At 42.8% G+C, this 144,179-nt stretch overlaps 1 protein-coding gene across 1 annotated transcript; it reads right to left on the bottom strand.

The window, feature by feature from the left end:
* Positions 1–40,855: 40,855 nt before the first annotated feature.
* LOC134356255 (cadherin-1-like) lies at positions 40,856–100,446 on the bottom strand. The gene is made up of 15 exons (XM_063067059.1): positions 100,172–100,446; positions 99,777–99,876; positions 87,549–87,742; positions 83,300–83,458; positions 81,091–81,246; positions 78,990–79,134; positions 71,186–71,358; positions 60,010–60,138; positions 58,030–58,215; positions 52,515–52,759; positions 51,277–51,419; positions 47,994–48,218; positions 47,015–47,236; positions 45,425–45,544; positions 40,856–40,991 (listed from the first exon to the last, which is right to left on the bottom strand). Exons 1-14 carry the CDS (start codon positions 100,220–100,222, stop codon positions 45,468–45,470), a joined length of 2,205 nt encoding a protein of 734 aa, XP_062923129.1. The 5' UTR covers positions 100,223–100,446; the 3' UTR covers positions 40,856–40,991; positions 45,425–45,467.
* Between the last annotated feature and the right edge of the window lie 43,733 nt (positions 100,447–144,179).

A 144,179-nucleotide genomic window follows, 5' to 3' on the forward strand; every position in this document is an offset into this window, starting at 1 on the left:
TGAAAACCGAGACAAAGGGAATAAAAGAATAAGAAATGATAGTGGAGAAAGCTCTGAAAGTGAGGAAGATGAACAAGCTCAGAGAGGAGGTGTTGTCATAATTAGGTTTAATGAGAAGGCTCAGGGACATATGAAGAAAATTAACCCGTTTGTGCTAACAACAACTGGAAAATAAGATAGGGGAAATAGTATTTGCGAAAGTCCTTACCGATGGCAACTTATTGGTAAGACGTGCGAATGAGGAACAACTTGAGAAAGCACTCAAGCTAAAAGAGATAGGAAAATGCAAGGTGGAATACACTGGGAGGGTGGGAGCACAAAATAGTGGTTGTAAAGGAGTGATCACGGGGGTACCAATGAGTATAAATATGGAGGAGTTAAAGAGAAATATCAACGGAGGGAAAGTAATCAATGTTCAAAGACTGAAAACAACAAAGGAGGGAGTGAAAAAGGAAAGTGAATCAGTATTGATTGAATTTGAAGAAAGAGTGCCATGGACGGTGTTCCTGGGTTTCATGAGTTACCCAGTAAGGGTGTATGTGCCAAAGCCACTGAGGTGCTATAATTGTCAAAGGTTTGGACACATAGCTAAAAACTGTAAAAGGCAGAGGAGATGTGCTAGATGTGGGGGTGATCATGAATATGGAAAGTGCGGAACAGGAGTGCAACCAAAATGCTGCAATTGTGGAGGAGCTCATAATGTTGCATATAGTGGGTGTGAGGTTGTCAGACGGAAGACTAAAATTCAAGAAATAAGAGTGAAAAGAAAGATTACTTATGCAGAAGCTGTAAGAATGTCAAGAGAACAGAATAATGCTCCTAATGAACAGGGAGCAATAGGGATACGAGAAATATAACAAAGAACAAATGACAGGATTTATGTAGACAAAAAGGCTCTAGTAACATTCATTGCAGGAGTGATTAATAGTACGGCTGAGGTAAAGTCAAAAAGTGACAAAATTCAACTGGTGGTCAAAGCAGCAGTAAACCATTTAGGGTTAGTAGGACTGACATGGGAAGAAGTGAGGGAAAACCTCACTAATCAGTCAAGCCAGGAAGTGTCATGAGTTGGTTAATACTAATTATGGTGATTCTTTTACAATGGAATGCAAGGAGCTTACTGGCCAATAGCCAGGAATTCAAACACTTTACTAAAGAAATGGTTGTAAAATCGGATGTAGTGTGTATTCAGGAAACTTGGTTGAAACCAACTTTAGACTTTGTGGTATATGGGTATACAATGGTAAGGAAAGAAGGAAATCTAGGGGGAGGAGGGGGTTGTGCTATGTTAATCAAGCAAGGTATACCATATAGGGTACTGGAAAAAGGAGATGATCAGGGATACATAGTGGTGGAAGTGTGGGAGAGAGGGGAGGGAGTGGTTATAATTATCTACTACAATCCATGTAAAAGGTTGGATTTGGACAGCCTATTAAGAATACAAGGACAAAGCAGACATAAAGTAGTGTGGTGTGCAGATTTCAATGCTCATAGTACAATATGGGGGGGATCAGATTACAGATCCAAATGGAAAGGTAATTGAAGATTTGATGGAAGAAAGGGATTTGGTGTGTATGAATGATGGTAGAGGCACAAGGATAGACATAACAACAGGAACTGAATCACTGTTAGATATTACGTTAGTGTCTAATACCTTGGCTGGCATTAGTAACTGGGGAGTTTGGACTGCTTCAACAGTAGGCAGTGATCACGACCCACTTTTATGTTCAGTGGGTGAAAGAGTTGAAGTAAGACCAGGTGGCAGAATCCCAAAGTGGGTGTTTGGAAAAGCAGATTGGGATAAGTTTCAGAAGTTGAGTGAAGAAGGGTTGACAAAGATTGACATTTCTGGAAATATAGATGAATTAAACAGTCAGGTGACTTCAGCAATTATTATGGCAGCAGAAGGATCTATACCTAGGAGTAAAAATAGGATGAATAGAAAACTGGTACCATGGTGGACAGAGGAATGTTGTCAGGCTGTGAAAAACAGAAATAGAGCATTCAGGCTAGTTAAAAGAACTCATAATATGCAGCATTTGGTTCAATATAAGAAAGCACAGGCAGTGGCGAGAAGAACTATACGTCAAGCTAAAAGGGCAAGTTGGAGGAGTTTTTGCAACAAAATAGGAAGAACAACACCTTTGGGAGAGGTATGGGGAATGATTAAGAGGATAGGAGGAGATAGAAGGGAATGGGAATATCCAGTAATGATATCCGAGGAGGAAACGGCAGTCTCCAGTAGGGATAAGGCTGAGATCATGGCCAAGTTATTTGTACAGATACACAGTTCAGAAAATTTGTCTGAAGAAGGGAGAACGAGAAGGGAAAGAACAATGAGCCAACACTCAGGTGTGTTAAACAGGAGGGAAGGAACAGATGATATAATTGATGATCCATTTACGTTAGCAGAAATGGTGAGAGCAATAAAGAGATTGAGACCAACCTCCCCAGGGAAAGATCTGATATGCTCTGTGATGCTTAAAAATCTAGGAGAAGGAGCGCTCTTGAAGTTGCTGCATTTTTATAACAGAGTGTGGGAGGAGGGAAGATTACCAAGTGCATGGAAAGAAGCAGTAGCAATTCCAATAAGGAAACCTGGCAAGGATCCATCAAAACCCACTAGCTACAAACCAATAGCATTAACATCAAATATATGTAAGATAATGGAAAGGATAACAGAAAGGTATTGTATGAGATTGAGAAGAGGGGAATGCTGGCAAGTTATCGGAGTGGTTTTAGAAAGGGAAGGAATTCCATGGACTCAGTGATAAGGTTAGAGACTGAAATAAGGAAGGCCCAGGCAAATAAAGAATCAGTAGTTGCAGTGTTTTTTGACATTGAAAAAGCCTATGATGTGATGTGGAAGGAAGGAAGGATTATTAACTAAACTGCACAAGATGGGGGTTGGTGGGAGAGTTTTTAATTGGATTGAAGATGTTTTGTTTGGTAGAAAAATTCAAGTTCGGATTGGATCAGAATTATCAAAACAGTACATAGTGGGACATGGCACAACTCAAGGTAGTGTGATTAGCCCATTACTTTTCATCATTATGATCAATGATGTCTTCACAAAGGTACCAGTGGATATAGAAACATAGAAACATAGAAAATAGGTGCAGGAGTAGGCCATTCGGCCCTTCGAGCCTGCACCGTCATTCAGTATGATAATGGCTGATCATCCAACTCAGAACCCTGTACCAGCCTTCCCTCCATACCCCCTGATCCCTTTAGCCACAAGGGCCATATCTAACTCCCTCTTAAATATAGCCAATGAACTGGCCTCAACTGTTTCCTGTAGCAGAGAATTCCACAGATTCACCACTCTCTGTGTGAAGAAGTTTTTCCTAATCTCGGTCCTAAAAGGCTTCCCCTTTATCCTCAAACTGTGACCCCTCATTCTGGACTTCCCCAACATCGGGAACAATCTTCCTGCATCTAGCCTGTCCAATCCCTTTAGGATTTTATACATTTCAATCAGATCCCCCCTCAATCTTCTAAATTCCAAGGAGTATAAGCCTAGTTCATCCAGTCTTTCATCATATGAAAGTCCTGCCATCCAGGAATCAATCTGGTGAACCTTCTTTGTACTCCCTCTATGGCAAGGATGTCTTTCCTCAGATTAGGGGACCAAAACTGCACACAATACTCCAGGTGTGGTCTCACCAAGGCCTTGTACAACTGCAGTAGTACCTCCCTGCTCCTGTACTCGAATCCTCTTGCTATAAATGCCAGCATACCATTCGCCTTTTTCACCGCCTGCTGTACCTGCATGCCCACTTTCAATGACTGGTGTATAATATAGAAACATAGAAACATAGAAAATAGGTGCAGGAGTAGGCCATTCGGCCCTTCGAGCCTGCACCGCCATTTATTATGATCATGGCTGATCATCCAACTCAGAACCCAGCCTTCCCTCCATACCCCCTGACCCCTGTAGCCACAAGGGCCATATCTAACTTCCTTTTAAACATAGCTAATGAACTGGCCTCAACAGTTTGCTGTGGCAGAGAATTCCACAGATTCACCCAGGTCTCGTTGCACCTCCCTTTTTCCTAATCGGCCACCATTCAGATAATAATCTTTTTTCCTGTTTTTGCCACTAAAGTGGATAACTTCACATTTATCCACATTAAATTGCATCTGCTATGAATTTGCCCACTCACCTAACCTATCCAAGTCACCCTGCATCCTCTTAGCATCCTCCTCACAGCTAACACTGTCCCCCAGCTTTGTGTCATCCGCAAACTTGGAGATGCTGCATTTAATTCCCTCATCCAAGTCATTAATATATATTGTAAACAACTGGGGTCCCAGCACTGAGCCTTGCGGTACCCCACTAGTCACTGCCTGCCATTCAGAAAAGGTCCCGTTTATTCTCACTTTTTGCTTCCTGTCTGCCAACCAATTCTCTATCCACATCAATACCTTACCACCAATACCGTGTGCTTTAAGTTTGCACACTAATCTCCTGTGTGGGACCTTGTCAAAAGCCTTTTGAAAATCCAAATATACCACATCCACTGGTTCTCCCCTATCCACTCTACTAGTTACATCCTCAAAAAGTTCTATGAGATTCGTTAGACATGATTTTCCTTTCACAAATCCATGCTGACTTTGTCCGATGATTTCACTGCTTTACAAATGTGCTGTTATCACATCTTTGATAACTGACTCTAGCAGTTTCCCCACCACCAATGTTAGGCTAACCAGTCTATAATTCCCTGGTTTCTCTCTCCCTCCTTTTTTTAAAAAGTGGGGTTACATTAGCCACCCTCCAATCCTCAGGAACTAGTCCAGAATCTAAAGAGTTTTGAAAAATTATCATTAATGCATCCACTATTTCTTGGGCTACTTCCTTAAGCACTCTGGGATGCAGACCATCTGGCCCTGGGGATTTATCCTCCTTTAATCCCTTAAATTTACCTAACACCACTTCCCTACTAACATGTATTTCCCTCAGTTCCTCCATCTCACTGGACCCTCTGTCCCCTACTATTTCCGGAAGATTATTTATGTCCTCCTTAGTGAAGACAGAACCAAAGTAATTATTCAATTGGTCTGCTATGTCCTTGCTCCCCATAATCAATTCACCTGTTTCTGTCTGTAGGGGACCTACATTTGTCTTAACCAATCTTTTTCTTTTCACATATCTATAAAAGCTTTTACAGTCCGTTTTTATGTTCCCTGCCAGTTTTCTCTCATAATCTTTTTTCCCCTTCCTAATTAAGCCCTTTGTCCTCCTCTGCTGAACTCTGAATTTCTCCCAGTCCTCAGGTGAGCCACTTTTTCTGGCTAATTTGTATGCTTCTTCTTTGGAATTGATACTATCCCTAATTTCCCTTGTCAGCCACCGGTGCACTACCTTCCTTGATTTATTCTTTTTGCCAAACTGGGATGAACAATTGTTGTAGTTCATCCATGCGATCTTTAAATGCTTGCCATTGCATATCCACCGTCAATCCTTTAAGTGTCATTTGCCAGTCTATCTTAGCTAATTCACGTCTCATACCTTCAAAGTTACCCTTCTTTAAGTTCAGAACCTTTGTTTCTGAATTAACTATGTCACTCTCTATCTTAATGAAGAATTCCACCATATTATGGTCATTCTTACCGAAGGGTCCTCTCACGACAAGATTGCTAATTAACCCTTCCTCATTGCTTAATACCCCGTCTAGAATAGCCTGCTCTCTAGTTGGCTCCTCGACATTTTGGTTCAAAAAACCATCCCGCATACATTCCAAGAAATCCTCTTCCTCAGCACCCTTACCAATTTGGTTCACCCAATCTACATGTAGATTGAAGTCACCCATTATAACTGCTGTTCCTTTATTGCACACATTTCTAATTTCCTGTTTAATACCATCCCCAACCTCACTACTACTGTTAGGTGGCCTGTACAAAACTCCCACCAGCGTTTTCTGCCCCTTAGTGTTATGCAGCTCTACCCATATCGATTCCACATCCTCCCGGCTTATGTCCTTCCTTTCTATTGCGTTAATCTCCTCTCTAACCAGCAACGCCACCCCACCTCCTTTTCTTTCATGTCTATCCCTCCTGAATATTGAATATCCCTGAATGTTGAGCTCCCATCCTTAGTCACCCTGGAGCCATGTCTCTGTGATCCCAACTATATCATATTCATTAATAACAATCTGCACTTTCAATTCATCCACCTTGTTACGAATGCTCCTTGCATTGACTCACAAAGCCTTCAGGCACGCTTTTACAACTCTCTTAGCCCTTATACAATTATGTTGAAAAGTGGCCCTTTTTGATGCTTGCCCTGGATTTGTCGGTCTGCCACTTTTACTTTTCACCTTACTACTTTTTGCTTCTACCCTCATTTTACACCCCTCTGTCTCTCTGCACTGGTTCTCATTCCCCTGTTGTGAACTAACCTCCTCTCGCCTAGCCTCTTTAATTTGATTCCCACCCCCCAACCATTCTAGTTTAAAGTCACCTCAGTAGCCCTCGCTAATCTCCCTGCCAGGATATTGGTCCCCCTAGGATTCAAGTGTAAACCGTCCTTTTTGTGCAGGTCATGCCTGCACCAAAAGAGGTCCCAATGATCCAAAAACTTGAATCCCTACCCCCTGCTCCAATCCCTTAGCCACGCATTTATCCTCCACCTCATTGCATTCCTACTCTCACTGTTGCGTGGCACAGGCAGTAATCCCGAGATTACTACCTTTGCGGTCCTTTTTCTCAACTCCCTTCCTAGCTCCCTATATTCTCCTTTCAGGACCTCTTCCCTTTTCCTGCCTATGTCATTGGTACCTATATGTACCACGACCTCTGGCTCCTCTGCGGATGATGGGGCCTTGTGGAAAAGAGGCAGGAACATGGAGCTACAAAATCAGGAAACTACAAGAAGCAATTGATGAAGTGGTAGAGTGGGGTTATGATTGGGGTTGTAGATTTTCAGTAGAAAAAACTCAAACTGTATTTTTTTACCAGGAAAAGAATTGAGGTAGGGAAGAAGTTAAGGATGTATGGGACTGAATTAGAAAGGGTTGGATCATTTAAATTTCTTGGAGTTATATTTGATTCACCATTAACATGGGCAGACCATATCAGGAAAGTTGAGGAGAAATGTAAAAAAGTAATAAATGTGATGAGATGTTTGACTGGTAGGGAATGGGGAGCAAGTTGTTCAGCGTTGAAGAGAATGTATGTGGCTTTAGTGAGATCTGTGTTGGACTGTGGAAATATAGCATATGGATCAGCAGCTAGGTCTCTTATAAGGAAACTGGATGTGATTCAGGCTCAGGCTTTGAGAGTGTGCAGTGGGTCTTTTAAAACATCACCAGTGTCAGCCCTACAGGTAGAAATGGGAGTAATGCCTTTGGAACTAAGAAGGATGCAATTGATGGCAAACTACTGGGCTAACTTTCAGGGGCACAATGATTCTCACCCCGCTACAGGAGTGTTGCAGGAGTGCTGGGAAAATAGGAGGTTTCAGAGGGATAACTTTAGTCAGGTAGGGAATGATATTGCTAAAGAATGTGGAGTGTTTGATCTGAGGATAAGTCCTTCAGTAGTTTATCCGGTTGTAGCTCCATGGAAGCTTGTATGGCCTGACATAGACTGGCATTTGTTAGAGGTAAAAAGGAAAGGAAAATACAAAACAGATTTGGTAAATGCATTTAACTGTCATGTGATGGAAAAGTATAGTGATTATACTCACATTTATACGGATGGTGCGAAGGAACCTGAAACAGGAGTGACAGGGTTTGGGGTGGTAATACCAGCAAAAGAAATTGGAATCAGCAGAAGAACATCTAATAAGTTAGGGGTGTTTACAGTGGAGATGCTGGCAGTGTTGGTTGCGTTGCAATGGGTGCAGAAAGCCAGACAAGCCAAAGCATTGATATGTTCAGATTCATCCTCAGTTCTAGCAAGTTTAAGGTCTTTTCACTCAAACAGTCGGCAAGATGTACTTTATGAAGTCCTTCAGTCAGTCATAAGAATTGCAAATCAGGGAGGTCAGGTAAAATTTCTATGGGTTCCAGCACATGTAGGGGCGAAGGAGAATGAGAGGGTGGATGAGTTGGCAAAGAGGGCGTTAAAGAAAGAAAATGTGGAAATGCACATTGGTATCAGTAAAGCAGAGCTTGAGTGTGTAATCTGGGAAAAAGTCAACCGAATGTGGCAAGAAAGATGAGACAGGGAGGGGAAAGGGAGGTATTTATATCAAATACAAAGAAGTGTTGCAGTTACTAGGGTAGGAGGTGGATACAGGAGAGAGGAAACTGTGTGGACTAGGTTAAGGCTGGGCCACTGTGCATTAAACAAAACATTGAAAATGATGGGCAAACACCAGAGAGGATTGTGTGAGGAATGTCAGGAAGAGGAGTCAGTAGAACATGTAGTTCTGAGTTGCAAGAAGTATGGGATACAGAGAGAGATGATAAGAATTAAACTAATTGGGGAATTGGGGGTGCAGGAATTCACATTAAGAGGGTTGCTGGGCATGGGTGAGAGAGCACAGGTTAGGGTATTTTTAGCTTTCTTAAAAGGTACAGGGGTTTTTTATAGGATATGATGGATAAACAGGAATGGGGTACTCAGATGGCCAAAGAGGGGAGGGTAAAGTGTAGGTTAGGGTATGTGTGTGTGTGTGTGTGTGTGTGTGTGTGTGTGTGTGTGTGTGTGTGTGAGAGTGATTGGGTGAAGGGATTTAGAATGTAAGTCCATTGCACACTCCGGAGCAGAAGGTGGTGGTAATGCACCATTAAGCTGGGTGCCAACCGCCATAAAACAAGACAGAGACAGAGAGAGAGAGAGAGAGAGAGAGAGAGAGAGAGAGAGAGAGAGAGAGAAAGAAAGAAAATGAATTAGAAATCAGACAAGGGGATTAAGACCTAATCAAGGAGAAAATAGCAAGATGGGGCATTGCCAGATGGGACCATGACAGTGGTGAGACCTCAGTTGGAGTATTGTGAGGAGTTTTGCTTAGAAAGGATGTGCTGAAACTGGAGTGGGTTCAAAGGAGTTTCACGAAAATGAATCCAGGATTGAATGGTTTGTCATATGCAGAGTGTTTGATGGCTCTGGGCTTGTGTTCACTGGAATTCAGAAGAATTATGTTGACCTCTTTGAAACCTATCAAAAAGTGAAAGGCCTTTATAGATTGGATGTGGAGAGGATGTTTCCTATGGTGTGAGAGTCTATGACCAGAGGACACAGCCTTAGAATAGAGGGGAGTCTTTCAAAATGGAGATGAGGACAATGGGCAAGTTCCTTTGCTGTGTAACTCGGTAACCCAGGTTAATTCAGCCCAAAATTGCAATGCTATAAAATTCTACCTGTGGAGGGATGAAAATGAGGTTTACTGATTTTAAAAAAAGAAAATTTGGACAAAAAAAGCTATGCGAGGGCAGTGCGGGCAGGACATAGGACAGACGAGGAGAGAAACGCAGCAACAATTCGAAGCTGAAGTCATGAACTGTTAAGAGTGGAATTAGTAGTGAGTATCTTTACCCTAATAACTTGAAACCCTCAGTGTGAAACCCCTGGAGGAGACACAATAACGATAAACGTTTTATTGAATCTACAGCTATAAGATGCAGCAGCTTTAACAATACAATATTGACAGAGAAGAGTGTCCAAACTCGCTACTGTGTAGACGGGAATTAGTTCTGCAAAATCATACCAAGGCATTTGGTCAAGTTTTGTACAAGTTTATGAATTGACTTTCCGTGGATGGTCAACTATTTCATTTCAAAGAACCAAGAAACACGATGGCGAGTCACCCAAGATGCAGAACCAGTGCGGGAACGAAATGTGTTATGACGCAGAGGATCTAATACGGTTGGATGTATAAAGTTATTTTCATTCTAAGAATCCGAATTTGATTTTCTTTAAGAATTGATTATTTTTGCAAAAACTTTGATAAGTTACTAAATGAGATTGTTTAAGAGTTGGAGAATTGCTGTGAAAGGAGTTAAACTGCGTACATATAATTTTTGAACTTGAATTTAAACTTGCAGATATACTGCTGGAAGTGAAACTACAGTTAACTATAATACGTGAGAATCGGAATTATATTGAGTTTTCTATCTAACTAGGGTGAGTAAAAAGGGAAGTTTAGTTCTTAAACTTTTAAATAGGGAATAACACTGGATCTAACTAGTTAGAGAAATCAGAGTAAAAAAGGTTATTCTAATGATTATTACTGACTCTAACTAAACAGTAATTTGGCTTTTGTTGATATCTAAGAGTTGGAACCTAAACAGAATGTTTGAATTTTGAATTGTTCTTGCTCATGAAAATATTTTGTACATATTGTATTTTTCTTATAAACAAACTTTATTTCCAAAAGTGTGTGGTTTCTATTCCCTGCCTTGTTCTGATACCTGGATTCTTCTGATGGTCTATTAGCACCTAGTGTAATTTGATTTCCTCTGGAGAGTGCGACGACTAGTCACACAGGATAGGACTGGTGCTACTCAGGTGTTACAACTCTACGACTGTTTGCCAAACACCAATTAACCTGTGTGGCATACCTGTAGATTACAAGACAATCTACCTGAAAATGAATACTGTGGTTCCAGGAAGCACATACGAGTACTTCAGTATGAAACTTTTGATCGGCCAGAGGGATGGATTGTCGAGGGTTACCCTCCATCTCCAGGGTTGTTCACATCAGTGTACTGTCCAATGTCTACAGCTGCTACAGCGAGAGGCACCAAACAGCCAGGATCTGGAATTGCTGTAGATTTCCTCAGGCTGAGATTCCACTGTCTGATCAGAGCAAGCAGACCTGGATTCCCTGGATTCACGCCTGGTGGCAGTGATGATGTGTTTGTTCCTTGAAGAGTGACTGAGTGGCCTTGGCCTATATTCTCTGGATTTTTTTTAACAGATCCCATTGATGTTGTCTGTTTTTGTCAATCATTTAGCAAAATTATTATTAGGCATAAAATCTTAATACTGAAATTATTCAGTAGCAGTTACAGGGGAAAAAAGCCCTGGGACTGATTGATGTTGCTGTGTTGATAGCAGCTGAGAACACAATGGAATAATCGAAACTAACTTCTCCCATCAACACACTCACAGAGACTCAGAGACTCACAGCACCAGTTGTTCACCCATATCTCAGATCTCAACATTCCGGCTTCTAAAACACAAAATATTAGTTCTTTGTGTTGACCATGTGAACTCTCACCTTATGTTTGCAATCTCCAAATGCACACTTTGTAAAAGATTAATTTGCTTTGACGTGATATATTGGGCACATTTAGAAGTTTGCCCTGGATCACAAGCGTTAATACTGTGATTTGGTTGGGTTGGTCTCTGCATATGTTCATTACCTTTTTATGATGCTTGCACACATTCCTATCCTCCTTTCTTCAGAACTGTGCTTTGCACGCTCTCCCCCAGTTTTTCAGTCTGTCAACACAGATAAGTCAGTTCAATTTCACTCTCTGCATCTCTTTTTGCGAATCCCTTCACGTTGAAAGAAATTTAACTGTGTGGGTTTCCTCCGGGTGCTCCAGTTTCCTCCCGCATTCCAAAGACATAATTCATCGGTAAAGGTCAGTAAGTTGTGTGCATGCAATGTTGATGCAGGAAACATGCCGACACTTTCAGACTGCGCTGGTCACAGATGCAAACAATGCATTTCACTGTATATTTTGATGTTTTGATGTACAATGTATGTGACAAATAAAGCTAATGTTTAAAACAAAATCTGTAATCTTTCTTTTCATTAGCTGAACAACCTCATTTCCATTCTCATTATAGACATTCCCTCTCCAGTTCTCTCCCTACCACCCCCACAGCGTATTTACTGTAGTAGGCAGCCATTGCTCCCAGGGGATCATGGGTTTGAGCCTCTGGTGGACTGTGGTCTCTCCAGGGCCCAAACCTTGGCGGGATGTTTTGAAGAACCAGCTGTGCCCATGCAACAAGGCTCCCCTTCTTCACGTCACTGATGCAGTCCAAGGGAAGGGAAAACACCAACAGAGCTTGGTAGCAGTGTCATCACAGAGGTTGCCAGAGTGAAGTTGTAAACAACATCAAACTGCCTCGGCTCTGGATTTCTCCTCGGGGTTTACTCCCGAAGCCTTTCCCATGGATGGGTATGGCCGCAAGGCAGCGGAGGTTTAAAATCAGAGTTTTCCTTCTCCTAGGTGGGCTGCAGTGCAAAGCCCACGAGCCCCGCCTGCCCAAAGCAACTGGTTTTGAGGCGCCAGTGGTCTGCTTTTGCCCCTTCTGTTGTCAGTAGAAACAGTCCACTGGGCCTAGTAGCTAAACCACACGTGAAGGCCAAGAGGTGGACTAGGCTGTCAGAGTCAAACGCCATTTGGAATACTATAGGTAGTGGGAGCTTATCCCCATTACCACCCCCTGGCTATGACAACCTTAGGAACCAGCATATTAATACACACACATTTTCTGACTTTTCCCAATGAAGGCTCATTGACTTGAAAACATTGACCCTGTTTTTTTTCCACAGATGCTGCCTGATCCGCTGAGCGTTGCCAACTTTTGTTTCAGATTTCCAGCACCTGCATTATTTGCTCAAGTTACCTGTTCCCAAACACTTGTAAGTGGCACTTTGTAACAAGATGAAAACCAAACAGACCGCATGTGAGGAACTCATTCATACATCAAAACTCTTCGATAGCTGGCTCTTTTAATATGTTTGTGTTCAATAGCTCAATGGGGTTTCCTTGCAAGGTGCCTGCATACTGTTATTCTGCTCAATGAATCTGCAGTGACTTAGGGCATGATAGGTATTGCCACGGAAATTGGTACTTTCTACACCCTTGCTAAAAGTGTAAAATTGATGCAGAAGCGTATAATCAATGTGCTTTAATTCTTCCAGTCCTGCTGAAGAGTTTTGGCCCGAAGCTTTGACTGTACTCTTTTCCATAGATGCTGTCTGGCCTGCTGAGTTCCTCCAGCGTTTTGTGTGTGTTGCTTGGATTTCCAACATCTGCAGATTTTCTCTTTTTGTGCTTTAATTCCACTCAGAATTGCACAATGGTCCCATAACCTGACTGAATGGTGAAAACAAGCTTGAAGAATAGAAACAGTTGAGCCCTATCACAGTCTTGATGTGATAAAAGGCATTTTCTATGTCATAATGAGTATGTAAAACGTGAGTTATCAGAAACATGAATCACTCATCAGCTCCAGTGGAGGGCGCTCATGTTGTGTCTATAGATAATCTACACATTAACAGCCTCAGATCTTATTGTCATTCCCCTGATGTACCCAATGAATAATCCATGTGAATAATTGTTTTTAACTGAAAGTAATTAAAATGGATTTTAATATATGAGTGTTGTAAGGATGTACAACCATCTTTTGTGGTTGAATCATATTCATTTAACAAAATATATGATTTATTTCCTCAGGGCAGTTTGGTGTCAGCGAAATTTATAAAACCCATTTGGTGTGAGAGACATGCGATGAAGACGAACATTACTGAACGTTTCAGTAAGAATGCTCCTTTCAGAGCAGGTGCATTTCCTGCTCGGTTTTGGTTAAACAATCACATTGCTTGCAATTCTCCATTCTGTTTTGCAATATTGTATTATTTTCACAGCAGTGAATTATTCAAGATATATATTGCATTTTCTCATATTTATAGCAATGTTTCAGTGGTACTTCCTACATCATCTGATTGAATATTAACAACATTTCAAGAATAAATGTTTAAGATTCCTGCCTGTATTATACCATAAGATCATAAGGCATGGGAGAATTAGGCAACCCTGCCCATTGAGTTTGCTCTGCCATTCCATCGTGGCTGATTTATAATCCTTCTTAACCCCATTCTCCTGTTTGACACCGTTGCGAATCAAGAACCTATTAAACTCACTTTAGATGTACTCAATGACTTGGTCTTCACAGCCGTCTGTGGCAATGAATTCTACAGATTCATCCGGCATTACTCCTTTTACTAAATGGATAAGCACCTTACCCAAATATCCATTCCTTAAATGCAATTTGTTATAAGCAAATTTAACAGTTTTGCTTGGCTTATTATTTTTTCTGAGTAGACTTGGCAAGTATTGTCATGATGTTGTAGCAAACTATATGAACTCTCAGAAACCTCAGCAATTGCCTCTAAGGAGCAATGCCCTTCTCATATCGGTATGTAGCAGATTATCAGAAGTAGCTTCTAAATGAGCCTTGTCAGTCGGGATGTTCACATTTCCTGTTTTATTGCATGATTCCTCTTTATCAGCAAAATGCTTTTAATGTATTTTCCCTAATCTCACGATTTTTGAAGATGTGCCTGTACTTGTGAAATTCTGGTTTCTCCCGTACAGTATCTCCCTTACAACAATTTTTCAACTTCCCAGTTCCCCGGGATTGCCCTCCCCATCTGTGGTTTCTGCTAAGCCCACCCCGTGAAGATAGCTCTCACTTTTGTTCCCTCGTGTAAAATGTAAGTTCCAATTCCCAAATAATTATGTGCATTTAGAACACGTTATTGAGTTACTTTTCAAATCATTCTACCACAAACATGAATTGGCGGAGGAACTAAATAAGCATTTTGCATCATTCTTCACTGTGGAAGACACTGGCAGTATGGTGGAAGTTCCAGGTGTTGGTGGTCATGGAGTGTGTGAAGTTATCATTACCAGGGAGAAGGTTCATGGGAAACTGAAAGATCTGAAAGCAGAGAAGTCACCTGAACAAAATGGTTCTAAAAGAGATGGATGAAGAGATTTTGGAGGCATTAGGAATGATCTTTTAGGAATCCCTAGATTCTGGAATGGTTGTGGAAGATTGGAAAATTGCAAATGTCACCCCACTCTTCAAGAAGGGAGAGAGGCAGAAGAAAGGAAATTATAGGCCAGTTGGTCTGACCTCAGTGGTTGGGAAGATGTTGGAATTGATTGTAAAGGATACGGTTTCGGGGTACTTAGAAGCACATGATAAAACAGCAAAACTGTGAAATTTGCTTATAAATAGGTGGATCCTGGTACCTAGGGGGCAACTTATCATCTGGGAATCTAGCTCTCACCCACAGAGCCTCCTGTCCATTCTGCTGACGAATTAATCCCCCATCACCACAGCTTGCTTTCTCTCCATTCCCCACCCCCCCCCCACTTCCTTTCTGAGTCACAAAGCCAGACTCAGTGCCAGAGAGCCAACCACTGTGACTTTCCTCTGTTAGGTCATCTCTCCACCCCTCCCAAGTGGTATTCCTGTTGCTGAGGGGGACGGCCACAGGGGTACTCTGCATTGGCTCCTTAACCCCTTTCCCTTTCCTGACTGTCACCCCGTTTCCTGCGTCCTGTATCTTGGGTGTAACTACCTCTCTATCACCCCTTCAGCCTCCCAAGTGATCCAGAGTTTGTCCAGATCCAGCTCCAACTCCTTAACGCAGATTACTAAAACCTGCAGCTGGATGCACTCCTCACAGCTGTAGTCGTCAGGGACAGTGGCGGTCTCTGTTTTCCACATCCTGAAAGAGGAACATTCAACTATCCTGACCAGCATCACTACTGTCCTAACTGAGCAGATGTAAAGAAGGGAAAGGAAAAAAAAACTTACCTAGCTAGAGCTTTTCATTTGGCTCTCTCCCTGATTGAAGCCTTGAAGAGCTAAAACCTCAAGATCACCTCTCTGACCGTGTCCACTCCACTGATGGCTGCTGCACTTGCCCCTGTCTTCCTTTCATTTGCTTTTACTGGCCAATCCCAAATGCCGATCGGTCACCGGTCAGCACTCCAGATAAACTGCTGCGAGTCGCTGCCTTTTCTACTCGGTCACTGAACGCTAAAACAAATTGACGTATCAAGTACTTAGGTCAGAAGGTACAGCCAGATTTAGGAACCACACACTGTAAGCTTATGCACAACCAAAAATACGGACCTTCAGAATGATACAGGCTTTGTCTGAGGAAACCAAAGGTATCTTGTAGTCATAAAGACAATCGCAAAGTCTGTGCTGACCTTCAACCACCATCTAGTCCGTTGAGGGCTGATTCTTCGCTTGTGAAGATCAGAAGGGAAGAAGTGTCCTCAGGATCTCTCTTGCCCTGAGAGTTCTCTGTAGAGTACTGCTCTCAGTCACCCAGAGTTGTCCATGCGAGACACATGGCCTGGCCAGCGGACCTGCTTGAGCAACAAAGAGGTTTCAATGCGTGGAGGTTGAACCTTCTCCAGGACCTCGTTGTTGGAGTCACGACCCTGCCAGCTGATACCCGCGATGGAGCAGAGGCAATGCTGATAGAAGCATTCAAGCAACCGAATTTGCTTGTGGTACAAGACCCAGGCTTCAGAACCATATAGCAGTGCTATGACAACAGCAGCCCTCTACACCTGGATTTTTGTCCAGCTGGTAGCTCTTCCACGCACAATTCTGGAGGCACCCAAAGGCACTGCTGGCTCTGGCGAGTAAATCGTCAACGTCCCTTACTACTGTTGTGTCGTTGGTGATGACATTGCCCAGAGGGGTGAAAAGGTGGTCGTCAATGGTGATCCGAGGAGGACACCATGAGGGGGCTTCTGATAGAGGATCATGGTTTTCTTCAGACTGAAAGCCCTTGCAGCCTTGGCAAACTGTGAATGCAGCCTGTAGTGCGTCCTCTGTGTGCGTGAGAAGTCCATAGTCGACCGCTCGAGAATGGGCTCTTGCAAGGGTTCTATTCGGGCGAGAAGGCAGCAGAGGTTGAAGGTATTTCTGTCAATGGGGAACCGAATGTAGATGCTCCCTGAGCTGGTCTCTTTCGCTTCCTGCAGCACCATGCTGAAAAAGATGGCAAAGAGCATTGGTGCCAAAACAGAGCCCTGCTTCACATCAGTTCTGATGGGGTACGGGTCAGACAGGTCAATGTTGTGTTCAACTTGACCACTTTGGCCTTCATGTAATTGCTGCAGGATGGTGAGGAAATTCGGGGGACAGCCGAGCTTTGACAGAATCTTCCAGAGACCATCGCGGCTGACTGTATCGAAGGCCTTGGTCAGGTCAATGAACAGCTGTTACAGTTCCATGTTCTGTTCACGACTCCTCTCCTGCATCTGGTGCACGACGACGATCATGCTGAATGTGTCCCTGTTCACTCTGAATCCGCACAGACTCTCTGTGAGGTTGCCTTCAGCAATGTTTCTGTCGAGGATTGGCAGGATAACGCCTCTGTAGTTTGAGCAATCCGATTTCTCCCCTTTGATCTTGCACAGGGAGACAGCATTGCATTGGTCATTTGGGACTGAACCTTTCTCCCAGCAGAGTGTGAACAGATTTGTGAGTTCACTCAGAATGTCTCCAGCCATTTTGTATACTTCTGCTGGGATCCCATCAATGCCTTGGGCCTTAAGGCATTTCAGCTCGGAAATTGCAGCTTCGACTTCGTCCAGAGTTGGCGGGCCATGAAGCTTAGGCCAGACTGCATGCTAGGGGATCATTTCAATGAATTCTTCTTGTACTTGATGATTATCCCCAAAAAGGCTCACATAGTACTTTGCTGATTGCCTCATGATGGCTTCCATGTCTGTCAGCAGGGCGGAGCCATTTGATGAGCATGGAGGAGCTTGAATCTGACGAGTCAGACGGTATAAGGCTGAGTGTTGCCGGTGTCTGCATAGTGCTATATTCGATTTGCATCTCTCTCAGTTTGGATTGGAGGCTGCTGCATGTAGCTCTGTTTTCTGCCTTGGCTGCTTGGTTGTCGGGTATAGACAGCACCACTTGATGGCAGGAGTGTTTCTTCTGCAGCAGGTTCCACATTTCAATGTCGTTTTCATCAGACCAATCCTTGTTTCTTCTTGAGGAGTAGCCAGCTACCTCGACAGTTGCATCTTGGATGGCATCTTCAGGTGCTCCCATTTCTTTCCTGTGTCAGAGTATGTGCTTGGGGAGTCTTTGCGTCTATGCCCCCACACATCAAGCAGACACTGCTGTCAAAGAGCGGTTCTATCGGGGAGCTGAAGTCTCTCCTATTGGAAACCATCTAGTCCAATCCTACATTAATTCTATTTTTTTTCTTTCCCCCTACTTTCTTGTCAACTTACCCCAGATTCTACCAAAGCACTGGTAGCATTTTACAATGGGCTAGGAACTGACCAACACATGTCCTTGAGATTAGTGCCCAGAGGAAACCTACAGTTACGGCGAGATTGAGCAAACTTAACAGCACCCAGCCTTAGGATTGAATCCAAGTCTCTGGCGTTGGAAAGCAGCAACTGTACAACCTCCGTCTCTGCGTCACCATTTTTATGTCCACCATTCTGCTTGTGTGCAGCTCTTGTTCCAGCGGCATTTACTGTAGCTCCTGGGGAACACACTGACGCCGGTTGCCAGGGTAGGCTGTGTTCCGCAGGGGACACTCAGGCTGCAACAAATGTTCAACAGTGCAGTCTCATGTTGTGTCAGAGAGAGCCTGCTGTGATGTCAAAGTGTTGGGATGGACAGTGGTTTTTGATGGACTCTCAATCACGGTGTTTGGGGGCTTGCTATTGCTTGCATGGTGGTGGGGGTCGGGGGGGGGGTTTTGATGCTTTTGCGTGGGAGGAGCAAAGGCCTTTGCGTTTCTAATGCTTTCCTATCCTTTGTTCTTTGGAATTTTTCCCTCTGTTTTGTGGATGTCTGCAAAGAATAATGATTTCAGTTTATGTACTCTGATATTAAACTGAACCATTGATTCATGGATCCATTTTCCCCCTTAGCCCCAATCTCCTGCCTTCTCCCGGATCCCTTCATGCCCTTACCAACCAAGAATCTATCAACCTCTGCTTTAAATATACCCAGTGACTTGGCCTTCACAGCCGTCTGTGGCAAAAAGATTCCACAGATTCCCCACTCTCCGGTGAAAGAAATTCCTCCTCATCTCTGTCCTAAAAGGATGTTGTTCTATTCTGAGCCTGTGTCCTCTGGTCGTAGGCTCCTGCACCATGGGAAACACCCTCTCCACGTTCTCTCGATCAAGGCTTTTCAACATTCGATAGGTTTCTATGAGGTCACCCCTCATCCTTTTGAATTACAGTGAGCAGAGGCCCTGAGCTATCAAATGCTCATCATATGACAAGCCCTTCAATCCTGGAATCATTTTCGTGAAACTTCTCCAATGTCAGCACAGCCTTTCCTACATAAGAGGCCCAAAACTGCTCACGATACTCCAAGTGGGACATCACCAATGCATTATAAAAGCTCAACATTACATCTTTGTTTTTATATTCTAGTCCTCTCGAAATAAATGCTAACGTTGCATTTGCTCTCCTCACCGCTGACTCAACCTACAAATTAACCTTTAGTGAATCCTGCACTAGGAATCCCAAGACTCTTTCCACCTGCAATTTTTGAATGTTTTCTCCATTTATAAAATAGTCTACGATTTTATTCCTTCCAGCAAAGTGCATGATCATACACTTGCCAAGCACACTGGGCATATGGTGAGGAAAGCTGAGACTTGCAGCAGCAGGAACAGATTTTTTTGAACTCAGTTTGTTGTTTTTATTTTGATATCCTCCTTCTGTATTAAGACATCCAAACAGATAAAGGAATTAAAGACCCAAAGAAGTATTTGTTGCCCTGATTGTATTTTCCCAGGCTACACAATTTGGTACCAGGAGTGGGGTCATGCCAAGTCAGTTTAGAGGGTTTTTGATGTTTGTATGCAGTACAATGTACAGTTGTGGTGAAGAACAGGTCAGCTGATCCCATATATTGGAAGCGGAACCTGGTGTCGCGTGGAGACTGGCAGAGTCTGTGACTTGAGACTTGGCTGTGATATCAGGAGCTGACGCCAAGACAGTGATCCAGAGAAACTGTACCAGTGAAGTCATCACTTTCTTTTCTGCAGGAGATTTCCGCAACCTTTTATCCCTTTTCTGGGCTTGTTGCAGAGACTTTAAGGACTTGCATTTTCACAAAGTCAAATTCATAGGATGAACAAACTGAACCTGATTTAAGTGAATAAATGAATGAGTTGTGTGGAGGGATGAGGAAGCCATGGCAACTACAGATAATCTAAGCAAGAGGTCCTCTGTATATGTTCCAACAGAAAGACAGATTGTTCCATTTACGGGTGATGTTGAGGAAGACAGGAGCTCTGTTGATGACTTTATTGAAGAAGTTAAATCTGTGCTTCGTGTTAGAAGTCAGTCTGACCAGGATCAGTATGATTCTGTTCTGTCATTGCTTAGGGGTGTAGCCTAGAAGAAGAACTGATGCGCAGTGATGCGGAAGGAGAGGCGTCTGAAGACTTGTTTGCCTATCTCAGAGAAGCTTTTAGAGACGAGCGGGGTGCACCCAGCTGTTGCATAGCTTCTATAGTAGCAAACAGCGTAGGGGTGAAGACATAAAAGAGTATTCACATGTCTGAGCACCAGCTCTTAACTTGCAACTGAAGTGTTACCCGGAGTGCTGTGGTCAATGAGAGGGTGGTGCTCAGAGATCAATTTATAAAAGGCATCAGAGACCCTTCCCTTAGAACAGAGCTCCACCGATTGGTGCGGAACAACTTTGAGTCCTCAATGATAGAAGTGCGAGGGGAGGTTCATTGTGGTTTTTAGAAGAGTCCTCAGGAAATGTAAAGCCTGTATAGTCAAAATGCAGCAGTTGCCAGGTACAGTGCTCAACTCTTAAAGCTCAGGGATGTAAGTCTGTCACTCTAGACAATGTCTTTAAAGTAGTCGCAGAGCAGGGCAAAGCCATTAGTGAGTTGATTCAAGCAATAAAAGATCTTGCTGTACAGAGAGCTGTTGCACACGCTACCAGCAGTAGATCTAAGTTATAGCCTAAGTTCAGAGGATGGGCAACCAATATGTTTCAAGTGTCAGGTGAGGGGCATTGTGTCTAAGAATTGCCTACAGAAGCGAATTGCAAGGGATGTAAAGCCCACATCCTCCAGCCCTCAGGGAAACTGGGACACCCGGTTGTTGTGTTTCGTGAATTCAGGGGAACCTCAGAGACTTAGATAATGTACAGCCATCCCATGGCTGGTTACGGCAATGTCCTGACATTGAGAGGGTAACAGTTGTCGCTGTCCATTGCCCGTTGGACACAGGTAGTCAAGTGAGCGCCATGACTGAGCAGTTCTTTTGAAATCACTTGAGTGGAGAGGATGAGGATATGCTGCCCCTCCTGGCTGACTTAGGTTAAAAGCCACTAACAATCTTGATATTCCTTACAACACACATCAAAGTTGCTGGTGAATGCAGCAGGCCAGGCAGCATCTCCAGGAAGAGGTACAGTCGACGTTTCGGGCTGAGACCCTTCATCAGGACTAACTGAAAGAACAGCTCATAAGAGATTTGAAAGTGAGAGGGGGAGGGGGAGATCCAAAATTATAGGAAAAGACAAGAGGGGAAGGGATGGAGCCAAGAGCTGGACAGTTGATTGGCAAAAGGGATATGAGAGGATCATGGGACAGGAGGCCCAGGGAGAAAGAAAAGGGGGAGGGGGGAAACCCAGAGGATGGGCAAGGGGTATAGTGAGAGGGACAGAGAGAGAAAAAGAATATGTATATATAAATAAATAACGGATGGGGTACGAGGGGGAGGTGGGGCAATAGCAGAAGTTTGAGAAGTCAATGTTCATGCCATCAGGTTGGAGGCTACCCAGACGGAATATAAGGTGTTGTTCCTCCAACCTGAGTGTGGCTTCATCTTTACAATAGAGGAGGCCGTGGATAGACATATCAGAATGGGAATGGGACGTGGAATTAAAATGTGTGGCCACTAGGAGATCCTGCTTTCTCTGGTGGACAGAGCGTAGGTGTTCAGTGAAGCGATCTCCCAGTCTGCGTCGGGTCTCACCAGTATATAGAAGGCCACATCGGGAGCACTGGACGCAGTATATCACCCCAGCCGACTCACAGAAGAAGTGTCGCCTCACCTGGAAGGACTGTCTGGGGCCCTGAATGATGGTAAGGGAGGAGGTGTAAGGGCATGTGTAGCACTTGTTCTGCTTACATGGATAAGTGCCAGGAGGGAGATCGGTGGGGAGGGATGGGGGGGACGAATGGACAAGGGAGTCATGTAGGGAGCGATCCCTGTGGAAAGCAGAGGGGGGGAAGGGAAAGATGTGCTTATTGGTGGGATCCCGTTGGAGGTAGCGGAAGTTACGGAGAATAATATGTTGGACCCGGAGGCTGGTGGGGTGGTAGGTGAGGACAGGGGGAACCCTATTCCTTGTGGGGTGGCGGGAGGATGGAGTGAGAGCAGATGTGCATGAAATGGGGGAGATGCGTTTGAGAGCAGAGTTGATGGCGGAGGAAGGGAAGCCCCTTTCTTTAAAAAAAGGAGGACATCTCCCTCATCCTGGAATGAAAAGCCTCATCCTGAGAGCAGATGTGGCGGGGGTGGAGGAATTGCGAGAAGGGGATGGCATTTTTGCAAGAGACAGGGTGAGAAGACAAATAGTCCAGAAAGCTGTGAGAGTCAGTAGGCTTATAATAGACATCAGTGGATACGCTGCCTCCAGAGATAGAGACAGAAAGATCTAGAAAGGGGAGGGAGGTGTCGGAAATGGACCAGGTAAACTTGAGGGCAGGATGAAAGTTGGAGGCAAAGTTAATGAAGTCAACGAGCTCAGCATGCGTGCAGGAAGTAGCGCCAATGCGGTCATCGATGTAGCGAAGGAAAAGTGGGGGACAGATACCAGAATACGTTTGGAACATAGATTTTTCCATAAAACCAATAAAAAGGCAGGCATAGCTAGGACCCATACAGGTGCACATAGCTACACCTTTAGTTTGGAGGAAGTGGGAGGAGCCAAAGCAGAAATTATTAAGAGTAAGGACTAATTCCACTAGACGGAGCAGAGTGGTGGTAGAGGGGAACTGATTAGGTCTGGAATCCAAAAAGAAGCGGAGAGCTTTGAGACCTTCCTGACGAGGGATGGAAGTATATAGGGACTGGACATCCATGGTGAAAATAAAGTGGTGGGGTCCAGGGAACTTAAAATCATTGAAAAGTTTAAGAGCGTGAGAAGTGTCATGAACATAGGTGGGAAGGGATTGAACAAGGCGGGAATAAAACAGTGTCGAGGTATGCAGAAATGAGTTCGGTGGGGCAGGAGCAAGCTGAGACAATAGGTCTGCCAGGACAGGCAGGTTTGTGGATCTTGGGTAGGAGGTAGAAACGGTAAGTGCGGGGTGTGGGAACTATAAGGTTGGTAGCAGTGGATGGGAGATCCTCTGAGCAGATAAAGTCGGTGATGGTGTGGGAGACAATGGCCTGGTGCTCCTTAGTGGGGTCATGATCGAGGGGTAAATAAGAGGAGGTATCCGCAAGTTGTCACTGTGCCTCGGCAAGGTAGAGGTCAGTACGCCAGACTACAACAGCACCCCGCTTATCGGCGGGTTTTATAGTAAGGTTAGGATTAGTGCGGAGGAAGTGGAGAGCAGAGCGTTCGGAAGGTTCCCAACATGACTCCCTTGTCCATTCGTTTCCTCCCCCAATCCCTCCCCACCGATCTCCCTCCTGGCACTTACCCTTGTAAGCGGAACAAGTGCTACATATGCCCTTACACCTCCTCCCTTACCATCATTCAGGGCCCCAGACAGTCCTTCCAGGTGAGGCGACACTTCTCCTGTGAGTCGGCTGGGATGATATACTGCGTCCAGTGCTCCCGATGTGGCCTTCTATATACTGGTGAGACCCGACGCAGACTGGGAGATCGCTTCACTGAACACCTACGCTCTGTCCACCAGAGAAAGCAGGATCTCCTAGTGGCCACACATTTTAATTCCACATCCCATTCCCATTCTGATATGTCTATCCGTGGCCTCCTCTACTGTAAAGATGAAGCCACACTCAGGTTGGAGGAACAACACCTTATATTCTGTCTGGGTAGCCTCCAACCTGATGGCATGAACATTGACTTCTCTAACTTCCGCTAATGCCCCACCTCCCCCTCGTACCCCATCCATTATTTATTTATATACATGTATTCTTTTTCTCTCTCTCCTTTTTCTCCCTCTGTCCCTCTCACTATACCCCTTGCCCATCCTCTGGGTTTTCCCCCCTCCCCCTTTTCTTTCTCCCTGGGCCTCCTGTCCCATGATCCCCTCATATCCCTTTTGCCTATCACGTGTCCAGCTCTTGGCTCCATCCCTCTGCCTCCTGTCTTCTCCTATCATTTTGGATCTCTCCCTCCCCCTCTCACTTTCAAATCTTTTACTAGCTCTTCTTTCAGTTAGTCCTGACGAAGGGTCTCAGCCCGAAACGTCAACTGTACCTCTTCCTAGAGATGCTGCCTGGCCTGCTGCATTCACCAGCAACTTTGATGTGTGTTGCTTGAATTTCCAGCATCTGCAGAAATCCTTGTGTTTGATACACCTTATCTTGGATATCTAGAGCTAGAGGTTCAAACGATGGGCATGAGAATATCCAATTGTGGCTTCCTAGTAGTCAGGGGCCTGTCGGCACTGAACAACCTGTCCCAGGATAAATGGAACAGGATCGTGGGTTTCAGTCCATTTGGGCTCATTTATTTCCCATTTAAGAGAGAAAGAGACTGCAGATGTTGGAAACTGCATCAACAAACGATATCCTGGGGGATCTCGATGGATCAAACCGCATCTCTGAGAGACAAGAGATTGTCAATGTTACAGTTGGAAACCCTGCATCAAGACTGAGAGTGGAGAGGTAAGGTGGCTGGCGTAGAGAGTGACAAGAAAGGAATCTGAGGCATTTGGTGATCTGAGGAGGGGTGTAGGATGACAGGCAGGTGGAGGAGGTGAGCGGAGGTGGAGCTGCAAGTCTATTGGGTGAATGATACACGGAGGCAGAGAGAGAGAAAAGGGGAAAATAAAGATGGAGCAAGATGGGGGAGGGGAGTGTGAGGTTGGGAGGCAGCTACTGGAGAGAGTTAAACAGGCACACAAAATGCTGACAGAACCAGATTCAGATCTTTCTCCAAGTGAATAACTTCATTTGTGAACCAAATTGATGTGGCTTGAACGTTTTCTATTAGTGTAAGTTTACTGAAAGTGGAAAAGCAAAATATTAGAGGAGGACAGTTGAGATTTGTAACAATAGTAATATTTAAACAACTTTTGGAAGTTGAGGAGCAAACAGAAGAAATTTCAGCCTTCAAATTCGACATACAAGGTAGCAATGTGGTAGCCTTCATTGAGAATGAATAGCAATGAATTTAATAGGTAGGCAGGAAACATAGACAGACAATCTCTGAAGAGTATGATAATGGCTGTGGTCACGCATCTTGTAAAGATACTGTCCAGAAGAAGACAATGACAAATCCCTCCTGTAGAAAAATTTGCCAAGATAAATCATGGTCATAGAAGGACAATGATCTGGCATGTCATAAGACACGGCATGTAACGAATAAAGAAGAAAAATAAGGAAAGTGATAGGTAAGAGGGAATATCCTTGAGGATTAGATTGAAATCACTCAACAATTGGAGGCAAGCAAGCAGTGAACATTTGATGGATGCTATAAGTTTAAAGGTTGGCTCAACCTTGTGGGCTAGTGGGCCAATAAAATGCTCTATGTTCTGGGTCTCCATTCCCCCACCACCACTCTCCAACACCATGTGTCTCAGGCCCCACCATCACCTCTTGGGTCCTCAAAGCCTCCATCTTCCTCTCATCCCACCTTCCCTGAACACCCAAACCGTTCTCTGTCCTCTGACACCACCAACTCTCTTCCCCCTCTGATCCCAGCTCTAATCCTTGCCGCATCTTCCCAATTCCCACTGACCTTTACATCTGTGAGGCAGAATGTTCTGTCCTCAGCAAGGGCCTCACCTTTGCCCCCCTCACAGTGAGTTCTGCACCCACCATGATGTCGAGCTCTACTTCTGCCGCCTCAGTCTCTGAGCCCACCTCTTTGGCAAGAATTCCACACCCCACACAGATAACTGCTTCTCCCACCTTCAGCCGTCCTCCTCTTCTTACAGCGATGTAAGGCCTTGGTCAGTCCCCACTTACAGTACTGTGTTCATTTCTGGTCACCTCACTACAGGAAGAATGTGAATGTGGCCTTTTCTCCTTGGAGCAACGGAGGATGAGAGGTGACCTGATAGAAGTGTATAAGATGATGCGGAGCATTGATCATGTGGATAGCCAGAGGCTTTTTCCCAGGGCTGAAATGGCTAACACAAAGTTTTAAGGTGCTTGGAAACAAGTACTGAGGGGATGTCAGGGGTAAGCTTTTCACGCAGAGAGTGGTGGGTGCGTGGAATGCAAAGCCGGCAGTGGTGGTGGGGGTGGATATGATAGGGTCTTTTAAGAGCCTCTTAGATAGGTAGATGGAGCCTAGAAAAATAGAGGGCTATGCACTAGGGAAATTCTAGGCAGTTTCTAGATTAGGTTGCATGCTTGGCACAATATTGTGGACCGAAAGCTTTGTAATGTGCTGTAGGTTTCTATGTTCTATATTCTTGGACACCCCACTCTACCTGTTCTGGATCTTTTCCTCTCAAACTGCCGACAAGACAACAACCGGTTTGACTTGAGCGCACCTCTCTCCCCTCTGAACTCTCTCCACACCAATCCGACCTTACCATCAAGCCCACAGACAAACAGGGTGCTGTTGAAGTGTGGTGGAGCAACTGCTACCTCGCTCAGGCCGGGCGGCAACTCTCGAACACCTCCTCACACCCACCCATTGAAGAGGATCCCAGACTGAACCATCTGAAAACTAAATGACACCATCACTGTCATCATCAATTCTGGAGAACTCCCATCCACTGCCACCAAATGCATAGTTCCCTTACCCAACACTGCTCGCTTCTACCTCCTACCCAAGATCCACAGACCAGACTGTCTGGAAAGCCTATTGTCTCTGCCTGTTTCTCCCACCCCACTGAACTAGTGTCTGCACACCTCGATTCCATTCTATTCCCCTTGGTTCAGTCCCTTCCCAGCAACATTCACAACACTTTCCATGCCCCTGATGTCCTCACTAACTTTCAATTCCCTGGCCCTGACCGCCTCTTTTTCACCATGGATGTCCAGACCCTGTACACTTCTATCCCCATCAAAAAGGCCTCAAAACTCTCCATTTCTTTCTTGACAAAGAAACCAAGCAACTTCCCTCTACCACCACCCTCCTCCATCTGGCAGAACTGGTCCTCATCCTCAACAATTTTTCCTTCAGGGGTAGCCATGGGCACCCACATGGGCTCAGTTATGTGGGATTCTTTGTTGGCAATGTAGAACAGTGCATGTTTGAAGCTTTCCCCAGTAATACTCCCCAACTCTTCGTCCACTATACTGACATCTGCATTGGTGCTGCTTCGTGCACCCATGCTGAGCTTGTCAATTTCATCAAGTTTGCCTCTAACTCCTGCCCTGCCCTTAAATCCACTTGCCCCAGCTCTAACACCTTCCTCCTCTTTCTCCATCTTTGGAGACAAACTGTTAAAAGACATCTTTTATAAACCTACTGATTCCGATGGTTATCTTCCCACCGTCTCCTGTAAAAATGGTATTCGTTTTTCTCAGTTCCTTCCCCTCTGCCGCATCTATTCCCAGGTTGTGACTATCCGTTCCAGCACATTAGAATTGTCCTCCTTCTACAAAGAATGGGGCTTCCCTCCCTCCACCACTGATGCTGCCCTCACCCACATCTCCTCCATTTCCCAGACATGCATGTTCACCCCATTTTCCTGACACCTTAACAGCGATAGAATTCCTCGTCCATTAACTACCACTCCATCAGCCTCTGCATCCAACACATCATCCTCCACAATTTCTGCCATCCCCAAAGGGATCCTACCACCAAGCATATCTCTCCATCCCCTCTTTTCCACAGAGATCACTCCCTCCTTGATTCCCTTGTCGATTTGTCCCTCCCCACTAATCTCCCTCCCAGCACTTGTACCTGCAAATGGCCCAAGTGTTACACTTGCCCATTCACTTCCTCCCTCACCTCCATTCAGGTCCTCAAACAGTCCTTCCAGGTGAGGCAACACTTCACCTGTGAATCTGCTGGGGTCGTCTGTTGTGCCCAGTGCACCCGATACAGCCTCCTCTACATGGGTGAGACCCGTCGTAAGTTGGCGGACCATTTTGTTGAGCACCTCCCCTCCATCCGCCAAAAGTGGAGCTTTCCGGTGGCTGAACATTTTAATTCTGATTCCCATTCCCGTTCTGATATGTCGGTCCATGGCCTCCTCTTGTGCCTAAATGCGATCACCCTCAGGTTGGAGGAGAAACACCGGAATATTCCATCTGAGAAGCCTCCAACCTGATGACATAAACATCAATTTCTCCTTTATAGTTAAAAAAAAATCCCTCTTCCTCCATCCCCTACTCTAGCCTTTTACCTCTTCGCACCTGCCTATCACTTTTCCCAGGTCCCTCCTCCTTCTATTTCTTTTATGGTCCACTCTCCTCTCCAGCCCTTTACCTTCCCTTTCACCTGTCACCTTCCAACTAACCTCCTTCCCCTCCCCTCCCCCACCTTTTAATCCTGGCGTCTTTCCCCTTCCTATCCAGTCCTGAAGAAGGGTCTCAGCCTGAAACGTCGACTGTTTATTTATTTCTATAGATGCTGCCTGACCTGTTGAGTTCCTCCACCATTTTGTGTGTGTTTCTATGTTCTATGTTTAATTCAGAAATAAAAAGGGGGCACATTGTTGCAGAGGTAGAGCAGCAGAAATTCACAAATGGGAAGGTTAGATGAGCATTTTCAAAGCCAGAGTGGCTTTAATAAGGAATTGGAACTTTCCTATATTGGATGAACAAAGTACTTCACCCATAGAAAAGTCCATTCCTTGAGGATAATTATGTCCAACAAAATGCAGTGGATAATTGATGTAATAATGATCAAGTTCAAGATGTGCTCATTTTATCTAATAATAATAATAACATCCAGTTCTGAATATCACAAACAAACAAACAAGTGGGTGAATGATACACGGAGGCAGAGAGAGAGAAAAGGGGAAAATAAAGATGGAGCAAGATGGGGCAGGGGAGTGTGAGGTTGGGAGGCAGCTACTGGAGAGAGTTAAACAGGCACACAAAATGCTGACAGAACCAGATTCAGATCTTCCTCCAACCACCTCCATCCCCTTCCCCCTCCTGGCTTCAGCCATCCATTTCTCCTGTAGGTTCCCCCTTCCCCATTTTGTTCCAACTGTTGTTCACCTCTCCCAGAATGATTTCCATTCTCCCCACCTTAACCTACCTAAATCCAGCACTGGTAGCATGTCGTGTTCCTGTTTAAATCCCGTAGCAGCTGCTTCCCATCTTCACACTCCCCCACCCCGTTTCCCTTTGTTTTTCCCTCCCTCTCTGCCGGCCTCTGTCTACCAACACGGCCCCTTACTCTCCTCCCCAATCTGGCACCATCCACCTACCATCTTACAACATCACCCCAGTCCCCAGACCATCAATTGTTTCGGGACCCTGTCTCACCTCTCCCCCCTCCTCTCTATTCCAGTTGACTCGCCTCTCCGCGTACAGTCCTGTTGCAGTGTTTCAACCCAAAACATTGACAAGTTCTTTCCTCTCTCACACACTGCCTGGCCACTGAGATCCTCCAGCACATCGCTTATTTCTCTTATTTCCTATGTAATGCTGGTATTCAGACCAGATCTCTAAATCAGTTCTGGCCGTTCCAAATTATGATCTGTATGTTTACATAATGTTGGTACAGAATAGGATTAGCCATATGTCAATTAATAACCTCCATGAACCATATCAGAAAGAAAAGACTTGAAACATTTTATCGTCCTTGGTTCCATACCAGTTTCAGAAATTAAATAACTGCCCACTAAATAATGGTACTTATTTTATCAACAGAAATTAATGTTCTTTTCCATTGTTCAAAGAGTAGGCAAGGGAATAGGAAATAACAGGCCCCAGGGTTCAATGAAACAACAATGTGATTTATGACTTCACTGTTTGAAGTGTTAATCACTGTGATGTTTAACATGTGGCGCAGTTGCTCTTGTTCCTTGCATTAACTGTTTATTGTCTTGTATAAACATCCTTTATTGGAGCCATGTTCTCCGATGGTTCAGCTAAATGCAGAAAGAGTCCAGCCAGAAGGACTTGGATTTGATTTTTCAGAGCTGCTCTGTTGATCTCTGCCAGTTATGAGCTACAGAACTCCAAACACCCAAGGTCAGCCGTCTGAAGAGATTAAATCGGGCCTACAACTTCTGATCCTCGCCCAGAAGCCTCTGCTAGGAAGTATGCATGCTGTTGAGGTGTAAATATAATGATCTCTTGCTTGGCCAGACTATCTGCTCACTTTCTACACTCACAGTTACATCAAAAAGAGTACAGTACTGAGCCCAAGGAACTGAACGTCAGCAAAAGTCAATGTCCATACGTGGAAAGAAAATTCCCATCCTCTAAATGTGGTTGGTAATCTTTTCTCTTGGAAATTTGTGTCAAGTGTTGTTTGCACTGGTAGATCTTCTGTCTCTTCCATCAGTAAATTCGCTATCAAAAGTCTGTTAACTCTACAGTATAACCCCACTCCTATTACTACTACTCTGTCGACTCAGGCCTAGGGGGCTGGCGTCGGGCACAATGACGGGACTCCCCACAACTATGTTTCAATTGTTCTCACTTGGGAGCAGAATTATTAGATTATGTAATTAATATATTTTCCAGGTGTTTCTGCAATCATTTAAAGAACGATTGTGGAAAAAGAACATGTAAAACCAAACACCAAACATCACCAGATGCTTAATTTCATATCAGCAAAAGCATTCTGACTTTTCTTTCACCGCCTTTGGTGTGATAAAACATCCTAACGTTATTCAAACAGGATTTGATATTGAACAGTGTTAGATGTCAGGCATGTAGCGAGAAGCTCAGTCAAAGTAATAGCTTATAAAGGGCACCTTAACGAAGGGAAAGCAGAGAGGATTATCGAGGGAATTTCAAGCTCACAACCTCAGCAGCAGAACTCTTGTCTTCAGTGCCAGAGTAACTGAAATCAGGGATATGAAAGACCTCACAACTGGAGAGGCATAAATATCTGATGATAGAGGTGTAGGTGCTTACAGAGAAGAGGCAGAAGGGAGTACGATGGGGGTGTTTGAAGCTAGGGAAGGGCTTATAAACAAAAATGAAAGGCATGCTGTGTTTTACTGAGAGCTCATGGTGATTAATGAGTGAATAGTGAATAACTTCATTTGTAAGGTTAGGATTAGTGCGGAGGAAGTGGAGAGCAGAGCGTTCGGAAGGTTCCCAACATGACTCCCTTGTCCATTCGTTTCCTCCCCCAATCCCTCCCCACCGATCTCCCTCCTGGCACTTACCCTTGTAAGCGGAACAAGTGCTACATATGCCCTTACACCTCCTCCCTTACCATCATTCAGGGCCCCAGACAGTCCTTCCAGGTGAGGCGACACTTCTCCTGTGAGTCGGCTGGGATGATATACTGCGTCCAGTGCTCCCGATGTGGCCTTCTATATACTGGTGAGACCCGACGCAGACTGGGAGATCGCTTCACTGAACACCTACGCTCTGTCCACCAGAGAAAGCAGGATCTCCTAGTGGCCACACATTTTAATTCCACATCCCATTCCCATTCTGATATGTCTATCCGTGGCCTCCTCTACTGTAAAGATGAAGCCACACTCAGGTTGGAGGAACAACACCTTATATTCTGTCTGGGTAGCCTCCAACCTGATGGCATGAACATTGACTTCTCTAACTTCCGCTAATGCCCCACCTCCCCCTCGTACCCCATCCATTATTTATTTATATACATGTATTCTTTTTCTCTCTCTCCTTTTTCTCCCTCTGTCCCTCTCACTATACCCCTTGCCCATCCTCTGGGTTTTCCCCCCCTCCCCCTTTTCTTTCTCCCTGGGCCTCCTGTCCCATGATCCCCTCATATCCCTTTTGCCTATCACGTGTCCAGCTCTTGGCTCCATCCCTCTGCCTCCTGTCTTCTCCTATCATTTTGGATCTCTCCCTCCCCCTCTCACTTTCAAATCTTTTACTAGCTCTTCTTTCAGTTAGTCCTGACGAAGGGTCTCAGCCCGAAACGTCAACTGTACCTCTTCCTAGAGATGCTGCCTGGCCTGCTGCATTCACCAGCAACTTTGATGTGTGTTGCTTGAATTTCCAGCATCTGCAGAAATCCTTGTGTTTGATACACCTTATCTTGGATATCTAGAGCTAGAGGTTCAAACGATGGGCATGAGAATATCCAATTGTGGCTTCCTAGTAGTCAGGGGCCTGTCGGCACTGAACAACCTGTCCCAGGATAAATGGAACAGGATCGTGGGTTTCAGTCCATTTGGGCTCATTTATTTCCCATTTAAGAGAGAAAGAGACTGCAGATGTTGGAAACTGCATCAACAAACGATATCCTGGGGGATCTCGATGGATCAAACCGCATCTCTGAGAGACAAGAGATTGTCAATGTTACAGTTGGAAACCCTGCATCAAGACTGAGAGTGGAGAGGTAAGGTGGCTGGCGTAGAGAGTGACAAGAAAGGAATCTGAGGCATTTGGTGATCTGAGGAGGGGTGTAGGATGACAGGCAGGTGGAGGAGGTGAGCGGAGGTGGAGCTGCAAGTCTATTGGGTGAATGATACACGGAGGCAGAGAGAGAGAAAAGGGGAAAATAAAGATGGAGCAAGATGGGGGAGGGGAGTGTGAGGTTGGGAGGCAGCTACTGGAGAGAGTTAAACAGGCACACAAAATGCTGACAGAACCAGATTCAGATCTTTCTCCAAGTGAATAACTTCATTTGTGAACCAAATTGATGTGGCTTGAACGTTTTCTATTAGTGTAAGTTTACTGAAAGTGGAAAAGCAAAATATTAGAGGACAGTTGAGATTTGTAACAATAGTAATATTTAAACAACTTTTGGAAGTTGAGGAGCAAACAGAAGAAATTTCAGCCTTCAAATTCGACATACAAGGTAGCAATGTGGTAGCCTTCATTGAGAATGAATAGCAATGAATTTAATAGGTAGGCAGGAAACATAGACAGACAATCTCTGAAGAGTATGATAATGGCTGTGGTCACGCATCTTGTAAAGATACTGTCCAGAAGAAGACAATGACAAATCCCTCCTGTAGAAAAATTTGCCAAGATAAATCATGGTCATAGAAGGACAATGATCTGGCATGTCATAAGACACGGCATGTAACGAATAAAGAAGAAAAATAAGGAAAGTGATAGGTAAGAGGGAATATCCTTGAGGATTAGATTGAAATCACTCAACAATTGGAGGCAAGCAAGCAGTGAACATTTGATGGATGCTATAAGTTTAAAGGTTGGCTCAACCTTGTGGGCTAGTGGGCCAATAAAATGCTCTATGTTCTGGGTCTCCATTCCCCCACCACCACTCTCCAACACCATGTGTCTCAGGCCCCACCATCACCTCTTGGGTCCTCAAAGCCTCCATCTTCCTCTCATCCCACCTTCCCTGAACACCCAAACCGTTCTCTGTCCTCTGACACCACCAACTCTCTTCCCCCTCTGATCCCAGCTCTAATCCTTGCCGCATCTTCCCAATTCCCACTGACCTTTACATCTGTGAGGCAGAATGTTCTGTCCTCAGCAAGGGCCTCACCTTTGCCCCCCTCACAGTGAGTTCTGCACCCACCATGATGTCGAGCTCTACTTCTGCCGCCTCAGTCTCTGAGCCCACCTCTTTGGCAAGAATTCCACACCCCACACAGATAACTGCTTCTCCCACCTTCAGCCGTCCTCCTCTTCTTACAGCGATGTAAGGCCTTGGTCAGTCCCCACTTACAGTACTGTGTTCATTTCTGGTCACCTCACTACAGGAAGAATGTGAATGTGGCCTTTTCTCCTTGGAGCAACGGAGGATGAGAGGTGACCTGATAGAAGTGTATAAGATGATGCGGAGCATTGATCATGTGGATAGCCAGAGGCTTTTTCCCAGGGCTGAAATGGCTAACACAAAGTTTTAAGGTGCTTGGAAACAAGTACTGAGGGGATGTCAGGGGTAAGCTTTTCACGCAGAGAGTGGTGGGTGCGTGGAATGCAAAGCCGGCAGTGGTGGTGGGGGTGGATATGATAGGGTCTTTTAAGAGCCTCTTAGATAGGTAGATGGAGCCTAGAAAAATAGAGGGCTATGCACTAGGGAAATTCTAGGCAGTTTCTAGATTAGGTTGCATGCTTGGCACAATATTGTGGACCGAAAGCTTTGTAATGTGCTGTAGGTTTCTATGTTCTATATTCTTGGACACCCCACTCTACCTGTTCTGGATCTTTTCCTCTCAAACTGCCGACAAGACAACAACCGGTTTGACTTGAGCGCACCTCTCTCCCCTCTGAACTCTCTCCACACCAATCCGACCTTACCATCAAGCCCACAGACAAACAGGGTGCTGTTGAAGTGTGGTGGAGCAACTGCTACCTCGCTCAGGCCGGGCGGCAACTCTCGAACACCTCCTCACACCCACCCATTGAAGAGGATCCCAGACTGAACCATCTGAAAACTAAATGACACCATCACTGTCATCATCAATTCTGGAGAACTCCCATCCACTGCCACCAAATGCATAGTTCCCTTACCCCACACTGCTCGCTTCTACCTCCTACCCAAGATCCACAGACCAGACTGTCTGGAAAGCCTATTGTCTCTGCCTGTTTCTCCCACCCCACTGAACTAGTGTCTGCACACCTCGATTCCATTCTATTCCCCTTGGTTCAGTCCCTTCCCAGCAACATCCACAACACTTTCCATGCCCCTGATGTCCTCACTAACTTTCAATTCCCTGACCCTGACCGCCTCTTTTTCACCATGGATGTCCAGACCCTGTACACTTCTATCCCCATCAAAAAGGCCTCAAAACTCTCCATTTCTTTCTTGACAAAGAAACCAAGCAACTTCCCTCTACCACCACCCTCCTCCATCTGGCAGAACTGGTCCTCATCCTCAACAATTTTTCCTTCAGGGGTAGCCATGGGCACCCACATGGGCTCAGTTATGTGGGATTCTTTGTTGGCAATGTAGAACAGTGCATGTTTGAAGCTTTCCCCAGTAATACTCCCCAACTCTTCGTCCACTATACTGACATCTGCATTGGTGCTGCTTCGTGCACCCATGCTGAGCTTGTCAATTTCATCAAGTTTGCCTCTAACTCCTGCCCTGCCCTTAAATCCACTTGCCCCAGCTCTAACACCTTCCTCCTCTTTCTCCATCTTTGGAGACAAACTGTTAAAAGACATCTTTTATAAACCTACTGATTCCGATGGTTATCTTCCCACCGTCTCCTGTAAAAATGGTATTCGTTTTTCTCAGTTCCTTCCCCTCTGCCGCATCTATTCCCAGGTTGTGACTATCCGTTCCAGCACATTAGAATTGTCCTCCTTCTACAAAGAATGGGGCTTCCCTCCCTCCACCACTGATGCTGTCCTCACCCACATCTCCTCCATTTCCCAGACATGCATGTTCACCCCATTTTCCTGACACCTTAACAGCGATAGAATTCCTCGTCCATTAACTACCACTCCATCAGCCTCTGCATCCAACACATCATCCTCCACAATTTCTGCCATCCCCAAAGGGATCCTACCACCAAGCATATCTCTCCATCCCCTCTTTTCCACAGAGATCACTCCCTCCTTGATTCCCTTGTCGATTTGTCCCTCCCCACTAATCTCCCTCCCAGCACTTGTACCTGCAAATGGCCCAAGTGTTACACTTGCCCATTCACTTCCTCCCTCACCTCCATTCAGGTCCTCAAACAGTCCTTCCAGGTGAGGAAACACTTCACCTGTGAATCTGCTGGGGTCGTCTGTTGTGCCCAGTGCACCCGATACAGCCTCCTCTACGTGGGTGAGACCCGTCGTAAGTTGGCGGACCATTTTGTTGAGCACCTCCCCTCCATCCGCCAAAAGTGGAGCTTTCCGGTGGCTGAACATTTTAATTCTGATTCCCATTCCCGTTCTGATATGTCGGTCCATGGCCTCCTCTTGTGCCTAAATGCGATCACCCTCAGGATGGAGGAGAAACACCGGAATATTCCATTTGAGAAGCCTCCAACCTGATGACATAAACATCAATTTCTCCTTCTGAGTCAAAAAAAAATCCCTCTTCCTCCATCCCCTACTCTAGCCTTTTACCTCTTCGCACCTGCCTATCACTTTTCCCAGGTCCCTCCTCCTTCTATTTCTTTTATGGTCCACTCTCCTCTCCAGCCCTTTACCTTCCCTTTCACCTGTCACCTTCCAACTAACCTCCTTCCCCTCCCCTCCCCCACCTTTTAATCCTGGCGTCGCTCCCCTTCCTATCCAGTCCTGAAGAAGGGTCTCAGCCTGAAACGTCGACTGTTTATTTATTTCTATAGATGCTGCCTGACCTGTTGAGTTCCTCCACCATTTTGTGTGTTCTATGTTCTATGTTTAATTCAGAAATAAAAAGGAGGCACATTGTTGCAGAGGTAGAGCAGCAGAAATTCACAAATGGGAAGGTTAGATGAGCATTTTCAAGGCTTTGATAAGGAATTGGAACTTTCCTATGTTGGATGAATAAAGTACTTCACCCATAGAAAAGTCCATTCCTTGAGGATAATTATGTCCAACAAAATGCAGTGGATAGTTGATGTAATAATGATCAAGTTCAAGATGTGCTCATTTTATCTAATAATAATAATAATAACATCCAGTTCTGAATATCACAAACAAATCTAAAGAGCTAACGAGAATACAAATCAAAAATGGAAAACTAAAGAGAAGTTACAAGCTCTCCCGCAGCCTCACAAAGGGACACAAAGGTTTTTTTTTAACATGGCATTATAAAGTAACAGTCACAGAAACAGACTGTGTAAGAAAACTAGAAAGGGTACCAAAATAAACACAGGAATAGTTTTATATTTACGTGAAAGGAAACAGGAGCAATATCAGATCCTTGAAGGCTAACAACTGAAAATCATCAGATATTGTCAACGAGAAAAAGGAGACAGTGGACGTGCTGAATTATTATCCTGTGTGCCAGTTTAAGTGGAGGAACAGGATGATGTGCTGGGCATCTTAAGGAAATATCTTGAATCAAGGACAGGAAAACAGGATGAAGCGCTGGGCAGCTTAAGGAAACATCTTGAATCAAGGACAGGAATTCATTAACATTAACATCAGCAGAATTATAGGTCTGAAGAAAAATACGGCAGAATATTGCCAGGATAAGATATTTCCCACTCACTGACTTTAAAAGATGTAATTGTCAATGTTGCAAATGCTCAGATCTCAATCTACCCAAATTCCTTCATTTGGATATACCCTGTACAGCATTAAATGCACACTAAACTCTAAGAGACACTCGGAAGTTCAGAGTAGGTACTAATTCTATTAGTCGAACAAATAACTATCCAGTTTGTTTTATAAGATGTACAATTCCTTCACATACACTCAAGATTCATTCACATATTTAGATGCTGCACAATAATTTCCCTCATTAAAAATGTATTTCACATAGGTGATACAATTACCATTTTGGGTTAATGACTGGCTTTCTCGCATTGTGTTTGTGTATTTGGCTTCTTGTGATATTTTATTCTGAAGAATGTGTATTTCAACTCGCTGGAGTGTCTCCGGAGTCCCGGACAGATTGTTGAGTTTCCTGCTGTAGGTGTGACTACCCATGATAGAACAGTCTGTACTTCTTGTGTGTTTTCCCTCTAAGTGCATGGTTGGAGAATTCATTGAAGCAGAAGGTCTTGATAAATTCTGTGGTGCCAATGTATACTTGCTGATATTTTTCTCTGCTCACTGATCTGTTGTGCCAAGCTTGGAACTTCCTACAACTTCAAATGGTTATGTGTTGAACTATTTTTTTCAATACTACTTTTTGAAGAAAACAGCTTTGGCTTTCTGTGGGCATTACTGGCTTAATACTCATATGGTAGATCTCAGCTTTAATTGCTGTCAAAAGAGTAACTTCATTGCATCCCAAAACAGAGTTCTGTATTATGGGATTTTGAGTATGATTCTTCTAACAAATTTTTTGTAGCATTGAATATTCCTGTTCTTTCCACATGCTGTGCTCAATTGTACACCGCTGCCTTATACAATGTTCAAGCCACCATTTTGTCCCCTAATCCCAATAGACAGAGGCACTGCTGTATTGCCGAACTGTTTAAAATTGTCTGTGCTGTCTCTAATGTCACTACTTTTCTACCTGTCCCGGTGCTTTGACTTAAGAACACAGTAGTAGAGTGGTTTAGTTACTGGACTTGCAGACAGACATCTAGACCACTGAGCTGAAATCTGCTTTGAATTCATCACCGTAGCTCGGAAATGTTAAATAGTATGACCCTGGACGGAGTTGTAGAACAGCGAGTTAAGGATACTTGTAGATACATCTCTGACAGTAGCACCACAGGTAGGCAGGGTTGCTCAACACACACAAAATGCTGGAGGAACTCAGCAGGCCTGGCAACATAAATGGAGAAGAGTAAACAGTCAATGTTTCGGGCCAAAACCCTTCGCCAGGCTGGAAAAAAAGATGAGAAATCAGAGTAAGAAGGTGGGGGAAGCCGAGGAAGAAGTACTAGGGTGATGGGTGAAACTGGGAGTGGGGGAGGGCGTGAAGTAAAGAGCTGGGAAGTAGACTGGTGAAAGAGATAAAGGGCAGGAGAACCTTGAACCTTGTGATCACTAAATAATATCTGTTCTAGATTTGGATTTTATGTAGATATGTTTTAAAGTTTGCCATACTCAGTGTTGGTGATATTTGGATAAACTTGCTTAAAGAAGAATCTGTGGTTGAAATTGAAGAAATTCTTGCTATATTAGTCTTTGTTAGGAAATATCTGCCTTGATGTTGTTCTGTTTTCCACAACTACTGTTGGTAGAAATGCTATAGATGCCCAGATCTCCATTAAATTCGTGGGAAGGAATGAAGGAACTAATATCCCACCCTAGAAGGGCCTTCCTGAAGTCCATGTAGATGATGTCCATTAACCTGCTATCACGAGCAAAATATCCATTCTGTGAGACACCGCTTTCCTGCTCGCTAAGCCATATTGACCGTCCTTAATTATTCCTTGCAGTCCTGAAGAGCTCTTAGTTCTCACCTGCAGCAAAGGACAATGTAAATATTTGCCAGAGCTTCTACAAATTCTTCCATTGCTTCTCACAACGTCCTAGGATACACTTGGTCAGGTCAGACTGATGCTGACATAAACACAGAAGAGGAAAATGTCCACAACAACTAAGATGAGGAAGATATTAAAAAGGCAATTCAGTTTCTTCATGTTTTATATGAAAACACTCAGGTTTTGAAAGCACATTAGTAAAAACCACAATCAGGCTCAGATGCACAGGATCAGAGGCAAATGTTATTGCTAAAAACATTTATTAGAGCACATACACTTGAACAGTGAAAGCTGAATTAAATTTCAATGGCCTAAAATGAAGCAAGTATTAAAAATAGAATACATTTACAGGCAATTTTAAATGCACAAAAATAGACTACTGCTTTGGTTGTCAAATTTTAAAAAATGGAAACATAGAAACATTACTGACTCAGCCCTATCACCAGGAAATGTTCCATTCCATATTATATAAATCTCTGCAGTTCAAATGAAATCAGATATTTTATGTTCTACCAAAGGCAAGTCAGTAATTATAAAATGTTGCAGCAGGGAAAAGCCTTTTGTAACTTAAGACAGTGCTAAACTATGATATTAAGCTCTTTCATGAACGTTGTCAGCCAGACAGCACATTTCACACACAGTGACAACTGCAGGTACACGAGCCCAAATCCAATTTGCCCAGACATGTGAGTGGAAGAGAAATGGAAGGAGCACAGAAAGTGCCAAATGTTTGTATTGCTGTTATGATGCAAGTCTGTTTATTTTCCTAACCAAATCGATGCATGTATTGAACAGTTCAGGTGTGAATTCATGGCATTTTGGGAAGTGTGGGATGGAATGAGAAGGGTCGTGAAAGACAACGTATTGTGACTGACAACATCAGGAGTTAATTTCTAGTTGTAGAGAACTTTGTCTAATAGATTTGTTATCTAATTCTACTGATTTTCTTTTTACCTCCACCACTATATACAGTGGAACAAAGATGAAAGTGGATTTAGAAATCCCCATATTAGGTTCCATGACAAAGTCATTTTCAGTGACAAATTCAGAACATGCTACAAAAAAACCATAACCACTGCAATGATTTACAATCAATATAAAATTATACAACAGTTAATTTCATATGAAGCAAGGATCCTGTTATGCATTTAAAATATACCTGCCAATCGTAAAACCAAGTTTCAAGCATATAGCAAATAATAAAAATATTTTTATTTACTCAGTCAGTAGTACATAAACAGGGAGATAATCCTATTTTTTTAAATTGGATTTTCCATAAGAGCTCCCAAATAAGTATTTCCTGAGAATTCATACATTGTCAATGTAAAGCAATTTTTGGCTAGTAGCCGTGAGAATTTTGATTACTTTAATGCCTTTAAAAGCATTACATATTAAACTCGCATATGGAATTGTCAATTATTCAAAAGCAATACTACCTTGTAAAACATTGCATACTTAAACCTTAACTTCACTAACATTCCCAATTTTACTCAAAGGGCTACAGGCAAAGGTTATTTGAGCAGTAGAATATTGCAACAGGAGCCTAGTAGGAAAAAAAATATAAAACTAAATAAACCTTGGCTCAATTAAACTTTGGGAAAATTGAAAAGGCAAGTCATGGATAAATGAAAATAAAGCTCTGAGCAACAATTTATTGCAATTAGCTCAGGAAAACCTTGTTTTTCATCCTAACAATTTAGTAATTTCAAGTTCAGATGCAGTATCAACTGGAATGTAATTTCAATTCACCTTGTCACCTAATACTGCCAGGCACTCCATTTCTCACTCACATTTTCAATCATTAGGTGGTTAAAAACATAAGTCTCTGTTTACTGTCAACTCCTCAGTCCTCGCCATCGCCGTACATTTCAGCAAGTTTCCGGAAACGTGGGCCCCATTCGTTCAAATGATTATAGTCCTGGTCTGCATCAGAGTTATTCGATGAATTCACTGAACTTAAAGATTCTGCCTCTGAACCACCACCTTCATAATCAAACACCAAGAGGGAGTCATAGGGGGGAGCAGTTGGATCATTGTCAGCAGTCTTCAGGTTCTGTAGTGATAAAACAAAGGGAAAATAAGTAAAACTCTGGTAACCTGTGATTCTGATCATGGTAGCAACAGTGCTGGTACCAGGGCTGTTAATGATTTTGTATTAAGATGATGGCTGCTAATTAATTTAATTCAATTAGAGTTGCAGGGAGATGGGACCCAGAGCACCAGGACAGATAGTGGAGTGGTTGTGGGAAAAGATGTTAAACCTGCATACAAAGGCAAGGATCGAAATAGTTGGGTATGGTGGGAATAATGTTCAGAGTTGTGTCTATTTCTATGTAGGTATAGTAGGAAAGACAGGTGACCTTAGAGCAGGGATCAACACGTGGAATTACGACATTGTAACCATAAGTGAGTCTTGGTTGTAGGAGGGGCAGGACTGGCAGCTCAGTGTTCTGGGGTTCTGTTGTTTTAGCCGTGATAGAGCTGGAGGGAGGGCATTACTAGTCAGGGAAAATGTCACGGCAGTACTGAGACAAAACAGACTGGAGAACTCATCTACTCAGGCCACTCGAGTGGAACTGAGGAACAACAAAAGGATGATCACATTAATGGGATTATATTACTGACCACCCAATAGTCAGCAGGATTTAGAGAGGCAATTTGTAGAGAGTTGCAAGAAACACAAGTTTGTGGTAGTAGGCGATCTTAACTTTCCACATATTGTCTGGAATTCCTTTGCTATAAAAAGGCTGAATGGGGTAGAGTTTGTCAAATCTGTTCAGGAGAATTTCCTTAATTAATGCATTGAGATTCCAACTAGTTAGCTAATGTTGTTCAAACAATGCACACAAAGATTGAAGTTCAAAAATTTCAAAGTTCAAAGTAACATTTATTATCAGAGTACAGATATGTCAGCACATCTAACCCTGAGATTCTTTTTCCTGTGGGCGTACTCAGGAAACCTTTAGGATAGTAAGTGTAAACAGGATCAATGAACAACAAACCGCAAATGCAAATATTAATAAAAAGCATGAAATAACAAGATAAATTGTCCTTAAAGTGAGATCATCAGTTGAGGGAACACCAGAATGGTGTTCAAGAGCCTGATGTTTGAGGGGTAGTAACTGTTCTTGAACCTGGTGGTGCGAGTCCTGAGGCTCTTGTACCTTCTACCTGATGGCAGCAGTGAGAAAAGAGCATAGCCTGGGTGGTGAGGATCTTTGATGCTGGAGGAACACTGCAGACCAGGCAGCATCTACGGAAAAGAGTAAACAGTTGACTTTTTGGGCAGTGACCGCTCATCAGGACCAGAATAAAACGATGAGGAGTCAGAGTCTAACATTTCATCGTTTCTTCCTGTCCTAATGAAGGGTCTCAGCCCAAAATGTTGAAGCTTTACTCTTCTCCATTGATGCTACCTAGCTTGCTGAGTTTCTCCAGCATTTTAGAAACATAGAAAACCTAGAGCACAATACAGGCCCTTCGGCCCACAAAGCTGTGCTGAACATGTCCTTACCTTGGAACTACCTCGGCTTACCCATAGCCCTCTATTTTTCTAAGCTCCATGTATCCATCCAGGAGTCTCTTAAAAGACCCTATCATTTCCACCTCCACCACCGCTGCCGGCAGCCCATTCCACGCACTCACCACTCTCTGTGTAAAAAACTTGCCCCGACATCTCCTCTGTACCTGCTTCCAAGCACCTTAAAGCTGTGCTCTCTCGTGCTAGCCATTTCAGTCCTAGGGAAAAGCCTCCATGTCATAAGGGGAGCGGACACAAATGCAAGACACAGACACTGAAGTACTAGGAACAGGACAAGGTTTATCAAGAAAGCAAGGGGAGTAAGGAAGAAATGATGCTGGACATGGACACAGGCCCTGGACGAGACAAGGACACTGGGCCTGGGCTAGGACTAAGACTAGGAAAGTGGGACCAGGACAAAAAACTTGGAACTAGGAGCCTGGGCTAGGACTCCGAGCCAGAGACTGGTCAGGGACCCGGAATCTGAGTCTTGACTTGGGCTTGGACCCCAGATCTAGGCAAAGACAAGACGTGGCTACAGGACTGGAAGTGGAACTCCTGCACAGGACGAGGCGAGGTTCTTGGATGTGGAACTCCTGCACGGGACGAGGCGAGGTTCTGGGACATGGAACTCCTGCACAGGACTCAGCTCGGTTAGGCCCTAGGGTACAGGGCCGGGACTCCTCCTTGGAGCGCAGGGCCGGGACCCTTTCTTGGACGCAGGGCCGAGATGACTGCCGAGGATACTTGCCAAGGTAAACAGCTGAGGTAACTGTCAGGGATTTGGATGGGGAGGGGAAGGGAACAGTCCAGCAAACGAAGCTGAATCCCGAAGCTATTTATGTAGCCACCACAAAACTAGAATCAGGTGCCTCCATTAAGGAGCCCAACGGAACCGGGGAAAACAGGGAAAACCTGGAATACGGATCAATGGACCGGACCGTGAACCGGAATGCGGATTTCACGGACCAGACCATGAGACTCCAACTATCCACACAATCAATGCCTCTCATTTTGTGTGTGTTACTTGCATTTCAGCATCTGCAGATTTTCTCAGCTAATGGTGTTCCATTGTTTAAGCAAGGCTGTACAAATAAGCTGGAAAATTACAGACTTATAAATCTGGCCTCTGAAAATATCTTCAAATAATCTATCCACCTAGTGAGTGGGCAAGTTATTGGAAGGTATTGTAGGGGATCGGATTTAGACAGACAGATTAGAGATAGTCATAGCAGGTGTTGTCTGACCAATCTTAAATAATTTTGAGGAAGTTACCAGGAAAGTTGATGAAGGAAAGACAGTGATGTTGACTACATGGACTTTAGCAAGGCTTCTGATAAGGCCTCCATGGGGGGTTTGTCAAGAAAGTTCCATTCAATTAGACACTGGCTACGTGGGAGAATCAGAGAATGGCAGTAGATGGTTCCGCTCTGTGGTGTGCCACTCTGCACTAGTGTCGTGCCACAGGGGTCAGTGCTGGGACATCATTGTTTGTCATCTATATCAATGATCTGAATAATAATGTGGTAAACTGGATCAGCGAATTTTCCAGTGACACAATGATTGGGGGCATAGTGGACAGTGAAGAAGTCCATTAAAGTTTGAAGTGGGATCTGGACCAACTGGAAAAATGGTAGATGGAATTTAATGCAAACATATGAGATGTTGCATTTTGGGAGGACAAACCAGGGTAGGACAAATACAGTGAACGCTACGGATCTGCGGAGTGCAGGATAGAAGAGTACGGATCTGTAATTCCTTGAAAGTGGTGTCATATGTATAGGGTCATAAATAGCTTTTTGCACATTGTCCTCCATAAATCAAAGTATTCAGTGAAGTAGTTGGGATGTTATATTGAAGTTGTATAAATCGTTGGTTAGCCTAATTTGAGTACTATGGAATCTGAATGCTCTCAAACTTATTGATATCTTTCCTGTAGTTCTGGTCAACTACCTAGGGGAAAGATATCAATAACATTGAAAGAGTTCAGAGCAAACTTACAAAGATGTTACCCGGATTTGAGGACCTGATTTGTAGGGAAAAGTTGGGTAAGTCTGGGCTTTATTCCCTAGAGCAAAGGAGAATGAGGGGAGATTTGATAGAGGTACACAAAATTGTGAGGAGTATAGACACGGTAAATGCAACTAGGCTATGAGGTAGGGTGAACAACAGCTAGAGGTCATGGGTACAGGGTGAAAGGTGAAATATTTAAGGGGGAAGCTTCTTCACTCAGAGTGAGTGTGGAATGAGATGGTAGTGGAAGTGGTGGATGTAGGCTCGATTTCAACATTTAAGAAAAATTAAGACAGGTATATTGATGAGACGGGTATGGAGGGCTATGGTCTGGGTGCAGGTCAGAAGAATAATTGGCAGAATAATAGTTTAGCACCTACTAGATGGGCCAAAGGGCATGTTTCTGTGGAGTAGTGTTCTATGATCCTATAACAATTTCAATAATTTTTCATTTTCCTGAATATATATTGGGATATATCCATAGTACAAACCAAACTACGAATTTTGCTAATTCCAGACTTTTGTGCCAAATATTTCCCAAGACTGTGGCTATGTTGGTAATGGTAAATATCGTGCCTCCTCAATAAAGTTGCCAATCTCATCTGGGTTTGCAGAGCATGCCAGATATTGTAGTGCTAAGAGTGCAGGAGCCACGTCATAATAAGGCATTTAGTAAATGCCCATATTACCATCTCCCATAGCAGAGCTCATGCTGAACGCTTCTACTTGGAGGAGGACTGGTCAAGCTGGTGATGGTAGACAGAGGTCTGGCTCTAACAGGCATAATGGCCGTAGGCTTAAACACCACTTCAGAATTCATGCTCAGCACACTTCCCTGTGTAAATTACAGATTCCACAAAATACAGATCCCATCAAGAAACTTCTTGTGAATCCTAGTTAACTGATCCACACAAAAAAAAATCAAAGAGTTAAGCTGTGCTACCAGCACTGACCTGGTCTTCTTCACCACCAGCCTCTTCATCATTCTAGTAAACATTACCCCGAATGTCCTCTCTGGGCATTATTAGCTTGTTTTTTGACATTTCGCCTCTTCCTTATGAAAAACAGGAGCACTAAAAGTGGAAGAAAATACAATTATGTGTAGCCTGGTATAGCTCATCTATAAATTTGCTGATTGTGGACTGCAGATTGCAGGGGGGGGGGGGCGGTGCAGAGACACAGAGACAGAGATCTTCAAAATTTCTACAGATGTACCGTGAAAAGCATTCTGAAAGGCTGCATCACTGTCTAGTATGGGGGGTGGGCTACTGCAGAGGATCAAAGGAAGCTACACAAAGGTGTAAAATTAGTCAGCTCTATCTTGGGTACTAGCCTCTGTAGTATCCAAGACATCTTCGAGGAGCAGTGCCTCAGAAAGGCAGTGTCCATCATTAAGGACCCTCATCACCCAGGACATACCCTCTTCTCATTTTTACCATCAAAAATAAGGCACAGAAGCCTGAAGGCACACACTGAGTGACTTAGGAACAGCTTCTTCCCCTCTGCCATCTGATTTCTGAATGGATATTGAACCCATGAACACCACCTCACTACTTTTATTATTTGTATCTGTGTTTGTAATTTAACTATTTAATACACAGATATTTACTGTAATTCATACTTTCCTAAATTTATCATGTATTGCATTCCACTGATGCCACTAAGTTAACAAATTTCACAAAATATGCTGGTGCTATTAAACCTGATACAGATTATTTTTTAAAAAAAGATACTAGATGTTATGAAATTAAACTCCTTGTTCAAAATTTATAACTGGAAATACAACTACTTTTACAGATTTGTACTTTTATAGATATGCGTTTAATAGCAAAATGGCCAGGAAGGAATGGAGTTCTTAAAAATGATATCCACAAATGAGCCAAGTAGCTTACTATGGTAGAGAGCGCATTTGTCACCAGATAAATGTCATGGAAATTTTAAACAACTCATGTTGATCACAAGAGAAATAGGACAGAGGTATGAATAGAATAAAACTCATCTCTGCAATCAGGGATTGCTTTCCTTCAAAGGAGATTGTTCTTTAGAATTCAAAATCATGAAAGTGTTAATTAAATAAATAAGGGGCAACTGGACAAATTTATGTAATTGACAAAAGAACCAGAGAAAATTAGATTTCCTTCTACAAAAACACAGCAAGTCATTTTAAATAAGTGATTGAAGTGCAATCGATAATATCTTTTGAAAATGGCCTTGACTATATAGTATACAAAAACACACAGGGGAAAATCAAAGAAACACACAAAAGAGAGACTAATTGTATAATTCTTAGTAAAAGCCATAGCAAACACTGGGCACATAACTTTCCATTCATTCTCATTTCCAAATCAAGTGCCAGTTCCATATAGCAATGTACTTGCATTTCCTCTATGTTCAGTCTCCAATGTTCTTGAGGGAGAAATTGTTATATTGTGTGAGAATTGAACAGAAGGAATATGCTTTAAACTTAATCTACATCCTAATTTTCAATAAAACTAAAGGGGATTAAGATTGATTGTTTTAAATTGTATGCAAATGATACTCACTCAACAAAGCCAAGATAACACCCAGAATAGCCAAAATGCCAGGAAGGCTACAGCTGCCAGCAGCAATCTTCTGGCTACAAGCACCATTTTCACAGTCACACACCTCCACTTGCAATCCTGTAACCTGAGAGAGTTGTGGTGTCCCACCGTCTGTCACTTTTAGAAGGACTTCATACGTATTAGGTTCAATTTTATTCCTCAGCTTTAACAGCTTCATGTGAGCTAAATAAAAGAAAACATGTTGTTTTGTAAGTTCCACACAAGAAAGTATTGCTTAACTTGGAACATGTTTGGGTGTCAGTTTGCAGACAGCAGGACAAATGTCCCTTGTGTTAATTCTCATCACCCGAGATTATTATCCTCACTGCAATCTGCACTTTGATCTGGCCCACATCTTCATTTCCTTAGTCCAATGGCATTTGTTACTCTGCACCCAGTATACGCTGCGCATACTGATCTTAGTCCCATTGGCACTGACATTTCTCCCAAATTCTTGCCTTGATGTTGGTTTCCTTAAACCCTTCGTCTAGCACCTTGCAATACTTCATACCATTGGAGGCATGTTGAGATGACAAGCAAGGGCACAATGTAAGTGCATTAAGGGAAGGTGGTGTGAGGACAAATAGATAGATAGATAGACATACTTTATTGATCCCGAGGGAAATTAGGTTTCATTACAGTTGCACCAACCAAGAACAGAGTACAAACATAACAATACAAAACCACAAACAATCAAATAATAATATGTAAACCATGCCAGACGGAAATATGTCCAGGACCAGCCCATTGGCCCAGGGTAGTGAGAGTAAAGGAATATTCATTTACGATTCTCACAGCTGATTACTTCCAGTGTGAAGAAAGCATCAAATTTTAAGGAGAGATAAATATCCACTAGGGAAGAATGAAGGTAGAAGAAAAAAGGTTAAAAAAACATATATAGTTATGGTTTATAAATCTGTTTTCAATGTAATAAGCTTACGATTCTCTGTTGATTCAATTGTCCAGATTCTCTCAGCTCCATGAACCAGCATAACCACAAAAGGAGAAGTATTGGGTGGGATGTCTTTGTCTATAATGGTCACATTCACAGGGACAGGATCTTCATTGCACACATGGTTAATAAGAGAAGTAGCAATGGGTGGATTATCATTGATATCTTCAAGCTGCAGAAGAATGGTCCCAGTACCAGTGGCAGGTGGACTCCCTGCAAACACAAAAATGAAACTCTGAACCCAATAGCAAAACTCCAGTAGCAAAGAAAAGTTCATAAATTAATGGCCTTTTTATATATGAACACTTGGAAAAGGGTTGACAATGACCATTTTAATTCATTCATCCAGAGTTACATTAGAGTCTCATCATCTTAACATTTCTTTCAAGGCATACTCATTCCAATTATGAAGCATGTTTTCTTTGATCTTAAACTTTTATTAATTTTAAACCTCTATTCCTTTGACACTGTCTCATAATGAAAACATTCCAGTTTTATCTATTAAATTTGATGTATACTCAGTGGCCACTTTATTAGGTACACCTGTACACCTTCTCATTAATGCAAATATCTAACCAGCCAATCATGTGGCAGCAAGTCAATGCATAAAAGCATGCAGACATGGTCAGGGGGTTCAGTTATCGTTCAGACAAAATTTCAAAATGAGGAAGAAATGTGATCTAAATGACTTTGCTGTGTAATGATTTTGGGTATCTCAGAACCAACTGATTTCTTGGCATTTTCATGCGCAACACTCTCTAGAATGGTGTGATAAACAAAAAACTTGAGCGGTACTTTTGTGGTCGAAAGTGCCTTCTTAATGAGAGAGGTCGGAGGAGAATGGCCAGATTGGTTCCAGCTAACAAGAAGGTGGCAGTAATTCAAATAACCAAGCATTACAACAGTGGTGTGCAGTGGAGTATCTCTGAATGCACAACACATTGAACATTGAAGTGGATGGGCTACAGCAGCAGAAGACCACGAATGTGCACACAGTGGCCACTTTATTAGGTACAGGAGGTACACTCAGATAGCCATTGAGTGTATTTCCACATTTATAAGATTGCTCCATTCAAAGTTGAAAACCTTTCCTATAAAAATGTGCTGGATTTAAGAATGTCAAGGATTTCTCTCAACAATGACTTTCCATTGAAAAATACAATTATCACCATGTATTCAATCAACTTTAACTTGTCCAATGTACCATTTACCACATGCTCCATGGTGCCTAATACAGGCAAGGAACACTCTGATATGGACTGGTAAGGTCCTCTCTATTTTAGTACTGATGATATTATGGTAATAACAGATTACTGCACATTACCAACTAAATCAGTGTACCTGTATTGGGTTGGGTACAAATATACAACTGTCAGAGATAAACAGTGGATTGCATAATTTTTCTGAAGCACCAAAGGTGCTTTTCTGATTGGTTCAGCTGACTAATTTAAATGATATGGATGAACCACATCATGGATTAAAGGACACACAAACTATTTAAAACATTGTAGAACCAATCCCATTGCAATTCATTTTGAAATTGGTTTTAGTTACTTCTTATCATTTACAACTCAATTCACTAATACATTTTGAAACTACATGCACCAGGTTTTCTTGAACATCTATCTTCGCAAATGGACTTGGGGTGGATAAGAGTAGCACTCAAAGGAGGCTCACTATATCCCTGCCCATTAGAATGTGGATCTGATGCCCAAGTCTCACCCATGTTGCACCAATTTATAATAGGTTCCATGACAATTTAGTTGAAAAACTGTGTTCAATTCTGCCCTCAGGTGCTGTCAGTGTGAAGTGTATTTGTCCTCTCTTTGACCATGTGAGCTGCTGTTTGCTACTCCAGATATATTAAGTCAGCACTGTGAATTACCCCTTAATGTAGATGGCTGAAGTCATACCAGAGGGAAGTTGATGGGCTTCTGAGAGACAATCATTGGTAGGGTTATAGGGATATTGGAAAAGGGAATGGAACTGTTAAGATTGCCCCTCTGTGAGCTGGCATGGACCAAGGGGCTGAAGGGCCTCTGTCAGTGCTTTAAGCAAGGAAATGGGAGATACTGGTCCAAATTTACATCGCCTTCCCCACCAGAAGACACTTTTAACACATGGAGATTTCAAATAAAGTCTCTAATCTGAAGGCGTTTTTTCAGATTTCCCCCCCCCCCCCCGTCACTGATGTGTATTGGCCCTGAAGAAGCATTTGAGATAGCAAAGGGGATTTGAAAATAATGCTTCAAGGGCAAACTACATGAGGGGTCAGATAAATTCTTTCAAAATGTATCCTTACTTTCAAATTATGAGTTAAATTCACCAAAATTAATCACATTTACTTATCTATCTATTGAGATGCAGCGAAGACGAGGCCCTCCTGGACCTTTAAGCTGTGTTGTCCAGCAATCTCCCGATTTAACCCTAGTCAAATCATGAGACAAGTTACAACGACCAATTAACGTACCAACCAGTACAGTCAGCCCTCCATATTCATGGGGCGTTGGTTTCGGGATCCCCCGCAGATACCAAAATCCGCGGATGCTCAAGTCCCTTATATAAAATGGCGTAGTATTTGCATATAACCTACGCACATCCTCCCGTATACTTTAACTCATCTCTAGATTACTTATAATTCCTAATACAATGTAAATGTTATGTAAATAGTTGTTATACTGTATTGTTTAGGGAATAATGACAAGAAAAAAAAGTCTGTACATGTTCAGTACAGACACAACCATCGTAGCTCCTCTGGGAACGTTGATGCTGCCTCGGCGTCAGCCAATGCCGATTCTCCCGTGATCTTTAAGTTCTTGAGGCTGTAGCGCTTTACATAGCCAGCCAGCCATTCCTTACTAGCCTTAAACTCCTTCCTCTTGCGCACAACACAAGTAGCGAACAAACGAGACACAAGGCGAACAATGCTCAAACAACTAGTGCTGGAGAGAGAACTTCCAGGTTTTTCTTTTTCAATCCCGATCCGTGGCTGGTTGAATCCAGGGATGCGGAACCCGCGGATACGGAGGGCCAACTGTACACCTTTGGACTGTGGGAGGAAACTGGAGCATCTGGAGGAATCACAGTCACGAGGAGAACGTATAAACCTACAGACGGAGGCGGGAATTGAACCCAGCTTGCCGGTACTGAAAAGCTTTCTGCTAACCACTACACTACCGTACCTTCTCCTGAACCACTGGATAAAAAAAATTCACTGATGAAGGTGGCTAAAATATTACAGCATGTGCTTTGCAGATCCACAGAGTCTCACCATTATCAGAAGCAAGGACTGTTGCGGTATAATTACTATCTTTAACAAATTCTGACTCTCGATCCATAGAGCTGATGAGTTTAACGATGCCAGTCTCCTCCTCAATGTCAAACCAGTTTGCTGGGTCACTTCCCATCCGGTATCTGGAATACATGCAGCAACACAAATAAATTATTAGCCACAAATTCCAAAATTAAAAAAAATGAACAGAACTACTTAATTTCCACTTAAAATATAATGTAACTCTAAGTGCTGCCAAATGGATTATCAGATGTTCCATCACCGAGTTATGAACTTTAAGAAACACTGTCACACCCATAAGTAGTGGTAATGGGGGGAAGAGAGAGGGGAAGAGAAGGGGGGCAGAGAAAGGGGGGGAGAGGGAGGGAGGGGGGGAGAGGGGAGAGAGGGGAGAGAGGGGGAGGGGGAGGAAGCGAGGGGGAAGATGGGGTGAAGGAGGGAGGGGGAGGAGGCTGAGAAATTTCTGGATTTCCTTATTTAACTGTATAAGTTATGATGGTAATTGTTAATCCTGCTGTAACAAACTGTATACACAACATTCCAATTCCAAGTACTGTGGTGCCATTCTATTTTAAGGTGGATAGAGAAATCTTAACTATTGGCTGCATGTCTGCAGGCTGATAATATACACCAGTTTTATAGCTTCATGCCGAATCCCAAAGTTGGAATGTTGAGCATCTATTGAGAAATTACCTTGCAGAAACATGAAGATTCTGGGATGATGTTCAAGACGATTCAGGAAGTTTGATGCAGAGGGCAACTGAGAGTGAGGGTAGTATTTCAAAAACAGAATTTAAAAGGGAGAACAAACTTAATTGCAGGATGTCAGAAACCTTTGGAATTCCCCATCACAAAGAGCTATGTAGACCAAATCATTGAGGACATTCAAGACCATAAAGAGGTTTTGGTCTGTAGTAGGGTCATAGGTTATTGGAATCAGGCAGGAATTTGGAACCAAGGCCAGAGATCACATCAGTCACTATCTTATTGAGTAATGGAGCAGGCTTAAAAGATGCATGTACTCCTCTCGCTCCACTGTGCTTTATAAGATCTAACTCAAGGTCCCAGCATTCCGAATCACGTTAACTATACCCAAGTGTGCCCCTTGCGGTTCTCAATTAATAGTTCTTCTCTGCAGGCACAAATATCTTCTCTGTACACTTGAGGAGAGGAACATACTGCTAACTTAAAAGTGTTCCCACAAATCCATCTCATACCTGATAGTTTCCTCCTGAGCTGTGTCAGGGTCCTTTGCCTTACATGTAGTTACTGTACTCCCAACTGGTAGATTCTCGGACTGCTTTTCGGTCTTGGTTTCTGGATTAAATATTGGAGCTTCGTTGACATCAAGCACGTTGATGGTTACTGTAGCTGAAGACAGTGGCATGCTAACGGTGAATGGTATCTCATTCTTTACTTCAATTATCACCACATGTTGTTTGCTCTTCTCAAAGTCCAAAGGCTATATTAAAAAGTTCAACATAACATCTATGAAGTATTTTCTTCATGAAAACACAAAATGGTAGCCAAAATGTGCATGACATGTAACATCACATTGAGAGGTAGGTCTTTCGAATAAAAAGTAAGATAAGGATCCCTGTTTTTAAGGGAAAACAGCAAGATGGTTTTTATTTCCCTAAGTGAACCATTTCACCACAAAACCAAATGCATCCTGGTAGATTCACAATGATATACATTGCCTCAATCATAGCAGTGTTCCATTGTCTCCACCGGAAATTGCAAAGAAATACCCACTTTTCCATCTGTTGAGCGATGGCTCGATTTTTCTTCAACTCTGAAAACATTCAGTTTGCCTTCCATACTTTTGACTTTTCCTATCATTATGCATATCTAAAAGCAAGCTAAACATCTGTTTAAAATTTGAAATTTGAGAGTTTTCATTTTATATTAAATTTGAATGCATGGAATTACAAACTAACTTTTTTCACATCATAATGATACACAATATTGATCCATGTGCACTACATAGCTAGGTACATTCCCATTAATAGATACCTGATGTCATGAGAATAATCACATTCTCAGACAAAATATCTGGTCATTACAACAATTATTGTGGATCAAAGACCCTGTTCTTGTTCTATACTGCTCTATATTTGCATGACCAACAGAGAAATGAGAACCACACTCACACATTTCTCCAGATTTTACTTTATTGCAGGATATGGGTATCATTGACAAAGTCAATTTTCATTGCCATCCTTGACTGCCCGAGGAAAACATTGGTGAGTTCCTGCAGCCTTTCTAGTGAAGATATTCTCAGTGTTGTTAGGCTAATAGTTTCAGGATTCTTAGATCCAGTGGGAATGTAGTAATACACTTTTTCTAATCAGGATCCATGTAACTTGGAGGGGAGCCTGCAGATGGAAGGAGTTCCCAAGTGTCTATTGTCTTCGTCTTCCCTGGTAATCTCTACAGAGTCCATGAAGTTGATGCCACTGTTTTTCCAGTCATGGTGAAGGGTCTCAGCCTGAAACGTCGACTGTACCCATTTCTATTGATGCTGCCTGGCCTGCTGAGTACCTCCAGCATTTTGTATGTGTTGTTTGCACTTCCAGCATCTGTAGACTTTCTCTTGTTTGTGATCGAATCATGATTGGTCCATTTAAGTTTCTGATAATAGCAGCCCCAGGAACTTGGCTGTCAAATCTGTAGTAATGTCATGAGTTCACAGTCATAGAAAAGCAAGTACAGAAGCAGGCCATTTGGCCCATCTAGTCCATGCTGAAACATTTTAAACTGCCTACTCCCATCGTCTTGCACCGGGCCACAGCCCTCCATATCCCTACTATCCATGTACCCAACCACACTTCTCTTAAACATTGAAATCGAACTCGCATGGACCACGTGTGCTGGCAGCTCATTCCACACTCTCACAACACTGAGTGAAGAAGCTTCCCGTCATGTTCCCCTTAAACTTCTGGCCTTTCACCCTTAGCTCATGACCTCTGATTATAGTCCCACCCAAACTCAGTGCAAAAAGCCTGGTTGCATTTACCCTATCTATACCCCTCATAATTTTGTATACCTCTATCAAATCTCCTCTTAATCTTCTACATTCTAAAGAACAGTCTTAACCTTTTCAATCTTTCCTTATAACTCTGGTCCTCCAGACCCAGCAACATCCTTGTAAATTTTCTCTGTACACCTTCAACCTTGTTTATAGCTTTCCTGCACATAGGTGACCAAAGGTGCACACAATATTCTAAATTAGGCCTCACCAATGTCTGAACAACTTAAACGTAAAATCCCATTTTCTGTACTCAATACATTGATTTATGAAGAGCAATGTGCTAGAAACTTTATGAACCTGTCTACCTGTGGCACCGTGCTCAATGAATTACGTACCTGTACTCCCAGATTCATTTGTTCTACCACACTCCTCAATGCCCTACTGTTCACTGTGTAAGACCTACCCTGGTTGGTCCTACCAAAATGCAAAACCTCACACTTCTCAGCATCAAGTTCGATCTGCCATTTTTCAGCACATTTTCCCAGCTGATACGGATCCCTCTGCAAGCCATGATAGCCTTCCTCACTGTGCACTATACCCCCAAACTTGGTGCCATCTGCAAATTTGCTAATCCAGTTAACCACGTTATCACCCAGATCATTGATATAGATGACAAACAATGACAGACCCAGCACTGGTCCCTCCAGCACACCACTAGTCACAGGCCACCAGCCAGAGAGGCAACCTCTACTACCACTCTGGCGTCTCCCACAAAGCCAATGTCTAATCCATTTACTACCTCATACTGAATGCCAAGCGAATGAACCTTCTTGACCAACCTTCCATGTGGGACCTTGTCCAATGCCGTGTGGATAACTTGCACAGCCTTGCCTTCAGCCACTTTCCTGGTAACACCCTCAGAAAACTCTAAGATTGGTGAGACATGACCTACCATGCATGAAGCCATGCTGACTATGTATACTTAATCAGTCCATGTCTATCCATATACTTATATATCTGGTCCATTAAAATACCTTCCAATAACTTTCCCATAACTGATGTCAGACACACCGGCCTGGTTTCTGTTAAAAGCCTTTTTAAACAGTGCAACAACATTCGCTATCATCCAACACCTCCTGTGTTGCTAAGGATATTTTAATTATCTCTACTAGGGCCCTGGCAATTTCTGTAGTGCCTCCCATAGGGTCCAAGGGAACAGCTTGTCAAAACCTGGGGGTTTATTGCCTCAGGGTAGCAAACACATCCTCCTCTGTAATTTGTACAGGGTTCATGAAGTTGATGCCACTTTGCCTCACTTTTATACATTCTATCTATCTCCCGGGTAAATACAGATGCAAAAAATGCACAAGTTCTTTGGTATCCTGGGATCAGACATTATGAGCTGTTTCCATAATAAAAGCACTTGAAGGGAAGGTTCATTTATGTTTCCCCATCAAACCCATCTGTTTTGGTTCCACACATGGATGACCATTCTAGTTTTACGGAGGACCAATTTTGTCCCTTGTAATCCTTTTGCTCTTGCTGTGAACATACATCTATTGATGCTTCTGGACACATCTTCAGTGATGTTCCTGGAATCATCGGGTTTTTCGGGTCTTTCAACATCATACACCCTCCTCCAGGTGACCCAGCCGGGGCTGATCAGATCCCAGCTTGTGTCCAGATGGCTGGCTACTTATGACTCCATGGCTCCCCTCTTTTGAGCCACAGCCATCTTGAGGCCTTCTCTGCCGCATTGGTGGTACTGCAGATGGCTCTCCTCTTCCTCTCTCTCTCGATACCCAAAATGCTGAAGGCTCTAACTGAAGAACAGGCTACGAATCCCCTACAACCAACCTCCACGGGGAGACACCTCGCTCTCCATCCAGCCTGCTGACAGTTGCTGACCAGTCCTGCGTACTTGGAGAGTTTCCTTTCAAAGGCCTCTTCCAAGCTATCTTCCCATGGGACTGTCAGCTCCAGCAGCACCACTTGCTTAGTAGACTCAGACACTAGGACAATGTCTGGTCGCAGGGTGGTGGCTGCGATATGGTTGGGGAACTTCAGCTGCCCTTCGAGGTCCACCAACAGCTGCCAGTCCCTTGCAGAGGTCAGAATGCCCGCAGATGTACTTTTGGCAGGTATCAGCTGCTCCCCAGCTCTGACAAAGGCAATGGTCTGCTTGGAGGGTCGGGACCGCTTCACCCACTCAACTCCTGCACTGACGGCTTCAGCGATGGCCTTCAGGACCTGGTCATGCCTCCACCTGTACCGTCCCTCACCAAGTGCCCTTGCGCAGCCGCTGATGATGTGCTCCAGGGTTCCTCACTTGGAGCACAGCGGGCACGCAGATGACTCTGCCTTGCCCCATGTGTGCAGGTTTGATGGGCTTGGAAGCACATTGTATACTGCCTGGATGAGAAATTGGATGCGGTGTGGTTCGGCTTTCCAAAGATTAGCCCAGGTAACTTTCCTCTCAACCGCATTCTCCCATCTTGTCCAAGCTCCCTGTTGCTTCATTCCCACTGCCTTGTAGGCTCTCGTCTCCTCCACTACTGCTCTCACCTCCTCCTGAACTAGACAACGCCTTTCCTTCCCTCTGGTGTCCATTTAGGGAGTTGGAAAGGATCCTAGCCCAGCTCGGCCTCGTGTGACCACTCCCACCAGCCTCCTGTTACCATACCTGGAGGATCCCTTTGGATGTACCTTCACCTTCTCTGATAGAGCACATTCATGCTTTCTTTTAGCCTTCCTGGTTTCTTTCCTAACTGTTCTCTTCTATTTCTTGTATTCCACAAGCACCTCATTTGTTCCTTTGCACCTCCTTTTTTCTCTTAACTAGGGCATCAATATCTCTTGAAAACCAAGGTTTCCTATACTTGTTATCTTTACCATTTATTCTGACAGGTACATACAAGCTTTGTACTCTCAAAATTTCATTTTCAAAGGCCTCCCACTTTCCAGGAACACCTGCGCCCGAAAACAGCCTGTCCTGATCCACACTTGCCAGATCATTTCTGATACCATCAAAATTGGCCTTTCTCCGATTCAGAGTGCTACTGTAAGAGTTTCTTTTTCACCGCAGCTTTGCACATATATGAAATTACTGGTCTTTCTAACTTTGCAATCCATGTCCAAATGTTATTCAGTTCTTGCAAGCTCGAACAGATCCATTTTATCTTGAGATGCTGTAAAAGGAACTGAACATTGTTTGATAGGAAATCATAAATGAACCCTCCCACGTGTGCTTTTATTGTAGAAACAGCTCATAATATCTGATCCCAGGATGCCAAGGAATTTCTGCGGCAGCCCAGGATTGGTGAGTGGGCATGGAAGGTGAGATTTCAACCATCAGCTGCAACCGTCTTCCTTATTGTGAATAAAGTACAACTTGTGCCAATAAAGAGGCTTGCCCTCAATTCCTAAAAACTCTTTGATAGATACCATTCTCCATCAAATTCCATGAGCAAATATTCACACTTTATCAGTCTGTCAAGTGATCTATAGAAAAGTAGATTGATCTTCAGTGAGCAGCTTATTGGCAAGTTATCAACATTGGATAATATTCATCCTTTGCTCATTATTGAGGGCAGACCAACTGAGTAGTTGGTCGCACAGATACATTTAGCCTTTTGTGGTCAGGACATCTCCAAAAAATGTTCAGTTATCAAGTAGATGCCAAGGTTGTGGAAGAAAACCAAATTATTTACTGGTAAATATTAAAATGACTACAAACAGCTACTAGTAGACTGCCGTACCTTCACAGTTTTAAGGACTCCATTATTCTGTGAGTCAGTAATCACTGTGAACAGTTTTTCTTCATTCCCAAAGGTTATAGTGAAATTTGCTTTCCAAGCAGGTGTACCAGGCAGGTCATCATCAGTTACAGGGTGTATTGACACATCATCATGATCCACTTCATTTTCAGGGACTTCGACAGAAATCTGCAATTAGAAAAATAAAGTAATTTTACCTTTTCAGAGTTGCAGACTGCCCTAATCAACACCCAAGCTCAAATTCAACTTGGACTGATGCAATATGAGTATTTGTACAGACAGGAACTGATTAGGGATTCTCAGCATGGTTTCGTGCATTGTAGGTCATGTCTAACAAATCTTATAGATATTTTGGAGGAACTAACCAGGAATGTTGATGAAGCCAAGGCAGTGGACTTTAACAAGGTACTTGACAAGGTCCTGCATGGGAGGTTGGTCAGGAAGGTTCAGTCACATAGATTTCAAGATGAGGTAGTAAATTGGATTAGACATTGGCTTTATGGGAGAAGTCAAGAGAGTGGAAGTAGATGGTTGCCTCTGACTGGAGGCCTATAACTAGTGGATCAGTTACAGGCTGGGTCTATTGTTGTTTGTCATCTTTCTCAACAATCTGGATAATAATGTGGTTATCTGGATCAGCAAATTTGCAGGTGACACCAAGATTAGTGGTGTAGTAGACAATGAGAAAGACTATTGGTGCTTTCACTGGGGTCTGGAGCAGCTGGAAAAAAAACGGCCGATGGAATTTAATGCAGACAAGTGCGAGGTAGGACTAACCAGCGTAAGGTCGAACATAGGAAACAGGCAGGCACCAAGGAGTGTGGTAGAGCAAAGGTATCTAAGAACACAGGTCCATAATTCATTGAAAGTGGAGCCACAGGTAGATAGGGTCATTACAAATGCTTTTGGCACATTGGCCTGCATAAATCAATTTACTGAGTACAGGAAATGGGATGTTATGTTGAAGTTGTATAAGGCAATGGTGAGACATAATTTGGAGTATTGTGTGCAGTTTTGGTCACCTACCTACAGGAAAGACATAAATAAGGTTGAAAGAGTGCAAAGAGTGCAGAGAAGATTTACAACGATGTTGCCAGGACTGGAGGACCTGGGTTATAAGGAAAGATTGAATAGGTTAGGATGTTATTCCTTGGAACACAGAAGATTGAGGGGAGATTTGATAGGGGTATACAAAATAATGAGGGGTATTGATGTGGTAAATGCAAGCAGGCTTTTCCCACAGAGGCTGGGTGGGACTACAACTAGAAATCATGAGTTAAGAGTGAAAAGTGAAATGTTTAAGGGGGACATGAGGGGAAACCTCTTCACTCAGAGGGTGGTGGGAGTGTGGAATGAGCTGTCAGTATAACAGATGCATGAAAGCTTAATTTCAAAGTATAAGAGAAGACTTGATAGGTAAATAGGATGGGAGGGATATTGTTGGATATGGTTCAGGTGCTGTTTGATGGACTAGGCAGTTTAAATGCTTCAGCGTGCTTTATACAGTCCAGAAGTCCTGTTTCTGTGCAGTTCGCTTCTATGACTGTAAATTCTTTCCCTTCTTCCGGCTACCCAATCCTCAACAAATCTATTCTCCTGAAGCTACTAACAAATTACTGCAGAATAGTTCCCAAAGTCCTCTGAAACTTTGTTTGCAATGACCTTTCATCAGATAAGGGCAGAGGAAGCCTTTGCCTGAATCACGGCTCAGCAATGCTGACCTGGAACTGTTGATTTTCTTTAAGTGTGCAAGATGTAGGCTCTTTTTTCCCCGACAAAGTGAAAAGATAAATCTTTCATCATGGTGAAAACAAGATGAAAGTGAGCATGGTATACTTTTGATTAAACAATGCTTCAAATTCTTTTTCAAAACAATTAGAGGAAATAATTGCATTTTTAATTGAAGAATCAGTTTATTATATTCAGAAGGAAATGTTTAAAAAGGTTTAGTGAAATCTTTACCAATGAATTCACAAATGTTGGGGCATTATCATTTGCGTCGATGACTGTGATTATTGCTGTGGCAGTGGTCGTCATTCCTTCACCTTCCATATTTGCTGCCTGAACAATCAACGTGTATTTATCCACTATCTGAAACAAGATTAAAGGAATCAAAGAGCTTGTATGACGTGTAATTTTCATGCAGTCAGAAAGAAACAGCACATTCTGTCTACCACGTTCGTGTATACTAGTCAGAAAAGGCTACATTCACTTCTCATATCTCAGTCCATGGTCTGTGGGACCATTGTCAAAGGCTCATCTGAATATCTTCCAATATTTTTTATTATTAATTTTACATATAAGAATACAGAGTACAAGAAAAAATATATCAATACATTATACTAAATTGCATATAAAGACTCCTTACCCTATAGTAATACAGATTAATTAATTTGTAACATTGAAATATAGTTGTTTTATTATATATAAAAAAAACTAACCCACTACCAAGACCGAAGCTGATTAGTAAAGAAAAAAAGGGGGAAAAAATTATTAGTCATCATCTGTGCTTTAACAGCAAATCAAAGGTTTTGAAAATAATTCAAAAAAGGTCCCCACAATGTTTGAAGATCTTTGTTAGATTCAGAGATTGAACATCAAATCTTCTCTAAAATTAAACATGACATCACATCACGTAACCATTGGGCGTGAATAGGAGGGGTCGTATTTTTCCATTTAAGCAAGAGCGTCCTTCTGGTCATAAGAGAAATAAAAGCCAAAATTTGCTAGTCAGATGACTCCAAAATAATATCCTTTCCTCCAACAATACCAAATAAAGTGGTCAAAGGATTAGGCTTAAAGTTTACTTTGAAAAGTATCGAGAAAGTTTGAAATACTTCTTTCCAATATTTTCAAAGACTCGGACATGTCCAAAACATATGAATGAGTGAAGCTTCTCCATTATTACATTTATCACAATACGGATATATCTAAATAAAAACGAGACAACTTATCCTTGGTCATATGGACCACTTTAAATTGTAAGAGAGAGTGGTGGGCACACAACGATGAGTGTTAACCAATTTAAAAATTTGATACTTATACTGTAAACTTTATTGTTGTCAAACAATTGGTACTAGAACGTACAATCATCACAGCAATATTTGATTCTGCACTTCACACCCCCTGGATTACAAATATTAAATATTAAAAATATTAAAAATAGTTAAAATTAGTAAACATTAAAAATTTAAATTATAAATCATAAATAGAAAATAGAAAATTTGAAGTAAGGTAGTGCAAAAAAACCAAGAGGCAGGTCTGGATATTTGGAGGGTATGGCCCAGATCCAGGTCAGAATCCGTTCAGCAGTCTTATTACATTTGGAAAGAAGCTGTTCCCAAATTTGACTGTACGAGTCTTCAAGCTCCTGAACCTTCTCCCGGAGGGAAGAGGGATGAAAAGTGTGTTGGCTGGGTGAATCGTGTCCTTGATTATCCTGGCAGCAGTGCTCCGCAGCGTGCGGTGTAAAGTGAGTCCACAGATGGAAGATTGGTTTGTGTGATGTGCTGCGCCGTGTTCATGATCTTCTGCAGCTTCTTCCAAGTTTCCTCAGAAATTGAAGTCTGTAAATCTTGTTCCCAAAGATTTTTAATTTTTATCTAAAGGAACGCTTCTCATTCCCAACAGCTTATTATAAATATTAGATATAGATCCATTATAAAAAAGTTTCAAATTAAAAATTACATCTAATAGATTCTTATCAGGACTTTTAGGAAATGTACTTATTTGAGACCGTAAGAGATCTCTTATTTGTAGGTTTCGAAAAAAAAAGTTTTGGGTAAACTATATTTAGTTGACAGTTGTTCAAACGAAGAGACTTCCCTCTACAAACAAGTCATGAAAGCACTTAATACTTAATCTATCCCATTCTTTAAAAGCCACATCAGTCATAGAGGGTTTAAAAAAAAATTAGAAAAAATGGTTCTCGAAAGAGAAAAACTCAGTAAGCCAAAGTATTTTTGGATTGTATCCAAATTCTCATAATGTGTTTAACTACTAGATTATCAGTTAACTTACTCAGAGACAAAGGAGGTGAGGATCCAAGAAGAGAAATAATAGAGAATTTATTGACAGAGTTAGCTTCTAAAAAAAACCCACATCGGGCAATACTCACGATTAATATAATATAACCAAAATGTAAGATTTCTTATATTAACTGCCCAATAATAAAATCTAAAGTTTGGTAAGGCTAATCCGCCATTCTTTTTATCTTTCTGGAGATGAATTTTATTTAATCTAGAATGCTTATTCTTCCATATATAGGAAGATGTAATAGAGTCAAGTGAATCAAAGAAATATTTAGGAATAAAAACAGGCAATGCCTGAAAAAGATACATAAATTTAAGTAATATATTCATTTTAATAGAGTTAATTCGGCCAGGTAAGTGATAATGAAAGAGGCGACCAATTTGATAGTATCCTTTTTACGTGATTCAATATGATAAGAAAATTTTCTTTAAATAGACGCTTACAGTTTTTAGTAATTGTTACACCTAAGTAAATTGGTTTCTTACAATTTTAAAAGGAAGGTTAGAATTTGTTGGTATCAAATTATTCAAAGGGAAAAGTTCACTTTTATGTAGGTTTAATTTATAACCTGAGAACTGGCTAAAACAGGAGAGTAAAGAAAGCACATGGGGTAACGAAGTCTCAACATTAGAAATAAATAGCAGCAGATCATCAGCGTACAGCGAGACTTAGTGAATAGTGTCTCTCCTTAAAATACCGGTGATATCACTAGATTCTTGAAAGGGAATGGCTAAAGGTTCTAAGGCAAGATCAAAAAGCAAAGGGCTGAATGGACAGCCTTCTCTAGTGCCATGTTGGAGCTTAAATGGTTTGGAATTATGAGAATTAGTGATAACCTTAGCGCAAGGAGCTAAATAAAGTAATTTAATCCATTGAATGAAAACAGGTCCAAAATTGAATTTTTCTAAAGTTTTAAATAAATAATTCCATTCAACTCTGTCGAAAGGTTTCTCAGCATCCAGGGATACCACACATTCCAATATGCTAGAAGGAGAATAAGACCATAAGACCAAAGACAAAGGAGCAGAAGGCAGCCATTCGGCCCATCGAGTCTGCTCCGCCATTCCATCATGAGCTGATCCATTCTCCCATTTAGTCCCAACCCCCCGCCTTCTCACCATAACCTTTGATGCCCTGGCTACTCAGATACTTATCAATCTCTGCCTTAAATACACCCAACGACTTGGCCTCCGCTGCTGCCCGTGGCAACAAATTCCATAGATTCACCACCCTCTGACTAAAAAAATTTCTTCGCATTTCTGTTCTGAATGGATGCCCCTCGATCCTTAAGTCATGCCCTCTCGTACTAGGCTCCCCCATCATGGGAAACAATTTTGCCACATTCACTCTGTCCATGCCTTTCAACATTTGAAATGTTTCTATAAGGTCTCCCCTCATTCTTCTAAACTCCAAGGAATACAGTCCAAGAGCGGACAAACGTTCCTCATATGTTAACCCTCTCATTCCCGGAATCATTCTAGTGAATCTTCTCCGTACCCTCTCCAACATCAGCACATCCTTTCTTAAATAAGGAGACCAAAACTGCCCACAGTACTCCAAGTGAGGTCTCACCAGCGCCTTATAGAGCCTCAACATCACATCCCTGCTCCTATACTCTATTCCTCTAGAAATGAATGCCAACATTGCATTCCCCTTCTTCACTACTGACTCAACCTGGAGGTTAACTTTAAGGGTATCCTGTACGAGGACTCCCAAGTCCCTTTGCATCTCAGAACTTTGAATTCTTTCCCCATTTAAATAATAGTCTGCCCGTTTATTTCTTCTGCCAAAGTGCATAACCATACACTTTCCAACATTGTACTTCATTTGCCACTTCTTTGCCCATTCTTCCAATCTATCCAAGTCTCTCTGTAGACTCTCTGTTTCCTCAGCACTACTGGCCCCTCCACCTATCTTCGTATCATCAGTAAACTTAGCCACAAAGCCACCTATTCCATAATCCAAATCGCTGATGCACAATGTAAAAAGAAGCGGCCCCAACACGGACCCCTGTGGAACACCACTGGTAACCGGCAGCCAAACAGAATAGGATCCTATTCCCATTCTCTATTTCCTGCCAATCAGTCAACGCTCTATCCACGTATGTAACTTTCCCGTAATTCCATGGGCTCTTATCTTGTTAAGTAGCCTCATGTGTGGCACCTTGTCAAAGGCCTTCTGAAAATCCAAATATACAACATCCACTGCATCTCCCTTGTCTAGCCTACTGGTAATTTCCTCAAAAAATTGTAATAGGTTTGTCAGGCAGGATTTTCCTTTAAGGAATCCATGCTGAGTTCTGCCTATCTTGTCATATGCCTCCAGGTACTCTGTAACCTCATCCTTGACAATCGACTCCAACAACTTCCCAACCATCGATGTCAAGCTAACAGGTCTATAATTTCCTTTTTGCTTCCTTGCCCCTTTCTTAAATAGCAGAGTGACATATAGCAGAGGAACCAGGCCAGAATCTATCGACTTTTGAAAGATCATCGCTAATGCCTCCGCAATCTCCACAGCTACTTCCTTCAGAACACATGGGTGCATTCCATCTGATCCAGGAGATTTATCTACCTTTAGACTATTCAGCTTCCTGAGTACTTTCTCTGTCGTAATTGTGACTGGGAACACTTCTCTTCCCTGCCACCCTTGAGTGTCCGGTATACTGCTGATGTCTTCCTCAGTGAAGACTGATACAAAATACTCGTTCAGTTCCTCTGCCATCTCCTTATCTCCCATTACAATTTCTCCAGCATCGTTTTCTATTGGTCCTATATCTACTCTCACCTGTCTTTTACTCTTTATATACTTGAAAAAGCCTTTAGTATCCTCTTTGATATTATTTGCTAGCTTCCTTTCATAGTTAATCTTCTCTCTCTTAATGACCTTCTTAGTTTCCTTTTGTAAGGTTTTAAAAACTTCCCAATCCTCTGTCTTCCCACTAATTTTTGCTTCCTTGTATGCCCTCTCCTTTGCTTTAACTTTAGCTTTGACTTCTCTTGTCAACCACGGTTGCATCCGTTTTCCATTCGAAAATTTCTTCTTTTTTGGAATATACCTGTCTTGCACCTTCCTCACTTCTCGCATAAACTCCAGCCACTGCTGCTCTGCCGTCATTCCCGCCAGTGTCCCTTTCCAGTCAACTTTGGCCAGTTCCTCGCTCATGCCACTGTAATTTCCGTTACTCCACTGAAATACCGACACATCAGAATTCGGCTTCTCTTTTTCAAATTTCACAGTGAACTCAATCATGTTATGATCACTGCCTCCTAAGGATCCTTCACCTCAATCTCTCTAATCACCTCCGGTTCATTACACAATACACAATCCAGTACAGCTGATCCCCTAGTGGGCTCAACAACAAGCTGTTCTAAAAAGCCATCTCACAGACATTCTACAAATTCTCTCTCTTGAGATCCAGTGCCAACCTAATTTTCCCAATCCACTCGCATGTTAAAATCCCCCACAATTATCATAACACTGCCCTTCTGACAAGCCTTTTCTATTTCCAGTTGTAATTTGTAGTCCACATCCCTGCAGCTGTTTGGAGGCCTATAAATAACTGCCATCAGGGTCCTTTTACCTCTGCGATTTCTTAGCTCAACCCATAAAGATTCTGCACCTTCCAATCCTGTATCACCTCTTCCTAATGATTTAATATCATTTCTTACCAATAAAGCCATGCCTCCCCCTCTGCCTACCTTCCTATCCTTCCGATACACCGTGTATCCTTGGACGTTCAGCTCCCAGAGACATGCATCCTTTAGCCAGGTCTCAGTGATGGCCACAATATCATACCTGCCAATCTGTAGCTGTACGACAAGATCATCCACCCTATTCCTTACGCTGCGTGCATTTAAGTGTAACACCTTAAGACCAGTATTTGGTACTTTTCGCTTTGATTTCACTGCAACTCATCCCAATGGCTACAAATTTGCCCCATCACCTGCCTGTCTTTCCTGACATCTTTACTGCTCACTATCTTAGATTTATTTCTGTTTTCCCCTTCCTCCGCTGTCATTCCGGTTCCCATCCTCCTGCCAAATTAGTTTAAACCCTCCCTAACAGCTCTATTAAACTTTCCCGCCAGGATATTGGTCCCCTTCGGGTTCAGGTGTAACCTGTCCTTTTTGAACAGGTCATACTTCCCCCAGAAGAGATCCCAATTATCCAAGAATCTGAAGCCCTGCCCCCTGCACCAGTCTGTCAGCCACGCATTCATCTGCCTGATCCGACTACTCTTGCCCTCGCTAGCATGCGGCACAGGTAGCAATCCCGAGATTACTACCCTGGAGGTCCTGCTTCTCATCTTCCTTTGTAACTCCTGGAAATCTCTCTTCAGGACCTCCTCCTTTGTCCTATCTATGTCATTGGTACCAACATGTACCAAGACAACTGGCTGCTCACCCCCCCCCTTCAGAATATTCAGGACCCGATCCAAGACGTCCCGTACCCTGGCACCTGGGAGGCAACACACCATGCGGGTATCTCTATCAGGCTCACAGAACCTCCTGTCCGTTCCCCTGACTATGGAATCCCCTATGACTACTGCATTCCTCTTCTCCCTCTTTCTCTTCTGCACAACAGCGCCAGGCTCAGTGCCGGAAACCTGGTCACCTTGGGCGTCCCCTGTTGGGTCATTCCCCTCAACAGCATCCAGAACAAGATATTTGTTGCTGAGGGGGACAGCCACAGGTGTGCTCTCCACTCTCCAGGCATTTCCCTTCCCTCTCTTGACAGTGACCCAGTTTTCTGACCCTTGTAGCCTAGGGATGACTACCTCCCTGTAGCTCCTGTCTATCACCTCTTCACTTTCCCTGATAAGCAGTAGGTCATCAAGCTGCAGCTCCAGATCCCTAACACGGTCTCTGAGGAGCTGCATCTCGGTGCACTTGGCGCAGATGTGGCCATCAGGGAGGCTGGAGGTCTCCCAGGATTCCCACATCTGACACCCTGAACAAAGCACTAACCCTGCAGGCATGCTACCTAATTCTACAGGAATGAAACAGGAAAAATAAGTCTACTCACCCACTTACCTCACCAAACAGACTAACTTTAAACCATTAGCTGGTACCATTAGATGTGAGAGCCCTGCTGTTCCTGTCTGTCCGGGCCGATTCACGAAAGGTGGGGGGGGGAGAAAGAAAGAGTTGGTGCTTCGCTCTCGCCTCGTCCCATTTACCGCCAAAGCCCATTGAAGCCAAAGCCCTACACTCTGCTACCACTCACTCCGCTGCCCGCTCCGACCGCTGCCCTCTGTATAGGGTGGTCTCCTTTTTAAACTCTCTGCGCTGTCCTGTTGACGTCACGCGCCCGCGCAGTCTTGTAATATTTAATAACCGATGAATATTAAATTAAGAATATCGATTTTTGATAAATCCAGTTTGGTTATCGGAAATTATATATGGTAAAATATTTTCAATCCTAAGGGCCAAAACTTTAGATAGGATCTTAGTATTAACATTAAGTAAAGAAATTGGTCTATAAGAAGAACATTCAGTTGGATCCTCATTCTTTTTAAGGATAAGCGAAATGGAACCCTCATAAAAGGATTGAGGGAGTCTGCCCAACTTGAATGAATGCAAAAAAAACTGAACATAGATGAGGTATAAGCAGTGAGGAAAAGATCTTGTAAAGTTCTCCAGAAAATCCATCTGGACCCAGAGCTTTCCTCAAATATAATGAGTGCACCACCTCAACAATTTCCTCAAAAGAAATAGGTTGTTCCAATAACTTTCTGTTGTCGGCAGAAATTGTAGGAATGCTTAGTTAGTCTAAAAAAATTGTTCATTACAGTGTTATCCTTAGAAGATTCAGAACTATTTTTTTTAGAATAAAATGTTATAAAAGTATCATTTATTCTTATATAATCAGTTGTCCTCTCACCATTAGCTTTGTATATTTATTTAATCTGCTGTTCAGCTATAAAGGTTTTAATTTGATCAGCCAATAATTTACCTGTTTTATCTCCATGAATATAAAATTGACTTTTATCTTTTAGAAGTTGTGTTTCAATTAGATAGGTTAAAAGGACATCATATTTAGTTTTAGTTTCAACATGTCTTTTATATAAGACAGGTTCTGGAGCCAAGGCGTTCTCTTGGTCTAATTGTTTCAGCTGATTAGCTAAATCACTTCTTTCTTTATTAGCTTTTTTCTTAATACTTGCAGTATAAGAAATAATTTGTCCTCTAGTATATGCCTTAAAGGCATCCTATCTTTTAAGGCTAGAAGTCACCTCTAACGTATTCTCTTCAAAAAAAAAGAGTAATTTGTCTCTCCATAAACTTTATAAAATCTTTATCAGATAACAAAGTTAAATTAAATCAACAAAACCTATTTGGTTGAAGAAGACCAGGGAGATTTAAAAATAGGAGCACAGGAGCATGATCTGAGACAGTAATCTCTTTATATTCACAGGATCGAACTGATGGAATCATTTGGCTATCAATAAAAAAAAATAATCAATCCTGGAATATGTATGATGGACATGAGAGAAAAACGAATATTCCTTGTCTACTGGATGCAAAAAAAATGCCAAGCATCAACAATACCACATTTCATTAAAGATTTAATAAACACAGCTGATTTATTTGGTATCATTAGTTTAGAAGATGAATGATCTAAAGCTGGATCTAAGCAACAGTTAAAGTCTCCACCCATCACCAATGAGTACAGACTTAGATCTGGCAAAAATTTTTAAAAAACGCTCAAAGAAACCTGGGTTATCTATATTTGGAGCATATACATTGGCAAATACCATTAGCTTGTTATTTAGTTTTCCCTGATACTACAACAAAACGCCCATTAGTATCAGAAATTACTTTATGTTCAACAAAGGGAAATTCATTATCTATAAGGATCGAAACTTCTCTGGCTTTGGCCTGAAATGAGGAATGGAAATGAGAGCCCCTCCATCGATTAAAAAGGCATGAATTGTCACATTTACATACATGGGTTTCTTGAAGAAAAACAATTGGTACCTTAAGTTTTTTTAATATGGGCAAAAATCTTATTTCTTTTCAATGGGTGATTTAGCCCTTTCACATTAAAACTAAGTAAATTAATACTTTGATCTATTTTAAAACTATAAGAAAGGTGAAAGTAGCAATCAGAGAAATGTATATTAAACCCAAATAATACACCTCGAGATATACTAACTAAACAACAGAATTGACTAGATTCCCAAATCAGCTTCAAGGAAAAAGAGCTCCCCATCTCCCTCCCTCCTCCCAAAAGGAGAAAATTGGTCAAAGAACAACCAGTATCTGCCCCCCACTGAAAACATCTCCTTAGAAAGCCTTTTGGAACTGCTCCAAAGAATTCAAGGTTGTTTACTGTTCCAATCAAGACTAAATAATACAAATTTTTAAAAAAAACAAGCTTAGACAGGTTTATCAAACAGAAGGAGCAATTATTCATACTGAAAAAAATATTAAACAGTCATTTTTAATATATAGTATTTCTGTTTTGCAAGATTTTTAATCTATTCAATATTTATATACGGTCATTTTTTGAGTCTAAAAATTATTACACCTGCTCCTTCGTACAAAACCATTTAAATGATCCATCTTCCATTGTGATTCTCAGTCGAGCCGGAAAACGAAGAGAAGGCTTAAAATTTTGGCTGTATAGCTCCGCCATAACTTCTTAAAACTTAACACGTTCTACCATAAAATCTTCAACAATACCAATCTTCTGACTTTGGTAGTCAATCATACCTTTTCCACAGCCATCAGGAATCAGACAGTCCTTTATTTGAAATTCATGGAAACATATAATGATTGATCTTGCTTTTGATTTTGAAGTCGATCTGTAGATAGGCGACTTGTGAGCACAATCAATCAAAGGCAGAGACTTTATAATGTCAGGGAATAATTCTATCAAAAGGTTTGCAAAGAATGCTTTAGGATTATATCCTTCCGTTGGCTCTTTAAGGCCCAAGATTCGTAAGTTGTTTCTCCTACTCCTGTTTTCCAAATCAATAATCTTCTGTCTCAGTATTTCGTTGGACTTGGATTGTTTTTCATACAGCTTTTGCAAAATCATCCATTCTGTCATCCAGTATAGTAATAACCTCTTCATTTTACTTTATCTTCTTTTCATGCTTGGTTAGAATTGCTTGAATATCATCTAATTTCGTACCTATTTGTTTAATTTCAGCGCTGATTTGTTGCGAATCAGCCGACGCTTCTTTTCTGAGCTGTTGAAACTCCTCAGTAAGTTTTTGAATAGCTTCCAAAGCTGCTTTGGTAGTCATGGTAATGTAATAACCTATCCAACAGTAGTATTTCAAAAGGTTGCAGACAAAAGTAAGTTAGGTGCACCAGAAGAGAGCTGTTACTCATCAGCGGCCACCGAGCAAATCTCTGAATATCTTAAGTGTAATAAGAGTTGCCGCTTTCGTCATGTATCCAGGCCAACCACTCCAGATTCCCACTTCTTGAAGAGCAAAATTTTTTCCTCAACTTCCCTCTAATTCTTCTACTGGCCAACTTCAAACTACAGATAAAGTACCTTTTGTTAAAATGGCAATGAATGCCATCTCATAGGGCACTAACACAGATTGTGTCTTCTGCAACATGTACAGAAATTTAAACAGGTTATTTCTTGGTATGATAAATGTAATTCAAATAAGATTTTTTTGCATTTGAATAAATCATTCGTTAAAATAATTTCAATATTACCAGACATACTTCACTACTAATCTTCCATATGTATTTTACATGGAACATAAATCTTACCCAGTATCTATGCTTGCAATTTGACAATGTTTCTATAGTTTTAATTGTGTATGTTTCCACCTAGATTTCTTCCTTTCCATCATAAATGCATCTCCCATGAATCATTGAGTGACGAGGCAGATAGAAGCATTAACCTTATTGAACTGCAAGCAGGGAAGCACAGAATAGTCATCATGGGCACCCTCGAGCATGCTTCAATTGGAATTGAATTACATTTTAAAAGAGATTTAACATTACACACGAAAACAATTACTTACTCACTAAAGCGGGGTAAAGCAACGTAAAAGATGCTACAAATAGGAATAAACATTTCAGCAACAATCCTTTCAACTATGTACAATGACTTATCTCTGCCCACTTACCTCCCAGTCCAGACCTGCACGCAGCACACTGATCAGTCCACTTGTTGAATTAATTGTAAACATCTGTGAATTAGGACTGGTTGGATCTTGACTGTCAATGGAGTATTTGATTATAGAATTAGCAGTGTCTTTCTGATCTGCATCTGTGGCTGTCACATTCATGAATGCAGTACCTATTGACAAATGTACATTAAAATTACACCGACAGCTTCATAAACATTATCTTCCCCCAAATCCATGGAAAGTAATAGGTTTAATAGGATCAATTTCATCACATAACTTTGCATCTTCTGAGATGGAACCAATGCATAGTTTTTCATAAATTAGCACTACTGCAATATTAGTTGTTATGTTTTGTAACTTCAAAACATTAAACTAATTCAAAGGAAGACACGTGAGTCTGAAATATGAGCCTACCTTAGTGCTTACCTTTAGTGAGGTGCACACGTATCATGGGGTAGTGTGATGACCTATATAATTCACATATTTATATCTGTAACTCGTAATGGATTTTTTAAATGAACAAGAATGCTTAATCAACCAATATAGACACAAGATTCAAATGTTAAATACACATTAGCCTCTCCACTCTCAGTAGAACACATTTTATCATTGAATAAATAATGTGCAATTTTAGCCAGTGTACAGGAAATAATGGTCGATTAAAAGAGATTGCTTGTATTTTGAATGCATAAATATAGAACACTTAAATGACATTATGAATTACATTTTGAGAGATTTTTGGACTATAAGGAAAGATTGAGTTGCCTGGGACTGTACTCACTGGAATTTAGAAGAATGAGAGGAGATCTTATAGAAACATAAAATTTTGAAAGGGATAGATAAGATAGAGGCAGGAGAGCTGTTTCCAATGGTAAGTGAGACTAGAACTAAGGGACATAGTTCAGGGGAGTAAATTTAGGATGGAGATGAGGAGGAACTGCTTTTCCCAGATAGTGGTGAATATGTGGATTTCTCTGCCCAATGAAGCAGAGGCTACCTCAGTAAATATATTTAAGACAAGGTTGAATAGAGTTTTGCATAGTAGGGGAATTAAGGTTTCTGGGCAATTGGCAGGTGATGAGATGAGGCTAGATCAGCCATGATCTTATTGAATAGTGGAGCAGGCGCGACAGGCCAGATGGCCTTCTCCTGCTTCTATTTCTTATATTCTTATGTTCTTATGACACATTCATGTAGAACTAGATGGAGAAAGTAAAGAACAGGACTTCATAAATCTCACTGCTGCTCAAAACTACTCCAGCCTGAGAAACTGCAGGAGGAGGTCATGGCCTCAAGCCTGCTCCAGCATAAAATGTCATGGGTCATCAGCAATTCACTCGCTCAACCAATAACCTCACTCCAGCTATCCAAAGAAAATTACCCAAGCTATGAGTGTGGCTCAGTAACCCCCAGGAGTAAAGACTTGCAAAGATTCACACTCATCAGAAGCAATTCCCTCTCATCAGATCATAAGAGGCTGATTTCATATCTAGCACAGTTTGAGCACCCCTTATCTGAAATGCTTGGGGCTGGAAGTGTTTCAGATTTTGGATCTTTTTGTTTTTTGGGATATATACTGCAATAGCTTGGGATCGCCATCATTTCCAACTCTGAATTTATGTGCGAAAGCTAAGCAGTCTTTTTCTTACCCTTATTCATCACACATATGTATGGAACAGTGAAAATTATTCCACAACATTACGATAATGAAAATATAATGTGTGCAGTGACGAACTTGGCAAACTCATCAATAGATTTCTGTCCTGCTTTGTATTCAGCTGACATTTTAAAAATTTATGCCATACCTTTTCTTAAATTTCTGCAACCAACTTACTGAATATTTACCAATACCTTCAATTTTCAGTTCGCTGTGATAGATCTTTGCGAGGTTCATGATCAGCAAACTTAAGTGGGATATGTGTGCTACCACTCTGACTCTCTTTCATTACACGATCGCAATTTTCATTTTTCACTTTATGCAGTGTCTTTCTATTTTTAATTCACTTCTCTTCATTACATATGTGAGCTCACTTTTCAAAACTGTCTGTGGTACACAGAGACTTCTGCATACACCATAAGACCAAAAGATATAGACAATAGACAATAGGTGCAAGAGTAGGCCATTCAGCCCTTCAAGCCAGCACTGCCATTCACTGTGATCATGGCTGATCATCCACTATCAGTATCCAGTTCCTGCCTTATCCCCATAACCTTTGATTCCACTATCCTTAAGAGCTCTATCCATCTCTTTTTTGAAAGCATCCAGAGACCTGGCCTCCACAGCCTTCTGGGGCAGAGCATTCCATATATCCACCACTCTCTGGGTAAAAAAGTTTTTCCTCAACTCCGTTCTAAATGGCCTACGCCTAATTCTTAACTGTGGCCTCTGGTCCTGGACTCACCCATCAGCGGGAACATGCTTCCTGCCTGCAGTGTGTCCAATCCCTTAATAATCTTATATGTTTCAATAAGATCCCCTCTCAGCCTTCTAAATTCCAGTGTATAGAAGCCCAGTCGCTCCAATCTTTCGACATATGACAGTCCCGCCATCCCAAGAATTAACCTTGTGAACCTATGCTGCACTCTCTCAATAGCAAGAATGTCCTTCCTCAAATTTGGAGACCAAAACTGCACACAGTACTCCAGGTGTGGTCTCACCAGGGCCCTGTACAGCTGCAGAAGGACCTCTTTGCTCTTATACTCAATTACCCTTGTTATGAAGGCCAGCATGCCATTAGCTTTTTTCACTGCCTGCTGTACTTACATACTTGCTTTAAGTGACTGATGTACAAGAACACCTAGATCTCGCTGTGCTTCCCCTTTTCCTAACTTGACTCCATTTAGATAATAATCTGCCTTCCCGTTCTTACCACCAAAGTGGATAACCTCACACTTATCCACATTAAACTGCATCTGCCATGCACCCGCCCACTCACCCAGTCTGTCCAAGTCACCCTGCATTCTCATAACATCCTCCTCACATTTCACACTGCCTCCCAGCTTTGTGTCATCAGCAAATTTGCTAATGTTACTTTCAATTCCCTCATCTAAATCATTAATATATATTGTAAACAGCTGCGGTCCCAGCACTGAACCCTGTGGTACCCCACTGGTCACCGCCTGCCATTCCGAAAGGGACCTGTTAATCGCTACTCTTTGTTTTCTGTCAGCCAGCCAATTTTCAATCCATGTCAGTACTCTGCCCCCAATACCATGTGCCCTAATTTTGCCCACTAATCTCCTATGTGGGACTTTATCAAAGGCTTTCTGAAAGTCCAGGTACACTACATCCACTGGCTCTCATAGAAGCAGAATTAGGCCATTTGGCCCATCGAGTCTGCTCCATGATTCAATCATGGCTAATCCTTTTATTCCTTCCTCACCCCACTCCTCAGCCTTCTCCCTGTAACCTTTGATGCTGTGGCCAATCAAGACCCTATCAATCTCTGCTTTAAATATCCCAATGATCTGGCCTCCACAGATGCCTGAGGTAACAGATTCTATAAATTCACTACCCTCTGGCTAAGTAAACCTCTGCATCCCTGTTTTAAATGGACACACCTCTATCCTGAGGCTGTGTCCTCTTGTCCTAGATTCTCCCACCAATTGAAACATCCTTTCCACATCCACTCTGTCTGAAAGATTTCAATGAGAGTCCCCTTCAACCTTCTAAGTTTCAACGAGTCCAGGCGCAGAGCCATCAAAAGTTCCTCGTATGATAACCCTTTCATTCCCGGAATCATCCTTGTAAACCGCCTCTGGACCCTCTCCAATGCCAGCACCTGTTTTCTTGGATAAGGAGCCCAAAACTGTTCACAATACTCAAGGTGAGGTGTCACTAGTGCCTTCTAAAGCTTCAGCATGACACCCTTGTGCTTATTATATGCTAGACCTCTTGAAATGAATACTAACATTACATTTGCACTCCTCACCACCGACTCAATCTGCAAGTTAACCATTAGGGTGTTTTGCACAAGGACCCCCAAGTCCCTTTGCATCTCAGGTTTTTGGATTTTCTCCCCATTTAGAAAATAGTCCCAACATTTATTTCTTCTAACAAAGTGCATGACCATGCATTTTTCACATTGTATTTCATTTGCCACTTTCTTGCCCATTCTCCTAATCCGTCTAATCCTACTACAGCCTTCCTATTTCCTACCCAGCCCTCTACTAATCTTCACGTCATCTGCAAACTTGGCATCAAAGGCATCTATTCCATCATCAAAATCATTGATATACAGCATAAAAAGAAGTGGTCCCAAAACTGACCCCTGCGGAACACCACTAGTCACTGGCAGCCAACCAGACAAGGATCCTTTTATTCCCACTCGCTGCCATCTTCCAATCAGCCAATGTTCTAACCATGCCGTAACTTTCCTGTAATACCATGGGCTCCTAACTTGGTAAGCAGCCTCATGTGTGGCACCTTGTCAAAGGCCTTCTGAAAGTCCAAATATACAACATCCACTGCATCTCCTTTATTTACTCTACTTGCAATCTCCTCAAAGGGTTCCAACAGGTTTATCAGGCAAGATTTTCCCTGATGGAATATGCTGACTTTGTCCTATCTTGTCCTGTGTCACTAAGTACTCCATTATATCATCCTTAACATTTTCCCAACCACAGAGGTCAGTTTAACTTTTCCTCTCTGCTGTTTCCCTCCTTTCTTAAAGAGTGGAGTGACATTTGCAATTTTCCAGTGCTCCGGAACCATGCAAGACTCCAGTGATTCTTGAAGGATCATTACTAATGCCTTCAGAATCTCTTCTGCTATCCATTTCAGAACACTACGGTGCAGTTCATCTGGTCCGAGTGATTTATGTACCTTTAGGTCTTTCAGCTGTTTGAGCACCTTCTCCCATGTCATACTAACGGCGCTCACTTATCTTCCCTCACATCCTTGAATACCTGGCACACTGCTAGCATCTTCCATAGTGAATACCGGTGCAAAATATTCATTTAGTTCATCTGCCATCTCCTTGTTCCCTGTTGTTATTTCTCCAGCCTCATTTTTAGAGGTCCTATATCCACTCTCATCCCTCTTATTTTTTTTACATACTTGAAAAAGCTTTTACTAACCACTTTGATGGTGATTGCTAGCTTGCTTTCATATTTCATATTTTCCCTCCTAATGGTTCTTTCAGTTGCTTTCTGCAGGTTTTTAAAACTTACCCAATCCTCCAACTTCCAGCTAATGTTTACTTTGCTGTATGCCCTCTCTTTTGCTTTTACATTAGCTTTGATTTCCCTTGTCAGCCACAATTGTACTATTTTGCAACTTGAGTATTTCTTGTTTTTGGAATACATCTAACCTGCACCTTACTCATTTTTCTCAGAAACTCACTCCATTGCTGCTCTGCTGTTATCTCCTTCCAATTTACTAAATCCACTCTCATACCACTATAACTACCTATAGTGCACTGAAATACTGCTTTGTCAGACTTTAATTTCTCCCTATTAAATTTGAAGTTGAACTCAATCATTATGATCACTGCATCCTAAGGTTTCCTTTACCTTAAGGTCCCTAAATCGCCTCCAGTTCATTCCATAATGCTCAATCCAGTAAAGCTGATCCCCTGGTAGGCACAATGACAAACTGCTCTAAAAAGACATTTCATAGGCATTCAGCAAATTCATTCTCTTGAGATCCGTTTTCAACCTGATTTTCCCAAACAACCTGCATGTTAAAATCTCCCATGACTATCATAACCATGCCCTTTTGACACGGCTTTCCTATTTCCCACTGTAATCTGTAGTCCACATCCCAGCTACTGTTGGGAGACCGTCAGGATCCTTTTACCCTTGCCGTTTAACTCAACCCACAACTTCCGATCCTACGTCACGTTGTTCTAATAATTTGGTGCCATTCTTCCCCTCTGCCTACTTTCCTATCCCTCTAATACAATGTGTAAACTTGTTCATTCAGCTCCCAACTACAACCAACCTTCAGCCACGATTCAGTGATTCAACGATATGCTACCCTTCTTGATTCTTCATTCCTAATGCATTGATACTCACTCTGCTGGCTGCAATTTTGTCCTATCATCTGCCTGCAATTCCTGACAGCCTGACTGTATTCCATTTTTGCTTTTTTTTAACCATCCATCCTATCCCGAGTCCCTTCAGTCTTGTTCCCTCCCCCAGCCAAATTAGTTTAAGCCCTCTCCAACAGCTCTAATAAACCTGCCCACAAGAGTATTGGTCCCCTCAGGTTCAGGTGCAACCCGTCCCTCTTGTACAGGTCATACCTTCTCCAGAAGAGATCCCAATGATCCAAAAACTTGAAGCTCAGCCCCCTGCATCAGCTTCTTAGCCATGAATTTATCTGCAGAATCATCCTGCTTCTACTCTCACTGGTGTGTGACACAGGTAGCAATCGAGAAATTACTACTCTGGAGGTCATGCTTCTCAGCTTTCTGCCCAGCTCTCCAAATTCTCTCATAATGACTTTCTGCTTTTCCGTCCTATGTCATTGGTACCAATATCTACCAAGACATCTGGCTGCTCTCCCTCCCTCTCCAAAAACCTGTGGACACAATCTGAGATGTCCCTGACCCTGGCACCTGGGAGACAACATACGATCTGGGTGTCCCATTCATGTCTACGTAATCTCCTGTCTGTTCCTCTGACTATTGAATCCTCTATCATACCTCTCCCTTCTTCTCCCTCCTTCCCTTCTGCACCATGGGCCCATAATCAGTGCCAGTAACTCAGTCTCCATAGCAATCCCCTGGGAGGTCACCCTCACAACAGTATCCAAAACGGTATACTTATTATTAAGGAGAATGGCCACAGGGGTGCTCTGCGCTAACTGTCTATTACACATTTCCATTTCTCCTGACAGTCACCCAGCTACTCGCCTCCTGCAGCTTAGGGGTGACTACTTCCCTGTGACTCTGATCGATGATCTCCTCACTCTCATCACCTGCACTTCACCTGGGAGCTTTCCGCGTGCCTTGCTGAATTTTCCAAATGTGACGTCATGTCAGCACTCAAAAAAATTTCAGATTTTGAAGGTTTTTGGATTTTGGATTTTCACATAAGGGGTACCCAACCTGCAATTCTTGAATGCCCATTGATAGCAAAAGAATCTACCCTGTTGAAGCCCCTCAGAATATTCCCTTTGCAAATATGTTCTCACTCTGAATGAACACCCTAAAGCAAACTCTAGGCTGGAGAGTTTAAGACAAAGTACATTCTCCATATGGGAGAAAAAAACACAGAGGCTGCTGCACTGTCAGAATTAGTGATGAAAGCTGTCAGATAAACGCACGGCACCTTTGGAAGAATCAGTCATGTGCCCTTTGTAGCGATCTGCACACAGTAGGATACATTAATGCCCGTTTTAAGTTTTCTTAATTTACTTAGTCAGTTTCCTGGCCAAAAGAAGATTAAGTGCAGTTATTCCTGTGAATAGATGATATTGTGTAACTGATGTAAACGCAGTAGGAACTGTATTATTGGATGTGGAAACTTCTTCGTTAGCCTGCTTGTCCAAATAATCATTGCAAAAATTAAACAATGTGGCTGCTTATTTGAAATGGTGGTTCTTGGGAGACAAGACCCTTCACTGATCTTACAGAAAACACACAAATTCAAAAGCTTCAGAGAAAACAAGTGAAACTTTTTGGCAGCAAAGTGCAGTAGAATTGTAACATTTGATCCATCCGAACACGCTGGATCAACAAACATACATTAAGAGTAGGAATAATCTATTGAGGCAAAAAAAATCAAGATTCACTGTCATTTAATTGTCTCAATCTCAATTCAGAAATAAGACAAAACAAAATGTTCCCCTTACCTGGTGTAGCTCCTTCTACAACCCTGCCATAGAAAGTTGGGGCAACAAATTGTGGCCTATTATCATTCATATCAATGACTTCGATGACAACATCCACTGCATCTTCAATTTGAACCCCATTTTCATCTAGTGCATGAGCTAACAGCTATTTCAGTGAGATAAAAATATTGGTTGTTAGGGTACAATAGCTTCAAAAGTACTGCAATAAGAAACATTCATTCAATATTGAACCAGAAACCCAAGACGTTTAAAAGTTGTGTGTTGGTTAGTTGGTTCACAATGGATTGAAAGACCTATGTCCATTTCACCTTGACTATTAACAAGTCAGTTATTATCACAAAGACGCAGGTCTGGATTTTGCATTGCACAGCACCTCCCTCTGATCAGTGAAAGATGATTACAAAAATACTGTACTTAATTCAGAAGCATGAATTTAGATCCTTTCTGATCATGATTACCGAAAATCAGTTCTCCACCAACAAACAGCAATCATTAAAGTGTCCTCACAGTGAGAAAATCAGAAAGAAAAACAGACAAATTAATCTGTTGTGGTGCAAAATTGAAATCATTATATGCTTCAGTTGAAGTATAAACAGAAATATGCCATGAACAAATGTTTCCATCTTAAAACCAATTACACTTCGGCAGAGTTTACCAAATGCAGGAATGGCTTAGTAAACTAAATCAAACTCATTTGTCTTTCACTCAACAACAGAATTTTGATGGAATTCTATAATTGACACATATCTCCAGTTTTTCCCTTGATTCTACTGGAGAAATCTGTCAACAGCTGTTTGTGGAGAAGCTCACTGATCACCAGCAGCAACTTGAGATAAACTGTGTATCCACCGAATTGCAAATACTGTGAACTTTCCTGCAGTTATCACATCCATAAAATGCAGGCCAGTGAGTTAATATGAAACCACTGAACCCTAAAGACTTTTGAAATCATTCAGTGTTATTGTAATTAATTACTCCTTTCAAAAAATCAGTTGGGAGAGTTAAAGGAAATGGTATACGAACTATACATTTATTGTATGTTGTTTTTCAAAAATATGAATGCATTCGTGCTGCTAAAGCTATAATTTTGACCCAATGTAACACACACATAATACTGGAGAAAATCAGCCGATCAGACAGCACCTATGGAAATGAATAAACAGCCAATGTTTCAGGTCGAGACTCTTCTTCAGGACTGGATAGTGTGGGGGAAGATGCCAGAGTAAAAAGGTGGGCGTAAGGGAAGGAGGACAAGCTAGAAGAGGGTAGGTGAAGCCAGGTGGGTGGGAAAGTTAAAGGGCTGGAGAAGAAGGAATCTGACAGGAGAGGAGTGGACCATGGTAGAAAGGGAAGAAGGAGGGCCGTCGGAGGAAATGATAGGCAAGTAAGAAGTGGTGAAAAGCCGGAGTGGGAAAAAGGAGAGGGTAGGGGGAGGAGAAAAGGAAAATTACCAGAAGGAAAAATCAATGTTCATGCCATCAGGTTGGAGGCTACCTAGATGGAATATGAGCTGTGGCCTCTCCACCCTGAGAGCTTCCTCACTGTGGCAGAAGAGGGGCCATGGACTGAAATATCAGAACGGGAATGGGATAGGAATTAAAATGTTTGACCACTGGGAAATTCCACTTTTTGCAGAAGGAGCAGAGGTGCCTGCCAAAGCAGACTCCCAATTTACATCAGTTCTGATGAATGTAGAGGAGATGGCATTGGGAACTCCAGATACAATAAACAACTCCAACAGATTTACAGGTGATGTGTGCCCTCACCTGGAAGGACTGTTTGGGGTCCTGAACGGAGGTGAGGGGGGAGGTGAATGGGTGGGTGTAACGTTATTATCCAATATGCAATGATAGAGCTGATGAATTAGCATGGGAAAGGGCAAGGAGGTTGTGATAACAAATTACAGCAATAACCGTCTGATACTGTGATCTGTCCAAACAAGTGTTGTCCCTCAAATTTTAAGCTCAGTTATTTGAGCAATACTATACTGACATTGTGTGAATCAAGAATCAGTCTTGTACAGAGAAATAACTGAGAACAAAGTTAACTTTCTACTATAAATCACTGTGGTACAGGAAGGATTATAATTAATGAAACTCACTTTGTATTTGTCTCTTTCTTCTCTGTCTAAAGGTTTATGCACATAAATTTTACCATCGTCTCTATTTATAGAAAAAATGCCGACAGGTGGCTGATTGACTCCTGGGCCTGTTATATTGTAAAGTACAGTTGTTTCTTTTTGCCGATTGGACTTGATCTGTTCAGAGGAAAAAGAAATGTCAGCATAATATGCACAGGCACATTGTGACAAGTCAGAATAAAATACCCATTAATGTATCGATAAACAAGAGAAAATCTGCAGATGTTAAAAAATGCTGGAGGAATTTAGAAAGACAGAATAAAATACCCATTAACGTAACATTCAGTGTGAATTACCTCAAGGCATCACAGTAAAGCACTGAAGGTTAAGAAGCAAAAATCCCATATTTAATTCAATGTCTTTTCTAAATTGCCTGAATTAGGTTGAGAGAGCTAGGTGAAGTATGCACAGTATCATCTCCTCATAAATATTCCAACAACCCTGGCTGAAAATCAGGGGATCCAAGTCAAGAGGATGCAAACTGGGGAGAACAAAGAGGTGATGGGTTTCCTGGTGAGAAGAAAAAATAGAAAGAGTTCCGAATTTGGAGGCAGGGGTAAGTGTGACAGTTGTGACAGAAAGTGAGAGCAGGATTAAATGGAGAGTTTAGAACATCTCCGGCTAATTTTGGCTCCAAAGAATAACTTTTGTTCTTTATTGCTGGACACCCCCAAGCACCAGCTGGCTAATAACCATCTCATTGTGGAACCAGGATTTCAAACATATTATATCACTCATTTGTAGATCTGACATATGTTCTGCACAAGTGATGTTTCAAAAGGTAGGTGGAAGAGACAGAAAGAAAGATGAAGGGGTAAAGTGAGCTTAACAAGAGCGAAATCTGGTCAATTAAAACACTTTACAGAGAGCTTTTCTTAATATTTACAAAAAACAGCTAATTTTATAAATATACAGGATGCGCTAAGGCAGAACTTGCAAGATGTAGCGAAATTAACCTCTCAAATGTAATTCTAAGAAAAAAGAAATGAGTTACTCAGTAATGCAAAATATATGAATACATTAAACTGAGAAATGTGACTTCAGAAGTAGGATCATCTGCACCTCAGTCTTCTAACCATTACTTCCCTGAAGTTTTTAAACAGAAATATAAAAAAAATTTGTATCAAAAACACAAGAAGATCTACAAATGCTAGAAATCCAAAGCAACACACAAAATGCTGGAGGAACACAGCAGGTCAGGCGGGATCAATGGAAAAGGGTAAACAGTTAATGTTTTGGACTGAGATCCTTCTTCAGGACTGTTTGATTAACATAATTAGAATGTTTCCCAATTATTTGCAAGCCACCCAGGAAATCTGTGTCATTGACAATTCAAATTCAAATATAGCAAATACACTTTTCTCTCTGAATAGTTCTCTGAACACAATGATTGGGCTCATTGTACATGTAAAGAATTTTTTTTGATTGCGATACAGTGTGGAATATGTCCTTCTGGGACTTTGAGCCGTGGTGCTCAGCAACACGACATTTAACCCTAGCACAATCACAGGACAGCTTACAATGACCAATTAACCAACCAAATGGTATGTCTTTTGACTGTGGGAGGAAACCAGAGCACCCAGAAGAAACCCACACAATCACAGGGAAAACAGACAAACTCCTTTCAGACAGCAATGGGAATTGAACCTAGGTAAAGCATTGTAAGAGCAAATGTAAAACTGTAAATGCAGATTTAGGGTAAGTAGAAGCACAGAAAAGCCACACTTTCATTCCACTTACTAGCAGAAATTCTTAAACTTGGGGGTTATTTGATTGTTTATTGCAAATTTTAACGATTTAGTGTATTTGTCAACATGTTTATCAATCCGGCAGGAGCAAATTTTGTTGGGAATGAATGATAAGGGTGGAGAACAGAGGCAGGGAAGGAGTGCAAGGGGCAGAGGGATATCATGAAATTTGTTTTTGTTTTGCAGCAGTACAGTGTGATATATAAAATTACTGCAATACTGTGCAAAACCACCTCGCTAAATAGAAGTGCCTAAGACATTTCACAGTACAGTACTGCATTTGCTGCTTCCTTGCTTCTGATGTCTACACTCCTTATTCTTTATTCCAAATGTTACCAGAAGCCCGAACTGAATCAAAATGATAACAGTTTGATTCAATCCCAAAGCAGAATTCCACTACAATTTGAACTATAAAGACAAACCTGTGCAAGGTACTTCGGGAATGGGCCTTGCTCATTTTCTGAATGCTTGATGACCAGAGTCTTCCAATCTCGCTTCCTTCGTCTCAACGCAGAATGAGAAAACTGTGAAGGCCACATGAACACTGGTACCTCTGACTTGTCCTCTGCAGAACCTTTCACCTGTAACTCAAAAATCAGAAGGTAGGTTACAATAAGTTTACTACTTGTCTACTATAACAGGTCAGCAGCAGATGTCATTTCATTGACTCTTCACTCAATCCTGAATCATCTGTACAGCAAATCTACATACTACATCAGGATGCTCTTCATTGACTACAGCTCAGCATTCAATAATATCATCTCCTCAAAACTAATCAATAAGTTTCAATTCCTAGGCCTCAAAACCTCCTTGTGCAATTGGATCCTCCACTTCCTCACTTGCAGACCGCAGTCAGTTTGGATTGGCAACAACATCAGTAGTTGGGAAATTGTTGGAATCAACTGCTTGGGATGAAATTATGAAATACAGGGAGGCTCATGTCAAGACGGGCCAAAGCCAGCATTGTTTCCTGTAAGGAAAACCCTGCCTGACTAATCTACTGCAATTTTTTGAACAAATTACAAGCAGGGTAGACAAAGGAAAAATTGCAATGGATGTGGTGTACTTGGATTTTCGGAAGGCCTTTGACAAGGTGCCACACATGAGGCTACTTAGCAAGATAAGAGCCCATGGAATTACGGGGAAGTTACTAGCATGGGTGAAGCATTGACTGGTCGGCAGAAAACAGAGAGTGGGAATAAAGGGATCCTATTCTGGCTGGCTGCCAGTTACCAGTGGAGTTCCACAGGGGTCAGTGTTGGGACCGCTGCTTTTTAAGATATATGTCAACGATTTGGATTATGGGATTAATGGATTTGTGACTAAATTTGCCACTGGAGGAGCAGGTAGTACTGAGGAAACAGAGAGCCTGCAGAGAGACTTAGATAGTTTAGGGGAATGGGCAAAGAAGTGGCAAATAAAATACATCGTTGGAAAGTGTGTGGTCATGCACTTTGGTGGAAGAAATAAACGGACAGACTATTATTTAGATGGGGAAAGAATTCAAAATGCAGAGATGCAAAGGGACTTGGGAGTCTTTGTGCAGGATACTCTCAAGGTTAACTTCCAGGTTGAATCGGTGGTGAAGAAGGCGAATGCAATGTTGGCATTCATTTCTAGAGGTATAGAATATCAGAGCAGGGATCTGATGCAGAGCCTCTATAAGGCACTCGTGAGACCACACTTGGGAGTATTATGCGCAGTTTTGGGCTCCTTATTTTAGAAAGGATATACTGACATTAGAGAGGGTTCAGAGAGAATTCACGAGAATGATTCCAGGAATGAAAGGTTTACTGTATGAGCTGTTCTTGAGCTGTATTCCCTCAAGTTCAGCAGGATGAGTGGGGACCTCATAGAAACATTCCAAATGTTAAAAGGCCTGAACTGATTAGATATGGCAAAGTTATTTCCCATGGTAGGGGAGTCTTGGACAAGAGGGCATGACTTCAGGATTGAAGGACATCCATTTAGAACAGAGATGCAGAGAAATTACTTTAGTCAGACGGTGGTAAATCTATGGAATTTGTTGTCATGCGTGGCAGTGGAGGCCAAGTCATTGGGTGTATTTAAGGCAGATACAGATAACTTCATGATTAGCCAGGGCATCAAAGGGTATGGGGAGAAGGCGGAGGAGTGGAGTTGTATGGAAGAATTCGATCAGCCCATGACTGAATAGTACAGCAGACTCGATGGGCTGCCTGGCCTACTTCTACTCCTATATCTTATGGTCTTAACATCTCCTCCACAATCTCACTCAGCACAAGCGCTATAAGGCCGTGTGCTTACATCCCCCCCGCCCTCAACCCCACTGTATGCTTATGACTGTGAGGCTAAGCACAGTTCTAAAGCCATATTTACATTTGCGAATGATACCACTGTCATAGCCCAAGTCAAGGGTGGTGACGAATTAGTATAAAGGAGGGAGATTGAAAATCTGGCTGAGTGGTGTCACAACAACCACGTCTCTCTCAGTATCAGCAAGACCACGGACATAATTATTGACTACCGGAGGAGAACACCAGAGTTCCATGAGCCAGTCTTCATCAGGGAATCAGAGGTGGAGAGTTTCTGTAGCTTTAAATCCTCATTATTATCATTTCAGTGGATCTGTCCTGGGTCCAGCAATTAAGTGCCATGATGAAGAAAGCACAGCACCCACTTTACTTTCTTAGAAGTTTGCAAAGATTTGGAATGTCCTCTAAAACTTTGACAAACTTCTACAGATGTGTGGTGGAGAGCATAATGACTGGCTGCATCACAGCCTGGTCTAGAAGGAGCAATGCCCTTGTACAGAAATACCTACAAAGATATTGGATATGGCTCATCCATCACAGATAAAGCCCTTCCCACCATTGAGCTGTCATAGGAAAGCAGCATCCATTGTCAACAACCTCCACCATCCAAGTCATGCTTTCTTCTTGCAGCTGCCATCAGGAAAGTACCAAAGCCTCAGGACCCAAACCAGCAGATTCAGGAACAGTTAATACCCCTCAAACATCGGGCCCTTGAACCAGAGGGGATAACTTCACTAGCCTCATCAATCAATTGTTCCCAGTGTACTGGACTCACTTTCAAGGACTCGTCATCTTAAATTCTCAATATTTATTGTTCATTTATTTACCTATCTATTTATCTATCTATTTATTTATCTCCCTTTGTCTTTCTGTATTTGTAGTTTTCTTTCACATTAGTGATTGTCTGTTCTGTTGGGTGTGGTCTTTCAATGACTTTATTGTGTCTCCTTTATTTACTGTGATCGCCTGCAAGAAGATGAACCTCAGGGTTGTATATGATGACCTTTATGTACTTTGATAATAAAATTACTTTAAACTTTGAAATAAATGTTTCTAACTGGGCCTCAATAACCCCGTCTGCAATGGGATCCTGCATTTGCTCTCTTGCCAACCTCAGTCAGTTCGGATTGGTAAAAACACCTCCTCCACAATCTCCATCAGCATCGGTGCTTAGACCCTGCTCTACTTGCTTTACACCTGTGACTGTGTGGCTCAGTACAGTTCCAACACCGTATGCAAGTTTGCTGATGTCACCTCTGTTGTGGGCCATATCAAAGGTGGTGATGAACCAACATAGAGGAGGGAGATTGAAAATCTGGCTGAGTGGTGTATATCAACAACCTCTCACTCAATGTCAGCAAGATCAAGGAACTGATTGTAAAATTTAGGAGCAGGAATCCAGAGATCTGTGAGCCAGTCAGCATTGGAAGATCAGAGAGGGAGAGGGTCAGTAGCTTTAAATTCCAGTGTGTCACTATCTCAGAAGACCTGTCCTGGACCCATCATATAAATATAATTACAAAGAAAGCACAACAGTGCCTCTACTTCCTCAGGAGTCTGCGGAGATTCAACACGTCATCAAAAACCTCGACAAACTTCTATAGATGTATAATGGAAAGTGTACTGACTGGCCACATCAGCCTGGTATGGGAACACTAATGCCTTTGAACATTAAATCCTACAAAAGGTTGTGGATTCAGCCCTCCCAACCATTGAGCACATCTACATGAAACACTGCCGTAAAAAAGCAGCACCCATCATCAAAGATCCTCATCCCCCAGACCATGCTCTCATTTCACTGCTGCCATCAACTAGAAGGTAACGGAGCCCCAGGACTCACACCACCAGGTTCAACAACAGTTACTACCCCTCCACCATCAGACTCTTGAACAAAAGGGGATAATTACACTCATCTATTGAGATGTTCCCACAACCAATCATCTCAATTTAAGGACTCATTATCTTGTTATTTCATGCTCTCATTATGTATTGCTATTTATTTATATTTGCAGTTGCACAATTGTCTTCTATGCTCTTGCTCTTTTATTGATCCTGTTTACAGTTACAATTCTATAGATTTGCTGAATATGCCCGCAGGAAAAAGAATCTCAGGGTTCTAGGTGCTGACATGTATGTTCTCTGATGATAAATGTTACTTTGAACCTTGAAATAAGTGTTTCTGCATTAAAAACCATGAATGCTGCATTTCATGACAACATTCATTCAGGTGGGAATTTTCCCATTCATCAATCATTTCATCAATTCACCAAAACTCATTAAAGTAATTGTTTAAAAGCTCCATAACATTTCAATGCTTTGGCATTTACTTTGGTCATGACTATTCAACCATTCATCCCAAAATCTCTGTTTAAAGTACCTTGTCACCACTTATTAGCACGGTAATGACTGTTCTCCATGCATCTTCTGCCTTGCTCGATGCAACGATGATAAAGCTGGTTTGGTTTGTTGATGGAACGTCACTAACAAGAACCCTTCCATCAGATTCCACTTGGAAAGAGGGATCATCCGTATGGAATTCCAGGCCATTCTGTTCACTGCAGTTGAAGTGAACTACAAAAATAAAAAGGAAAATAACACATAAGCAGATTATCATCCAAACACCATTCCTGACTGATTGGTTTCACAGAAGAAAAACCTTCACACAAACCATAAATGTTGTATTATAACAATGTACTTTGTGCTTGGATGTAATGGACTTTGCACATTCTAACCACATGTCACAAGGGTCAAAGATTTACCTTCTCATTCCCCATATTTCACTGTGTTGATTAACCCTCCCACAATTTTCATCAGAATTATTTTTTAGAATTAGAATTAGAATTTATTTAAATCTTACATCCATCCCACAACGTGAGGGAGTAAAACTCTTTGTGTAATGACTCTGTTGCAATGTACAGACATGTGAATTTAGAAGTCTTATGGCTTGTAGAAAGAAGCTGTCCCGCAGCCTGTTGGTCCTGGCTTTAATGCTGCGGTTGTGTTTGCCAGGGGGAAGTAGCTGTAACCGTTTATGGTTGGCATGACTGGTTTCCTCAATGATCTTCCATGCCTTCTTTATGCACCTGCTGCTATAAATGTCCTCAATGGAGGAAATTTCACATCCACAGATACGCTGAGCTGTCTGTACTACTCTGCTGTGCCCAGCGATCAAGGTTGGTGCAGTTTCCGTACCTGGCAGGGATATAGCCAGTCAGGATGCCCTCAGTGGTGCCCCTGCAGAAAGTCTTGAGGATTTGAGGGCTCATGCTGAACTTCTTCAGTCGCCTGACGTGCAAGAGATGCTGTTGTGCATTTTTTTGCCACAAAGTCGGCGTGTACAGTCGAGGAGAGATCATCGGCAATGTGTACACCGAGGAACTTGAAACTACTCACCCTCTCAACTGCAGACCCATTGATTATGATCGAGCCAAACTCAATGCCCTTCTTCCCGTAATCCACAATCAGCTCCTTTTGTTTTTTGGATATACTGACATTGGAGAGGGTTCAGAGAAGATTCACGAGAATGATTCCAGGAATGAAAGGGTTACCGTATGAGGAACGTCTGGCAGTTCTTGGGCTGTATTCCCTGGAGTTCGGGAGCATGATGGGGGGATCTCATAGAAACATTCCGAATGTTAAAAGACCTGAACAGATTAGATATGGCAAAGTTATTTCCCACGGTAGGGGATTCGAGGACAAGAGGGCACGACTTCAGGATTGAAAGACATTCAGTTAGAACTGAGATGCAGAGAAATTACTTTAGTCAGAGGGTGGCAAATCTGTGGAATATGTAGCAACAAGTGGCTGTGGAGGCCAAGTCATTGGGCGTATTTAAGGCAGAGCTAGATAGGTTCTTCATTAGCCAGGGCATCAAAGGGTAAGGGGTGCAGGCAGGGGAGTGGGGATGACTGGAAGAATTGGATCAGACCATGATTGAATAGTGGAGCAGACTCGATGGGCTGACTGGCCTACTTCTGCTCCTATATCTTATGGCTTTGTGGACACTGGGGGACAGGTTGCTACCCTGGCACCACTGTGTCAGGCTGTCAACACAGTTAATGTTCTACACAGAAGTGATAGAAATGACAGATTGTTGGATTAAAAGTGTAACAGTACTGGACAGCATGTAGACTCCCACACAACTGGTTAAACTAACTATAGTATTATCATACTACTAAACATGAGCAGGGACAACTGTCCTGATGAAATCTGGATATGGGGTATGAACAGTAATGGAAACAATACCAACATGTACCTTATACACATTCTTTTTAAACTAGTTCTCTTTATGTTTTGTGATGAAAATCATACACATATATATGGCCAGTGTGCAACAGATTTCAAGACAATAGGAAACAATGTATATACAAGTCAGGAGGAGCAGTACTTGGCAGATGCATGGACTGCACGCCCGAGGTGTGGAAAGCAGTCAGCAGCAGCCAGGGAGCATGTACTCAATACGGGAGAAGATAGGCCTGGCCCGGGCTACAACACTGCAGAATACCATGGCATAGTAAACATTTGTAACTCAAGTTTCAGGGACCAGTGACACAAATCACAGGCAACCCCTGTGAATCTTCACCTTTGTTTCCAGACTAGTCTGAATTCACTCTCCTCAGCAACTGATAGGAAGGGAAGGAGAGGCCAATATTAGCATCATGATGAAACAGTGCATGTTGAACAAAATGGCGTAAATGGGTACTGGATTTGGCTCAGAACTCATTCTTTTAATAATACAACCACAGGATAAGTAGCAGCAAAAAAAGGCTATTTGGCTTCTCGTGCCTGCTCCACCATTCAATACGATAATGGTCCTTCCTATCACCCTTATTCCCATCGACATCCAAAAAGTATCAATCTTTGTCACTGATAGTGACTTGATTATGGTCACAGGCACTGAGATACAGTGAAAATCTGTTTGCATGCCATCACTATAGATCATTTCAGAACACAAGTACATTGAGGCAGTTGAAAGGGAAAAGCGCAAAAGAATGCAGAATTTAATGCAACAGTTTCAGGAAAAGTGCAGCTCAGGCAGACTAAAAGGGAACAAAGACCAGGTGGCAACTCCAGTGTACTGTGTGTGTTGCTTTGGATTTCCAGCATCTGCAGATTCATGTCTTTTTGAAGGGCCACAATGAGGTGGATTGTGAGATCAAAATAAGAGCCTTTTAACAGCAAGATAAAAGCTGATCTTGAGCCTGGTGGTGAGTTTTCAAGATTTTGTATCTTCTAGCCAATGAACAAGGGGAGAAGAGAGAATGAGACAGGTAGGAGGGGTCTTTGATTATGCTGCTGCTTTCCTGAGGCAGTGGGAAGTGTCGACGTAGACAATGAAGGGGAGATTGGTTTTCATGAGGGACTGAGCTATGTCCATAACTCTGCAATGTCTTGTGGTCTTGGCCAGAGTGGTTGTCATACCAACCTGTGATGCCTCCTGATAGAATGGTTCCTATGGTACATCTCTAACAACTGATGAGCATCAACTAGTTCATGCCAAATTTATTTAACTGGGGGGGGGTGGTGCTTCCTTGGCCAGAGTGCTGATGTGATGGGACCAGGACAAGTTATGACCAAGATATTCAATACACAAGATAAATTATATACATAGATTGATTGTATATCCATAAAGTCACACTGAGATGCACACAAGATGACTGACAGGTAATAATAAAGTGGTGGTGGAATTAGTGGGTGGAGGTGATGATCAGCCTTACTGCTTGGGGAATGTAAATGTCTTTGTGTCCGGTAGTCCTGGCATAGATGCTATGTAGCCTCCTCCCTGGTGGCAGTGGGAGAAGCAGTCCACGAGCAGCGTGGGTGGGATCCTTCATGATGTTATTGGCCATTTTCCAGCACTTTTCTCTACACATGTCCTTGACATCTGAAACTTTGATCAACTTCTATAGATATTTATTGGAGAGTATATTGGCTGATTGCATCACAGCCTGATATGAAAACTCCAAAACATTCAGAGGATTGACCACAAAAGAACAGCACACCCTCCCTACGTCACAGTTGAGTTTCTGTAATGATGACCAGTCAACTAATTTGATAAGTATATAATGGCCCAGCATATGGAGGACACAACAGAAATGAACAGCATATTGATGATCTCTCCTTGTGTGGTGGTAACACGTTTACAAGTAAATTGCCAAGATCAGCAAACATCTCATCCCAACCAAAGTAAATTTTCATCAATACAAATATTGCATATGGAGAAATTGAAAATCATGGTGAATGCTTTTAAAAAGGTAAAAAAAAACAATACATTGCACAAAATTATTACCCTGGAACCTACAAGTTAGATTTTATAATTACTAAGGTAAATCAAAGAAACTATGGAAAGACCATAACTCCTAACTTAGTAAATAATGACTTTTGAAATCTTACTTCATTCATTTTGAGGAGGTGACAAAAGACAGGAGTGCAAAATGATACACAAACTGTAATTCTCCCCAAGGTGGGCTCTAGATTCTTTGGGAGTTCACTACATACACTGACAGAGTCTATCAACGGGTGATAATTCTAACTCTGACAGTTTGAAGCTCATAATTTCACACACTGATGTCAAGATTCTCCCAATGTGTCTTATTTACTCAACAATACTCAAATACATCACATTGCACTTTCTCCTCAAAGGCAAGTACTTGAACTCCAGGAACAAGTAGAATCTCAGTTCCATTTGGTGACTCCTCAACAATAATTTAACATAAACACCAGGATTAGATTGATCATATATTGCTTCAGCTCTGTCTCTTGCTATGATAACTTGATCTCCATGAACCATCCAATAAAACAAAGTTATTGGAAAACCTACCATTATAAATTGTAGATTGAAAAACTGAACTTTCACTATCAATACTGTATCAGGCAGTTCATGTGGAAATCCAGAAAGAACACCACACTGACAATAAACACCTGTGAAATCAATTTTTCTATGTTGGAAACCAATTTTATCTGTCATCATTTTCATTATTTTCTTGAAAATGATTCTTATTTGAAAGGGCATTAAATGGAGAAAGGCCGTACTATGGTGGACTGAGAAATGTGCAAAGGTAATTAGGGTTTTTAGAAAATTTGGAGATGTTGAGGAATGATTAAGAAAATGGAGGGGGGGGATTTGTAGGGATCATAGCATTCCAGTATTGATTAAAGAAGGTAATATGACTGTTACTGCAAGAGAGAAGATTGAGTTACTGGCTGGGCCATTTGCTGCAATTCATAACCATGATAATTTAAGTGAAGAGACTAAACAATATAGTGATAAGGTTCTAAGTGAATATCCTGATGTATTGGAAGCCAGCTGTAGCAATGTTTGTATTAGTGGTGTAGGGTTTCCATTGTAGGAATTTAAGGCGGCTATTAATAGTGCAGGTCAGATGTCTCCAGGAAAGGATGATACATGTTCTCGTATGGTTAAACATTTGAAATATTAAAATTTATTTCATATTTGGAGGTTAGGCCGCCTTCCTCCCTCATAGAAAATGGCAGCAGTATTGCCTACTCTAAAACCTGGGAAACAAATATCACTAATGTCTCATCTGTGTAAACTTATGAAACGTATGGTAATAGAGTGGTTGAATTACACTTTGGAAAGTGAGGTGATAGTGTTTTATCAGAGCAGATTTCAGAAGGATAGAAAGACTTTGGATTCAGTTTTATGTTTGGAAGATGATATTAGGGAAGCACAGGGAAATAAAGAAATTGTACTGGCAGCATTTTCCATATTGAAAAGCAGATGATATGTTATAAAACAAAGGGCTTTTGATTAAGTGCTGGAAATCAGGAGTGAAGGAAAGACTATAATTTTGTTTTGAGTATTTTATTTGGACAGTCTATGCTGGTAAGGGTGGGTAAGGTATATTTCAGTTTCTATGAGATAGAGAATGAGACCCAACAAGGCATTATTAGTAGCACTTTATTATTTAATATTATGATTAATGATACTGTATTTTCTCTGAGATTTTTCTCAGCCATTCATGTCCAAAAGGTGCTGGCCCTCTGCTTTTCAACGGATAAACTCTAACTTCTGTGTTTGATCTCCATACATCACATTCACTTTGCCTTTCGGAGACACTTTTCCACCTACATAGGTCTTTAGCATTACTGAGATCTTCTCTCATGGTAGTTTTGAATACAATCTGTTGTAGTCATCCACTGAAATTATAGACAAGGTTGACCCTGTATCCAGCACCATTTTCAGTTTTACACCAGACACATCTATCGTGATCTGCTTCAGTTATACTGTGCAGTTCTAGGCAGAATGGCTCACCTTCGTCAGACCGTGATTCAGTTTCACATTCAGTCACTTGATGCAATTGCTTAGTTCTGTGTTTGAAACTTTTCACTGTGTGGTTTGTCCCTTTGGTTGTGCCTATTGTTTGCCTTGTACACTCTCTCCATGTGACCTTGTCTCTGACATTCTCAGCAAACTTTTTCTTTGAACCAACAGGTTTGGCAGAACTTTGGAGGGTTAATGGCGTTGAACGGTGACTCCTTTGCATGCATGTTTGGAAACAGCTCTATTTCCACCTTCAATGTCTTTATTTTTCCCTTTTGCAGTTCTTTTGAAGACCCTGACCAGGAGTTACACACAGGCTTTGATTCTTTGCGGGAATGGGAATGGGACCCGTTCACGGGGTTCCACGACTGGCCATCATTTGACATGCCAAGGGTTTGGCCTGAGAGTCAGAACGAAGGGTCTCGGCCCGAAATGTCGACTGTACCTCTTCCTAGAGATGCTGCCTGGCCTGCTGCATTCACCAGCAACTTTGATGTGTGTTGCTTGAATTTCCAGCATCTGCAGAATTCCTCATATTTGCGTTCATACTTTGAATGGTTCCTTTTGTAAAATCTAAATCACTCAGCTACTACCAGTGGTTTAGGGTTCAAGTAATTTTGTAAAATTGTAACAATTTCATCAAACGTCTTGCTTGCTGGCTTTTCAGGAGTTATGAAGTTGCGTAAGGGCCTGTACATTTTAGCACCCATTACAGCGGTCCCCAACCACGGGGCCACGGACCAGTACCAGGCCGCAAAGCATTTGCTACCGGGCCGCGAGGAAACGATATGATTTGGCGATATGAGTCAGCTGCACCTTTCCTCATTCCCTGTCACACACTGTTGAGCCAGTACGCATGCGAGGTCATTACCCACGCGTCATCCATGTCAGCGCGGGAAGAAATTCAACTCCTCGAGCTTGCAAATGACAGTAGGCTGAAAAGTATGTTTGACATAACATCTCTGCCAGTATTCTGGATCAAAGTCAAGGCTAAATATCCTGAGATAGCCATGAAAGCACTGAAAACGTTGCTTCCATTTCCAACATATCTCTGCAACGAATGCAAGGAAAACTAAATTGCGGAATAGACTGGACATAAGGAACCCCCTTTGAGTATCGCTGTCTCCCGTCACCCCTTGATGGGACCGTGTTGCAGGGAAACGAGCCCAGGGCTCCCACTGATTCAGCGATATTGGTGTGTTGCAATGATTTTATCTGTTCATACGAGGAAAATATGTGCTGTGTGTTTAATATCCAAACGTTACTTAAAATGTTCTGATGCTATTGACTTACTTATACAACCATATAACAATTACAGCACAGAAACAGGCCATCTCGGCTCTTCTAGTCCGTGCCGAACGCTGCTCTCACCTAGTCCCACCGACCTGCACTCAGCCCATAACCCTCCATTCCTTTCCTGTCCATATACCTATCCAATTTTTCTATAAATGATAATATCGAACTTGCTTCTACCACTTCTACTGGAAGTTCGTTCAATACTTACTTCAAGCTCCCCTGATAATTGACTTATCACTATATTCATGCGAGGAAAATATGCCCTGTGTGTTTAATATTGAATTCGTTAGATAAACCCTTTTAGAAACGAAATTGAGTGTATTAGCCATTTATCACCTATATTCCGGTCGTGATCAACAACCCCCCCACAGCCCCCCCCGAGCAGAATCGCCAAAAACGATTTGCAGGGGGAAAAAATCGGCAGATACACGCATGGGCAGATCACGCACGCGTACTGGTGCCCGCGCAAGGTTTCATGGTCATTGTAGTCTTTTCAGGGTAATCAGAACGTATTTGACGGCTACTCTTGTCCGTTGGCAACCCTACATCTCCCCCCCACCCCCACCCCCACCCCCATCCCCGGGTTTGCCGGTCCGCAGTGCAAAAAAGGTTGGGGACCCCTGAGCTAACAAGCGTGCATACTTTCTTCTCCTCATCCACGTTGTTCGTCTTACAGTACAGTTCAACTCTTTTGATATACGACTACCAGCCTTCACTCCCTGTATCAGATTTGTCAACATTCCTGACTAAAGCCCTCGCCACGTTATTTTCACTTTACCTTTGCTAGTTGCGCGTGTACTATGCAGTTACTTACACGTCCCTTTGTTAGCGTAGGTGCCTGCTTTGTCCATACCGTTTTAACTCTTTCCTCACGCTGTCTCATTCCGTACCTGTTGGTGCAGTTGGCGATATTCTCTGACGTTCGTACTCGTCTTCAATTTGTTGTATCTGTGCAACTACATATCAATTAACTAAAAGCCTGCACGCGGGAAATGGCTTTAACTGGTGTATTCACCTGGGGTGATGAAGAGAGGGAGGAATGGAGAGAAGATCAATGCGCATAGGCAAGTTATCAGTCCATGCGTAGTACTAAGGGAATTATTGCTCTGAAAGAAATATGTCACAACCACTGATTCGGCAGCGCAGCTGATGTGGTAATTGCGCTCATGAATATGCACGTATCAGCTAATTATTATTTCATTCTGATGGCATTTAGCTCCATTATTTTTTCCTGGTAGAGCTTGTCGAGACTTGAGCAAATCACAATAACCTACTTGCATTCGGCTTTCCCTGAGAAATTAGACTGTCCAGTCAACTGACTGACAACTAGCGGTATTTTGTTTTATATTTAGTTATTCCTTTCAGCTGCAGTGTTGGCTTCATTTTCCATTTGAGTGTAATAACTAATGGCCCTGTTTGGTCTAGTGTTTATTGTTTTCCGTTCCATCTAACTCTGTTTGCATTAAAGTCTGAACTATTGACCCGTTTCAGTGACTCTCTTTCCAGGCACTCGGGCTATATCCAAATGTAGTGACAGCAAGTCTCGAGCACAGAAAGATGGACCCAGCAGAGTGAAAGTAGCTTCCCTTGGCGCTGAGATTCATATTGATCAGGTAGGGGACAAGCTACCAGCAATTATCTGTTCTGAGTGAAGTTACAGAGACAATGAGGCAGATAATCTCGTGCCGACAAGCCCAGTCTCACCTGGAGGAACAGGTATCGTCCTTGGCCGCAAATGTTGAACAGCTCACCGCAGACAATCGGGCTCAGATGGCTGCGATTTCCGCTCTCATTGCGGACAGCCACTAGCATTCTCGCCAACGCAACTGAGCAGCCTCGGGCCGCCTCAGTCCCACTCCCAGCATATCGCAGGTTCTCTTTTTCTGCTGCCCCGACAATCTCTGCTACTAATACTCCCGCTCCCGGACCAGAACTGAGTCCTGCCTTCGGACCCCCACAGACTCCCGCGACTGCACAGGAACAGGGTATTCCACCATTTGGCAGATATTCTAATGATGTCGGTGACTGAAGGAATTTTATTACGCAATGCGAGCCGACATTCCAAGCCCAGCTTGGTCGTTTCTGTAAGGATGCGCGAAAACTGGCGTACATGGTCAATCTCCTAGATGGACCTCCACTCAGCCTGTTCGACGCTTAACGGAAGCAAGCATAGTCCTTCCGACATTTCGTGGCGGTGTTAAGGAGATTTTTTGACATTCCAGTACGGGGTTAAGAGGCTGCCCACAAACTTGGACCTGCGCTAAGGTAGGAACAGTGAGAGCCTATGCATTCAAATTCCCCACACTTGCAGAGGAGACGGGTTGGAATGAGTGATCTCTCATCATTGCCTTCCAGCGTGGACTGAACGCGGGGGTCCGGTGTGAGAACCTGTCTGGGGCGAGCAGGATAGTTTGGATATCCTGATTAATCTGACTTTTCAAGTTAACGACTGGGTAACTGAGTGGCGCAGGGAAAGAATGTTTGAAACTTCCTCCGAATAGGAACTGATCCGCGTCTTTCCTCACCCACCCTCCATTCCTCACCGCCCAGCCCATGGAGGAGCTTATGCAAGTAGGACTCTTGCACCTGTCTCAGGAGGAACGAGAGCGGCGCGGGAGAACATTGTGCCGATCCAGGACATTTCTGGGCGGCAGGTCAAAAGCGTCCAGTAAAAGAAGATGCACGTCAGCAGCGAGAGGAGTCCTGGCGGGTCAGTTCTCTCTTCAGTCGGCTTTCCCCAATTGTGTAATGCTCGAAGTTTCCTTATCGTGGAGGTCTCTGATCAATGAACCTGGAGTTTATCGACTCCGGTGCAGCCAGCAATCTCATGGACAAATCTCAATTTCAAAGGTGGGGAGTTCCGACTCGGGAATTAAGAGAAAAGATTAACGTCAAGGAGCTGAGCGGTCGACCTCTGGGTACCGGCCAGAACCACTTTTCCACCGAACCCCTCCAAAGGGTGCTCGAAGGCAACCATAGTGAACAACTCTCTTATCTGGTTGATTCGCCTGAAGCATCACTGGTACCTGGTCTCCCCCGGTTATCCCGACATACCCCACGAATCGATTTGTCTGAGTAGGGACCGGCATGCCTGTCTACCTGTCTGGGTCCAGCTCAGTCTCCGCTCCATGAGTCCCCTCCGCTATCAGCTAAGGATGCAGGCCTGTCTGGGATTTGGCTGAATATGCGCATCTTCTTGAGGTTTTAAGTAAAAGGAAGACCGTTCCCCACACCGGCCATAACACTCTGTATTACGTAATTGTGAGTGAACTGCCGGGTTTAAGAGAAAGGAACGCCATATCAATGCCCTCATTAGTAAATAAGGATGTGCCATAATGATGACGCATCAATTTTCCTCAAACCAACCACCGATATTCACAAAAGAAACGAGAATGCTAAGAAATTTCAATATTCGGTGCTAAATGTCAATAAATGAACACGAATGAATCACCACTTGCCCCATTAAAATCAGTCCACTGCTGAGAATCAGACAATTATTACAGTACAGGACATGGGCATTCGGCCCGTCTCTGGAAATAGTATCCATCAGTCTACTGCGATAAGGATTTTTCCTGCAACACACATAAAAGTTGCTGGTGAACGCAGCAGGCCAGGCAGCATCTCTAGGAAGAGGTGGAGTCGACGTTTCAGGCCGAGACCCTTCGTCAGGACTAGACGTGTTGCTTGAATTTCCAGCATCTGCAGAATTCCTGTTGTTAAGGATTGTTCCTGTTCCTCTTTACGTTACTCTTAAGGCTGATTTGTAATTCTGCGTCAAATGTACGCTGTAAGTGTACACATCCTACTCAAAGTGGAAGTATGACTACAATGACAAATAGGTTGTAGAGGTTGAGCTGGGGTGGTGGAGGAAAGCGATCAGCCGTAGTTTCTGAATATTATTGAATTTTCCAGCAATTAAACCTCTTTGCTCACAAGAATTAAAACCTTGACAATGAAACACTTCATCGATCCCTTTTTAATATCATTCAGGACAACGTACAGTGGGTATTTCAAACAAATCTAGGTAGACTCAGTAAACTTCAGTGACACCCTACTGCTGAGGGAACTATACCGAAAATCCATGCATTTGTAACTATGCAAAGTGAAACTACAAACTGGGCTGTTGCTGCATTGCATGAATTTCGTGACTGATGTGGCATCATTTTAACCAATACAAAGTTGTTGGCAATCCCATCAATAAAAACTATGCAACTTCCTCTGAAAGTTTCAGACACTTGACAATCGGATTAGTTCCTCAAAGACTGCTCAAGCGACACAAGTCCAACTCAAGGAAAGTAGAGCATTTTAGCTGAAAACGTTTAGTATAAAATAACTTTCCGACAAAATGAAGGAACACATCTTGTGCGGCCAGAAGACTTTTCCCAAAGTGGGTGGAGTCTGTTTTTGAAATTGGTATGGCATCCATCTCGCATAAACTTGATCCAAAACCGGACACACAAAAAGCAGTGGAAAATGTACGTAACATAAACTAAAGTTGCCAGTTGTAGTTATAAACGTCTAGTACACAAAACGCAAATTCGCTTGAAGGTTACTATCTGTCGGGTAATATGGAATGGCATACCTGAACCTGTTCTGGAAACAAAACAGAAAATTGACTGAAAACACGACACCAAACTATTCACAGTTCTTAGCTAATCTGGAGCAGATGTTCTGAGTTTGGGTATAAAGTGCACAGTTATAATTCGCAGATATGCCGAACTTCCAGTGGAACGTAACCGAGAACGACAGATACATCTGCAGAACAGCATAGAGAGGGAAGGGTGGTCAAACTCTCACTCTGCAATGTTGTGCCTTGCACATTGAAAAGCTAACGACTTTGTACCCCACGCCCCCCGATATCAGAGCCCCTTTTTTGCAGTTCATATCCACTCCCCGGATACTTTGCATCCTTTCCCGCCTGATCTGTCTCTGTGAATTGCAGTCTGAGCCTTAAAACTCGCTCTGCCTTTCCCATACACCCGACGTTATTCCCCGATGAGACCCGGGTGTTTTCCTCGTTCTCACCTCTGCCAAGTACTTGACCCACCGCCAGAGACTCCACCTCGAAAACGTAGGAGTCTTTATCGAACCCCTCGCATCGCTGTGATCCTTCGCCACTGCAAACCTGTCGGACAGAGTCGTTTCAGGTTAGATAACGTGAAGCAACCGCTTGCCGCCTGCACAGCCGATCCCCGAGGTCTGTCTAACCCGCCTGGATTAGCCCCCACTCGAAAATCTCGGTTTTAATTGGATTAAAAAGATGGGCGAATATATTGTGACGGGAAACCAGAAACCGGTGTTGGGGCAAGAGTGACCCACCCACACCTGGCGATCCGAGCGAAAAACAATCACACATGAAAGAGCTCACGGCAGCATCTCAGATGAGTTGGAGACGATCAGTGTTGGGGACTGCGGCTCACCTGCAGCAGGAGGGCGAGGATTCCCAGGCAGGAGAAGGTGACACTACTCATCGGAGCCAGAGTGACTGTCCACGGATCCGTGTTGTGCCCGATCTCTGTTTTATTTGTGGGTTTCTCTCAGCTTTCGCTGCGCTGTGTCCTCTCCCCGCTGCTGCTTAACACAGACTTCCTCTTCTGATAAACATTCGGTAATTCTTCAACTTTAGGAGGCGTTTCCTTCTGTCCAGGACACGAGAAAATCTGTAGATGCTTGGAATCCAAAGCAACGCACACAATGTGCTGGAGTAACACAGTCGGCCAGGCAGCATCTATGGAAAAGAATAAATAGTCGACGAGAGAGACCCTCTCTCATTCACTCATTGACAGGGTAACCTTGTTTATATTAACCCATGATTACCCTGGTTTTACCTCATCAGACATATTCCCCCTACCCCCACACCATTCCTGCGATTTAACAAGCTTCATTTCTCTCCTACCCACTTCTGACAAAAACTCATCAACACGAAACAGATGTGAACTGACCTGCTGGGTATTTCCAGCATTTTTCTGTTTCCCTTTTAGATTTTTAACATCTACATTTTTTTCATCATATCTGATGTTTGTCTCTTTATCTGAATATTTCCTTCAGTGGACAAACTATTCAAATACAAACATGTGTTCCACATATTTTTAGCCATTCAGTCAAGTTGATTCAGCAATCAAGTGGTAGCCAATGAGGGAAGTTACACATGGAGTGAATAAACTAAACAAAATCCTACATTTTTGTGAGCTTACTGAAACACATCCACTAGCTTCTAGGGAACTATTTGGGGGGATTTCTTTGGCATATTTTTGCATCACATTAGTAACGGAGTCAATATTTCATTAGTAGTTAGCCACTTTGGGATATCCACTCAACAACTGCAATCTCTCTTTTACAGCCCAGCAGGGAAGTCCTGAAGAGGGAACTAAACGACGAGAGAGGTTAGACATAATGATTCATATCTATGTGTTTTTATTGTATTTTACCATTTGGTCCTTGATAGAGGCACTGAAGCATGGAAGGAAGGCAATTTATGACAGATGTTTACAGTGCTAATGTCTGATTGTAGTAAGTAAACAGTTATGGTCAAACAAACAAAACCCAGCCATCTGACATTGCACAAGATAAAGATGTCTTTCTGTTCAACACTGTCATGTGCTGTAGGACTTTTTGTTTAATAAAGAACTTGTAGAATCTTCAGTACTTTCCTGAGCAATGAAGAAGACTCCTCCGCTATCAGTTAACAAAATCATGCCTGATCTACCACAACACCATTTTACTCATATTTGTATTCATAAATCTATTGATTGCCATTTTAAATGTAATGACTGATCATGCCTGATGATCTAGAGCAGGGATTCCCAACTGTTTTTATACTTTGGACCCTAAACGTTAACTGACGGGTCTGTGGAATACTGTTTGTGTACCCCTGTCTAAACTAGGGAATTCCATATATCTGAACTTTTTTAGAGAATTCTCCTCATTGCAGTGACTCCTTAGCTGGACAAATAGCTGTTCTGCATTTCCCTGGTCAAGCATTTAAGAATGTTCTATGTCTCAATGGGGACAGATCTTCTTAGAGTCATACATCTCAGAAATAGCCCTTGGGCTCATGAAGTCCATGCTGAAAGTACCATTTACCCTCATCCCATTTTATTCTCCTTATCAACCCTCCTCAGATTCTAGCACTGACCCATACACAAGGAGCCATTTACCATATCAATTCACCTCCCAACCCATGCTTCCTTGGAACATGGGATGAAACAGGAGCACACTGTTGACTGGGAATCCCATACTGTAAAAGGACTAGGGAATTCCATACTGTAAATGTGTTCAGGAAAGTTTCCTTCCTCAGTACATAGAAGTCCCGATGAGAGAACATGTGAAACTGGATATGCTGTTAGGGAATGAGTCAGGGCAAGTGACAGAAGTTTCTGTCGAGGAACAGTGAACACAATGCCATTAGTTTCAAAGTAAATATGTAAAGAGATAGATCTGGTCCATGGGTTCAGATTCTAAATTGGAGAAATTATCTTGCAAATGTGGATTGAGACAGGCTGTTTTCAGGCAAAGGTGTACCTGGAAAATGAGAGGTTCAAAAATGAAATTCTGAGAGTACAAAGCTTGTATGTGCCTGTCAGAATAAAAGATAATGATAACAATTGTAAGGTATCTTGGTTTTCAAAAGATATTGAGGCCCCGATTAAGAGAGAAAAGGAGGTGCATAGCAGGTATAGGCATGTAGGAACAAATGAGGTACTTATGGAGTACAAGAAATGCAAGAGGACTCTTAAGAAAAAAATCAGCAAGTCTAAAAGAAGGCATCAAGTTCCTCTCGCAGATAAGGTGAAGGAGAATGCTAAGGGATTCTACAGGTATGTGAAGAGCAAAAGGACTGCTAGGGACAAAATTGGTCCTCTGGAAGACCAGAATGGTTATCCATGCATGGAGCCAAAACAGATAGGGGAGAACTTAAATGAATTCTTGGCATCTCTATTTACTTGGGAGATACAGAGACTATAGAAGTGAGGCAAAGTGGTGTCAACATCATAGACCCTGTACAGATTATGGAGGAGGTGGTGTTTGCTACTCAGTGGCAAATCAGGGTGGATAAATCCCCAGAGTCTGACAAGGTGTCTCCTCAGATCCTATGGGAGGCAAGTGCAGAAATTGCCGGAGCCTTAGCAGAGGTATTTAAAACATTCTTAGTGACAGGGGATTGGAGAATAGCCACTGTTGTTCGGCTGTTTAAAAAATAGAAACCAGGAAATTATAGGCCAGTGAGTCTGAATCAGATGTGGGAAAGTTGTTGGAAGGTATTCTAAGGGATTGGATATACAAGTATTTTGGACAGACATGGACTGATTAAGGATAGTCAGCAGAGCTTTGTGTGTGTTAGGCCATGTCCAATCAATCTTGTAGAGTTTTTTGAGGAAGTTACCAGGAAAGTGGATGAAGGCAAGGCAGTGGATGTTGTCTACATGGGCCTTAGTAAAGTACTTGACAAAGTCTTGCATGGGAGGTTGGTAAAGAAGGTTCAGTCGCTGAGCATTCAGGATGAGGTTGTAAATTGGATTAGACATTAGCTTTGTCGGAGAAGCCAGAGAGTGGTAGTAGAGGATTGCCTCTCTGATTGGAGGCCAGTGGCTAGTGGAGTGCTACAGGGATCGGTGCTAGGTCCATTGTTGTTTGTCATCGAAAGATCTGAATTAGATAATGTGGTGAACTGGATCAGCAGATTTGTGGATGACATCAGGTTTGGGGGTATAGTGGACAGTGAAGCCGGCTATCATGGCTTGCAGAGGGATCTGCATCAGATGGAAAAATGGGCTGAAAAATGGCAGGTGAGGACTGCCCATTAGCGTGGTCAAACCAAGGGAAAGTCTGGCTGAGCAGTTATCCCAATCTGCTTGGGAAATAGTAAGAGAACCGAGAAAACAGGGGACGGGAGGAGGATGAGAGAAGGATATTAGAAAGAGACTGTGAGTTCTCCAAAGACAGCCCTAACCTCCTCCAGAAGAGCCATAAGGTTTGGCTAACTTTAAAAGTGCTGATAAACTAAACGGAAGCAAAACTAGATGGTAATATACCTATCTCAAGGAATACGTATTATAATGTGGATTTTATATTACTCAATTTTTTTATTCATTCATTCACTCCTTTTTTCCCCACCTAAATGAGAATATATGTATGGGAGGAATACACAGGGAAATCATTTCTGTGTAATGGACATAGATTTTTTTACTTACTTTTCTAGGTACTGCAGCGGGGGCCCTTAACTCACAGGTAGGAGGGGCTATCCCCCACGGCTAGACGTTTCCTCTAGTTCAACCAGGGTAATCTAGAGACCCCAGCCTTGGAATCACACCTTGGTTACGCTTTTTTTTATTATTCGCGTTTCTTGGTTATTTGTTCAAAGAGTAGATCGATCAAGTTATATTCTGCAAATTTCAATGATATACTGAAAGATAAATACACATGGCTAAGGATAAAGTAAAATTCATTTCTTTTAATGTCAATGAGCTATTAAATCCAATCAAACGAAGTAAAATTCTATCAAAAATGAAAAAAGAACAAGCCCATGTAGTATATTTACAGGAAACTCACTTAAGTAAAAATGAGCATGGAAAATTAAAGAGAATGGGCTTCACTAATTTGTTTTTCTCCTCATATAAATCAGGACATAGACGAGGAGTTGCTATTCTCATCTCATGCAAGCTAAATTTTGAAAAAGTATTTGAAATGGGAGCTAAGAAGGGCAGATATATTCTGGTAAGGGGGAATATAGATGGAAATCCAGTTACTTTATGGAATATATATGCACCCCCAGGAAGTGATATTAGTTTCTTCCAGAAAATTTCTAATATTATGGTAACAGAAACAGAAAGTCTCTTGATATGTGGGGGAGACTTAAATTTACAATTACAACCAAAGCTAGACGCCTCCAATAGAAAAACTTATGAAACAAAGTCCTTCCATAAGAAAGTTAACACTCTTTTGAGGATGTTGGTCTAATTGATACATGGAGGGATCTTTTCCCTGATAGAAGGGATTACACTCATTATTCTGCCCCTTGTTCCGTATATACAAGAATAGACTATTTCATAACATTTGGAAAAGATAGAGACAAAATAAACACCTGTGGAATTGGGATAATAGATGTAAGTGACCATGCACCTATATATTTATCTGTTGATTTTGACCTACACCCAAAGAATACTATTTGGAAACTAAATTCAAGTCTACTCAATGATCCCTATTTTAAGGAAGAAATTAAAAAAGAAATTGGTCTTTACTTAGAATTCAATTATAATAGAGAGGTTTCACCTCCCATTCTATGGGATACTCTGAAGGCTGTCTTAAGAGGGAAAATTATAGTGGTATCTTCATATAAGAATAAAATAAGGAATAAAACATTAGAGGAATTACAAAATAAGCTGAAGGAACTAGAAAAAAGCACAAATTGAGTTTGGCACAGGATACACTAGAGGAAATTTTAAAAATTAGGAATGATATTAATAGTTTGGCTACACAAGAAATTAGAAAAAAATTATTGTTTCTGAAACGGAGACACTATGAAAGTGGATCTAAATCTATGAAAATACTGGCGTGGAAACTGAAAAAAAAATAGCAGAAAATACAATTCATAGAATTAGGTATCCAAGAACAAGTGATAAAAAAAATAAGCTAGGTGAAATTCAAGCAGCTTTTGAAATGCTTTACAAAACTCTATATTCCAAAGTTCCAGGGGGAAGCATAGCCCAGATTGACACCTTCCTGAATTCTTTAGAGTTACCCACTTTAAGCCAAGAACAAAATAGAACAGTGACTGCTGACATAACTGAAGCCGAACTAAAAACTGCAATTAGTCGGCTTAAATTAAGCAAATCACCAGGATCAGATGGATATACGGCAGAGTGGTATAAAGGGTTTAGAAGTGAGTTAATTCCTGTTTTACTCCCCACACTGAACTGGGCCCTAAGAAAGGCACAAATGCCACCCAGCTGGAAGGAGGTGATAATCTCAGCTACACCGAAAGGCAAGGATAAAATGGAATGTGGGTCATTTAGACCAATATCTGTTCTTAACGTGGATTATAGAACATTTATCTCCATCATGGCCAAACGATTAGAAGGGTTTCTACCCACACTGATACATAATGATCAGACAGGCTTCATACAACAACGCCAAACACAAGACAATATACGAAGGACACTTCACATTATGGATCATATAAAAAAATGAAATTGAAGCAATAATGATAAGCGTGGACGCTGAAAAGACATTTGATTCGGTTAATTGGAATTTTCTTTACAGAGTTTTACATTGATTTGGTCTACATGACACAATTATTAAAACTATACAGGCACTATAGGACAATCCTACTGCTAGGATTAAAATCAATGGATATTTATCTAATAGTTTTACCCTAGAAAGGGGCAGGAGACAGTGTTGTGCATGGTCACCGCTACTCTTCGCATTATATCTGGAACCATTAGCTCAATACATCAGACAAAATGAAGATATCAGGGGAATTACTATTAAAGGGACAGAGCATAAATTGGCCTGTTACGCGGATGACATTTTGATCTATCTAGAGCAACCAACATACTCTATACCTAAATTGATGCAATCCTTTGAACAATATAGCTAATTACAGTATCAGGATACAAGATCAACATAGATAAAACCCAACTACTTTCATATACCTATAGCCCACCAAGAGAAATTGAAAGTAGATATCCTTGGGCATGGTAAACAGAGTCTGTCAAATATTTGGGCATCATTATGCCAAAAGATGTGGCAAAATTATCAGAATGCAATTATCAGCCTATATATATAAAAATTAAGGGAGATATAACAAGATGGAACCTAATTCCTTTTCTTGGTCTCAGTTCAAGGATTGGATCTATTAAAATGAATATACTGTCCAGACTACTATATCTCTTTCAGACCCTACCAATAGAGATTTACCAAAATCAATTCAATGAATGGAACAAGATGCTATCAAGATATATATGGCAAGGTAAAAGGCCTAGAATTCGTCTCAAGACTTTGCAATTAGCTAAGGAAAAGGGGGGGATGGGGCCTACCTTCTCTTAGAGATTACTATTTTGCAGCACAGTTGAGAGCCGTGATATGTTGGTGCAATCCATCATATGACGCTCAATGGAAAAACATTGAGGAGAGGATACTTTCCATCCCCATACAGGCAATTTTGGCTGATAACAACTACAAAGTTACATAAATACTATTGATAACCCATGGCTGAAATGGACTCTTAAAATATGGAAAACTATTATAAAAGGATATAAACCAGAGAGAGACATTGCAATTCTTAAATGGTGTGCATATGACTCGGATTTTATGCTGAGCAAACTGGATGCTAGATTTAAGGCCTGGACAACTAAAGGAATAACAGCTATTTGCAGTATAATGAAAGGAGGAACACTGTTCAGTTTTGAAATGCTGAAAGAGAAACACTTGTTAGAAAAACAAGACTTTTATCGACATTTACAGATGTGACAGTACGGTTAAAAATGTAACCAAGGCAAGTACATGTTTGATAGAGCTATTTAGAAAAGCATACAATTCAGACAAAGGTAGTAGAATAATTTCAAGCGTGTATAAGGGTTTGTCAAATCTTGAAACACATTCGATTTCATACATTAAAACAAAATGGGAGAAGGAAGGAGGGATAATAATATCTGAGGAAGAACGGACAATAATATGGAGGTATCAATGGAAGTGTACCAGTTCACAGAACTGGAGAGAGTTCGGGTGGAAAAACTTGATAAGATATTTTATTACATCCTCTCAGAAATCCCATTATGATAGTAACCTCTCGGTTTGCTGGAGAAATTGTGGAAATCAAAATGCATACCATTATCATATTTTCTGGGAATGCCCCATTATCAAAGACTACTGGAGTGGGATACACAATGCCCTACAAGACATCTTTAAATGTGAAATACCCTTAGAAAGTAAGACCATATAATTTGGGTATATACCTCAAGAATGATTGAAAAGAGACAAATATTTAATGAATATACTGCTGGTGGCTGGTAAAAAGACCCTTACCAGGAAATGGTTATCACAGGAGAGCCCAACTTTAAATGTATGGATGGAAATTACAATGGACATTTACAAAATGGAGAAGATAACAACATTTGTTAATCATAAGTTGGAACAATTTGATTCACACTGGGAAAAATGGTTTAACTGCATAACACCTCATAGGCCTGATTTTATTCTCACAAGTCAATGAATATGTTGTAAAAAAAATCACTCTCTACTTTGCATATAATTTTCTTCCTTTGGTTGTTCTTTCTTTCCTCTCCTTTCTATAAGTGTATACCTCAGATAAATATTATGTGGAGATTTGTGACAAATATGACTATACGATATATATGTACAGTATCTGAAATGCATCTTATGGAAAGTTTTGTTTGATGATGAACTTCAATAAAAAATAAATTACAAAAGAAAAATGGCAGATGGAATTTAATGCAGAGAGGTGCAAAGTCTTTCACTTTACCAAGCAGGGTAGGTCTTACACAGTGATCAGTAAGGCACTGAAGAGCATAGTAGAACAAAGGGATCTGGGAATACAGGCACATAATTCATTGAGTGTGGCATCACAGTTAGACAGGGTCATAAAGAAAGCTTTGGGCAAATGGCCTTTATAAATCAATGTATTGAGTACAGAAGAGGGATGTTATATTGAAGTTGTATAAGACAATAGTGAGGTACATTTTGGAGTATTGTGTGTAGTTTTGGTCACCTACATACTGGAAAGATGTAAACAAGGTTGAAAGAGTACAGAGAAAATTTACAAAGTTGTTGCCAGTCAGATTGTCATAATGGGGGCACTGGTGGCAGACCCAAATGCAAGACACAGATACTGAAGTACTAGGAACTGGACGTGGCTAGAGACTAGTGTTAGGGACATGACTGGATGCAGACTAGGAGCTGAGACAAGAACACAGACTTGGGCTAGGATTTGACTAGGAAAGCGGGACCTGGACGAGGAACTAGGAACTAGGAACTAGGAGCCTGTACAAGGACTCCAAACCAGAGACTGGCCAAGGACCCAGAACCTCGGACTTGACTCGGGCTCGGACTCCAGAACTAGGCGAGGACAAGACATGGCTACAGGATGAGGAGTGGCAACAGGACTGGACGTGAGACTCCTGGACAGGACAAGGAAACCCCAGCACTGGGCTGGGCAAGGTACTCCTGGGCTGGGCGAGACGCATGGACAAGATGAGAACACAAATCCACTGCTTGGCCAGGACAAGTTTCTTGGATCGTGGCTAGGACTGGACGAGACAGGAATGCAGAGCCTTGGTCAAGGGAGAGACAGGAACACGGAACACAGAGCCAGGACCCCTCCTTGGAACAGGACATAGGGCCGGGACTCATACACAGAATGCAGAATACAATGAGACAGTTCCCAACACAAGGTAGCAGCAGACAGCCAGACCTACCCAGCGAAGGCATGGACACAGATGCTTCTCAACACTAGGTAGCGGCAAACGGCCGGATCTACCTAGCGAAGGCGAGGACATAAAGACAGATTCCAACACTAGGTAGCAGCAAAAGGCCAGACATACCTAGTGAAGGTGTGGACACAGAGACAGTTTAAAACAACAATAGACAGTTCCTTATCTTGCTCCAGCAATTGAAATTGACAGCAGTGCAGGTGAGGGTTATAGGCGAGGTGAGGCTTGAGGCAAGGCAACAGAAGACAAGGGAAGGGAAGGGAAGGGATACAGACAGGGGGTTTGGACAGGAACAATCCAGCAGCCAGAGGCGTCTTCGTCTTCTTCTTCTTCTTCTTCTTCTTCTTCTTCTTCTTCTTCTTCTTCTCCTCCTCCTCCTCCTCCTTCTTCTTCTTCTTCTCCTCCTCCTTCTTCTTCTCCTCCTCCTTCTTCTTCTTCTCCTCCTCCGTCTCCTTCTCCTTCTCCTTCTTCCTGTTTAGACGCATCTAGGCATATTACAATATTACAGCCCTCCGCAGGATGTATAATAAATTATAGAACTTCAAGGAAGTCAAATTCTCGAATACAACCTAGTCTCACATATAGACTGAATAATAGACTCTTCAATCAGATGTTGATTCTCTTGATGGCCAAACAAAGATTTAATAGAAAACCAAAATAAATTTAAGCCAGATAGCCTCTTGAACAACATGCTTCTTTCAATTTTGTATCGATTACAGCTCAGCAAAACATGCTGGACTGTCTCTGGACTACCACAGTCACATAATCCAATAGGATGTTTTCCTATTATCTTTAAGTAATAGTTTAACCCACAATGCCCCAACCTAAGTCTTGTTAATTTCACCATATCTCAATGACTTAAAAGGTGACCGTCTGAGACCTTTTTAACTAGTGGGTGACTAGAAATATAATGCCTGACCCTTAATTCATTTTTCCAATCCTCCTGCCACTTCTTCTCTATACCTTTTTTAATCCTACTTCTCAATTCTGTTCTGCCTAGGGGAACTCTAATTTCTACTTGCCTGCTCTGTAAGGAAAACTTTGCAATGCCATCCACAGTTTCATTTCCCTCCACCCCAGCATGCTCAGGTATCCATGAAAATCTAACTGCACAACCCATCTTCCCTACTCTAAACAACACTGAGAGAATCTCAACAACTATGTCAAGACGAGCTTTTGACTTATTCCCTTTTATAGCCTCTAAGGCAGCAGCAGAATCTGAACAGATGATAACCCTACCTGGTCGAGTGTCATCTATCCACCATAAGGTCCAGAGGATTGCTAATAATTCTGTTGCAAAGACAGAAACACCATCTGAAACCCGGTGACCAATCTTAACTCCAAGTTGAGACATATACATCCCAAATCCTGCCCTACTGCTTCTGGGTCCACTGAGCCATTAGTAAAAATCTTCAGATAAGATCCCCATTTATTATTTAAATATTCATTTGTGATCAACACTGATGAAATTGCACTGCTTCCTTGAAGCTGAAAAAGGAGGAATAGGCCTACTTCTGGTTCTGGAAACAGCCAAAAAGGGACGGGTGGCAAGCAAATTTGGTCAACTATGTCTTCCTCAGTCAGTTTCAATTTCACAGCCCAGTTATTAACCAAATCTAATATTGGGTATCTTTTAATTTTACTTTGGCATTCCGACTTCCCCTGCAAAAGACACTTTGGTGGACAGCTGTGATTGAATCCATTTAGTTTTACCCAATACTGCAGGTCCAACTGAATTTGTCTTAAATGCAGAGGCACTTCTCCCATCTCCACACATAATGCCGGGACTAATGTTGTTCTAAGAACTCCACAACAGAGTCTCAGTGTTTTGGACTGCACAGTGTCCAGTTTTCCAAGCAGCAGAACCATAATCTATAACTGATCTAATCCAGCCAGAGGCTGAATCCTGAAGCTATTTATGAAGCTAGCCCAAATGAGAATCAGCTGCTTCAACAGAAACAGGGGGAAACTGGAAAACCTGGAATAAGGAACGTGGACCGGACCATGAACCAGAATGCGGATTTCACAGACCAGACCATGACACAGATCTGGAGGACCAGAGTTATAAGGAAAGATTGAATCGGTTATGACTGTATTCTTTAGAATATAGAAGATTGAGAGGATGTTTGATAAAGGTATACAAAATTATGAGGGATATAGATAGAGCAACTGTAAGCAGACTTCTTCCACTGAAGTTGGGTGGGACTACAACCAGAGATCATAGGTTAAGGGTGAAAGGTGAGAAGTTTAAGGGGAATATGAGGGAAAACATCTTTTCTCAGAGGTCACGAGAGTGAGAATGAAAATTATTAGTACAACTATAACTTATGAACCTCTTGAGGGAACTTGTGGAGAAACTGGTTCTACTCACTATTCATTGTTGGACTTCAGGTTAATAATGAATTTGAAGGCTTAACCAAGCGTGAATATCAAGGATTGGTTGAACTGAGTGGTAGATATGCAGAGTTCAAAACTGGTTCATGCATAAAATTGGGTACAATTTTAGATCAGTTTTCAAAGAAAATGGAACCATCATTCTTCAAACCAGTGTGCTCAGCTGTGTTGCTTCAACGACGTCTATTAATGCCCTTCACCATGTCCTTACTCACTTTGACCGTAGAACATGAACATCCTTGTCTGCAGTAAAATACTCAAAGTTGCAGGAACAGATAACAATGACAATTATTTTGGAAGCTCTATATAAGATTAACTAAATTATGGAATTATTTTAATCTCCCGTGCTGGGTTGCAGCAGGGGCTCCAAAGACTTCATATATAATAGATGAAGCCTTCAAGACAAATAGCACATTGGTAGTGTCGATGAGGAATCGCAATGAGTGTACATGGAGAGCAAAGCTACGTAACTTTAAGAGCCAGTTTTCAGTTGTGGTGTCATTTTAGATGAATTCTGTATAATTGACGGTACATTCTGACAAGTTCAAAAAGCTGAAAGAATGCTTATAATGGTCGTAGCATGGCTCTCAGAAGCCATATAAAAAGTAACGCAAAACAACTGTCCTGATGTTTTTCCAAACCTTTTTATTCTATACATACCTGTTTTTTTCTCTCTCTATTGGCATTTGTAGGCCACAGATGTGCTGTTGAGGAGGTGAGGGGCACTTATTCAAACCAGGCATTTTCAAGTAATAAACAATGGTCTGAGGAAGGCTCTTCTCCATTTTAAACCATGTGTCAGAAACACTTTGCAGATCAGAAGCTTGTTTCTCGGAGAAGTGAATCTGTGGGTTTTAGAGTATTGACTCTTAAAGCAGTTTGAGCCACAACTTCAACATCTTGTACACTGTGCACTTTAAATAGGATTGAGTATGTTTGTCGTTGTCTTCAAAAATAACATTGAATTATGTTTAATCTACTCTATAACCATTCCATGGCAGATTTCTCAACATTGCAATCCTACCCCCATCATCACACTGCTGATTCTCTGGTCATTGTCACACACTACTATATGTGGGAGCTTGCTGTGCACACACTAACTTCTACTTCTCTTAAATTACAACAATGTATAATTTATAAATATTCCCTTGGTGGTAAACACTAAACATCTGTTGTCATCACTTAAATGTACAAATGCAAGTCTTTTTTTTAAACTACTTTTCTTTTAATTTCCTGAGATCTTAACAGTAAACAAATCTGACCTCTGGAAGCTGGAACAGGAATGTAAATACCAGCTTGCCTTGACAGCTTTATTTTTCAATGATATTGTCTAATGGCTAACAGGCCTTTTGGCCCATCAAGTGTAGTGGTGAACTGTTACTTTCAGTTGTTTAATAAACCCCCACCTTACAGTGAGTTCATCGAGGAAAATCTCCAGATGCTAAAAGATGGAACTGAAACCAGAAAATGCTAGAAATACTCAACAGTCCACACAACACCTCAGAGGAGAGAAGGAAAATTAACATTTCACATCCATGAGGTTTAGTTGGTCACGAGTCTGCGACATGAACGTGGTTTGTTTCTTCACTGGTAGTGAATAATCTGAGAATTTCAAGCATTTTCTGTTTTTAGTCTCAGGTCCTAAACCCCCTCATGCCTCCACCCTCAGAATAAGAATGTACATCCTAAACACAAAATAATCCGCAGATGCTGGGATCAAAGCAACACTCACAACATGCTGGAGGAACTCAGCAGGTCGGGCAGCATCAGTGGAAACGATGAGTCGACATTTTGGGCCGGAACCCTTCATCGGGACTGTAGAGGGAAGGGGCAGAGGCCCTATAAAGAAGGTGGGGGGAGGGTGGGAAGGAGAAGGCTGGTAGGTTCCAGGTGAAAAACCAGTAAGGGGAAAGATAAAGGGGTGGGGGAGGGGAAGCAGGGAGGTGATAGGCAGGAAAGGTGAAGAAAGAATAGGGGAAAACACAATGGGTAGTAGAAGGAGGCAGAACCATGAGGGAGGTGATAGGCAGCTGGGGGAGAGGGCAGAGCGAAATAAGGATAGAGGAAGGGAGGGGGAGGGAATTACCGGAAGTTAGAGAATTCTATGTTCGTACCAAGGGGCTGGAGACTACCTAGACGGTATATGAGGAGTTGCTCCTCCAACCTGAGTTTAGCCTCATCATGGCAGTAGAGGAGGATTGGGGGACCGCTTCGTCAAGCACCTCCACTCCATCCGTCACAACAGACAGGATCTCCCGGTAGCCACCCACTTCAACTCTGCTTCCCATTCCCATTCAGATATGTCCATACATGGCCTCCTGACTTCTGAAACACTTATCTCTTTCATGTCTCCGTTTCAGGTGATGCTGCCACATTCTCAGTCTCGTAAATCTCTCTCTCTCTCAGTTATTCTGTAAGTGACACATTTCTGCACAACTGCCATTACACCACTCTGTTGTACTTCGTACCGTTGCACTCATTACTGTATTTTTGTTGCATTTATTATTACCATTTATACTGTTGACTCTGTGAGCTACATGTGAACAGGGAATTTCATTGCATCCTGGTGATTGTGACAATGAACTGATCTGAACGTGTGAGAGTGACACCTATCCAGACCAGATCCTCTCCTGAGCCCAGAATTGCTGGAGATACAGCGTCATGAAAAGTAACATTCACAGAAAATGGGGAAGCAAAATGTTTAAGGAAGTGGATAATAATGCTACCCATTCCTAGTTCAGGCACAAAGGGTTAAGCTTCTTGCATTGTTCAAGGATCGATTTGGATTATTGTGCTTTGTTTTAGTTAGCAGACTATAGGAAGGAAGGATGTGATTAAGCTGGAGACAGTGTGGAAAAGATTCATAAACTTATCACCTGGATTGGAGGGCTTGAGTGTTCAGAGGAAACTGAACGGCTTTGTCTATTTCCCCTGGAGCTCCAGAGGCTGAGAGAGACATTAACTGATGACAGGGGTGGATGGTGTAGTTAGCTGGCGTCCATTTCCTATGGGAGGGATGTCCAAAACTGGGGGGAGGGGGGCATAGGTTTAAGGTGACAGGGAGGAAGTTGAAATGGGAAATATCTGAGGGTTAAATCTTTCACACAAAGAATAGCTGATATCTGAAATGAAATGTTGTCGGAAGCTGGGGGCAAGTATCGTTAAAATCATTTAAGAAGCATCTTAACATGTATGCAAGTGAATAAGGCACAAAAGGGTGTGGAATTAATGCAGTCAAGTAGGATTAATATATGACGGTTGGCATAGAAGGCCTTTGGCAAGGTGCCACACATGAGGCTGCTTAACAAGCTACAGGAAGGATTCCAGTAAGGATAAAGCAGTGACTGACTGGCAGGAAGCAAAGAGTGGGAATAAAGGGAGCCTTTTCTGGGGCTGCCAGTGACTAGTGGTGTTGTACAGCAGTCCTCGACTTCTCGACTCCAAGCATGCCCAGTAACTCACAGATGAGTCTGCTCTCGAACTCCTGTCCCTGATCGCTATGTATTCACCTGGGAAGGCCGTAATAAATGAAATACTTTTCCCATAACACCTTTGCCACTGTAGGTGCCCTCTGGTCCTTGGTAGGAAAAGCCTGTTGTAGTGGTCCGTGGTGACTAAGACATTCACCAAGTTGCTGGCATCAGTTCTATTGACAGGAAATCCATACACACCAGGTCCAGAGGCCCTACACTCTGCAGGTGGGACAAGGAAGCTGCCCGCGTAGGCAGTGTCTTCCGGCGACTGCATCGAATGCACGACTTGCAGTATTCTTCGACCTCCAACTTCATTCGGGGCCAGTAAAACCGGTCTTTGAGCAATCCATCGGTCTTTTCCACCCCCAAATGTCCAGAATCATCATGAAGTGACTTCAAAGCAATCCTCCGATACTTCTCGGGCAAAACCAGTTGGCAATGCCGAGGTCGGTCCGGGGCTGACGTGACCCGGTATAAGATCTGGTTCTTCAACTCCAACCGAGGTCATTCTCTTAGTAATGGAGGCACCGACACATGTTTCGTCCTCTCCACCTGAGCCATGTCTCCCTTTTCGACCATGGCCCAAATGGCACCAATGCCCAGATCATCTCGCTGAGCAGCTGCCACTTCCCCAGAACTCAATTCTGGCAGCTGATTTGTCTTCAGAGCAGTCAGGTTACAATAAACTGGGAGTAGGGCGTCATCAGAAGCCCCCAGATAATCCACCGCTCGCTCCTGCCTCTCCTTTTCCTCTGCCTTCACGCTGATGGCAAACTGACACAGGGCCTCTATCCCCAGGGCAGGAACGCTCTCCCATTCCTCGTCCCTGACCAGTCCCTGACCGATTTTTTTCCTCAGCAGTTGAACGGGGCAGGACTGCACAAGCACGTGTAAATCAGCCTGTGAGGCAGCGGGAGTATTTAAAAGAGAGCAGTCTGACGGAGCGGACGACGTTGTAGCAGGCAACGGAGTAGAGGGAGACAGAGTAGGAAGGCTTTGGCTCAAGAGGCTTTGGCGAGCAGAGGATGAGGACGAGCTTCACTCCAAGTGAGGTAAGGCCGAGTATGCCCTGGACAAGCCTACGTCTACGCCCACCTGGACAAGCCAGCGAGCACTGTGAGGGTCATGTTTTTTGACTTCTCCAGTGCGTTCAACACCATCCGCCCTGCTCTGCTGGGGGAGAAGCTGACAGTGATGCAGGTGGCTGCTTCCCTGGTATCATGGATTCCTGATTACCTGACTGGCAGACCACAGGAAGTGTGTTTACAACACTGTGTGTCCGACAGAGTAATCAACAGCACGGGGGCTCCACAGGGGACTGTCTTGTCTCCCTTTCTCTTCACCATTTACACCTCGGACTTCAACTACTGCACAGAGTCTTGTCATCTTCAGAAGTTTTCGGATGACTCTGCCATAGTTGGATGCATCAGCAAGGGAGATGAGGCTGAGTACAGGGCTATGGTAGGAAACTTTGTCACATGGTGTGAACAGAATTATCTGCAGCTTAATGTGAAAAAGACTAAGGAGCTGGTGGTAGACCTGAGGAGAGCTAAGGCACCAGTGACCCCTGTTTCCATCCAGGGGGTCAGTGTGGACATGGTGGAGGATTACAGATACCTGGAGATACGAATTGACAATAAACTGGACTGGTCAAAGAACACTGAGGCTGTCTACAAGAAGGGTCAGAGCCGTCTCTATTTCTTGAGGAGACTGAGGTCCTTCAAAATCTGCCGGATGATGCTGAGGATGTTCTACAAGTGTGTGGTGGCCAGTGCGATCATGTTTGCTGTTGTGTGCTGGGGCAGCAGGCTGAGGGTAGCAGACACCAACAGAATCAACAAACTCATTCGTAAGGCCAGTGATGTTGTGGGGATGGAACTGGACTCTCTGACGGTGGTGTCTGAAAAGAGGATGCCGTCTAAGTTGCATGCCATCTTGGTCAATATCTCCCATCCACTACATAATGTACCGGGTGGGCACAGGAGTACATTCAGCCAGAGACTCACTCCTCCGAGATGCAGCACAGAGCGTCATAGGAAGTCATTCCTGCCTGTGGCCATCAAACTTTACAACTCCTCCCTTGGAGGGTCAGACACCCTGAGCCAATAGGCTGGTCCTGGACTTATTTCATAATTTACTGGCATAATTTACGTATTACTATTTAACTATTTATGGTTCTATTACTATTTATTATTTACAGCGCAACTGTAACAAAAACCAATTTTCCCCGAGATCAATAAAGTATTACTATGACTATGACTATGACTAAGTTCCTTTAAAAGGAGAACGGTCTGCAGCGGTTTTTTATTTGAAGCAAGGACGGTGGTGAGACTGTAGCATATTGGGTAGGTCATGACAACAGAGATTGGCCCCGTGGTTTGTTCCTCCTGCAGCATGTGGGAAATCAGAGATACTTCCAGTGTGCCTGACGACTATGTGTGCAGGAAATGTGTCCAGCTGCAGCTTCTGGCAGACCGCATTGAGCGGCTGGAGCTGCGATTGGATTCATTCTGGAGCATCGGCAATGCTGAGAAAGTCGTGAATAGCACCTTCAGTGAGTTGGCCACACCGCAGGTAAATGCTACACAGGCAGAAAGGGAATGGGTGGCCACTAGACAGCGTAGCAGTAGGCAGGTAGTGCAGGAGTCCCCTGAGGTCATCTCTCTCCTAAAGAGATATACTGTTTTAGATACTGATGGGGGACATGTCTCATCAGGGGAAGGCAGCAGCAGCCGAGTTCATGGCACCATGGGTGGCTCTGTGACACAGGAGGGCAGGAAAAGGAATGGGAGAGCTATAGTGATAGGGAATTCGATTGTAAGGGGAATAGATAGGCGTTTCTGCGGCCGCAAACGAGACTCCAGGAGGGTATGTTACCTCCCTGGTGCAAGGGTCAAGGATGTCTCTGAGCGGCTGCAGGACACTCTGGAGTGGGAGGGTGAACAGCCAGTGGTGGTGGTGCACATAAGTACCAATGATATAGGTAAAAAATGGGATGAGGTCCTACAAGGTGAATTTAGGGAGTTAGGAGATAGACTAAAAAGTAGGTCCACAAAGGTAATAATCTCTGGATTACTACTACTGCCACATGCTAGTCAGAGTAGAAATAGGAGGATATATCAGATGAATATGTGGCTTGAAAAATGGTGCGAGGGGGAGGGATTCAAATTTCTGGGGCATTGGAACCAGTTCTGGAGGAGGTGGGACCGGTACTACATGTAGATTGGGTGAACCAAATTGGTAAGGGTGCTGAGGAAGAGGATTTCTTGGAATGTATGCGGGATGGTTTTCTGAACCAACATGTCGAGGAACCAACTAGACAGCAGGCTATCCTAGACTGGGTATTGAGCAATGAGGAAGGGTTAATTAGCAATCTTGTCGTGAGAGGCCCCTTGGTAAGAGTAACCATAATATGGTGGAATTCTTCATTAAGATGGAGAGTGACATAGTTAATTCAGAAACAAAGGTTCTGAACCTAAAGAGGGGTAACTTTGAAGGTATGAGTCGTGAATTAGCTAAGATAGACTGGCAAATGACACTTAAAGGATTGACGGTGGATATGCAATGGCAAGCATTTAAAGATCGCATGGATGAACTACAACAATTGTTCATCCCAGTTTGGCAAAAGAATAAACCAGGGAAGGTAGTGCACCTGTGGCAGACAAGGGAAATCAGGGATAGTATCAATTCCAAAGAAACATACAAATTAGCCAGAAAAAGTGGCACACCTGAGGACTGGGAGAAATTCAGAGTCCAGCAGAGGAGGACAAAGGGCTTAATTAGGAAAGGGAAAAAAAGATTATGAGAGAAAGCTGGCAGGGAACATAAAAACTGACTGTAAAAGCTTTTATAGATATGTGAAAAGAAAAAGATTGATTAAGACAAATGTAGGTCCCTTACAGTCAGAAGCAGGTGAATTGATCATGGGGAACAAGGACATGGCAGACCAATTGAATAACTACTTTGGTTCTGTCTTCACCAAGGAGGACATAAATAATCTTCCGGAAATAGCAGGGGACCGAGTGTCTAGTGAGATGGAGGAACTGAGGGAAGTACATGTTAGTAGGGAAGTGGTGTTAGGTAAATTGAAGGGATTAAAGGCAGATAAATCCCCAGGGCCAGATGGTCTGCATCCCAGAGTGCTTAAGGAAGTAACCCAAGAAATAGTGGATGCATTAGTGATAATTTTTCAAAACTCTTTAGATTCTGGATTAGTTCCTGAGGATTGGATGGTGGCTAATGTAACCCCGCTTTTTAAAAAAGGAGGGAGAGAGAAACCGGGGAATTATAGACCAGTTATCCTAACATCGGTGGTGGGGAAAATGCTAGAGTCAGTTATCAAAAATGTGATAACAGCACATTTGGAAAGCGGTGAAATCATCGGACAAAGTCAGCATGGATTTGTGAAAGGAAAATCATGTCTGACGAATCTCATAGAATTTTTTGAGGATGTAACTAGTAGAGCGGATAGGGAGAACCAGTGGATGTGGTATATTTGGATTTTCAAAAGGCTTTTGACAAGGTCCCACACAGGAGATTAGTGTGCAAACTTAAAGCACATGGTATTGTGCTTTACTTGGCATCCAGTTTCACTGAGGTCAGGATATAAGTCAGGGGGTTGTTGTCCGTCCTCACATCAAACTTGGCCCTGTAGAGATAGTCACTCAGCTTATCCACCACCGCACATTTCAATGCCAGAAATTCCAAATTGTGCATGGGATAGTTTTTGATGTGGATGGAGAATTGGTTGGCAGACAGGAAGCAAAGAGTGGGAATAAACGAGACCTTTTCAGAATGGCAGGCAGTGAATAGTGGGGTACCGCAAGGCTCAGTGCTGGGACCCCAGTTGTTCAAACTTAAAGCACATGGTATTGTGCTTTACTTGGCATCCAGTTTCACTGAGGTCAGGATATAAGTCAGGGGGTTGTTGTCCGTCCTCACCTCAAACTTGGCCCTGTAGAGATAGTCACTCAACTTATCCACCACCACACATTTCAATGCCAGAAATTCCAAATTGTGCATGGGATAGTTTTTGATGTGGATGGAGAATTGGTTGGTAGACAGGAAGCAAAGAGTGGGAATAAACGAGACCTTTTCAGAATGGCAGGCAGTGACTAGTGGGGTACCGCAAGGCTCAGTGCTGGGACCCCAGTTGTTTACAATATATATTAATGACTTAGACGAGGGAATTAAATGCAGCATCTCCAAGTTTGCGGATGACACGAAGCTGGGCGGCAGTGTTAGCTGTGAGGAGGATGCTAAGAGGATGCAGGGTGACTTGGATAGGTTAGGTGAGTGGGCAAATTCATGGCAGATGCAATTTAATGTGGATAAATGTAAGGTTATCCACTTTGGTGGCAAAAACATAAAAACAGATTATCATCTGAATGGTGGCCAATTAGGAAAAGGGGAGGTGCAATGAGACCTGGGTGTCATTGTACACCAGTCATTGAAAGTGGGCATGCAGGTACAGCAGGCGGTGAAAAAGGCAAATGGTATGCTGGCATTCATAGCAAGAGGATTCGAGTACAGGAGCAGGGAGGCACTACTGCAGTTGTACTAGGCCTTGGTGAGATCACACCTGGAGATTCCTGTGTGCAGTTTTGGTCCCCTAATCTGAGGAAAGACATCTTTGCCATAGAGGGAGTACAAAGCAGGTTCACCAGATTGATTCCTGGGATGACAGGACTTTCACATGATGGAAGTCTGGATCAACTACGCTTATATTCGCTGTAATTTAGAAGATTGAGGGGGGATCTTATTGAAACGTATAAAATTCTAAAGGGATTGGACAGGCTAGATGCAGGAAGATTGTTCCCGATGTTGGGGAAGTCCAGAACGAGGGGGTCACAGTTTAAGGATAAAGGGGGGAAGCCTTTTAGGATCAAGATGAGGAAAAATTTCTTCACACAGAGAGTGGTGAATCTGTGGAATTCTCTGCCACAGGAAACAGTTGAGGCCAGTTCATTGGCTATATTTAAGAGGGAGTTAGATATGGCCCTTGTGGCTAAAGGGATCAGGGGGTATGGAGAGAAGGCAGGTGCAGGGTTCTGAGTTGGATGATCAGCCATGATCATACTGAATGACGATGCAGGCTCAAAGGGCTGAATGGCCTACTCCTGCGCCTATTTTCTATGTTTCTATGTCCCTCATGCGCCCGTCGGGACAAAGTATCAACGTCAACGTTCCTGATTCCCAGCCGGTACTTCAGGCTGAAATCATAGGCAGACAACGCCACCAACTCGGCATCCAGTTTCACTGAGGTCAGGATATAAGTTACGGGGTTGTGGTCCGTCCTCACCTCAAACTTGGCCCTGTAGAGGTAGTCACTCAGCTTATCCACCACCGCCCATTTCAATGCCAGAAATTCCAACTTGTGCATGGGATAGTTTTTCTCAGAGGGCGACAAACTCCAGCTGACAAACGTCACAGGCCTCAACCTGGAGCCCTGATCCTGATACAGGACGCCCCCTAAGCCCTCTTGTCTGGCATCCGTGTGCAGTACATACGGTAATTGGGGGTCTGCAAGAGCTAGCACCGGCGCCTGGGTCAGCAGCTCCTTCAGCGACTGAAATGCATCCTCACATTTTGCATCCCACCTCGGTCCAAAGGGCTCCGACAGGTTTAGATATTCTCCAGCCTCCTGTCCTTTTCCCCCTCCCTTTCTTCGCCAAGGGAGGGTAACTGCACAGATGCTTTTCACGAACCTCTGATAGTAACCACGGAACCCAAGGAACAAGCGCGGAGCGCTCACAGTCTGGGGTCTTGGCCAAGTGGTAACCACCTCGATCTTAGCTGAGTCTGTAACTACTCCATCTGGTGAGACTATGTGCCCAACGTAGCCTACAGACGTTTGGCAGAACTAGCACTTGTCCAGGGGAAGTTTTAACCCTTCTGCTTTCAGGCGGCCCAGCACCTTCAGCAGCCTCGCTTCATGTTCTTCCAAGGTGGATCCAAACACTATGAGGTCATCCAGATACACCAATACCTCAAACAAGTTCATATCCCCCACTGTCTTCTCCATAACCCGCTGGAAGGTTACAGGAGCTCCTGAGATGCCCTGGGGCATCCTTTCGCACTGGAAGAATCCTAGGAGACATATAAATGCTGTTTTCTCTTTGTTGGCCTCACTGATGGGGATCTGGTAATATCCACTCCTCAAGTCCAGCACACTGAACCACTGTGCACCACTAAGGCAGGCCAGCACATCTTCAATCCTCGGGGCAGTATACTGGTCAGGGATGGTGTGCCTGTTCAGAGTCTTATAGTCCACACACATCCGTACCTTCCCATTCTTCTTTCAGGCCTCTACTATTGGGGACGCATAGGGACTTTGGGACTCGGTGATGATCCCAGCTTCCTTCAACTTACACAAATGCTGCCGAACGTCCTCCACCTCTGCATGGGCCAGTCGCTGCGACCTTTCTCTGAACGGGGTATTCTCAGTCACCCGGGTAGTGTGAAGAGTGCTCTTGGAACAACCCACATCAAACTCGTCAGTGGAAAAGACACCTTCCAGCTTCAACATCTTCTCTACCAGTCTCCTCTTCCAACCCGCAGGAGCCGGGGAGCCGCCGAAGTTGAATGACTCAGCGGTCAACTTTTTCCCCCTTTTCTAATACTTTCTCCCCAGCGTGCCTCACGGAGGCACTAGACATTACCATCACTGGGAACAAATGCACCAAGGGCATCCCCCACTTGAAGGTGACCTCCCTCTTCGTAGTGTTCCTGACAATTACTGCCATCCTGCTCGCCTGTACAACCGAGGGTTTCTGCAATTCGGGTCTCACCAGTACCCCAGCAGGAAATCCCGACTCCCCCTCATGGTCTTCCTGAGCGTGCACTAAGAGGGTTTCGCCCTCAGGCACTCCAGGAAATTTGGGGGTCCCCATCACTCTCACTACTTCCCTGGGCCGTACCGCCATTGGCTTCAACTGGGTGAACCACACAGTCCCTCATTTAAGTTTGGTATCCAGCCCAATGCTGCCAGCAACTTCCTCAAAAGCAGCTCAAAACACTGGGTGCATGGACAATGTTCCCAGAAACCTCTCGCCAGCCTTCTCCTTGCAAGGAGGGTGTTGGTCCCCACCAGAATTGAAACGCCGCCTGTCTCAACAGGGTCCGCACAAACCAGCATCAATGTATCTAGGACCTCAGGCACTCCCACATCAGCTTCCGAGAATTCCAGTTTCACTGACAAATAACCGTGGTATGGATAATCACCAGCACTGAGACCCCAGATCTCCAGTGTCCTGAATGGGTCAATGGGAAATGCTTCAGATACCAGTTGTAAAACCAACAGTACAACAACATGACCTGTGACCCTGTGTCGAATATGGCTTCAGCATAAATACCCTCTATTCGTAGCGACACACTGGAGCATGGTCCCACTGAACCTTCAGGAATTGGGCCTTTTGCTTTTGGGGTTTCCTTGGTACATTGCTGGGAATGTGTTCCCCCAGAGACACCAGGCAGTTCCCTCACTGGGTCTCCTCTAAGTTTTCCCAATGACTCTCCCTGCTGAGGTACCCAGGGGCTCACTCTCCTTCTGGCGTGACACCTGCTGCCAGCAGCCCTCCGCATTGTTTGTCCCCTTGGGAAATCCACCGCCCCCCCCACATCAGCTCCATCATGTGGGGGAGAAGGGGGTCACACCCGATGATAACAGCCGTCGTATTTCCATTCTCAACTCTGCCATAATCTCCTCTACCGCTCCCCGGGGCAGGCTATCTGTGGTCACCACCGCAGAGGACTACTACCGAGGACAGTACCTTGCTGACGGAGTCCTCCCGTGCCTCCGCCGCGTTCTCCTCTTCCTGTACTTCTCTGATCAGCTCAATAAAAGATGGAGGGGGGCATCTTACGAGAGTGTCGAGACCCCAAGCAATCATGTCATGGTTCTCTGGTCCATTCTTAACTGATCCACCTCAGCCGCCTGAATGACCGTCTGTGCCGCAAGCAATTTAAGCTGCCTCTCTAGCTGAAAAATGAAAGCAGAAAGCTTCTCCCCTTCTCCTGATGCATGTTCTGAAACCCCACCATGAGCTCCATTGGGCTTCCCGTCCCGCCAAAAGCATTGTCCAGTGCTTGCAGATAATTGACAGCTGTCGCTACAGGAGACTTCAACCTGACAGCTCTCACGTCAGCGGCCAGCTCATTCAAACTTTCAACCAATCTCTGTCGCTTTTCATCATCAGAGCACTGCCACTCATCTAACAACTGAGAGGTCTGCTCCATCACATCTCATGCTCCTCCTCCCCTTTAGGGGTGGGCGATAATCCAGAGAATAGGCGGAGCCTGCCATAGTTGGGACTTTGAATCTGATTTTTCCATTTAATCACCAGAGAAGTAAGGGCAGATACTAACTCAGACTTCTCACTCATCACCGGGGGACGCGGACCCCGAAATAACAAACAGTACACAATATGCGATTAAACTATTAAGCTTTATAACTCATGCTTTGACTATATGGTGTCATGAAGTATGGATTCCGGTTCACAATCCGGTCCATTGTTCCTTATTCCAGGTTTTCTGGTTTTCCCTTTTTCTGTTGGGTGGGTGCTCTAATTGAGGCAGCTGATTCACATTTTGGGCTGGCTACATAGTCATAGTCATACTTTATTGATCCCGGGGGAAATTGGTTTTCGTTACAGTTGCACCATAAATAATAAATAGTAATAAAACCATAAATAGTTAAATAGTAATATGTAAATTATGCCAGTAAATTATGAAATAACTCCAGGACCAGCCTATTGGCTCAGGGTGTCTGACCCTCCAAGGGAGGAGTTGTAAAGTTTGATGGCCACAGACAGGAATGACTTCCTATGACACTCTGTGTTGCATCTCGGTGGAATGAGTCTCTGGCTGAGTGTACTCCTGTGCCCACCCAGTACATTATATAGTGGATGGGAGACATTGTCCAAGATGGCATGCAACTTAGACAGCATCCTCTTTTCAGACACCACCGTGAGAGAGTAAATAGCTCCTTGGTTCAGCTTTGGTTGCTGGATTGTTCCTGTCCAAACTCTCTGAATGAATCCCTTCTCTGCCTCTTTCTCCTGAAGCATTACCACGCAACCAATGTCTGAAGCCTTGCCTTGACTGTAACCCTTGACTGCAACCCTTGCCTGCACTGATGTCAAGTTTGACTGCTGGAGAAAATTAAAGAACTGTCTATTGTTGCTTTGGACTGTCTCTGTGTCCACACCTTTGCTAGGTAGGTCTGGCCATTTGCCGCTACCTAGTGTTGGGAACTGTTATTACATCCATAAAATGCAGGCCAGTGATTTAATATGAAACCACTGAACCCAAAAGACTTTTCTAATCATTCAGTGTTATTGTCATCAATTACTGCTTTCAAAAAAAACGTTGGGAGAGTTTGATAAAATTAGAACTGCATGGGAGCATGATTTAAATATTTCTGTGTCTGATGAGGTTTGGGATTCAATTCTTAATTCAGTTAACTCAACCCCTTTATGTGCTCACCACTGTCTTTTGCAGTTCAAGGTTGTACATAGGGCTGATATGTCTAAAACTAAATTATTGTGGTTCTATCCTGATATTAGTCCCTTTTGTGACAAGTGTAAAGCGGGCAAGGCTCCTCTTATCCATAAGTATTGGGCTTGCCCTAGTTTGGAGAAACTTTGGAGAGAAGTTTTTTAAAGTTTATCCCTTATTCTTAATTGCCACTTAGAACCTAACCCTTTAATTGCTCTTTCTGGCACCTCGGGTGAAGTTGACATGCATTTGAGGCCAACTAAACGTTGAACATTATCTATTGCCTCTCTTTTGGCTAGATGTTTAGTTCTTCTTAGGTGGAGTGATGTTGTCCCACCTCTCTGTTTAACTTTTCTTTATGTCAAAATGGTTGGCTTGGAGTTGCCAGTGGGAGGGTGGGGAGGATACTAACTTTACATGATTTTATTTTGGGTGCTTTTTCTTTATTGTTATGAATTGTATATTAGACATGTTTGTTTTACACTGTATAAATCTCTTTTTTGCTGGTGGTTTTTTCTTGTTGTATTGTCGAAACTCATAAAAAATTAATTAAAAAATGGTATATGAAATATACATTCACTGTATGTTGTTTTTCAAATATATTAATGCATTCGTGCTGCTAAAGCTGTCATTTTTACCCAATGTAACACACAGAAAATGCAGGAGGAAATCAGCCGGTCAGGAAGCATCTATGGAATTGTCAATGTTTCAGACCGAAACCCCTCTTCATGATTGGAAAATATCAGAATAAAAAAGGTAGGGGAAGGAGGGCATGCTAGAAGAGGGTAGCTGAAGCCAGGTAGGTGGGAAAGGTAAAGAGCTGGAGAAGAAGGAATCTGATAGGAGAGGAGTGGACCATGGTAAAAAGGGAAGAAGGAGGGCAGTCGGAAGAGATGATAGGCAAGTAAGGAGAACTGGTAAAAAGCCCGATTGGGAAAAAGAAGAGGGTGGGGGGAAAGAAAAGAAGAGAAAAATTACCAGAAGTTGAAATGGATGTTCATGCTATCAGGATGGAATATGAGGTGTTGGCCCTCCACACTGATAGTTGCCTCATTGTAGCAGAAGAGGGGGCCATGGACTGACATTACAGAATGGGAATGGGATAGGAATTGGAGCGTTTCATCACCCAGAAATTCTGCTGTTTTTGCTGATGGAGTATAGGTGCTCGCTGAGGTTGTCCCCCAATTTACATCGGGTCTCACCAATGCAGAGCAGACCGCATTGGAAACCCCAGATATAATAAACAACTCCAACAGATTTACAGGTGATGTGTGCCCTCACCTGGAAGGACTGTTAGGGGTCCCGAACAGAGATGAGGGAGGAGGTGAATGGGTAGGTGTAATATTATTATCCAATATGCAATGATAGAGCTGATGAATTAGCATGGGAAAGGGCAAGGAAGTTGTGATAACAAATTACAGCAATAACCATCTGATACTGTGGACTGCCCAAGCAAGTGTTGTTCCTCAAATTTTAAGCTCTGTTATTTGAGCAATATTATACTAACATTGTGTGAATCAAGAATCAGTCTTGTTCTCATGGTCCGGTCTGTGAAGTCCGGATTCTGGTTCACGGTCTGGTCCATCATTCCTTCTTCCAGGTTTTCTGGTTTTCCCTTTTTCTGTTGGGTGCTCTAATTGAGGCAGCTGATTTACATTTTGGGCTGGCTACATAAATAGCTCCTTGGTTCAGCTTCAGTTGCTGGATTGTTCCTGTCCAAACCCCTTCTCTGCCCCTTCCTCCTGATGTCTTGCCCTGCAACTAGTGTCTGAAGCCTCGCCTGGAGCCTTGCCTCGCCTGTAACCCTTGCCTGCAACCTTTGCCTGCACTGCTGTCAAGTTCAACTGCCGGAGCAAGATAAGGAACTGCCTATCGTTGTTTTGAACTGTCTCTGTGTCCACGCCTTCGCTAGGTAGGTCCAGCTGTTTGCTGCTACCTTGTGTTGAGAACTGTCTCTGTGTCCACACCTTTGCTAGGTAGGTCTGGCTGTTTGCTGCTACCTTGAGTGCAGAACTGTCTCAGTGTTCTGTGTATGAGTCCTGGACCTATGTCCTGCTCCCTAGGAGGGGTCCTGACTCTGTAGAGCCCCGGTCCTAAGTCCTGTTCCCAAGGAGGGGTCCTTGTGTTCCATGTCCCTGCGTTCCTGTCTCTCCCACGACCAGGGCTCTGCGCTCCTGTCTCTCCCATGACCAGGGCTCTGCTTTGTGTTCTCGTTCTGTCCAAGCCACGTCCAAGAAACAAGTCCTGTCCAAATCAAGGCTTCGTGTTCTCGTCCTGTCTGTGTGCCTCGACCTGTGCTAGAGTTCCCTCATCTTGCCCAGGAATCTCTCGTTCTATCCTGTAGCCTTGCTTAGTCCTGTCTCCTGAGACCACATCATTTCTTCGCCTAGTTCCGGAGTCCAAGCCCGAGTCAAGATCCAGGTTCTGGGTCCTTGTCCAGTTTCTGACTCGGAATCCGAACCCAAGCCTCATCATGTCCTTGCCCCAAAGAACCCAAGCCTCATCATGTCCTCGCCCTGAAGAACCCAAGTCATGTCTAGTCCTGTAGCCACGTCATGTCCTCGCCTAGCTCCGGGGTCCGAGCCCAAGTCAAGACCCAGGTTCTGGGTCCTTGTCCAGCCTCTGGCTCAGAAACCCTGCCCAGGCTCCTAGTTCCCAGTTCCTTGTCCTGGTCCTGCTTGCCTAGCCAATGTCCTAGCCCAAGTCTGTGTTCTTGTCCCAGCTCTCTAGTCAAGTCCTGTTCCTAGTACTTCAGTGTCTGTCTTGCATTTGGGTCCACTCCCAGTGCCCCCTTTATGACATGTGTACAGAGTAATAATTGAGAACAAAGTTAACTTTCTACTATAAATCACTGTGGTACAGGCAGGATTATAATTAATGAAACTCACTATGTATTTGCTCTTTCTTCTCTATCTACAGGTTTATACACATAAATTATACCATTGTATTTGTTCATAGAAAAAATACTGACAGCGGGAGGGGAACCAGAGTGTAGGAACAGATGTAGGGGAGAAGGAAGAAAAAGAAAATAGTAAAGTTGTTTGCACCGTTAGTGATAAACAGAGTAAGAAGTGGAAAATTTCTTAAGTGCATTTATTTTAATGCTAGGAGCATTATGAGAAAGGTGGATGAGCTTAAAGCATGGATTGATACCTGGAAGTATGATGTAGTAGCTATTAGTGAAACATGGTTACAGGAGGGGTGTGATTGGCAACTAAATATTCCTGGATTTCATTGTTTCAGGTGTGATAGAATCAGAGGGACAAGAGGGGGAGGTGCTGCATTGCTTGTCAGAGAAAATAGTACAGCGGTGCTCTGGCAGGATACATTAGCGGGCTCGTCCAGGGAGGCTATTTGGGTGGAATTGAGGAATGGGAAAGGTGTAGTAACACCTATAGGGGTGTATTATAGACCACCAAATGCAGAGCGAGAATTGGAGGAGCAAATTTGTAAGGAGATAGCAGATATTTGCTGTAAGCACAAGGTTGTGACTGGGAGATTTTAATTTTCCACACACAGACTGGGAAGCCCATAACTGTAAAAGGGCTGGATGGTTTGGAGTTTGTAAAATGTGTGCAGGATAGTTTTTTGCAGCAATACATAGAGGTACCAACTAGAGAAGGGGCAGTGTTGGATCTCCTGTTAGGGAATGAGATAGGTCAGGTTACGGAGGTTTGTTATTGGGGAGCACTTCGGGTCCAGTGATCACAATACCATTAGTTTCAATATAATTATGGAGAAGGATAGGTCTGGACACAGGGTTGAGATTTTTAATTGGAGAAAGTCTAACTTTGAGGAGATGCGAAAGGATTTAGAAGGAGTGGATTGGGACAACTTGTTTTATGGGTAGGATGTAATAGAAAAATGGAGGTTATTTAAAAGTGAAATTGAGGGTACAGAATCTTTATGTTCCTGTTTGGTTGAAAGGAAAGGTTAAAAGTTTGAGAGCCATGGTTTTCAAGGGATATTGGAAACTTGGTTCGGAAAATGAGAGATATCTACAATAAATTTAGGCAGCATGGAGTGAGTGCGGTGCTCAAGGAAGATAAAGAATGTAAAAAAAATCTTAGGAAAGAAATTAGAAAAGCTAAAAGAAGATACGAGGTTGCTTTGGCAAGTAAGGTGAAAAGAAATCCAAAGGGTTTCTTCAGTTATATTAATAGCAAAAGGATAGTGAGGGATAAAATTGGTCCCTTAGAGAATCAGAGTGGACAGCTCTGTGTGGAGCCAAAAGAGATGAGGGAGATTCTGAACGATTTCTTTTCTTTGGTATTCACTAAGGAGAAGGATATTGAATTGTGTAAGGTAAGGGAAACAGGTAGGGAAGTTCTGGAAACTATGATGATTAAAGAAGAGGAAGTACTGGTGCTTTTAAGGAATATAAAAGTAGATAAGTCTCCGGGTCCTGACAGGATATTCCCTAGGACTTTGAGGGAAGTTAGTGCGGAAATAGCATGGGCTCTGACAGAAATATTTCAGAAGTCATTAGAAACAGGGATGGTGCCGGAGGATTGGTGTATTGCTCATGTTGTTCCAGTGTTTAAAAAGGGTTCTAAGAGTAAACCTAGCAATTATCGGCTTGTGAGTTTGACATCAGTGGTGGGTAAATTGATGGAAAGTATTCTTAGAGAAGGTATATATAATTATCTAGATAGACAGGGTCTGATTAGGAACAGTCAACATGGATTTGTGCGTGGAAGGTCATGTTTGACAAATCTTATTGAATTTTTTGATGAGGTTACTTAGAAAGTTGACGAGGGTAAAGCAGTGGATGTTGTCTATATGGACTTCAGTAAGGCCTTTGACAAGGTTCCACACGGAAGGTTGGTTAGGAAGGTTCAATCATTAGGTATTAATATTGAAGTAGTAAAATGGATTCAGCAGTGGCTGGATGGGATACGTCAGAGAATAGTGGTGGATAACTGTTTGTCAGTTTGGAGGTCGGTGACTAGTGGTGTGCCTCAGGGATCTGTACTGGATCCAATGTTGTTTGTTAATGATCTGGATGATGGGGTGGTAATTTGGATTAGTAAATATGCAGATGATACTAAGCTAGGTGGCGTTGTGGATAATGAAGTAGGTTTTCAAAGCTTGCAGAGAGATTTAGGCTAGTTAGAAGAGTGGGCTGAAAGATGGCAGATGGAGTTTAATGCTGATAAATGTGAGGTGCTACATTTTGGTAGGACTAATCAAAATAGGACATACATGGTAAATGGTAGGGCATTGAAGAATGCAGTAGAACAGAGGGATCTAGGAATAATGGTGCATAGATCCCTGAAGCTGGAATCTCATGTGGATAGGGTGGTGAAGGAAGCTTTTGGTATGCTGGCCTTTATAAATCAGAGCATTGAGCATAGGAGTTGGGATGTAATGTTGAAATTGTATAAGGCATTGGTGAGGCCAAATTTGGAGTATTGTGTACAGTTCTGGTCACCAAATTATAGGAAAGATGTCAACAAAACAGAGCACAGAGAAGATTTACTAGAATGTTACCTGGGTTTCATCTCCTAAGTTACAGAGAAAGGTTGAACAAGTTGGGTCATTATTCTTTGAAGTGTAGAAGGTTGAGGCAGGACTTGATAGAGGTATTTAAAATTATGAGAGGAATTGATAGAGTTGACATGAATAGTCTTTTTCCACTGAGAGTAGGGAAGATTCAAACAAGAGGACATGAGTTGAGAGTTAAAGGGCAAAAGTTTAGGGGTAACATGAGGGAGAACTTCTTTACTCAGAGTGGTAGCTGTGTGGAACAAGCTTCCAGCAGAAGTGGTTGAGGTAGGTTCAATGTTGTCATTTAAAGTTAAATTGGATAGCTATATGGACAGGAAAGGAATGGAGGGTTATGGGCTGAGTGCAGGTCGGTGGGACTAGGTGAGAGTAAGCGTTCGGCACAGACTAGAAGGGCCAAGATGGCCTGTTTCCATGCTGTAATTGTTATATGGTTATATAGATGGCTGATCAACTCCTCGGCCTGTTATAGAGTAAAATACAGTCGTTTCGTTTTGCCAAACAGACTTGATCTGTTCAGAGGAAAAAAGAGACGTTAGCATAACGTTCACAAGCACATTGTGACTAGTCAAAATAAAATATCCATTAATGTAACATTCAGTGTGAATTACCTCGAGGCATCACAGCGTTGTGCTAACTTCTACACTACCGAGCCACCCTAAATAAAGCCTCAGGAGAAGTAGTAACAACAGGAATGATACAATTTCTTTCTACTTACTTGTAGAAAATCTGAGGACTGGTTTAAATGATATTGGGGCCTCACAAGTGAAAATGCATTGAATTACATGGCTTCAGCAAAATTTGAGATTACTGAAAAATATGAAATTAAATAATGTGGATTTTGTGGTCAGCAAAGTGATGCTCTTCATTGATAAACGTAAGGAAAGCAGTTTGTAAATATTTGTAAACCTCTGATATAGATGTCCCTTTAACTAATGTTCATTGCTGTCAGATGTCACTTTTAAGAGATCTAACATCCAAAACCCATGTTAAATAACAGACTGAAATAGTAACCCAAGTGTAGGCAAGTGCTTAAATTATTACATTTTAATGCTTTTTGCATTTTTAACCATAACAATTCATCGTTTTTTTTTGTTTTTTTAAATCTACAAGAATAATTGTAAACTTTGGAACTATCATGGAGAAAACATGACAACAGTAAAAAAAAGGTTCTAAGGTTCATTTATTATCAATTTATACAACTCTGAAATTCTTCATTTCTCCGGGTAGCTATGAAACCAAGAAAGAAAAAGAAAAGGAAGGCAGCACGATCAGCAACCCCAAATCCCACCTCTCCGCAAAAAAAAAGAAAAAAACTGGATCAGGCACATCAATCCCCAAATCCCCTTTCCTGCGCAAAAAAAACAAGCAAAATAGATCAGGCACATCAACCGCCAAATCCTCCTCCACCCCCCTGACACACACAAAAATGAGATCAGATGAAAAATACACAGAATATAAAGAACTATAAGACTGAAAAAGAGAGTCTATATTCCCGAAGTCCAAATTCAAAGTGCAGGAAAACCTGGACAATACTCTCCGGGCCCTGACACCTGACACCACAGCAGGCTCCCCCCTCTCCAGTACAGAGCAACCGATCAAAAGGCAGCCAGTGCTCACCCTCTGCACTCGCTTCGATGCTTCAATCTCCCTCGTCACTTCAATCGGCGAACAATGGGAGTTTAATCAGCGAAATGGAGCCAAACATCGGCTTGCGCCCCATCCTGCCCATTACAAACTTTGCACGTGCTGCCTCCCGGAATCCACTCAGAGACTGCAGAATGCTGGAAAATCTAAACGATCTCCAAACCTCCTCACTTGCCTTGATGTTTTAATGGCTCTTGTTGCTTTAATCGTCGATCAACAGAAGCTTTAATCGATGAAATAGGGTCAAACATTGGCTCTCACGCCATCCTGCAGCTTTCTCAGCACGAGGTTCACTCACATTGCCTCTGTCTCCCGGAGACTACAGAACTCTGAAGCACCCAAAGAATCTCCAAACAGCAAAACACGGGTTCCAACAGTTCTAGAAGCACCTTCAAGACGCGAAACAAATGTCGAGGACATAAAATAAATAAAAAATGGTTTCATGATCTATCCAGAAGTCGTTGACCAAAGGAGCGCTGTATGCAGGCACCATCTTGACCATGCTATGGGACACAATTCCACAAAGAAATCATACATGGCTCCCAGGCTTACTCACTGTCAGACCTGGCACCACCTCCCCAGACAGTGGGTGCAGAGGATCACCCCTTCCTGTCTGGAAAAAAAAGTGGGTCTGGAGCTACAATGGGTGTAAGTGAGCACTGAGCCAGGTCCATAGCACTACATCGGCTCAGAATACTTTTATAGCAGTAACTGCAATTTAGCACACTAGTAAAAACTAAAATGTCATTCAATAAGGTGAATTTGAGATTTTTTTAAGTGATAGTCGGAGACGAGGGTCGGGCTGATTTCACTTGCTCTCCCGTGATGTTCATTCATCTCTTAGCGGTGAACTGCTCCGGCTGCTGTGCTACTGCGACCGAGGCTTGGGCCTACTCCGGCTGGTCCGGGGAGCAGATCCAAGGACTCAGTCTGGTTCAGGATGCTATCGATTGCTTCTTTTGTTTGCTTGAAAGTGTTTTTTTTTCTTTCTCTTTCTCTGCTAAGTGGTTTTGGTCTTCCTTTTTTTATTGTCTTTTTCAGGTTTCTTGCTTGTGGCTGCCTGTAAGCAGACAAATCTCAAGGTGGTGATTTATACGTTCATTGATAATAAATGGACTTTGACTCTTGTGACCATCTGAAATTGTCAAGTCACTGGGAAAGTCAACAACAGAGCATCTTGCGGAGAGACAATCACCGACATTACCTCCAGATTGCCATACATCTACTGTCTGTTAATACAGACCCATCTCTGCTGTGCCTGCTCTGTGCCATGTCTGCACCAGTGCTCATCTGAATGTGCCTGCCTTTGTGGATTCAGACTTCTCAAACTGTTGTTATGTTTTCTCCAATGATAACAGTGAGTGTCAAAAGCCTTGTTACTTTTCTCATCGCAAATTACATGCCATCATGTTAGAATTCATGACTAACAGCTGAAAACATTGGCAGATACTGAGCAAGAAGAATCTTTCATACTGTTTGATTAGTTTAAATTCTTAAACTTGAGAATTATCTGGTTGTTTATTGCAATTCTGAAATGATTTACTGTATTTGTCAACAGGGAGCAGAGAGCAAGTTTATAAATCCGGTGGGAGCAAAGGATGTTGAGAATGGCGAGGTTGGAGCCCCCCTTGAGGGGTGTGAAACAGGTGGCAGAGAAGGAGTGCGGGGTGGGTATTTGTGCAGATGCAGGCACACCCAGTCCTGAGACACCAGGGAAGGTCATTTGATTCCAAACAATTGGTTTATTCATCATTACACAATGTCTCTCTGCTGCTTCCCATTCCCTCCCCTCTCTCTTCCCCTTTTCCCAACCATTATTCCTGTTTCCCTGCCCCGTTCCCACTCTCCGTCCAGTTTGAAGTCAATCCCAAATCAGAATTCCACTACAATTTGAACTATAAAGACAAACCTGTACAAGGTACTTCAGGAATGGGCCTCGCTCATTTTCTGGATACTTAGTAACTGGGATCACTCAATCTTGCTTCCTTCGTCTCAACGCAGAATGAGAAAACCGTGAAGGCCACATGAACACTGGCACATCTGACTTGTCCTCTGCAGAACCTTTCACCTGTAACTCAAAAATCAGAAAGTGGGTTACAATAAGTAACAGGTCAGCAGCAGATGTTATTTCATTGACTCTTCACTCAATCCTGGAACACCTGCACAGCAAAGATGCATACTACATCAGGATGCTCTTCATTGACTACAGCTCGGCATTCAATACTATCATCCCCTCAAAACTAATCAATAGGCTTCAATTCCTGGGCCTCAAAACCTCCTTGTGCAATTGGATTCTCCATTTCCTCACTTGCAGACCCCAGTCAGTTCAGATCGACAACAGCATCTCCTCCACAATCTCCCTCAGTACAAGTGCAATAAGGCTGAGTGCTTACCCACCCCAGCTCCACTCACTGTATGCTTACGACTCTGAGGCTAAGCACAGGCACATTGCCATATTGGGTTTGTCTGTCATCACCACTGTTGTTCACCGAATCAAAGGTGGTGACAATCAATATATGGGAGGGAGATTGAAAACCTGGCTGAATGGTGCCACAACAACAACCTCTCACTCAATGTCAACAAGACCAAGGAGATAATTATTGACTACAGGAGGAGGAAACCAGAGATTCATGAGCCAGTCCTCATTGGGGAATCAGAGGTGGAGAAGGTCAGTAACTTTAAATTCTCATGAACATCATTTCAGTGGATCTGTCCTGGGTCCAGTATGTAAGTGCCATGATGAAGAAAGCAGAGCAGCAACTTCACTTTCTTCGAAGTCTGTGAAGATTTGGCATGTCCTCTAAAATGTTGGCAAACTTCTATAGATGTGTGTTGGAGAATATATTGACTGGCTGCATCACAGCCTGACCTGGAATCACCCATGCCCTTGTACAGAAATGCCTACAAAAAGTAGTGGATACGGCTCAGTCCATCATGGATAAAGCCCTCCCCACCACTGAGCACATCTACATGGAGCACTGTTGTTGGAAAGCAGCATCCATCATCAAGGACCCCCACCACCCAGGACATGTTCTCTTCTCACAGCTGCCATCAGGAAGAAGGAGTAGAAGCCTCAGGGCTCACATCACTATTTCAGGAACAATTATTACCCCTCAACTATCAGGCTCCTGAACCAGAGGAGATAACGTCACTGGCCCCATCAATGAACTGTTCCCAGTGTACTGGACTCACTTCCAAGGACTCGTCATCTTATCTTCTCAATACCTTTTTTGCTTGTTTACTATTATCTATATGCCTCTCTTGGTATTTGCAGAGTTTTTTCACACATTAGTGATTGTCTGCTCTGTTGGGTGTGGATTTTCAATGAGTTTGTTGTGTCTCTTGTATTTACTGTGATTGCCTGTAAGAAAATAAACATAAGGGCTGTATATGGTGACATTTCTGTACTCTGATAATAAATGAACTTTGACCTTTGAACTCACTCTACATTAAAAAACAAGAATGCTGCATTTCATGACAACAATCATTGAAGTTGGAATGTCCCCATTCATCAATAGTTACATCAATTTATTAAACATCATTAAAATAATTGTTTAACATTGCAATGCTTTGGTGTTTACTTTAGACATAAGTATTTAGCCATTCACTCTAAAATCTATGCTTAAATTACCTTGTCACCATTTATTAGGACAGTAACAGTTGTTCTCCATGTATCTTCTGCCTTGCTAGATGCAACGATGATAAAGCTGGTTTGGTTTGTTGATGGAATGTCACTAACAAGAACCCTTCCAGCAGATTCCACTTGGAAAGAGGGATCATCCGTTTGGAATTCCAGGCTATTCTGTTCACTGCAGTTGAAGTGAACTACAAAAATAAAAAGAAAAATAACACTTACAGAAGAAATACCTTCATGCAAGCTACAGATGTTGAATTATAACAAAGTACTTTGTGCTTGGATGACATAGACTTTGCACAAGGGACAAAGATTTACCTTCTCATCCCCCATATTTCAATGTGTTGCTCAAGCCTCCCACAGCTTTCAGCAGAAATAGTTCTACATTGAAGTGATAGAAATGACAGCTTGCTGGGTTAAAAGTCCAACAGTACAGGACAGCTTATAAACTCCCACACAACTGGTTAAACATAATGTTAAAGTACTACTAAACATTATGAATATGTTCATGAATATTAATTTTTCCTTCCAGTAAGCAAATTTCCCCTCCACTTCCTCTATACCCCACTCTGACCTTTTACCTCTTCACACCTGCTTATTGCTTCCCCCTGGGTCCCCTCCTCCTTCCCTTTTTCCTGTTTTCTACTCTCCCCTCCTATCAGATTCTTTCTTCTCCAGCCCTTGACATTACCCAGCCTCTGGCTTCATCACTATCCAGCTAGCCTCTTTTCTCTCCCACCACCCTTTTTATTCTGACGTCTTCCCCCTCCCTTCTCAGTCCTGAAGAAGGGTCTTGGCTGGGAATGTTGGCTGTTTATCTTGCCAGACCTGCTGAGTTCCTCCAGTGTTCTGTGTGTCTTGCTTTGGATTGCCAGCATTTGCAGAATCTCGTGTTTATGAAGAGCCACAATGAGGTAAATTGTGAGATCAAGAGTATATCTTTATCATGCAAGAGTACCTTTCCAGTGTATTTTAACAGCAGGTGGTGAGTTTTCAAGATTTTGTATCTTCTAACCAATGAAAGAGGGGAGAAGAGAGAATGAGACCCATAGGAGGGGTCTTTGATTATGCTGCTGCAGTGCAGGCAGTGGGAAGTGTCGACGTAGACAATGAAGGGGAGGCTGGTTTTCATGAGGGACTGAGCTATGTCCATAGTTCTGCAATGTCTTGTGGTCTTGGCCAGAGTGGTTGTCATACCAACCTGTGATGCCTCCTGATAGAATGGTTCCTATGGTACATCGCTAACAACTGGTGAGGGCCAACAGGGCTATGCCAAATTTATTTAGCCCAGGGAGATATGCTTTCTTGGCCAAAGTGTCGATGTGATGGGACCAGGACAAGCCATGACCAAGATATTCAATCTCAACACCTCACTAAGTTCCATTCTCATGGGTCACTCATGTCCCTTCCCTCTGAACTCCCAACACCTTTCAATCTCTCAAACCTTAAAATGCAGTGTTTCAGTTTATTTTTCTGCCAAATTGAATGACCTCATTTTCCCCCTTTTTATTCCATATCCCTTAATGTCACCATTTCAATCCCAATGATTTTCAGGCAAAGGGAGTCGCCAATTACCACTTGCAAAGGTTGGGAAAATATAGCCAGTGGTGTGCCGGGGGCTTTCACATTTTTCAGTTTATTTACATTATTTGAGCAAATGATGCTGAAGGAATGGTTGATGAATTTGCTGACAACACAAAGGTGGATATTTCAGATGAAGACACTGTTCAGCACTTATGAAAGCAAGATAGTCTGTAGCAGAGAGGTGTGGTGGAACAATAAGAATATAACAGAATTAAGTAATCTCACAGTGAAAATCATTTGTGTGTATAATGTGTTAATAATGTTGTGAAGTGTGGGTGACAGTGTCTGACTAGGAAACACATCAGTGTATGAATGAAAGGAAAAAAGGAAGAGAGGACTGGCAAATACAAATGAACAGCCCTACTACAAACTGAAAGATGGAGCAAATGACCTGAATCTGGAAAATTCGGTATCAAGTCTTACAGGCTGAGACAAGCCCAGATGAAAGATGAGGTATTGTCCATCACGTGAACAAGTGCAATGGAATGGATTTTGCTAAGTTAAATACATGTTGAATGCACACAGGAAAAGGTAGATTCAACATTGTTTAATGTCGGTTCCTGCATACACAAGAGTAAAGGAGACCAAAATAATTGTTACTCTGGATCTGATGTGGCACAAAAAAAATCCACAAAAGATAAAGAAAACGATCATAATAAAAAACACGAGAAATATAAATAAATAAGATAAATAATATATGCAAACACGAGGAAATCTGCAGATGCCGGAAATTCAAGCAGCACACACAAAATGCTGGTGAATGCAGCAGGCTAGGCAGCATCTCTAGGAAGAGGTACAGTCGACGTTTCGGGCTGAGACCCTTCGTCAGGACTAAATGAAGGAAGAGTTAGTAAGAGATTTGAAAGTGGGAGGGGGAGGGGGAGATCCAAAATGATAGGAGAAGACAGGAGGGGGAAGGGATGGAGCCAAGAGCTGGACAATTGATTGGCAAAAGGGTTACAAGGCTGGAGAAGGGGGAGGATCATGGGACGGGAAGCCTAGGGAGAAAGAAAGGGGGAGGGGAGCCCAGAGGAAGAAGGAGAGCAGGCAAGGAGTTATAGTGAGAGGGACAGAAGGAGAAAAAAGACAGAAAAAAGGGAACTAAATAAAAATTAATTAATTAATTAATTAATTAATAAGGGATGGGATGTGAAGAGTAGGAGGGGCATTAATGGAACTTAGTCAATGTTCATGCCATCAGGTTGGAGGCTACCCAGATGGAATATAAGGTGTTATTCCTCCAACCTGAGTGTGGCTTTATCTTTACAGTAGAGGAGGCTGTGAATAGATATATCAGAATGGGAATGGGATGTGGAATTAAAATGTGTGGCCACTGGGAGATCCTGCTTTCTCTGGCGGACAAAGAGTAGGTGTTCTGCGAAACGTTCTCCCAGTCTGCGTCGGGTCTCACCAATATATAAAAGGCCGCACCGGGAGCACCGGACACAGTATATCACCCCATCCAACTCACAGGTGAAGTGTCGCCTCACCTGGAAGGACTGTCTGGGGCCCTGAATGGTGCTGAGGGAGGAAGTGTAAGGGCATGTGTAGCACTTGTTCCGCTTAAAAGGATAAGTGCCAGGAGGGAGATCGGTGGGAAGGGATGGGGGGGACAAATAGACAGGGAGGCATGTAGGGAGCGATCCCTGCGGAAAGCAGAAAGAAGGGGGGAGGGAAAGATGTGCTTGGTGGTGGGATCCCGTTGGAGGTGGCTGACATTACGGAGAATTATATGTTGGACCTGAAGGCTGGTGGGGTGGTAGGTGAGGACAAGGGGAACCCTATTCCTTGTGGGGTGGTGGGAGGATGGGGAGAGAGCAGTGTGCATGAAATGGGAAAGATGCATTTGAGAGCAGAATTGATGGTGGAGGAAGGGAAGCCCCTTTCTTTAAAAAAGGAAGACATTTCCTTTGTCCTGGAATGAAAAGCCTCATCCTGAGAGCAGATGTGGCAGAGATGGAGGAACTGCAAGAAGGGGATGGCATTTTTGCAAGAGACAGGTTAAGAAAAGAATAGTCCAGGTAACTGTGAGAGCCCTTAGGCTTATAGTAGACATCAGTAGATAAGCTGTCTCCAAAGATAAGAGACAGAAAGATTAAGAAAGAGGAGGGAGGTGTCGGAAATGGACCAGGTAAACTTGAAGGCAGGGTGAAAGTTGGAGGCAAAGTTAATGAAGTCAGCGAGCTCCGCATACGTGCAGGAAGCAGCGCCAATGCAGTCGTCAATGTAGCAAAGGAAAAGTGGGGGACAGATACCAGTATAGGCTTGGAACATGGATTGTTCCACAAAGCCAACAAAAAGGCAGGCATAGCTGGGACCCATACAGGTACCCATGGCTACACCTTTAGTTTGGAGGAAGTGGAAGGAGCCAAAGGAGAAATTATTAAGGGTAAGGACTAATTTCGCTTGACGGAGGAGAGTGTTGGTACTGCTTAGTGGGGTCATGATCAAGGGGTAAATAAGAGGAGGTATCCGCGAGTTGTCGCTGTGCCTCGGCAAGGTAGAGGTCAGTATGCCAGACTACAACAGCACCCCACTTATCGGCGGGTTTAATAATAAGCTTAGGATTGGTGCGGAGGGAGTGGAGAGCAGAACGTTCAGAAAGAGTGAGGTTGGAATGGGAACAAGGTGTGGTGAAGTCGAGACGGTTGATGTCCCGTCGGCAGTTAGCAATAAAGAGATCCAGAGCAGGGTGTCCATGAAGAGGAGGGTTGAAAATGGGAGAAGGGGTCATCGGTGGGGGTGGGAGAGTCCTTGCCGAAGAAGCGGGCTCAAAGACGGAGCCGGCGGAAGAAGAGTTCAGCGTCATGGCGCACGCGAAACTCGCTGAGATATGTCTCAATGTCATGAGGACATATCTAAATTTGGTCGGGGGACAGCATAACGCGCTGTAAGGTTTCACTGCTAATGTAATGGCTTCTTTGTAATGTTCACTGCTGTGGTAATGGTTTCTCTGTAGTAGCAATGTTTGGGTTATGGCTGGAGATAACAGGATGCACGTTAGCCAATAAGAGATTTTTGCTGTGCCTTGTGAGTCTGGCAAGGTGTTTTTTTGCTGTCTTTTGTGGAGGAGAGATGAAGAGGGAAGACGCGTGTGGAGAGAGCTGGTAGACCACCAGACGGAGTGGACTGGGATCTGAGAGTCCGAAGGTCGGCGATGCTCGGAGGAGATCGATGGTGGAAGAAGGACTACTGAGCGAGCAACAATGTGACTTTGACTTGACTTTGGGCCCTTTTATTTTGTTTATTTTCATTTCTAACACTACATTCAGATTAAGATTCATAAAGTTCTATCATTTAATTGCATATGGTGTACTGTCTGATACTTTGCGTTGTGGGTTTGTAACTGGGCTACATTACACAGCATCCACACAAACGTGATTACCCAGTTTGGTGGAGCCGAAGGCTGATTCCCCTAGATGAATGCGAGCTGGGCAAGCCTGAGGGTCACATTTCTATTTGCATTTACTCAGTTTGTTGTCTTCTGCACTCTAATTGATCTTTCACCGATCCTGTTATAGTTAATATTCTATAGATTTGCTGAGTATGCCTGCAGGATAATTAATCTAAGGTTATATGTGGTGACATACATATACTTTGATAATAACATTTACTTTGAAATTTGAACTTGATTTCAAAACGATTTGAAAGGTAACTCAATAACATGCACATAATTATTTGGGAATTGGAACTTACATTTTACACGAGGGAACAAAAGTGAGAGCTATCTTCATGGGGTGGGCTTAGCAGAAACCACAGATGGGGAGGGCAATCCCGGGGAACTCAGAAGTTGAAAAATTGTTGTAAGGGAGATACTGTACGGGAGAAACCAGAATTTCACAAGTACAGGCACATTTTCCTCAAAAATCGTGAGATTAGGGAAAAATACATTAAAAACATTATATTTGTTAAATTTGTTCATGGTGCACTGCATTCAAAGAATGGATATTTGGGTAAGGGGCTTATCCATTTTGTAAAAGGAGTAATGCTGGGTGAATCTGTGGAATTCATTGGGTATATCTAAAGTGAAGTTTGATAGGTTCCTGATTAGTCACAGTGTCAAGGGAGAAGGCAGGAGAATGGGATTGAGAAGGTTAGTAAATCAGCCATGATGGAATGGCAGAGCAGACTCGAAGGGCTGAATGGCCTAATTCTCCTATGTCTCATGGTTTTATGGAATAATACAGTAAGGTAACTTAAATATTTATTCTTGAAATGTTGTTTATATTTAATCAATAATGTAGGAAGTACCATTGAAAATTTGTTATAAGTATGAGAAAATGCAATATACTGTGTATCTTGAATAGTTCACTGCTGTGAAAATAATTCAATATTTCAGAACAGAAATGGGAAATTGTAAGCAAAGTGATCGTTCAACCAAAACTGAGCAGGAAATGCACCTGCTCTGAAAGCAGCACCCTTACTGAAACGTTCAGTAATATTTGTCTTCCGCATGTGTCTCACACCAAATGGGTTTTATGAATTTCGCTGACACCAAACTGGCCTGAGGAAATAAATCATATATTTTGTTAAATGAATATGATTCAACCACAATAGATAGCTGTACATCCTTACAACACTCTCGAATTAAAGTGCATTTTAATTATTTTCAGTAGCTCCTCTACTGGAGCTGATGAATAATTCACATTTCTGATCACATTTTCTATCTTTTACGTATTCCTTATGACATAGAAAATGCCTTTTATCACATCAAGACTGTGATAGGTCTCAATCATTTCCGTTCTTCAAACCTGTTTTCACCATTCAGTCAGGTTATGACTGACCATTGTGCAATTCCGGGTGGAACTAATGCACCTTGATTACACTGGACAACAAAGATTTTGTTTCCTGAATACTTTGGGGTGTATCTTATGGATCTTGCACTGCTGATCATGAAAATCACCAAACAATTTCCCTATCAAACACCACTTTTTTTCAAATTGCCAATATGTGTTATTTCAATTGATAATTCAAGTCAATTAAAATGTTGCCCACAGTGTAAGCTGAAAAGTTTTCTATGCATGGGTATGTGTGAAGAGTGACCTAGGTGAGGATAGTTAGGACACAAGTGCTTGAGCGTCTGAGACCGGAATCGAGATACGATGCGAGAGTAAAACAAGGATAGCATTCTAAATTAGGTTCCAGATGAGAATTCAAAGTAGAGCTGGCGATTTTAATTTAAATATTAAAATCCTGGTGCCAAAGCATGGCCGCCAATTAGCAAGGTGGGCCGATGCCAGCCATCCATATTCTGGAAAGTCAGGACATCTAAACTCCAGAGGTGGAGCAGTAGAGTGTGTATCATAACAGGACCTCCCTCCCCTATGGCCAACTGACGGCCCTGGCTGTTCAGAAAGACAATGATGGTGGTCATGGATGAGGGCCAGATCCAAGATGTCCTTTTCAGGAACCCCAGCACCGTTCCTCAGCACCAAATCCTTCCCAGCCCATGAGGCGTGGCTGAACACCCTGAGTAATTTGTGAATTCAACATTATTTTAACTGTGGAATCTGCTCCCCATTGACCAATCTGGGTGGTGGCAGGGCTGGTTGTGGTGGGGCTAAAGAATAGGTGCTTACAGGCTTTAAATTTGGAAATGTGGAAAATGGGATTGACTTTTTGAGTCCTGGAAAGCTGCACACTGTAAGCCACCATGCTTACCTTCTCAAGAACCTTGAAGGGTCCGATGAACTTGGGCGCTAATTTCCAAGACTCCTCTCAGAGAGGAAAATCCTGAGTGGACAGCAAGACCTGTTGCCCAAGCTACAAAGTTGGTCCCTGTCTTCTCTTTCAAGTTAGCCTTCATTTCAGCTTTCCTGTTGGAGGCCAACAAAATTTCCCTTGCACTAATCCATTTTTTCTTGCACTGCCAGTCAACATCTTTGCGCACAGAAGCCTGAACCTCAGCCTCCTTCTCAGGGAAATATGGTGGAGAATAACCAAATTGGCATTCGAAAGGGGACAGCCTGTGCACAGAACGCTGTAAAGTGTTGTGCATGACCTCTAGCCATATCAAATGGTCACACCACTCACCTGGTTTTTCTGAGGCCAGGTATCTCAGCGTTTGTTCCATATCTTGGTTCAGCCGCTCCGTCTGGCCATTGGACTGTGGGTGAAACCCAGAGGAAGGACTTACTGTAGCCCCGCTCAGCGTACAGAACACCCTTCAAAAACATGACACGAATTGTGGACCCCGATCCAACACAATTTCCACTGGAAGTACATGGATCTTGAAGATTTGATC

Source organism: Mobula hypostoma, chromosome 14 (assembly GCF_963921235.1).
Source record: "Mobula hypostoma chromosome 14, sMobHyp1.1, whole genome shotgun sequence".
Taxonomy (NCBI): Eukaryota; Metazoa; Chordata; class Chondrichthyes; order Myliobatiformes; family Myliobatidae; genus Mobula; species Mobula hypostoma.

Coding starts and splice junctions, on each gene's coding strand:
- LOC134356255 (XM_063067059.1), bottom strand. CDS start 100,222: ATGAGTAGTGTCACCTTCTCCTGCCTGGGAATCCTCGCCCTCCTGCTG. Junction 99,877..100,171: donor TCCTCGCCCTCCTGCTGCAG/GTGAGCCGCAGT, acceptor TCTGTCCGACAG/GTTTGCAGTGGCGAAGGATC. Junction 87,743..99,776: donor GGGTCAAGTACTTGGCAGAG/GTGAGAACGAGG, acceptor TTATTTTTGTAG/TTCACTTCAACTGCAGTGAA.